General features: G+C 36.4%; 2 protein-coding genes and 1 long non-coding RNA gene across 8 annotated transcripts; 2 read left to right on the forward strand and 1 right to left on the reverse strand.

Moving 5' to 3' along the window:
- Window positions 1–22,001: 22,001 nt before the first annotated feature.
- Window positions 22,002–27,238, forward strand: LOC122236340. Its single transcript, XM_042977211.1, is given in 7 exon segments — window positions 22,002–22,401; window positions 22,506–23,119; window positions 23,626–23,949; window positions 23,952–24,776; window positions 25,515–26,029; window positions 26,121–26,572; window positions 26,575–27,238. Coding segments are annotated over 7 exon segments (3,786 nt in total). The 3' UTR covers window positions 27,231–27,238.
- Window positions 27,239–30,780: 3,542 nt separating this feature from the next.
- On the reverse strand, window positions 30,781–75,569 carry LOC122233712. Of its 2 annotated transcripts, none has more exons than XR_006211388.1 (4): window positions 75,438–75,569; window positions 54,830–54,973; window positions 31,952–32,119; window positions 30,781–31,088 (listed from the first exon to the last, which is right to left on the reverse strand). It is a non-coding gene; the product is annotated as an uncharacterized LOC122233712 (long non-coding RNA). The 2 variants fall into 2 exon arrangements; XR_006211385.1 differs by having other exon boundaries at window positions 54,830–54,953; window positions 75,438–75,561.
- A 74-nt stretch (window positions 75,570–75,643) lies between these two features.
- TMEM106B (transmembrane protein 106B) lies at window positions 75,644–105,683 on the forward strand. 5 transcript variants are annotated; one of them, XM_007089101.3, is made up of 9 exons: window positions 75,644–75,782; window positions 77,217–77,318; window positions 78,799–79,020; window positions 82,274–82,337; window positions 88,928–89,087; window positions 92,420–92,560; window positions 92,811–92,860; window positions 98,973–99,026; window positions 99,800–105,683. In XM_007089101.3, exons 3-9 carry the CDS (start codon window positions 78,801–78,803, stop codon window positions 99,936–99,938), a joined length of 828 nt encoding a protein of 275 aa, XP_007089163.1. In that variant the 5' UTR covers window positions 75,644–75,782; window positions 77,217–77,318; window positions 78,799–78,800; the 3' UTR covers window positions 99,939–105,683. The 5 variants fall into 5 exon arrangements, with proteins under 5 accessions (XP_007089163.1, XP_007089162.1, XP_007089166.1 ...); XM_015540651.2 differs by lacking the exon at window positions 75,644–75,782 and adding an exon at window positions 75,853–75,873 and having other exon boundaries at window positions 77,209–77,318; XM_007089100.3 differs by lacking the exon at window positions 77,217–77,318 and having other exon boundaries at window positions 75,645–75,782.
- The last annotated feature ends 28,849 nt before the right edge of the window (window positions 105,684–134,532 follow it).

The raw sequence follows: 134,532 nt of genomic DNA on the forward strand, positions 1-134,532 counted from the left end.
AATATTGTAGACTAGTGATTTTAACAGTCTAAAATTTGCTTTAAAGTATTTATACTATGAATTGTATGGCTTAAACATTTTATACCCTCCAATTGGCAGAATTTTTGTTAAAGCATATTTTTAGGAAATATGGGGGGCTGAAGGAAAAAAAGAAGGCTCACACTCTCAATGTAGCCCACAATTTCCACCTCGAAATAGTTCCCATATATAAAACCCTTTAAATTATATTGTAACCCTTCCCCCTGGAGTCTTGACCCGCAGTTTGAGAAATACTGGCATTGATATATGAAATACACAGATAATGCAAAAAAACTCATTTTACCACATAGTTTCACCTTCTGCCCCCATCAATCATATTACAAAATCTGTCAACAGGAAGCAAATTGCCTCCATTCCCATGGTCACTTTAGAGGAAGTGTTAATGACCAAAATAAATGCCAAAAGTGAACAGGAATAAAGATATAGAGATAATATTCTACTTAATTAGCTTCTAAATAGTAATATTAACCTACATGGCAATGCTTGTATTGAAAGGAAAAACTAGAAAAGCCTTCTGGATCTTGTTTTGTTATGTTTGGAGAAGACAATAGTATTCTCTGATATCAGTGTTTCTCTCTTACCTTCTCTTTGCTTTCCCACTTTGCAATTCTTTATCCAATCTCTTCCTCCAACCTTCTCCCTTCTTTACCTCACCTATTACTCTGACATAGCTCAACATGGTAAGGGATGCAAATAAACTTGGAAGAAAATATTGTAGGTATATAAAACTATACATTAAATTCCAAATTACTTTATCTGTCACTTGGCTAATGAATATTTATTGTATGCCTACTACCTACCAGACAACATCATGTATTCAGATGATGGACATGGTTAACAAAATAGCTCCTGTCCTTATGGACTTTACTCTCAACATTTAACAGAGAAGAAAACCTGCACCAGTATTTACTAGCTACTGAGAAACTGTTATGTACAAAATGCTGAGAGTAGATTTTCATAGCTCTAGAGAAATGTATAATTTGGGGACTCAACTTATTTAAGTGCATTAGGAAAGGTTTACTGGCATAGTAATAGTCATACTGGGATTTGGAGGGGGGCGATCATTTAGATAAGGTAAAGAGAAGGGGTAGAACATTCCAGGAAGAGGGAACAGTATGCACAGAAGCAGTGAAATAGGAGAAAGCATTGCCTGCCAAACAGAAAACCAGAGTGGCTGGCATGAATTAAGCAAATAGTAGATTTGTGCATGTGAGATTGGAAAGGCAACTAAAGGTCAGGTTTGGGGGTTTTAGCAGGATTATTCGAAGGCCCACTGGAAGCTGTTGAAAGATTTCAAGAGACAAATGACGTATTCAAATCTGTATTTTAAAAGAGGTATATCCTGGCTGCTGTGTGGAGAATGGAGAAGAGGAGGCAGGGTAACTACGGCCATGACATCTTCCGCCTGGTTCAGGATACAGACAATGAACACAGAAGTGAATGCATTCAAGAGGTACTTCGGTGGTGGAATGAATTGAATTGGGGAGAAGGATAAGAAGAGAGTCTAGAAATATGCTTATACTGTTGGATTAAATATATAACAGATAGTAGGGAGTTTTACTGAACTAGAGACAACTAGAAGGCAAAATTTTTAGATGAAAAAAACTACATATCTTAGGATCACAAAGGTGACCTAAAACTGAACAGCTAACTGAATACTAAGTATTTAATTATCAATAATTTTACTTGCCCTTCATAGGATTATAAGAGTTCTGGGTAGATGATTCAGATGGCCCATTTCTTACAAAAACTTTCCCAATTTTTCATGAATATCTAAGGCATCTGAAATAAAAGAGAATTATTTTTAAATCTGGATGTGCTCAGGAATTTATTTCTCATGAAGAAAAAAAGAAAAGCCATGTTTAAGGGAAAGGCTGAACTAGTCTATCTTATATCTTGTTGAATTCATAATTATAACCAGAATTTCTAGTGGTGGAAATAATACCATCAGGAAACAGTAAGAGCTTTAGGCCTTTTCTTCTCATCTATCCCTTTTGCCACTAACTCTGCCACTGTAATTTTCAGTTTTGGCTTAAAATTCTGTGTTCTCTGCACAATAGGCTACGGCATTATGTCTTTCCCAGACTCATAAACCCCTAAGCTGCCATCTGCTCACCCAAAACTGCTTTGAATATCCATTCTCTAAACTAAAGCCCACATTTATTACCTCCAAAGATTTTTTCCATACTACGACCACATATTTGGGTTCAATAATCCAAAAATCAATCATTCATTCAAGTTTAGTATAATACTTACTTGAGGAAAGCAGTCCGCCTAAGTGCTGAGCTGAAACAGACAAACATTAACTTACTATATCTCACAATGATTGAAATCTTACTGGATTGATAGCAGAGTGCTTTGCACAATTTTGGGAAAACTAAACAAGTGTAAAATTTTTAGGACCAAGTTTTAAAGTAACTTACCAATATGTTACCATTTAACATTTCTAATATAGGCCTATAAGAGTCTTACTGGCTTGCACAATTGTCTTTTCTATTAATAAAGGGGCAAACAATAAGATAAAATCTAACAGACCTTAGCCTCTTAATTTAGTAGTAACATTGAAAGCTTACATTAACAAATTAAAATATAGAGCCTGATCTCAAGACTTTTATAAATTCAAATGCTTAAAAGTTAATCAATTAATCTTTCCGTTACACTTGGAGTATCTCTTCACCCCATCACTTTCACCCCCTCCTAGCCCTGAAGGATCATTAGAGACAAGATGCATGTTAAGATTAGTAACTGTAAAAATGAGATATGTTATTAACATTTCTCCTAAATGGCAACGCCATTCTGTCTTGCCTAACCTTTGAAAGTTGTTTTCAAGTGATTATGCAATTCTATTCAGATTTGGGGAGAATTACACAAAATCTTATATATTATATGTGACAAATATACAAATATTATAAATATTTGTCACCTTTTCAGAGGTGAATAAAAACTGGATAAAATCTGGGGCGCCTGGGTGGCTCAGTCAGTTAAGCATCGGACCCTTGATTTCAGCTCAGGTCATGATCTCACAGTTCATAAGTTGGAACTCTGCATTGGGCGTCATGCTAGCAGTTTTGAGACTGCTTGGGATTCTCTCTCTCTCTCTCTCTCTCTCTCTCTCTCTATCTCCCTCTCTCTCTCTCTCTCTCCCTCTCTCTGCCCTTCCCTGACTTGACCTTTCTTTCTCTCTCTCAAAATAAGTAAAGTTAAAAAAAAAATAAGATAAAATCTTAGGAGGCATCCATGGATCATATTTATTTATCATATTTATTGCTTCTGTGATATATTTCCTGGCCTGGTGCCAATTAATTTGCAATTAATTTGAATTGTGTAAAATTTATAATGCTAACAGGTGCTTCTGGTTTAGGATGGCAAATTTGGCACAAATATTCACCTCTTCTTACTCATAAGTTCAGAAAATCTTGTAGATTTTACAAAAGCATACACTGTCAGAACAAATAAAACCAGAACTGTGAGGAAAAATTTGTAAAAGCTATCCAGGAAAGTCATGGTCCAAGTATGATGTGAAGTGTTCAAATCAGAATAAAAAGTCAGCAGGTGTAAGAAAGAAGAATGCAATGGATACCAAGAAACAGAATAGGTGAATGAGATGCTGAAATAATAGATACAGTGAAAAGAAAAAAAAAAAAAGATAATAAGAAATTACAGGGGGGAAAAGCTATATAAAAAAAGCACAAAAAGAAATGTAGAAAATTAAAACATGCTATGATTTTGAGAAGTCAACAAATGGTGTGTATTGCTTTTTCCTCCATTTCATTGGCCACAACTCAACGGTGGCAAGCTGTAGTAGTAACTAGAAACTTTGATTAGTTTACTAGAAATAAAAGCTTGATGAGCACTTAGGCCTATTTTACAGTTTCTGTGAAATGGTTAACAGTTTAAACTCTTATTTTTTTATTCCATCATTCTCAGATATGATCTTTTGACTCCTTTGCAAGATGATAGTATTATCATTTTCCTACCTCTCATCACCCTATCATCCAGTTTCTGCCACAAGTACGTTATATTTTTTATTGCATGGTTGGTAATATTTACCTTATATTCAATAACAATCATGTTTGCTGTCTTCTGAATATTGGTTAATTATAAAAGTTTATAGTCCATAAGAGCATTTATGTCATTATAACTATAAAATATTGTTCATTACAGAGCCACATTTTGTTCTATTATTGTATTCTTTTTCAGACCTATTTGCATGCTCATAGGAGAGTATATTTAATGGATTTTTCCTTTCTAATACCCTTTAAGCAATCTGAACAACAAAGAGGATAGATAGATAGATAGATAGATAGATAGACAGACAGACAGACAGACTGTTTGGAACTATAACAAAAGATTTGATATCCTTGCCATCAGAGACCCAAGAGCAGAGAAAGTGATGAGGCTGGAAAAGTACTAAAAGAACTCATGGCTAAACACTTCCCAAATGTGGCAAGGAACATAAATTTTCATATTCAAGTTCTTAAGTGAACCCTAAACAGGATAAACCCAAAGAAATCAGTGCCAAGGCATATCATAATGAAAGCTTAAAAACTAAAGACAAAAAAAAAATCTGGAAATGGCTAGAGAAAAAGAATGTCTTACCATAGAGGGCAAAAGGGAGTGGCACAGTATTTTTCAAGTGCAAAAACAACAGTAAGAAATCCTGTCTACCTAGAGTCCTATACACAATTAAAATATTCTTTTTTTTTTTTTAAGAAAAATTCAAGATATAATCAGATGAAGGAAAACTAAGAAAATGTGTTGCTAAAGAACACAGTATGCAAAATTACGGGTAAATAAAATAGACTTCCCTTCTCTTTAGTTTTTAAAATTATGTTTGTTTGAATCAAAAATTCTAACATTGTCACATTGATATTGTTTTAATTATACGTAGAGGAAATACTTTCAAAAATTATAAATGGGGGGAGAATAAAAGGAGATAAAAGGAGCTAAGTCTTCTGTATTTCACTTAAACTACTGAAGAAATGACATCAGTGGACTGTGAGACATATACAGTACAGCCATAGATTTAACACAAACACACGTACACATATACACATACTTAAGGTAATAGAACCACTAAAGAACCATACAGAAAGACAGGATTATCAAAAACAATATAGGGGCACCTGGGTGGCTCTGTAGGTTAAGTGTCAGACTTCAGGTCATGATCTTGCGGTTTGTGAGTTCAAGACCTGCGTGGGGCTCTATGCTGACAGCTCAGAGTCTGGAGCCTGCTTTGGATTTGGTGTCTCCTTCTATTTCTGCCCCTCCGTCACTCGCATTCTCTATCTCTCAAAAATTAATAAACATTAAAAAAATTAAAAAACAAAAACAATATAGATAAATTCAAATGGTCATCTAAAAATGTAAATAAAACATATCAAAATTTGAAGGACACAGCTAAATCAGTACTGAAAGAAAAATTCCTAGCATTAAATAAGTATGTGTATGTAAGTACATATATATTTGCTTTAAAAATAGTGGATTGGGGTGCCTGGGTGTCTCAGACGGTTAAGTATCCGACTTCAGCTCAGGTCATGATCTCACAGTTCGTGAGTTGGAGCCCCACATCGGACTCTCTCCTGTCAGCACAGAGCCTGCTTGAGATCCTCTGTTCCCCTCTCTCCCTGCCCTTCCTCCATCAAGAATAATAAATAAACATTTAACAAATAAATAAAAATTTAAAAAATAAAAAAGTTAATGGATTAAAACTCTTAAGGGTTGGGGCACCTGGGTGGCTCAGTCAGTTAAATGTCCAACTCTTGATTCTGGCTCAGGTCATGGTCTCATGCACAGTTCATGGGATGGAGCCCTACATGGATGGAGCATGGGGCTCCATGCTGACAACATGGAGCTTGCTTGAGATTCTCTTCTCTCTTTCTATGTCCCACCTCCAACCCCCCTCTCAAAATAAATAAGCTTAAAAAATCTTCAGGGTTATACATAAAGTTATCATGTAAGTATACATGATACATTGTATATGTGTTATGTATATATGTATATGTATTATGTATATACTTACATATACATACATATAACCTAAATACATTAAAAAATATTTTAAAGTATAACCTTTAAGATTTTTATTCCACTAACTTTATAAACAACATATTTTATATAAAAGTAACCTTAGTGTTTGACTGGTGAGGGAAACTAAACCTGATACTTTTGGTTCCAAAACCTGAGTGTGTTGCATTAATTGATGTCCTGGCTCTTGTCCCCTTGGGAATGTTTCAAATATCCTAGGTCTTTTCACTGCACTGCAATAATGGACACACATTGTAAACTGAGATTTCATACATGAAAAGGATTTGTCTACCTAAAACAACTTAACTAAACCTCTTTTTCTATACCCTTTTTTGCTATCATCATCTCCCTTCCATGATCATTATAGTCACTGATGGCTATGAATTCCATAAAAGAATATCAATTTAACAATTTGGACACAGAAGGTACTAAGACCAAAAATTTCAAATGAGGGTGTGACTGATATGAGAAGGAGGAACACAAAGATCTTCTCAGGATCATCAAGTAAACCCAGTGAGAGCTTAATGGAGGAAGGTAATGGATTAAAACCCCAGTGCTTTTAAATTAACATTGACTACATTCACTGGGTATGCTGGAATAGAAATTTCATCCTGGAACAGAAAAGAGATATTCATGGAAAATACTGAAGAATCTCAACAAAACCTAGTTTGTTGTTTTTTTTTAATCCTAAAGTACCAATGCTAATTGCTTATTTTAACCAAGTGTGCCTTGGTTATGTAGGATGTCAACATAAAGGAAAAATGGATGAAGGGTGTTCAGGAACTCTCTGCACATTCTCTGTAACTCTTTTACAAATCTAAAAATATTTCACAATGTAAAGTTTTATTAATATATTGAAATAATTTATTGAAATAATTTATTGAATTTATTGAATAATTTATTTATTCAAATAATTGAATAATTTATTGAAATTTTGTATACAAAGACAGACTTCACAGTAAGGGCTTTGAAGCATGAAATGTCATTCTAGCAAAACCCCAATATTTGGTGAAGAGCAAAACAGACTTAAAAAAGATAGGCCAGAACATACTGTAATCACACTTTCAGTCATATTACTTAAAGATCATCATTACTTTCTTCCTAACTGGTAAATCTAGAATTAAATAAGAACATACCACATATTTTAAATAATTTCACATAGATAATAATGTGCATTAATTTAGTGTCAGAATAGTTGCACTTGGGAGTTGCCTGTGCTTGCTGTATGCGTTAGAAATGGCATAAAGAAGGGGCACCTGGGTGGCTCAGTCAGTTAAATGTCCAACTTCAGGTCAGGTCATGATCTCACGGTCCATGAGTTCAAGACTGGTGTCGGGTTCTGTACTGACAGTTCAGAGGCTGGAGCCTGCTTTGGATTCTGTGTCTCCCTCTCTCTCTGCCCCTGCCCCACTCATGCTCAGTCTCTCAAAAATGATAAATTTTAAAAAACAAAAAAAGAAATGGCATAAAGAACCTCCAAAGTTCCCAGAAAAAGGACATTTATATGCAAATATGAAGGTTAAGGAAAACACTGTAAAATACTTAGACTAAATGAAGGTGTCTAATCTCTGAAGTAAAGCATAAAAAGTGAGAAGCCATTGTGGCAGGCTAAGCAGCTTGGCTTCTTAAGTTTCACCTGCAATATAAATTCAATTTTTCCTCCACACTAAAGAATTAAAGTCCCATAAGGGTGAAATCTCTTCAAGCCACTTACCACAGTTTTTTTCCTTTGAACAGATTATAATTCTTTTTAAGAAAGAAAGAAAGAAAAAAATAAAGAAAGAAGAAAGAAAGAAAGAAAGAAAGAAAGGAAAGAAGAAAAAAGAGAAAGGAAGAAAGAAAGAAGGAGAAAAAGAAACAAACTCGGGAAAAAATTAAAAAAAAAAAAATCCAGAAATGTAGGCCTGGATTCTTTCCCCTGATATTTTTCTACAAAGTACAGAAAGGGGAGATGGCGGTCACTGTCCAGTCACTGTTAATAAACCCGTTATTGCTTCTATGCTTTCAGTACATCATTAGAAAGTATATACAATTTGATTCAAAAGTTAGAAAACATGAGTGTGGCCAGTGGTATTTAGTGTCATTCTGCTCCTTCAAAGGATTGGAAGAAAAATTGTGAGAAAATTAGTATCGGCCTGCAACATCCTTGCCCAAATACAGTGTGAATCTGGGGAAGATTGTTCCCTGTGTTTTTTTGAGGGGCTAGCTCTCAAATGCATAATTCTGAAAAATGAGTTAACTTTCTTTTTCTTTTTTAAGATTCTGGAACAGTATTGGAAGCAAAAATAATGAGAAAAATATGACTATAATTTAAAAAACAGAAGCATTCAATCCCATTTCCTTCATAGAGCACATACGAAAATATAAAAGAAATTCCAGGGTAAATGCCCTAAGTAATAGAACTAGTTAATACCATACAAACTGAGATAACTTAGGGGTGCCTGGGTGGCTCAGTCGGTTAAGCATCTGACTTCAGCTGAGATCACGATCTTACAGTTTGTGAGTTGGAGCCCCCATCAGGCTCTGAGCTGTCTGCTGTCAGCTGACAGCTCAGAGCCTGGAGCCTGCTTCAGATTTAGTGTCTCCCTCTCTCTCTGTCCCTCCCCCACTTGCTCTCTGTCTCTCTCTCTCTCTCAAAACTGAATAAACATTAAAAAAAAAAACCGAGATGGGTATTGAAGAGGGCATCTTTTGGGATGAGCACTGGGTGTCATATGGAAACCAATTTGACAATAAATTTCATATTTTCATTAAAAAAATAATAAAATCCAAAAAAAACTGAGATAACTTATATTTAGAGATGATAATTTCTCTCCCCTTCATTATAGCGGATTCTACTGCATAAAGGTTGAATAACATATCTCAACTACAATGAGATATCACCTCATCCCTGTCAGAATGGCTAGAATCAACAACACAAGGAACAACAGGTGTTGGTGAGGATGTGGACAAAAACGGACACTTGTGTACTGTTGGTAGGAAAGCAAACTGGTGCAGCCACTGTGGAAAACAGTATGGAGTTTCCTCAAAAAGTTAAAAATAGAACTTCCTTATAATCCAGCAATTACACTCCTAGGTATTGACCCAAAGAATATATGAATACTAATTCAAAGAGATACATGCACCTCTATGTTTCTAATAGCATTATTTACAATAGCTGAGCTACAGAAGCAGCCCATCAATAAATGAATGGATAAAGAAGATGTGGTATCTATATGATGGAATATTATTCAGCCATAAATAAGATAGAAATCTTGCCATTTGCAATGGCATGGATGGAGCTAGAGTATACCACTGAGCGCAACAAGTAAGAGAAAGACAAATACCATATGATTTTACTCACGTGTGGCATTTAAGAAACAAAACAAACACACAGAGGGAAAAAAATAGCAGAGAAAGAGACAAATCAAGAAATAGACTCTTAACTATAGAGAACAAACTAATGGTTACCAGAGGGGAGGTGGGTGGGAGGATAGAGGAAACAGGTGATGGGGATTAAAGAGGGCACTTGTGATGAGCACCAGGTGTCAGAGAGAAGTATTGAATCACTATATCGTATACCTGAAACTAATATAGCACTGTATGTTAACTAACTGAAATTAAAATAAAAACTTAAAAAACGACAAAAATGAGTGACATAAACAACTGGTCTTGTTGGGCAGAAACGCATCCCCTCAATAACACTTTGTTGGTAGTAAGCTTGCTACTTCGAAGTCTTCTGAGGACCACTCATTTCTCCCGGTTATATCTATGCCTTTAAATCAGGCTACTATGATAAACAAGCTCAAGAGAGCTTAATAATTAATGTATATATGACTTATTCCATTAAAAAATTAAATTTTAGTCATAAAATTTTATATAGGAATGTACTCTATAATTGATATTAAAATGATGTACATATATCTAGAATCATTCAAAGATATATTCTTCAAAACATTAGAAGATTGAGACCAATGAATTTGAACTTTCAGTATAAAACACTGTTGGTATCTATAAACTTCACTATTCTTCGGATAATTCATAATTAAAAAAACATTAAAATTAAAATATTTTAGAGTAATTCATTATCTCATGCTACTGAATTAAGGCAATTTGTAAATTAATAGTCTAAATAACTAGTCAATTTCTAGTCTGACACAAGAAAAGTGAACTTTCTTATTACAAACTCATAATTTTGCATCAAAATGCAAAAATAGCCAAGTGATTCAAAACTGTAGAAGCAATGTAATGCAATGAATGGATACCACACACATACAAAAAAAGAGTTTTTACAGATTTAAGAGGTTGGCACAACTCTTCTCTCACTAGGATATAATTAATTACATGGTCAGGAATCTTTATATGTTTTAGTCACTACCTTACACAAAGATCCAAGGCAGAGCTCAAAATACATGCTTTAATCTCCATTTTATGACTAAAATCTAAAAATCAACTAAGGTAAACATTGGCAAAGAAGAATTGGCTAATTTTTTTTAAAATAAGGCCTCAATTTCTACTTCTTTCGTCAAAAGACAAACCATATTAGATTTAAAATAATAATTATCAAGGAAAATGGCAACCAAAAAGCATGATGAGTCATAATTTCACATGGATTATTTGTAATACTCTGTCATAACTGTAATTATTAGATGGCCTCCGAATTCAGACCATCTAGTTTCTAATCCCAGATTTAACAAATTGCTGTGTGACCTTGGGCAAGTCACTTAATCTTTCTGTGCCTCCTTTTCCTTACCTGTATTTTTCAGACAGTAATAAAACCTACCTCATGGTGTTGTCAGGACAATTAAGTGAAAGATAAAACTGCTATCTAAGCGTTAGTAGTAGTAGTAAATAGTGATAGTAGCAGGTGCAGTGGCAGCATGTCCCTAACAAGTGTTCAAAGTCATTCTGCAGGGACACCTCTAATCGAGGCAGAATGTACTAAGACAGAATTTTGCTTCACAGATGAAATGCATACTTAATAACAACTCATCCAATTTCTACGAGTTTTTATAGTTATAAACATTAATAATTTGTTTCTAAACTACTGTATAAATACAAAAACATAAAATAGACTTGGAGTCTGGGAATTACCTTTTTAACTTTATAATTAGCTTTTTAAACTTATGCCTATAGCTAAACTCACATGTAAACTAATCCTAACCAGAGGTGATTTACTTTAATATGTATTTTAATATAAATTAATGTCTAGTATTGCTCATAATTCTGGATCTTCATTTCATTGTTACAGTTCTGTGACAAATATTTGTTGCTTACTGCTTATGGCATCTTTTCTCTAGATTATTGTTGAGATAATACCATTAATTTCTCTTTGAGTCTATGTTCTGTCATGTTGAATTATATGAAAGAAATGAAAAAGAAATGTATTTCAATAATATATAGGAATCTGGAACAGTTCAATTAAAAGTAAGTTAAATAATGTGGTGAGTCTGCATGAAGTAGTAAACATGAGGGCATGAATTTCAATGGCAGTCTGCATTCAATATTTCAGCACAAATGTTTTAAACTATGATTTTAAATGTGCAACTTTATACATACGTTAGGTGTTGAGTTGCATACCCACAAAAAGATAGGTTGAAATTCTAATGCTCAATACCTCCAAATGTAAGCTTACTTAGAAATAAAAGTCTTTACAAGGTCAACAAGATTAAATACGGTCATCATACTCAGCCTTGTGAGCATGACTGGTGCCCTTGTGAAAAGGGGAAATTTGGACACAAAGACAGACACAAATAGAAGGAAGAGGATGCAAAGATACACAGGGATCATGTCACGTGAAGACCAAAGATCAGAGCGATGTATCTACTACAAGCCTGCGAACAGCGCAGGCTACAAGAAGAGAGCTTCCTAAGAACGGCAGGGGAAGTTACTTTCCGCGCACCCTCAGAGAGAGCATGGCCTTGCCAACACCTTGCTTGACTGCAGATTTCTGCACATCCCCCCCCACCCCCCCCCCACCCGCGCAACACTCTCGCCCCTCCCAGGCCCCCGCTTCGAGGCAAGAAACTGCTTGTTGTTTTGAGCCATCCAGTTTGTGGTCCTTAGTGACAGCAGTCCTAGGTGTACAAGACATTTTACTCAAGGTGCTGTTGCATTTCTGGTGTTTAGCTGCCAATCTTCCATAATCGTAATTATATACTTCTTTGAAACTGAAACTGTTCTACAAAGATGTCACACCCCTGTGGAAATAATCCTGAATCTGAAGGTATGACACCACAGGCATAAGGCAGATTTTTTTCATCAGCAGATTTTATTGTGTTCTCGTATATTCTATAAAATGTGTATTTTATTTATGCAGAAAAACTGGATTAGGGTTTTCCACAGGAAAATCGGTGTAAATTTCTTTTAAAACTAGAATAATTTTGTTTTACCTTATACTGCTTTTTAGTGAGAAAAAAAATTGTGTTCGTACACCTTGATTTGAATATTCAATAGAAACATTTTTATGCTAATATTGAGTCAAGGTAAAAGAGATATACTAAACCACATCCTACATATGATTTGAACCACAGAAACGAAGGCATTATATAATATGTATTAGTTATAACCATTCACCAGGAGCAAGTGCAAAATAAAAAATAAAGGAATCAACTAAAATTTCCACCATAAAACATTCCACTATAATTGAGAAACACATTTTGTATCACTTTTTTTTTTGTACTAAGAAAGTAAATTCATTCTTCAAGACACAATTCCTTGGTTATTCTTTCATATAAAGAATATAACCTACTTCCATAATAATTATAAGAACAATGAGTATGTTTACTTCTTTCTTTGCTTCTCAAAAATACTTCTTTCTCCTGGGATTTCCTTTTCTTCTTCAGATTCAAAATAATAGATTTTTCTCTGAGTCCTTCTTGTGTACTAACTTCATTCAGTTTTGAATTCCTCAGATATTTTAGTATTTAATGAAAAGGCTAATGTTTACAAAAGATCATGTCTATTATGCAATTTTAGAGCAGTTGTGGCCTACTAAGACATCAGGTGACAGCTCCCAAAGGGAAGGAGGGAGTCAGTTGAGATGATCTGGATGGAGGGCAAGAGAAAACAAATCAAGGAGAACAGCAAACCTACGTAGACATAAAGAATACCAATCAGTGATCAGAAGAGGATCTTATCCAGGCAAGTTGGACACAAAGCAAAACATTACAAAGGATGTGGTTAAGTGTATAGATTATGGAGTCACACCACATTCATTGACTGTATCTTTAATGGCTGCGTGATCTAGAGCATTAGTTTTCTCATCGTCTAAAAAGATGTAATATTAATTATCTCATTAGTTTATTGTAGGGATAAAGGGAGATGACCTTTTTTAGAGTTCAGTGTTTGTGTGGTACCTTCTAAACATCTGGTAATAGCCAAGGGCAGGAACCCTAATAAGGCAGGCAAGAACTAATCCATTAAGTAATAAAACTGTCCAAGAATTTTTTCTGAATCCCCCCCTTTTTTTTAATCTAGCTGATTGGAATGCTCTATATGTCTATTAAAATAAAATATCTATCATCTCCATGTCATTATAGATTGTATTTTCATCCAGACCCAAAGCTTTACATCAATACCTTGATAACTCAGATTTATATCTCCAGGTCTGCTGTTCCTTCCCCTTGAGTATGGTCAGGATCTGTGACTTGAATATGGCAAAGATATTGGGATATCACTGTAGTAATTATGTTACATAATATAAGTCTCCATCCTGCTAGTTGACTTGTTCTAGAATCTTGCTTCCCTTGCTGATTTTATGGAGTTTTTTCAAGTTTTAATTTAAATTCTAGTAATTTAACATATGTGGTAAAATTGGTTTCAGGTGCAGAATATAGTGATTCATCATGTACATATAACATCCAGTGCTTATCACAAGTGCCCTCATTAATACCCATAAACAACTTAGCCTACCCCCCCACCCACCTCCCTCCATCACCCTCAATTTGTTCTCTATCCTTATCTCTTATGGTTTGCTTCCCTCTTTTTTTTTCCTTCCCATATGTTCATCTATTTAATTTCTTAAATTCCACATGAGTGAAATCATATGATATTTGTTTTTCTGACTTATTTTGCTTAGCATAATACACTCTAGCTCCATCCACATTGTTGCATATGGCATGATTTCATTCTTTTTGATGGCTAAACAATATTCCATTGTATATAACTTTGCTATTTTTTTAAAAGTTTATTTATTTGCTTTGAGAGAGAGAGGGAGCAGGGAAGGAGCAGAGGGAGGGAGAGAGAGAATCCCAAGCAGGCTTTCCTCCCTGAGAGTCATACACAGCGCTCAATTTCATGAACTGCAAGATCATGACCTGAGCCAAAATCAAGAGTTGGACATGTTAACCAACTGAGCTACCCAGGTGCCCCTAACCTTGCTAATTTTAAAAAAGCAGGATCCCATAAGTCATTAGGCTGCAAGAAAATGAAGTCTGCCAAAAACCTGAGTGAGCTTGGAGGCAGAGAGAGTTCTCCCCAGATCATGTCAAGATGAGAACCCAGCTGGCTGATACCTGTTTGCAGGCCTGTGGAGGACCCAGCTAAGCCATGTCCAGATTCCAACCTCACAAAAATTGTGAAATAGTAATTTGTGTGGTTTTTAAAATTGTTTTATTTATTTATTTATTTATTTATTTATTTATTTATTTATTTTTGAGAGAGAAAGAGAGAACGTGTGAGCAGAGAAGGGGAGAGAGAGAGGGACAGAGGATGCAAAGTGGGCTTTGGGCTGACAGGAGAGCCCAGGCACTCTAATTTATGTTGTTTTAAGTCACTAAATTTGTGGCGATTTTTTACGTACCATAGAAAATAAATATAGGGATTTAATAAGCATCTTCTCACAAATTTAGACTGTCCAAGAGAGTAGTGATCCCCCTAACATTCAAATATGCATCTTCTAGTATTCCTTATCTAAGTTGATGACCCCACCATTCACCCCAGCTGATCAGTTGAAATATTGTAGAACCAAAACAGATTAAAAACAAAAAAAATCGGAGAACCATTCTTGATGGCTTTGTGCCTCTCAGACTGAAAAATCCTATCAGCCTTATACTTATGTCCAGAAAAGTAATACTGGTTATAATCATTTGGTTCTAATCATTTGCCTGTGCTCCTGTAATAACTTCTTTTCTTCAATTCTTGACCTTCTAGAGGCCAGAGAGATCCTTTAGCAGGTAAATCACTGATCAATATCCTGCTCTCAAGTCTTTTAAACATTACCATGAGACTTGAAACAAAATCCAAATCATTTAGATGATTTGGAGTCCCAAGTGATCTGGCCCATTATACCATATCCTACTTCTTCTTCCCTTATTCATTTTGCTCCAGCCATACTGATCTTCTTGCCAGTTCTTGAACACTCCAAGCAAATTCTCTACTATTGTCCTCCATTTTGGTATCCTTTCTGTCTTAAATAGTCTCCCCTTATTCTCACAACTTGCATTCTTTTTTTTTTTCCCTAAACTTCTACTCACATGTTATCTCTTCATAAAACCCCTTTTATGAATGACCCATCTAAGTTAGAAAACTGTATGACTCCTATTTCACCTGCCTTAGGTTTTATTTTTTTTATAGTACTTATTAAAACTATCATCATCTGGATGCCAGTTGAGCATTCAACTCTTGATTTCAGCTCAGGTCATGAGATTAGAGCCCAGTTTTGGGCTCTATGCTTACAGTGCAGAGCCTGCTTGGGATTCTCTCCTCTCTCTGCCCCTCCCTCCCTCACTCTCGCTTGTGCTCTCTCTTTCTAAAAACAAATAAACATTTAAAAACACAAAAACAGGGGAGCCTGGGTGGTTCAGTTGGCTAAGTGTCTGACTTTTGGTTTTGGCTCAGGTCATTATCTCACAGTTCATGAGTCTGAGCCCCACATTGGACTCTACTAACAGCACAGAGCCTGCTTGGGATTCTTTCTCTCTTCCCCTTCCCTGCTCACTCTCTATCTCAAAATAAATAAGTAAACTTAAGAACCAACCCCCCCCCCCCAAAAAAAAAAAATATCATTATTATTGAAATAGGGAATCTGAATGAACCTTATGAAGTTCTGTTGTTTTCCTGCCTCTATTCATTCCAGGACCTGTACCCTTGCCTTCCACATGTCTCATAGTACCAATAATGTATGCCCTCTTTGTAAGGATCAGGAGTTAATGATTTCTTTGGAGACTTCCAGCACATTGATAACATCTAAGGAATGACCAGTTGAGAATAACTAGGTTAGGCCATCCTGTGTGTATTCCAGACCACTGGGACTAGATATCTAGACACCCAAGACACCCTGGCTGCAAGGAATAAGCGACTTATGGAGGACACCTGGACTCTAGTTTTTGTTCTGACCAGTTCCTTGATGCCTGAGAAGACATGTACACCAAATCACAATCCTGAATAAAAACCCCAGACCCCAAACAAAAATTAGACTCTCTCTCCTTTCCTTTCCACGTCTCCCAGATGCTCTGTCTATATCTACACTATCTAAATATCTTCAATAAACTTTGATCTCACTTCCTTTTAGCTTGCATTTGATTTCTATCATGCGTGAAATCAAGGATACTCTTCGCTGGTCCTGCAGGAGCCCCTCTGGGTCCTAGAACCCGGTCTGTCTAAATCATTATCACCTATTACCCATGTATATTGTCTTTTAGGTAGAATACAAGTCACATAAATACTGGTAACTTGGTTTTGTTCATTTCCATAATCTAGAATACTACATGGTAAAAAGTAAGCAGTTGACCAATTTGGCATAAAACTGTAGTTGAAATCATTTTGGAATCCTTTCAGGAAAAAAATATTCTGCCATAGTACTTTGAGAACTTCCAAGTATCTCACAGAAAAACAGGAGTACATTTCAAACTTTTATTGAAAATTTAATGCTAACTAATCACAAAACCATATTCTGTCTTCATCTTTTTGTATTCTGTTTTAAGAAATTTTTAAAGTGAATTATCCCATGAATTAACAAGTATTCCAAACTATAGCTTGTGACTTCTCTGTCAGCTACATCTCAACCATCATTTTTTACTCTCCAATGTATATTTAATACAAAGAAATAGAAAATAGTGTGGCAGAAAAGTAAAATAACTTGTTCCCCAAGTATGTTAACAGTGAGTAGAAAAGTCAGGCTTGTAATGTTATCCGACAGAGACCAGAGACTATGTGCATGGGAGATCTGCTTATGGTGACACAATCCATCATACTGTCATTGTTTGACAGTCACAGACAAGAGGAGATACCTAGGAATTACAAATGAATTTTCTCACTAACAATTTATAGCAATTTGCAGAACATTGTAACTGGCACATTTTCTCCACATAAGTTCCTTATGTTACAATAAAAAAAGGATGTTGTTTTTTATACTGTTCTTATTTTATTCAGGAAGATATTTGCCAACAGAGTAGTATCATGTGTTAATGAATTGAGTCAAATAATTCTCCCTCTCTTGTCTGAGCCAGTGCTTTTCTGCTTGAGGAATGAGTAGCTTAGATGATTGATAACAGAATCCATAACCTTTCCCCTCCAAGTCACCAGCTTGAACCCAACCTAGTTGAGCAATGAGAGACATTTGTTTCCACAGGCAGCTTATGAGAGGTTTGCATGAAATAAATGGGTAGTCTCTATTTGCTTACTGGACCTGAAATGATAGTTACTTGAATTAGAAATATATTCTGCTGTGAGTAAAGACCTAGATTATCATTACACCAATATCCTTTTTTTCAAGGTCCTAAAGTTAATGTATGATATTGGTTGGCATTCAGTTTCTGACTAGAATTTTACTCTGTGAGGCAAGTTTATATTCAGTATTTTCAATGTTTTCAATATTACATAAGTTTTATTTTAGATTTTTAATAATTAAAACCTAAACGTGGTATAGTAATAAAGGGTAGCAGAATTCACTACCCCAAAATATGTCTCTTTGACATAAGGATTATTTTAAGCTTATTTTTTTTTAAACTGCAGACAAAGGAAAAGCTCTGTAAACCAAGTAAACCCTTTTGTAAGAGACATTTACATTTATAAGGGAAATCTCCATTTGCCAGGGTGTCTGTCTCTCTGTACCAGGAAGAGAAGGATGACTGTAAATCTGCAGAAACTGTTATCAGTGGAGAAGGCAAAAGCCTACATCTGCATAACAACATTACCTTGGCTTACAGTGCTTTACTTGGTAACCTGTCATGACTGACTCTCCCTTCTTCCCAACATCCTGGTTTTTTGTTTGTTTTTGTTTTATTTTGTTTTGTTTTTAGTTGAAGATATTATTTAAGGTGGTGACTTGGGCCATTTCACAGAGTTACTTAGTTTTACTGGGTTTTTTCCATGTATACAGGAGGTATATGTGTTATTAAAATTGTTTTTATCCTGTTAATCTATCACTTATTTGAGGGGGTAGGGTTGGGGGGTGTCTCAGCCAAGAGTCTAAAAGGGTAAGGGAAAATTATTTTTCTTCCCCCACAAAAAACCAACTATATGTATAATAATTAAAGTTTTTGTCTTAAATTTATATTCAGGTCTCAAAAGTTAGAATATCACCTTTTGTAAGATTTAAATTGTTTTTTTAGTATTTTTAATTCATTTATTAATTAAAGAATTTAAAGTAAACTGATAAAAGGATATATGTTTTTTAAGTTTATTTATTTATTCTGAGAGACACAGAGAGCACTTGGGGGAAGGGCAGAGAGAGAGGGAGGGAGGGGATCCCGAGCAGGGTCTGCACTGTCAGGGTGGAGCCTAACATGGGGCTTGATCCCACCAACCATGAGATCATAACTTGAGCAGAGATCAAGAGAAGGACGCTTAACTGACTGAGCCACCCAGGCATTCCATAAAAGGATATTTTCTGAAGACATTTCAAAATGAAGGAAATAATATCTTCCAATTGGTGAGTTAGTCAGAAGTGACTCAAGTTATGTGGGCCCTCCTCTTTCCTAGAAGCTTCCCAAATGTATGTAATGGAAGAAAAAAGTTGTTTTCACAGATAATTTTTTTAAAAACATATGTTATTTATAAGAGCTCCTTGGTTCTCAATGTAGCATCTCTATATTCACTATAGTGGTTAAGGCTGTCATCTGTCCTTCCTGGCACAGGGTAGGGTAAGTACTACACTTCCTTGCCGCTATGGAAGCTATGTGTGGATATGTGATTTGTCTTTTCTAAGAAAATGGGAGCAGAAATGACGTGTCACCTTTCTTGCGGTTGCAGTGATCATGGAAATATGGATCCACCTGATGCAGCTACCCCCTCCCAACTTCGACTCAGGTCACGCTCTCATGTTCCGTGAGTTCAAGCCCCGCGTCGGGCTCTGGGCTGATGGCTGGGAGCCTGGAGCCTGCTTCTGATTCTGTGTCTCCCTCTCTCTCTGACCCTCCCCCGTTCATGCTCTGTCTCAAAAATAAATAAACGTTAAAAAAAAAAAATCCACATGTACCATACACAAGAAATTTGTTTTTAAATATTAAGTACCTGATATTTAGGGGTTATTCATCACCAGAGAATAACATAGCCTACCCTAACTGACACAAAGCTACTTCACAGACATGACATTGATGTTATATTTTGTTTCTAAGGATGCAAAGGCAGAGAAGTCTGAAGAGGACTAAAATATATAGCATAAGAAAGGATTAAGGTAAAAGCAAAAAATGGGAGAATTAGAGGGAGTTCTATGCACAGAGAACTACATAAATTATTAGGAGGGAGGCAAAACAGAGAGATCTTTACTGTTTGGCAACTGAGAAAAAAGACATGAGAACTGATTTTTAGAGAGGTAAAAATATTGTGTGGTATATAGTACATGACCTATGCCCTCTTAAAGCCTTCTCTCCTATAGGGGCCAGGGGTAGGACACCCTAAGATGGGGACAGTGGTGTGAGCATTATTTTGAGTTAAAACCAATCCAAACCCACCAAATTCAGAAAAGTCTCTTTACCTCTCCCTCAACTGTCTGCTTTACCAGGAAAAGAGCTATTAACAGAGATTCCTCTTTACCTAAGAAACCTATCTGCATAATAGGGCATCTTTGTTTTTCAAACCTCCCCTTTTCACCTTCCTGCTAATGGTCTTTTGCCCCTTTGTATCCTGAGATCCTTCTGCTTCTCCTTAGATCTTATAAACATCACATTGCTTGGCAATTTCCATTTATATGTGGATTCCCCACACATACACTATTAAATTTGATTTTCTCCTGTTAATCTGTCTCATGTCAATTTGATTCTAAGTCGAGCTAGGACCTTGAAAGCCAGAGGAAATTCTTCCTCCCCAACACCACTAATGGGTTTTTAGTAAAATCTGTTTTTCTCACTACTTCTCTCTGAATATATTCTTCGAGGAAATGGAAAAACATCTTTTAAGGTTACCACAGGAAGAAACCAAAGTGACCAATGGAAGGCAATCAACACAATCTCTTTCCCAGAAGATAAACCAAACTAATATTTTATGTGGCTAGAAAATCTATAGCCTTTTGTTGTGATTGATATTTAGGTATTCCTAAATACTGCCAATGCTAATGTTGATTCAACCAATGATTGTGAATATGTGTATTGGAACCATGGGAATAGGAAAAATTTGTGTGACGGGAAGGGAGGAGCCAAAGAGAAAAAATAAAACCTCGTCTAAGGAGGGATTCAATAGATATCTGCACTAAAAATCGGGAAATATCACCATGTACTTGTTACTTAGAAATGTAGACTAAAGAACTAGGAAAAGCAGTGAGGTGAGTTAAAGTGCTTGTCTCTGGGTAATAAGACTTGGGGGTAAGGAGAGTTGAGAAGTGTATAGAAGAGTCAATCAAAAAGCTGTATTATTGGACAAAAATTAAGTTGTATAAATAAAATTAAAGAAACAAAACTTACACTTTCTCATTTTTAATCATCTAAATTTGTTTTGATGCCTTTAATTTTTTTAGCGTTTACTATTACAGTAATTATCAAAGAAAATATGTGTTCGTTTTATAAAACTTAGATATGACAGAAAATTATCATTCTAAGTTGGCTACATTTCCCTAGCCAATGTCTGGAGCAGTTCTACCTGGTATAGGAAATGATGATCACAAATGAATTAAGGAACCACTCACCAAAACATCACTGTTTTGCTTGTGAGAGACTAAGAGAAAAATTACCAGGTGTACTCACAACTGCAAACAAAAGACCCCCCCCCCCCCCCCCCCCCCGCAGTTCCCAGAACCAGCCAGGGCGTGCCTGGTTGTGGTCTGACCTAAAGGCGGGAACCAATCAAGTTCTGCTGAGTGGTTTGAAAAAAAGGCGAGAACCAATCAAGTTCTGCTGAGTGTTCAAATTTAAATGTCAACCAATAACAGCTCTGTAACTGCAAAAAATCCCTAACTTGTTTGTGCCTGTCTATAAAAGAAGCTGTAAGATCCTCGCTCGGGGCCTCTTAGCGTCACCGGCAACAAGTGCGCGGAGGACCGGGTTCGAACCTGCAGGACCGGGTTCGAACCTGCAATAAACGACTCTTGCCGCTTGGCTTTGACTCTGGACTCTGGTGGATTGTTTTCGGGGGGTCTCTCGAATCGGGGCATATCATTTGGGGGCTCGTCCGGGATCCCCCCAAACCCACCAGACCCCAAGTCAACGGGTCGTCCCTGAGACCGATCGGTAAGTGAGCCGGCTCTGTCCATTTCTGTTTGTTCGTTTCTGGCTCTCCCACGCGGGATCTGTATCGGTGACTGACACAGCCCTGGCGGACGCGCTATAGGGCAGCCGATCGGGTCCAGTAGGAGACGTCCACTGGCACCCATCTGGGGCACCTTTTTGGGCCCATCGGAATTTTTCTGTTCGGGTGGCAGACACCCGAAACGCGCTAGCGATCTAAGTGTTGTGTTCTCTATTCTATAACCTTTAAGTGTTAAACTCCTTCTCTTTCACAGGTAACCTGGCCTGGCCCAGCCAGAAATCCTCATAACTTTACTGTTTCTCCTTTTAATCCTTTCCTCCACCTCCAGGATACAGATGGGCCAATCTCAAAGCACTCCTCTTTCTCTCCTCGTTGCTAACTTCAGGGATGTTAGAACCAGAGGACAGAATTTAAGTTTAGACATCCGGCAGGGAAAATTAATAGCCCTCTGCCGCTCCAAATGGCCAACGTTCGGCGTTGGATGGCCAACCGAAGGAACTTTCTGCCTCCCTATAATTGCTAAGGTGAAATCAAAGATTTTTCTACTATCAGGTCACAAGGGACACCCGGATCAGATTCCCTACATTCTTGTATGGCGGAATTTAGTGGAAAATCCACCCCCTTGGTTGGCCCCCTTCCTATCCTCGGGAACGTGTAAGGTCCTTGCCACGCGGCCTGCAGATCCCCCAAAATCAAGGACGCCAGCCACGCCCTTGTATCCCACATTGCCCGATAGTCAGGACCTGCTATCCCTGGACCCTCCACCCTATCATCCCCCTCCCCTCGTACCCCAGGCCCTGCCTGCAGCAGCCGTCCCACTAGTTGCCCCCCCCCCCCAGGGGAACTGGGAGGATGGGAAGCGGCAGCTGCTCCGGAACCAGGAGGACGGGAGGCAGCAGCCGCACCGGGCCCCATTGAAAACGAAACCAACCGCGAGGGGCCAGCCAGCCGAACCCGTGGGCGCACCCAGCGTGAGCCAAACCCTCGCCTCCCTGACTCCACTGTGGCCCTACCCCTGCGGGAAATAGGACCCCCCGATGAAACAGGCAACCCCCGACTCCACTATTGGCCCTTTTCCACCAGTGACCTTTACAACTGGAAAACACAGAACACTCGATTCTCTGATAACCCTAAAGACCTAATAGCTCTTGTAGACAGTGTCATGTTCACCCACCAGCCCACCTGGGACGACTGTCAGCAGCTCCTCCGCATCCTGTTCACTACAGAGGAGCGAGAGAGGATCCAATTAGAAGCAAGAAAGCTGGTTCCCGGAGACGACGGTTGGCCAACATCTAACCCTGACCTCATTAATGCAGCTTTCCCCCTAACCAGACCTCCACAGGACGAATGGGACTACAACACGGCAGAAAGTAGGGGAAGGCTACTCATTTATCGCCAGACTCTGATGGCGGGTCTCCGGGCTGCAGCTCGCAAGCCCACCAATTTGGCTAAGGTATATTCGGTCGTACAGGGAAAGGCAGAGTCCAGCTGCTTACTTAGAGAGATTAATGGAAGCCTTTAGGCAGTTTACCCCCATGGATCCAGAAGTCCCTGAGAACCAGGCTGCTGTCGTTATGTCCTTTGTAAATCAAACAGCTCCTGACATTAAGAAAAAAACTCCAAAGGCTAGAGGATTTAGAAGGTAAACAGATCCAGGATCTGCTCCGTATAGCACAACGGGTCTACAACAACAGGGACGCCCCAGAAGAGAGACAGATCAAGGCCACAGAGAAAATGACTAAAGTCCTGGCTGCTATAGTCCAGAAAGAACAGCCACCCCCAGAAGGCACTCAAACAACACACCCTCCCAGGCGGCACTTAGATAAAGATCAATGCGCCTATTGTAAAGAAAAAGGCCATTGGATACGAGAATGCCCCAAGAAGAAACAACCCCGCCCCAGCCAAGGGCAATGGCAGCCTAAAATAGCCCCCATACTGTTTACCCAAGATACATAATAGGGAGGACGGAGTTCGGATCCCCTCCCCGAACCTAGGGTAACGTTGCAAGTGGAGGGGACCCCGGTCCAGTTCCTAGTTGATACCGGGGCACAGCACTCAGTTCTGGTCAAGCCCCATGGAAAAGTATCTGAAAAATCATCCTGGGTACAAGGGGCCACCAGAATAAAGAAGTACCCCTGGACAACTCAGAGGACTGTGGACTTAGGAACTGGGAAGGTAATCTACTCCTTTCTGGTCATTCCCGACAGCCCCTGCCCCCTGTTGGGGAGGGATTTGCTTACCAAAATAGGGGCCCAAATTCATTTCCAACCGGGGGACCCACAGTGACTGACTTCCACAACCAACCCATATCTGTACTCACTGTGAAACTAGAAGATGAATATAGGCTCCATCAGGAACCCACTCCTCTGGATCAGGGCATCGAGCCCTGGCTTCAACTCTTCCCAGACGCGTGGGCGGAAACAGGTGGTATGGGGTTAGCAAAACATTGCCCAGCCCTATTTATAGAGGTCAAGCCCGGGACGGACCCCGTCCGCGTGCGCCAATACCCTATGCCCGCGGAAGCCAAAAATGGCATCACACCGCACATCCGCCGCCTCCTTGACTTCGGGGTCCTACGCACCTGCCACTCAGCATGGAATACCCCCCTGCTGCCCGTGCACAAACCCAACAGCGGGGAATACAGACCAGTGCAGGACCTGAGAGAAGTCAATAAGCGGGTGATGGACATACATCCAACCGTTCCTAACCCTTATACTCTCCTGAGCGCCCTCAGCCCAGAAAAACAATGGTATACTGTTCTGGATCTAAAAGATGCTTTTTTCAGCCTACCACTAGTGCCTAAAAGTCAAGAGCTATTTGCATTCGAGTGGACAGATCCAGACAGGGGCATAAATGGCCAGCTCACTTGGACCAGACTGCCACAAAGATTCAAGAACTCTCCGACCCTGTTCGACGAGGCTCTACACGAAGATTTAAGTGAGTACAGACAACAACACCCTAATATAACTCTCCTACAGTATGTTGATGATCTCTTAATAGCTGCCGAGACACCCGAAGCCTGCATCCAGGGAACCGAAGGTCTCCTGCGAACTCTGGGAACCTTAGGCTACCGCGCCTCAGCAAAGAAGGCTCAGATCTGCAAGTCAGAGGTAACTTACCTGGGTTACTTACTGAGAGGGGAGCAACGCTGGCTAACGGATGCCTGGAAGGAGACTGTCCTTCGTATTCCCAGACCGTAGACACCACGACAGGTGAGGGAATTCCTAGGGTCGGCTGGGTTCTGCAGACTATGGATACCAGGGTTTGCTGAATTAGCAAAACCTTTATACCAGGCAACAAAAGATCAACAGCCCTTTAGTTGGACGGAAGAAGCTGAACAGGCCTTCCAACAAATTAAAACTGCTCTGCTATCAGCACCTGCCCTGGGACTCCCCGATGTTTCCAAACCCTTCCACCTATATGTAGATGAGAACCGGGGCATAGCCAAGGCGGTGCTAACCCAGCATTTGGGCCCTTGGCGCAGGCCAGTAGCCTTTCTGTCTAAAAAGCTAGGTCCAGTGGCCGCCGGATGGCCACCCTGTCTCCGGATGATTGCAGCCACTGCCCTAATGGTAAAGGACGCTGATAAGCTGACCATGGGCCAAGAGCTACAAGTCACCACCCCGCATGCCATGGAGGGCATCCTCAAGCAGCCGCTGACCGATGGCTGAGCAATGCCCGACTCACTCATTACCAGGGACTGCTGTTGAACCCCCTCAGGGTCATCTTCACCCCCCACAATGGCCCTGAACCCAGCATCACTGCTGCCAGACCCAGACATGGGAACCCCACTTCATGACTGCACCAACATACTGGCTCAAGTTTATGGGGTCCGGGAGGACTTGCAGGACCAACCATTATCGGATGCGGACGCCATCTGGTTTACCGACGGAAGCAGCTTTGTTCACCAAGGACAAAGGTATGCGGGGGCGGCCGTAACTTCAGAAACCGAGGTGATTTGGGCAGAAGCCCTACCCCCCGGAACCTCGGCCCAGAAGGCTGAACTAATAGCCTTAACCCAGGCCCTCAAATTAGGGAGAGACCGCAAGATAACCGTGTACACTCACAGCTGATATGCCTTTGCCACTGCTCATGTACATGGGGCGATATACAGAGAACGGGGGCTCCTCACAGCTGAAGGGAAAGACATCAAAAATAAAGAAGAGATTCTAGCCCTGCTAGCAGCCTTACGGGAACCCAAAAAGCTAGCTATTGTGCATTGCCCAGGACACCAGAAGACAACCGACCCAGTTTCCCGGGGCAACAATTTGGCTGATCAGACTGCAAAAAAACATAGCTCGGCCCCCAGTGCCATTGCTGACCCTACAGCTGCCAGACCCCGGACCCTGGGAATTTCCCCCCAGCCCTGAGTATTCAGAAAGCGACATTCAATGGATGAGTAAACTTCCTATGACCCGAATCAAAGATGGCTGGTGGAGAGACTCCAAAAGCAGCATTATACTCCCAGATAAACTAGGATGGGAAGTTCTAGAGCGGATCCATCGCAGCACCCACTTAGGTTCCCGGCGAATGTTGGACTTACTGAGACAGACTGGACTAAAAATCAGAAATGTCTCTGATAAGGTCGATCAAGTAGTCACTAAATGTACAGTGTGCCAACTCAACAATGCGAGTAGCAATCCTCAGACAACAAGGGTAAGACAAAGAGGGAGCAGACCGGGGACCTATTGGGAAGTAGATTTCACTGAGGTAAAACCAGGAAAATATGGATATAAGTATTTGCTAGTTTTTGTAGATACCTTTTCAGGATGGACTGAAGCCTTTCCAATCAAGAATGAAACGGTGCAGATTGTAGCCAAAAAGATCCTAGAAGAAATCCTGCCCAGGTATGGTTTTCCAGTAATGATAGGGTCAGACAATGGACCTGCATTCATCTCTAAGGTAAGTCAGGACTGGCTTCCATACTTGGGGCTGATTGGAAATTACATTGTGCATACTGACCCCAAAGCTCAGGACAGGTAGAGAGAATGAACAGAACATTAAAGGAGACCCTAACGAAATTGACCATGGAGACTGGCGCTAATTGGGTGGTCCTTCTCCCCTACGCTCTGTTCAGGGTGCATAATTCCCCATACAAACTGGGACTCACACCCTATGAAATAATACATGGTAGACCACCCCCCATCATCCCTAACCTAAAAGATAACCTTGTCAAAGCTGAGAACGATAATAGTCTTGAATTCTTGTTCTCCCTACAAGCCTTGCAGAGGGTCCATGAAGATGTATGGCCCAAATTAAAGGAACTCTATGAGACTGGACCCCCGCCTATTCCATATCAATTCCGGCCAGGGGATTGGGTCCTCATCAAACGTCATCGGCAGGGAACTCTGGAGCCCAGGTGGAAAGGACCCTTCCAGGTCATCCTGACAACGCCTACTGCCATCAAAGTAGACAGAATCGCCACCTGGATCCATTTCGCCCACGCCAAACCAGTGGACCCATTCTCAGACCTCATCGGACCTTCAAAGACAACCTGGACTGTTGATCGGACTAAGGACAATCCTTTAAAATTGACCCTACGCCGCCAACGGACTGAGCCGTAACTATGGTACTTGCCCTCCTCTTGATTGTTCTGCAAATTCTGTCTGTAAATCCAAACCCCCACAACCCCTATAATTTGACATGGGAAATTACTAATTTAGAGACTCATGAAGTCTACAACAAAACCCTAGGAACTGCCCCATTAAATACCTGGTGGCCAGATTTATATTTTAATTTAGAAAAAATTAGTCCATTAGATGAAATGGAAGGAGGTAAATGGAGGCAACTGCAAAGGAGGGTATCAGTAAATAGAAATGGATTTTATGCATGTCCGGGATTTAGGACGGGCGCGATGAGGCGCACATATGGAGGGTTTGAAACCCTCTATTGCGCAGCCTGGAGTTGTGTCACCTCCAATGATGGGGAATGGAAGTGGGAAGTAAAACCCCAATTTATTGAAATGTCCTATGTCCGACCATGTACCCGCACCAGGTATGATGAAAACTGTAACCTTATTCGTGTAAGATTTACAGAGGAGGGGAAAAAGGACAGGCAGTGAGTCTCAGGACTCACTTGGCAACTCTACTTATATCAATATCCCCTCTATGGGATTGCCATTCAAATAAAATTAAAAGTCTCCCCTCTTGTACAACCGATGGGGCCAAATCAGGTATTAGAAAAAAGAAAAAAAAAAAAAAAAGAGACGAGCCTATCCCCAGGCAGATCCCCTCTATTCCCTCCAGCAGGACCCCCATCCTTACCCCAGGAGTAAAAGCACAAGCTGTCCAAGAAAATCAGAACCCAGAAGGCATAGACTCCCTATGGAAATTGCTAAAAGCAGCGTATGAGGCCTTAAGCCGATCGGACCCTGAGGCAACAAGGGCCTGCTGGCTATGTTATGACATAAAACCCCCCTTCTACGAAGCCATAGGTCTAGCTGCCCCTTTTTCACAGTCAGGAGAAGAGTTGCCAGCAGCTTGCAAGTGGAATCGAAAGGGCCCCGGCCTCACACTGCAAGCAGTCACTGGCAATGGGACTTGTATAGGGAAGGTCCCCTCTAGCCATATCCAGCTCTGTGCCCCGACTAATTACTCTATGGATGAATCTAAATGGATAATTCCAGCTCCTGACAGTTGGTGGATTTGTTCTAAGACAGGGCTCACCCCATGTGTTAGCAGAGATGTTTTTAATTTGTCACCTGAATATTGTATCATGGTATTAATAGTTCCAAAGGTTATTTACCACCGATAAAATGTTGTATATGATCTGTGGACAGAAGGGACAAAAGCAAGAGAGTCAATAAGAACAAAACGTGAACCCTTTACGGCCATTACCTTGGCCACCTTATTTGGCCTCGGTACCATAGGGGCAGGAACAGGGATCTCATCACTAGCCATCCAGCACCGAGGGTTCAATAGCCTAAGGGCAGCCATTGATGAGGATATAGCTAGACTTGAGGACTCAATCTCGCACCTCGAAAAATCTCTGACCTCCCTTTCTGAAGTAGTCCTACAGAACCGAAGGGGGCTAGATCTAGTCTTCCTCCAACAGGGAGGTTTATGTGCAGCCTTAAGAGAAGAATGTTGTTTTTATGCTGACCACACCGGAGTAGTCCGAGAGTCCATGGCTAAAGTTAGAGAAGGCCTGGCCAAACGGAGGCGTGAACGAGAACAACAACAAGGCTGGTTTGAGTCTTGGTTCAATCAGTCCCCATGGCTAGCTACCCTGCTTTTTGCTCTAGCGGGGCCCCTTATACTCCTCCTTCTCCTCCTCACCTTCGGGCCTTATATTATTAATAAACTAGTTGCCTTTATCAAAGACCGAGTTAACATGATCCAACTGATGGTCCTTAGGACCCAATACCAACCTATCATTACCCAAACATTTGAGTCAGACACATAAGATCCAAGATTGGCTCTTAAGGCACTAAAGAAAGGGGGGAATGAGAGACTAAGAGAAAAATTACCAGGTGTACTCACAACTGCAAAGAAAACTCACCCCCCCCCCCCCCCACCGTTCCCGGAACCAGCCAGGGCGTGCCTGGTTGTGGTCTGACCTAAAGGCGGGAACCAATCAAGTTCTGCTGAGTGTTCAAATTTAAATGTCGACCAATAACAGCTCTGTAACCGCAAAAAATCCCTAACTTGTTTGTGCCTGTCTATAAAAGAAGCTGTAAGATCCTTGCTCGGGGCCTCTTAGCATCACCGGCAACGAGTGCGTGGAGGACCCGGTTCGAACCTGCAATAAACGACCCTTGCTGCTTGGCTTTGACTCTGGGCTCTGGTGGATTGTTTTCGGGGGTCTCTCGAATCGGGGCATATCACTTGAACACTGAGACTGTCTTCCATCTCAGTCTCCAGTGCCAGCAGAACAGGCTGAATAGGCACAGTGAAGCGTCAGCTAAATAACCAATTATAAATTGAAATTTTATTTATTTTAACTTGTTTTTTTATTTTATTTTTTAAAATTTACATCCAAATTAGTTAGCATATAGTGCAACAGTGATTTCAGGAGTAGATTCCTTAATGCCCCTTACCCATTTAGCCCATCCCCCCTCCCACAACCCCTCCAGCAACCCTCAGTTTGTTCTCCATATTTATGAGTCTCTTCTGTTTTGTCCCCCTTCCTGTTTTTATATTATTTTTGTTTCCCTTCCCTTATGTTCATCTGTTTTGTCTCTTAAAGTCCTCATATGAGTGAAGTCATATGATTTTTGTCTTTCTCTGACTGACTAATTTCACTTAGCATAATACCCTCCAGTTCCAGTTCCAGCCACGTAGTTGCAAATTGGCAGTTGAATGCAAGAAGAGTTGATGCAGATTATCAGAACACAGAGCAATGCATACTATTCAGAAAAGACTTGAAATGATCAAGAAAATCATTACCTGTGATGATTTACACAATCATATTCTTGTGAAAAGCAAGAATACACAATTAATCTATTCCATTGAAGGGTTTTTGATCAACCAATCTAGCAAAGAAAGTAAGCAAAGAAGGAAATGGACAGTGGTAGACTTATTTTTCTTTTCTTTTTTCCCCTTTGCTGCATTTCTTCTTTCTTCTTTCCCTCCCACTCTTTCTTCATCTCTCCCTCCTTCCCTTCCTCCCTCCTCTCTTCCCTCCTTTTCTGCAAGAAGTAAAGAAAAAGTAAATCATAGTAAATAAAAAGGTTTCTCCTCAGGAAACAGTTGTTTCAGGCTCAGGATTGAGCATAGAATCAATCTTGGCTGAGGAGCAGGGGGAGGGAAACAGGATTTACCAGGCACTTTCTCGATGGCTGTGACCTCCAGGGCTTACCGTTCTTGTTGATGTTGTTTTTTGACTTGTAGTTTTCTAATGTTTCCCACTAAATCGATTATTGCCTTTAGAAGTAATTTCATGGCTTTTAGAGTACTATAGCTTTATCTTTCTAACCTTCATGGCGCTGTGAAAGATTGGTCTCATTTCTTGTTAATTCTGATTCTTCTTTGAGGTTATTCTTTCCTTCTCCAAGGGAATCATCAGGTATCGTTTTATTAGTCTTACACATCATGCCACCTCTGGGGAATCTGTGCTGGCTAATTCATCTTTCCTGACAATTGCCAAAATAAATGGTAGCCAGAGCACTTGTTTTATTTCTGTGAACTTATTTTATTTATTGCTCGCCACCTATAACAGCAGTGAGCAGTCATAAAGACCAAATAGACAAGGATTTTCTCTTTTCAATATTATACATAATGGTCAGTTTTAAATCATTTTAGTTGCAAAACATTTTAAAGAATAGTTTAACCCTACATTTTTTATACGACATATCCATTTCTTCTTGTATTTGGCAACAAAAGGTAATGGAAGAAACAACTCACAAGTATCAGAGTCTGGTCCCAGCCCTACATATGACCTCACACAATTTACTTAAGCCCTTCAAGCCTTGGTTTTATAATCTGTAAAATATAAGAAACAACGTCTGAAGTTAGCTGAAGTTTTAAGAGATTGTGTTTCCAGTAAGAAAAAATATCACATGGGGCGCCTGGGTAGCTCAGTCGGTTGAGTGTCCGACTTTGGCTCAGGTCATGATCTCACAGCTTGTGAGTTCGAGCCCAGCGTCGGGCTCTGTGCTGACAGCTCAGAGCCTGGAGCCTGCTTCGGATTCTGTGTCTCCCTCTCTCTCTGCCCCTAACCCACTTGCATCCTGTCTCTGTCTCTCAAAAATACATAAACATTAAAAAAAAAATTTTAAAGAAAAGAAACAATATCACAGAATTATCAAATCTTTAAATACCAACAAGTTAACCTAAGAGTATATTTTACCTTCCATTCATTAAAACATACCAGGAAGATAATATCTAAATGCCTCAGTTTTTTCAAAGATATGCCTTATTACTAAATACTCCTTTAAATATACATAATTAAGAGTAGACTAACAGATACCAGAATGACAATAGGTTATAAAGTTTGGAACATGGTCCTAGAATAAGTTAGTAATTGGATACTTTTTCATTTTTCCTACAAAATCCAGCTTTTAGAGCCTAAAATATCTACTTTCTGGCCCTTATCAGAAAAAGTTTTCTAACCTCTACAATTAAATAAACAAATGAGAGAGAAATGGGGGAGAATACATTATCCCAAAAGGTGTGTAGATTGCTTGGAGCCAAAGGTAACTAGCACCCAGTGGACTCAGGAAAGGGTTCTTATGTTTTTTGTTTTGTTTTAAAACCTCTCCCTTAACTACCTAAAAGAATTTACACAGAAGGCCTACGAGAAAGAGGTATTGCCATAGATAACTTTTTGTATCAGAAAGACTTACCTGCAGGACACGTGGGTGGCTCAGTCCATTGAACTTCTGACCTTGGCTCAGAGGTCATGACCTCAGGGTTCGTGACTTCCACCCCCACATAATGCTCACTGCTGTTAGCACAGAGCCTGCTTCAGAGTCTCTGTCCCCCTTTCTCTCTGTCCCTCCCTTGCTTGCGGTCTGCCAAAAATAAATAAATAAATATTAAAAAAAAAAAGAAGACTTCTTTGCATGACAATCATTTGTTTACCATACATTTGCATTTCTATTTTCCTGTGAATTTTCTTCCTCCCCTTTGAAGCCCCAGATTCCGACCACCCCCTTCTCCTTAGCTAATTGAGGATAATATATAAGCCTCAATTGTCCTGACTATCTATCAGGGAGCCTCTCATGTCTTTGACACTTTTATACTACATATACAAAATTAAATTTTTTCTTCTGTTAATTTGTTTTCTGTCAATCTAATTATCAGACTAGCCAAAGAACCTAAAGGGAAGATGATAAAAGTTTTCTATCAGTACAGGATAAATCTTCCTTACAGAAGAATTCCAAAGAATACATATAAAAGTGTGAGAAAGAGAAAATCACCGTTAGAAAACAACAGTAATAATTTCTGCAAACACGATTCTCTATTGAAGGCAAAATTTTAAGATAAAACAGGATGGTTGCATAGTGTCAAAGGACCCCCCCCCATGCATATTAATTATTATGGTCTTTTTAACACATACACAAAATTTTTGATACTCCTCCCTCCAGAGAATTGAGTTCAATTCTCCTACTCTTAGTGTGGGCAGGATTTAATGACTCAGTTTAAAGATAGGAAAAGAATATATAAAGGGATAAACAGTGACTTCAGAGTGGAGAAACCTGGTAGATACAATGTCCAACAAGTAATAAGATTAAGTCTACTAGTCATAGTGCATATTGTTATCAGGTGCCTTTGGTAGGATGCATCAATGTCATATTCTCCAAGACCCACAATCTCCAAAATAAATAAATATTTGTGTAATATCAGCTGTGCCCAAACTGAGGAACATTCTACAAAATATCTAACCAGTAATCTTCAAAACTCTCAAGGTCTTAAAAAAAAATAATACTGAGAAAATGCCATAAACTGGTGGAAACTAAGAAATATGCTTCCTTTGAATGATTCTAAGTTATTAGGGCCATTTAAACATGTTTTCTGCAAGGCACCCAGAGTGTATATCAGACATTCGTGGATATCTTAATGCTTATGACCATGGAAGAATTTATTTAATAGCTGACATGAGACTATGTCTTTATAATATTACAGGATTATAAAGGTGTCAGGTTATAATGTGATTCTGAAGAATAGAATGCTGAAGCTAATATATATTAATATATAAGACAATGTAGATATGACCATTCCTTTCTAATGTGACATAAATTATGAGAATTAAGAGTGAAAAGAAACACTGAATTGAATTCCACTAAGAAAAAGAGATAGCTATAAAGACTGGAGCATTGTTGTTTTGTTTGTTTTTTATTATTTTCTTTTTTAAGTAATCTCTCCACCCAACATGGGGCTTGTACTTACAACCTCAAGATCAAGAGTCACATGCTCTAACGACTGAGTCAGCCAGGTGCCCCTGGAACTTTGATCCTAATTTTGCTGATTTTTGTTGTTGTTGTTGTTGTTGTTAATATCAATTATAGGGGCACCTGGGTGGGTCAGTCAGTTGAGCATCTGACTTGGGCTCAGGGCATGATTTCGCAGTTCATGAGTTTGAGCCCCGCATTGAGCTCTGCTATCAGTATAGAGCCCTCTTTGGATCCTCTCATCCTCCCTCTCTCTCTCTGCCCCTCCCCTGTTCTCTCTCAAAAATTAACATTTGAAAAAAATAGGTTTAAAAATATCTATTATAAGGAAATGAAAGACAAAATGTGGATAAAATGTTTTACAATAACCTACTGTTACAGGATAATAATTCTTGATAAAGCGATGACGTGCCTCAATGCTAAAAATCTTGTGAAGTTAAAAAATAAGCCCTTGAAATATACATTTATTTCATTATAATTGCATCTAAGAGTAAAATAATTTTTCCTAACAGCAGATTATGAGGAGCTGCCTCTCTTCTTTCTGTTCCCTCTTAAAGAGAAAGGAGCCCAAACACTACTAAAACATATTCAAATTTTTATTAATCATTTCTTATTGAATTTGAATCATACAAGAACAAAGGATGCCTTATGCTCTGGACAAAGATATTTAAGTATGAATTGTGCACTTACACTTCAACAGAGAAAAGAAGTCTCTGGTTACTAGGGCAAAATATGTTTCTTTTAGGAAATTTACCCCAAAGCCCCCACTCAAAAAGCTATAATGACTATCTGAAGACCACCCCAGAATGCTTGCTTTGTTTACAGAATTTCATGTTCACTAAGAAGTTAACATCGACATTCAACAAGAACTTGGCACCAGGCTAACTTGATCTCCATGAGCACTCCTGACCAGTCAAGCTAATTGCTGCTCCCTCCATACTGTGATCGCCTTAAGAACAGGACACTTGAATACAGGATCCCTCTATTCCAAGAGCCTAGCTCATTTTCTTCCTTTCTTTCTTCCTTCCTTTATTGTTTTGTTTTGTTTGTTTGTTTGTTTGTTTTGATAAAAATATTTAAGTTCTATTCTCAACGAATTTCAATCATATAATACATTGTTATCAAATACAGTTGCCATGTTTTACATTAGGTCCTCAGACTTTACTCATCTTAAAGTTGAAAGTTTGTACCCTTTTACCAGCTTCTCCCCATTTTCCTCACTCTTCAACCCCTGGCAACCACTTTTCTACAAACAACCTGATGGAAAAAATGGGCAGAGGATCTGATTAGACATTTTTCCAAAGAAGACATACAAATGTCCAACAGGTACATGAGAAGGTGTTCAACATCACTAATAATCAGAGGAATGCAAATTAAACCCCCAATGAGATTTCACCTCACACATGTTAGAAGAGCTATCATCAAAAATACAAGAGATAACAAGTGTTGGCAAAGATAAGGAAAAAAGGGAACCATTGTGCACTGTTGTTGGGAATGTACATTGGTGCAGCCACCATGGAAAACAGTATGGGGGTTCCTCAAAATATTAAAAAATAGAACTACCATATGATCCAGCAATGAAATTGCTGGACATTTATCCAGACAAAATGGAAGCATTAGCTTTAAAACATACATGTACCTCCATGTTCACTGCAGCATTATTTACACAAGCCAAAATATGGAAACAACCTAAGTATTCACCAATAAATGAATGGATAAAGAAAATGTGATGTATTTATACAATGTAATATTACTCATCCATAAAAAGAATGAAATCTTGCCATGAACAACAACATAAATGGACCTTGAGGGTATTATGCTAAATGAAATAAGTCAGAGAAAGACAAATAACATACATATCATTTATATGTGGAATTAAAAAAGAAAAGGTCACAAAAACAGAAACAGATTGGTGGTTTGGTTGTCAAGGTGGGGCTGAGGGATGGATGAAATAGGTAAAAGGAGTCAAAAGGTACAAACTTCCAGTTATAAAATAAATAAGTCAGGGGATATAAGGTATGGCATGACAACTACAGTTAATAATACTTGTTGCATATTTGAAAGTTGCTAAGCATGAATCTTAAAAGTCATCATCCCAAGAAAAATAAATTCTGTAGCTATGTATGGTGACAGACATTAACTAAACTTAATTACGGTTATCGTTTTGCAATATGTGCAAATATTAAATCATTATGTTGTAGACCTAAAACTAACATGATATTGTATGTCAATTATGCCTCAATTTAAAAAAGCTTTAAAAAGAATGAAATATGATAATATTGTATAAATTTGCCATTTTTAAATATTTAAGAAAAGGTTCAGAAACATTTATACTTCAAACATAAAAACCTACTTTGCATCAAAATATAAACTAATATATTTATCATCAAGTATTTTAAAATTCTAGTTCAGAATAAGGAAGCAAATTTTGACGCCAGAGTGACCTCGTGTTTTGGTTTTTTGTTGTTGTTGCCTGTTAAAAATCTTTAATTAAAAAAAAAAATCACAACCCTCCTCAAAAAAGGCTAAAAACAGGACAGAGATTGAATTTCATTGTTGACAAAAAAACTGAACAGATTAAGGGACCGCCCAGGTCAAACAGAATGCAGGAAAATGTGGAGAAAGGATGCCCCCAGCTGTATATCCCTGACACTGCTGACAGAATACACTTCTCCAAATAAAAGGTCTCATTTTGAGATAGAAAACCAAAAGTTATTTCTTTACCCTAAGGGAGAAAGGATAAGTAAGTGGGCAAGCCTTCCTATACTTCACTTGGTAGAAGGCAAGGATAAAGTGGGGGGATGGGGAGGACACTGATAAATTATTTTTGAATATTGCTTCTTTTCCTGAATGTTGGTTACTTAGCTGTTCATTTGTGATAATTCACTGATCTGTATATTTGTGTTTGGTTCATTTTTCTAATGGTAGACCTCCATAAAAAATAATTGAAAAGGAGAATCCAATTTGTATTTACTGATTTCTACAGCCCAAAGAGAGAGAATGCACTTTCTATTCCAATTATTATAGTTATGTAACAAATTATTCAAAACAGCTATTTATTTATTGTCTTCAGAGATTCTGTGGATCAGGAATTCAGGCAGAGCATAGCAGGGATGGCTGTTTTCTGCTCCCCATCAGTGAGAAGGCTCCAAATCTAGGGGTGGGAATAATGTTGACATGTTCACTCACATGTCTGGCAGCTGATGCTGGTTCACAACCAGTTAGAAGATATTATAATGGATGTACGAGCTCCACTTAAATGAGGAACAAAACACAAAAAAATAACAAGGAGCATGAAGATATCCATGAAGAAAAATTTAAAGTCCTACTGTGAACATCAATCAATAGAAAATATTACATTTCTGAGTTTAAAAAAATTTTGAAGAATACAAACGTGTTCATTCTCCTTATGTTAACTTGTAATCTTACTGTGATGTCAACTAAAAACAGGACTTTTGTTTTCTGGCAAAGCAAGCTGATTCTAAGGCAAATTGCCTTAGCTGTTCCACAAGTTTTGACTGGATTCAAATCACATCTGCCACCTCATACAACTGGCCCAAGCCACCACCATGTTTCATTGGGGCTACTGAAATAGCCTACCAGGACTGCCTGCTTTCACCCTTGCCCTCCTCTCCCTCATTCCTCAGCTACACATTAATCAGTTCTCTAAAACAGTGTTTCTTTGATAGTATCAATCATATCCCAACCTTTTATTTCTTACACACTTAGAATGTAATCCAAAATTCTTAACATGGTCTACAAAGCATCCCAGGACCTGGGTCTTTTTCTGACCACATTTCCTATCAGTATCCTATTTCTTTATACTTCTATTCTTTCTACTGTTTCACTTTTCTCATGTTTCACAAAGCTTTTCAAGCTCCTGCCTATCAGCCTTTGTACTCTGTTCCATCTGCCAGCCATGATCTACCGAATCGTATTCATTCCACTCTCATCTTGAATGTCACCTCTTGAGAGAAACTGTCATTGAAACTCCTATAAAAACGTAAGTATTTATACTGCTTTATTTTCTTCATATCACAGATTGATTTGTTTTGAGGTTGTTCGTTTTCTCCACTAGGAGGTGCATTTCCACATAAATAGAAACTCTTTCTTAACTATTTAAAATCTGAAGAGCAAGTGCTTATTAATATTGAAATGAATCAGAGTCAGAATCATGCTGAAAATTAGGATACCATAAGAACAACAATGTAACCCTAAGCTACCATAACACAGATAAAAAGCTCAATCAATGGAACATACAGTAAGGACTAGAAATTGATCAAATGTAATGTAATTCAGTATAAAAGAGGAAAAAATTTCATATTAGGAGAAAGGTCATTACATTAGGAGAAAGTCTTACCTTGCAACCTAAACTCCAGATGAATTACGTATTTAAATATAAAAAAAGGAAACCCAGAAATACTAAAACATCCATGGTAGAGTTACAAAAGTCATCTTAGAAATGGGATGAGTTTTATAACTATGGCTTGAAGCCCAGAAACCATTTTTAAATGTTGAAGACTTTGACTACCAAAAACAAAATTGTAATGTTTTTATTTTAAAAATCACTTTATAAAAAACAAAGGAGGGAAAAACATTTGTAACGGGTATCACATGCAAATTGCACTTTTTCAATGTGTGATCAGCTCCTATAAATAAATAAGAAAACAACAAACAACTCAGTAGAAAAATGAGCAAAATATGTGAATAGATATCATATTGAATTAATTCTTAAATGTATGAAAATATGCTCAACAGCACTCAGAGAATATAATTCAGGCGACAATGACATGTTATTTACCTATTTCATTGCCAAGCATTTAAAAAAAAAAAATGATACCACGCCCTGACAGAGAGGATAGGTAAAAGACATCAGGCACTCTCCACCACTGCTATTGGAAGTATAAGTTGGAATACTGTCCATGAAGAATATATTAGTTATCTATTGCCACATAACAAGTGGCTCTAAAACCTAGAGGTTTAAGACATCAATTACCATTTCTTTTCTTTTTTTTTTTAATTTTTTAATGTTAATTTATTTTTGAGACAGAGAGAGGAAGAGCAGGAGAACATGAGTGGGCAAGGGGAAGAGAGAGACGGAGACACAGAATCTGAAGCAGGCTCCAGGTTTTGAGCTGTCAGTGATGCAGGGCTCGAATCCACAAACTGTGAGATCGTGATCTGAGCCGAAGTCGGATGCTTAACCGACTGAGCCACCCAGGCACCCTGAACATTTATTTTCTTGACAATTTCTCTGGGTCAGAAATTTGAGAGCAGCTCTGGCTGGTTGGGCTAGAGGTTGGGCAGTTCTGGCTCAGAGTCCCTTGTGAGGTTAGTCAGGGCTGCATTATTTTAAGGCTGGATTAGGGCTAGAATGATCCGCTCTTAAAAGTTGTTCACATAGCTACCTAGCAAGTTGGTGCTGGTTGTTAGTGAGAACCCTCAGTTCCTCTATATGTAATACCTGAATGCTCTCATGACATGACAACTGGTTTCTCCTAGAGCCAGAGATCCAAAAAGAAAAAAAAAAAAAAAAAAAAAAAAAAAGGCAGGGTGGTAACTGCTATGTCTTTTACGTCCTGGACTCTGTAGTCACATATCCTATTGGTCACATAGGTCAGTATTGTTCAATGTGGGAGGGGGCTACACAGGAGTATATATTTCAAGAGAAAAAGATAACTGGGGATCATTTTGGAAGCTCGCTACCAAAGGGAACAATTTGAAAAATATTTTTAAAATGAAAATTTCACAAAAATTCTGAAACCGAAGTCCCACGTCTAGTTAACCTTCAGATATGCACTCAGATGCATAAAAGAATATATTCATCTCAGCACTGTTAGAAATCATAGAAAATTGAAATAACTTAAATGCTTATCAATAGGGATCTGATTAAATAAGTTGTAATGCATCCATATGACATGATATACATGTACTTTAAAGGAATGGGATGCCTTGGAAAGGATCCACAAGAAGGAAGAGGAAAAGAGAGTGATGACTAGGGGGACAAGAGAGAGAAATTTATTTTTCAATGAGTACTCTTCTTCACCTTTAATATTTTGTAACCAGGTACAAGAATTATTTACTTTGAGAAAGTGGGAAAAAAAAAATAACTGTCACAGTTTTTGTAAAACTACTTATTCCCCAAACAAATGTGAATTGGGCTCCACTGAGCCTTCATGGCTTTTTATTTTGTCTTTGTGTGATATATTAATCAATTTGTTATCACCATCATCTTTATTTGGACTTTCAACTCAATTCTTCCCCGAGATTTCAAGCTTGAGTGTACTGATTACCTGGCTTATTTTTTACTCCCCAGGGTTCTTAAGCATAATATTAAACACAGAGAAAGCACTCAATGCATATTTGTTTAAATCAAAGTTTCTTAAACCTCAGCATTACTAATATTTTAGGCTACATGATTCTTTGCTATAAAGGGCTGTCCTGTACACTGTAGGAAATTTAGCAGCATCCCTGGCCTCTTTTTACTAGGTGCCACTAGCATACTCTAAATCATGACAAACAAAAATGTCTCCAAACATTATGAAATGACCCCTGAAAGGGAAGAATCATTCCTAGTTGAAGACCATTGGTTGCAAGTAATGACGTATTCAACCTTGAAGTATAGCTACAGAATTTTAAAACGGTTTTTCAAGCAAGATTTAGTATATATTTTCTACTACAACATAAAACTTTGGTATACACTATTGGTGTTAAGTGAATGAAGAGAAGGAATATAATACATTATATCCTAGAAACTAAACAAAGACTAATATTTAATACTTTTGTTATTATTCATTTATTATTCTTAATTATTCCTTATTTTATATCCAGAATTGACCTTGCATAGGAAGGTAAGAATTCACAACTCCTCATTTAGTGAGGCAGTATAATTTGCAACATGATAAATGATGGCCTATATATGTGAAATATATCATTTTCTTCACCCTTTCTTCTAGATGACCATAATGATAGAAAAAATTGATTATCAGTATACCAAGGGTATGATTTGAAGTAAATACTCCACTCTTTGATGCAGATCACTTCATCAAATAGGGATTAAATTATATAAAGATTAATTATTCTAGCCAAAGACTTAGTTCTGGATGATTTCTTTTCATTGATAACCAATGGTTTACAAACTAGAAATTATCATCTGTGAAATTGGATAAAGAGCCTCACAGTGAGAATGATAGACAGAGTAACACTGAGGATATCTAAGACAGATCACTGTCATCTCACAAACAGCATTATTGGAGATAAAAGACCTCCATAACACATGAGTGAAGAAGTTAACAAATCTTTCCCTATCTTTAAGATTGCCATTTTGTCATTAAAAGTCTTTGTGGCATTTTAGGATATTTCCCATTTTACTACTCAACTCATTTTTTCCCTCTTTTGTGTTAATTCTACCAAAAGTAGAAGAAGAAGAAGAAGAAGAAGAAGAGAAGAAGAAGAAGAAGAAGAAGAAGAGGAAGAAGGGAAGAGGGAAGAAAGGGGGAGCAAAAGAAGAATGGAAAGAAATTTTTCTGTGATAAAATGAAATTGCCCCAGATCTCTAGGCCACAAACTAAAAATTAAACTGGGGGCTTAGTTTTGTATGTTCTTTTCCTTTAATTCCACCAAAACACAATTTAGCCAACATTTGTAAAGCCCATTTTTGGAAAATACTTAAGAAATTTAGTTTTCTGATGCTACTATTTCCATATTGTAATTTTTAAAAAATGTGTTTAATAAGATCACTATGGACAGGATCCCTGGTGTTCTTCAGCATCACTTCAAACAGTATTGGCTTCAAAACTAAAACTTCCTGCTACCTTTAATTCTAAAACTTTTGCATTGCTTCGTCTCATCTATCTTGATACCTGAATATCTGCCACCAGATCCCAAATGGTATACCTACCAACAGTTCCGGCATTTAAAAAAAAGAGTTAAAGATATTTCAAACTTTTAAATATTTAAAAAAATATTTCAAACATTAGGTACAGTTTTTAATTTTGACTATATCTTATGTATACCATTATTGAATAATAGTCTAATCTAGTTAAAACAAAACATAAGTAAAGAGCAAGAAATCTGGTTATTTGTTATTTTATATGAACATAGAAATTACAGCATATTATTATATATTATTTATATAAAAGGCTATCAATTTTACACCTTGATTATTTATAGAGCAAGACAAAGGCATTACAGAACTACCCTATCAATGTAGGCCATTTGTATAATAACTAGAAATTTACACGGAATCCACAGTTCAGTAATATGAATGGTCATTTATCAAGCTTTTAAAGACAAAATAATTAATCAAGAAGGAATATGCTTTGTGTGCTTTCAGGTGGAAATATTACATCTTTTTTGTAAGATAAATGTTATTGCACAGTAAACAATACTGTCTACAATATGATTAACCTCAGATGAATCGATCTTAGAATCTTGATGGACTTAAGTATGTTTACATTGATGAAGCTAAATCTAAGGTTTGTCTAGTAATTTCAATTTATGTTTTTAAGTTTATTTATTCTGAGACAGAGAGAGAGAGAGCACAAGTGGGACAGGGGCAGAAAGACCAGGAGAGAGAAAATCCCAAGCAGCCTCCACACCATCAGTGCAAAGCCCAATACGGGGCCTCAAACCAACAAACCATGATATTATGACCTGAGCCAAAGGCAGATACTAAACCAACCAAACCACCAGGCACCATTCAATTTATTTTTTTAATAAAAAAGTTGACATATAGTATTATTCATTGGATCTTCAAAGACAAATATTCTTGGTATGATAAACATTTATCCGTTTTCCATTATAACTTCTCTTCTATTAATTTGAGCCAAATGAAAGAAATTGCAGAAATTGCAGTTTCATATGGTTCAACTTAATTGTATGAGCAAGAAAACTAAGGATTGAAATAAGAGACAGAAAGAAAGAAAATGTAAAGGAGAAAGCTGGTTTAATAAAGAAAGAATCCTTTTTAATTGTGTCACATTCAAATTATTCTAAAAACAGCTAAGGAAAATCACAAAAAATATTAGCATCCAAATGGTGCTTGCACTTTGAAAAACTTACATAAAACATTATGAGGTTTAAACAACCAATTCACATGTGACATATAAATTTTATATTTTAATGTAGTGTCATATAATGGATGAGAGATTAATAAATTAAAACATGATACTCAACACTGAATAGTTAGGCATAATGAATATATAATTCTGATTATGTTTATAGAAATTAATGCATTTGCAAGAAAATATTTTTCTTTAAAAGTTGACAATGGCAAGACTTTTTCACCTTTTCTTGGCTTAAATTTTAAAATCATATTGTAGCGGGGCGCCTGGGTGGCTCAGTCAGTTAAGTGTCCGACTTCGGCTCAGGTCATGATTTCACAGTACGTGAGTTCGAGCCCCGCGTCGGGCTCTAGTGCTGACAGCTCAGAGCCTGGAGCCTGTTTCACATTCTGTGTCTCCCTCTCTCTCTGCCCCTTCCCTGCTCATGCTGTGTCTCTCTCTGTCTCAAAAATAAATAAACATTAAAAAAATATATATATTGTAGGGACTAATGGATGGTCTGTGATCCTTCACACCTGAAAATGCTTTAAGTAAAAACCCAAGGAGCAATTCAGCATAAGTTATCAACAATGTGAATATTTATAATGAATTCAAAGTTATGAATCAACCACATAATTGACATAATTTGAGGGTCAACTATTTATAGTAATTTAGGATATTAATACTAATCTGAAAATAAAAATGATGAAAACACTATTGACCTAAGCTTCAGTTTGATAACTTATAAAATTGGCATAATATCCAAACCAAGTGAAATATAATCAGGAATTTGGCAAACACTGTCTAGGTTAAAACACTCAAAATACAAAAGTTTAAAGTATTCAAGGCCCTCGGTGTAGGGTATAAGACGTTATTACTAGTAAGCCTCACAGTAATCCTCAAAGAGATGGACCTGTGATATCAGCCAGTCCTACTGCTAAATAGATTATCCTTTCTTTGACCCCATAATTGGTTCAGAGTGCCATTGTATTTTATTAATTCTCATCATTTTGGAAGATTAAATGTATTTTATTAAGGGAACCTGATAATTTTCTACAAGTCAAGGAGGAAGAAACATGGACAGCTCCCCTCCTGGTATGTACACTTAAGCAATATAAAAAATACTACATGTCAGAGAACATCAGGTTCTGATACAGATTTTAAGACATGAATGCAAAGCATCTCTAGTGTCTGGTATTATGGCAAATATGGTTTGCTCATTTTATGAATCTGAGTTATTAAAAAAATATGTCATGTAGCAGAAAAACTGCTATCTAGTATTCTGGTTGGTGCAGACCCTAAGAAAATTAGCCAAAAAAAAAAAATTAATCTTAAAAAAAAGAGAGAGAAAAAACACATCTTTCTACATTCTTTCAGGTGGACAGATCCCCCTGAAAAATGTGAGGGTGTTTGCCAAGCCAATGACTTTCTTCTCTGATCACTACATTCCCCTTCCTCTTGCCCACACAGATGTAGCCCTTGTTAATATGATTCTTCTAGGCATCCTGAATTCTTCCAGGCTACATTTATTTAGTTTAGAGGTAGACATTTCATCTAAGCTTGTCAAACAAGAATTTCTTTCCTGAAAACTTGGATTTAGCCTTAGAGGCTGCAGTTTTAGATATATAATATTTTTTTCACTAAAAAAGTGATCTATAACTAGTGTTGGATTGTTAGTTGTTGGACATTACAGTCTAAGTGATTTCACCCAGTTCCATGTACTAAATACCATCTACAGTTGATGACCACTGTGTTAGTTATCTGTTGATGCCTAACAAATTACCACAAACTTAGCCTCTTGGCAGTTTCTGTTTCAGCACTTTACCTGTGTCTCACAAGGCTGCAATCAACTTGTCTGCCAGGCTGGCTGTGTTCTCAACTGTGTTCTTGAGCTACAATTCAAATAGGCAAGTGTCTGTTTCTAAAACTTCTCCAGGTTTTTGGTAGAATCTCCATGCAACTGTGTGACTTACGGCCCAGCTTCTTAACTGGCTGTTGGGTCAAGACTGCCCTCAGGTCCTAGAGGCTACCTTCAGTTGCCTATCTTGTGGCTCCTATTTGCAGGCAGTTCACCACATGACTTTGCTTATTCAAGGCCAGCAAGAGAATCCTTTCAGTCTGCTAAGACATTTATATAACATAATCATGGGAGTGACATTCCATCACTCTTGTCATAGTGTTTGTCAGAAGTCATAGGTTGACAGGTTCTGCTTACAGTCCAGAGGAAGGAATTTTACAAGAGCATAACTCATCGGGAGCCTCCCTAGGGTAGGTTTGGCAGAACAACTCAATGAGTATAGCTACCTTTGATCTCTCCCATGGGCCCTAGACTACCCTACATCTCCACTTGATGTTGAGCAGGTAATGCCAAAAATAAAATGTTAAAAAAAAAAAAAAATTGCCTTGTCCCTATACATAACCCCCAGCCAAACTTGCTTCTCCATTTCAGTTGATGATACTACAATTTATACTTTCCTCGGGGCAAAATCATCACAGTCATCTATGATTTACCTTCTCACCCCACCTACCATATTTAATTCATCAGTAAGTGTTGTTCAACCTTCAAGTCCCAAATCTAACCACATATCAAATGGGTTGCTCATCATCCTAATCATGAAAAGTCTTCCTACAGGTCTCCCAACTTTAGCTCCCTACAATGAATTTATGGCACAGAAAACATGATTATATTTAAGGTAAGAATGAGAGAGCACAAAAAGAGGGAAAAAAGGACAGAAAAGGAAAGACAAGGTGGGAGACAGAGAAGAGCAGAAGAGAAGGTAAGTGAAGGAGAGAAGAGAAAGTTAAGGATAATGAGGTGTATATGAGAAAAAGACAAAAGAGGAGAAGAAAGGAGAGATGGGGAGCTGAGAAGAGGATAGACAAGGAAAGGGGAGAGTTGACAGAGAACAAGACAAAGACACAATGGAGTTATCCTCCTTTCTCCCTTTCCTACCATTCATACATGATCTATCACCAAATCCTATGGATTCATCTTCATAATATACCTGAAATCTGTCCATTTATCACTACCTCCACCACCACTACTCTAATACAAGCTATCACCTCTTGCCCAGACTAGTTTCAAAGCCTCTTAACTGGACTACCTACTTCTGTTCTAGCTGCATCTCACAATCTATTTGTCACATAGCCAAAATGATTCTTTTAAAATGTAAATCACATGATATCATTTCCCTACTAATTCCTCCCATGGCTTCCCATCATATGGACCAGTAATAACAATTCTTTTTTTTTTTTTTTTTTTTAATTTTTTTTCAACGTTTTTAATTTATTTTTGGGACAGAGAGAGACAGAGCATGAACGGGGGAGGGGCAGAGAGAGAGGGAGACACAGAATCGTAAACAGGCTCCAGGCTCCGAGCCATCAGCCCAGAGCCTGACGCGGGGCTCGAACTCACGGACCGCGAGATCGTGACCTGGCTGAAGTCGGACGCTTAACCGACTGCGCCACCCAGGCACCCCCAGTAATAACAATTCTTGATGAGCTGAACCTAGGCTAGATCTCTGACCTCGGCTCTGATTACTATCCTCTTGCTCACTCTTCTCTAGGCACACTGGATAACCTCCAGGCTGAAGTATGCCTCACAGTTTCCTACTTCAGAGTCATTGCTATTCCTCTGTGAGATGGTCTTCCTACAGATAATCACACAGCTGGCTCCCTCCCTTTGATCAGATTCCTGCTGGAACACCAAACTTTCAGAAAGGACTACATTAAACATCAGCCCTTTCATCATTCTTTTATCCTAATTTATATTTCTCCATTGCACTTACCAGTATTTGACATTTTATAATTTTTTTATTTAATGTTTGTTTGTTTGTTTGTTTGTTTGAGAAATACAGAGCATGAGCAGGGGAGGGGCAGAGCGAGACAGAGATACAGAATCTGAGGCAGGCTCCAGACTCTGAGCTGTCAGCACAGAGCCCAACATGGGGCTCGAACTCACCAGCCATGAGATCACAACCTGAGCTGAAGTCAGACGCTCAACCAATTGAGCCACCCAGGTGGCCCAAGTATTTGGCAGTTTTGATCCATATTGGTTTTTTTATCAGTGTTCCGCTACTTCCCCACGGGTAAGTTCCCTGAAGACAAACAAGGACTTATTTTGTTTACTTTTGTATGCCTATAATTTAGAACAGTGTCTAGCACACAGAAGGCATTCAGTGACTGTTGAATGAATACAAGGAAACTATAAATCTAGACTTATTCTAAAATCTCCACCTGTTAGCATGAGAAAATATGAGCTAAATGTCCCTACTATGCAATTTAATTTAAATTGAGTCTGATTCAATACTTTTTTTTTCAACTTTTTTTTTTTTTTTTTAAATTTATTTTTGGGACAGAGAGAGACATAGCATGAACGGGGGAGGGGCAGAGAGAGAGGCAGACACGGAATCGGAAACAGGCTCCAGGCTCCGAGCCATCAGCCCAGAGCCCGACGCGGGGCTCGAACTCACGGAACATGAGATCGTGACCTGGCTGAAGTCGGACGCTTAACCGACTGCGCCACCCAGGCGCCCCTGATTCAATACTTTTGAAAGTCCCTTCAAGTTATAGTTGATCATTTGACAAAACACTAGATCCTTCAAATCCTTCAATGACTGTCCCCATCACCACTTCTCTCCCTAAAATAGTGATTACGGACATGGGTGACTAAGGAATGAGGCTCCTTGCAGCAACAAGAGATAGGTGACCCTTAGCTAATAAATTTATCTGTATTTTGTCTGGGATATTTTCTGCAATTACTACCTCTTGTTTGATGTTTGCTTTTTTATGATACCTGTATTTGGCTTGTTTTCATTACAGAAAATATCAGAATTATAAATGTTTTTATTTGTATAGATAATAAGCAATTTTTAATACTTTTGAATTTCTGCTCAGAGTTGGCTGAGTGTTGTATACCATTTGTTATAAAATATTCAATAGAAATCTGATACTAATTCCTGATCTAAAAAAAAGCATATACTTGAATTGAATATGATCAAAGACACTGATTCCACAGAAACCATTCCTTACACTTTTACTTGTGAATGTCTAAACTTGTTTAAGAAAAAGAACAAGAGTCAGCCTGTATTTTGAAGATTATCAACTGATGAATATTACTGTTTGAATTTTCTTCTCTAAAAATGCATAGAATATGATAGCATTGATATTTAGATCATGAACTTGTTTTATGATCAAAATTATACAGAAAATTTTGTTCTGACCAGTACTGTCTGCCTAAGTAAATGTCTTTATTTTTAATATGTGAAATGTTTCCTTCTTGAGAAAAACTAATGTATTCTTTGAAGATGGACTCTCTCCCTTATATATTAAAAAAAATCCAGCTTTGCTTTAATGATTAGAGCTGGGTTATTATGTGTTCTGACTCAGAAACAAGGCATGAGTTTGCTGCAATCCATCCCATATTTGCTTATATGGTGTTTTGAGAACAAACTCAAACCATAGCTTTTCCTTCATAACAGCCAGCAAAGCTATAGAAATGGGGGCTCAACACCAACTAAATCTTGATCCAACAAAGGTAATTGATGGCCTTGTCCATCCAAAATTTCAAGATTCTTCTACCCTGCCCCAAAGGTGATAGGTACGATTTCCATTTTTTTTTTTTTTTGGCCTTGTTTCTACTATACCTAATAAATGGATTTTTGTACTTTCCTTCTACATGGTGTTGAGTTCTTAATTCACATGAAAGATGTTGTTGACCTAAGAAGAACTGGAATAGACTTTCTGTAATTAACTGCTACAAGTTTCCCACAACAGATGGATATATAAAATTAATCCAAGAACCATGAGAAGTTTTATAGAGTAGAGGAGAAAAGAAGAGGAGGGAGCAAACTGTGATTAAAGAAATGGAATTCAAGGGGGTATACTTCGGTTTCCAAACCTACAAAAGAAGTTGTAATATCTTTTAGCAAAACAAAAGAACCTAGCAAAATAGCAGAAATTACAAAGATAATTTAAGACAGGTGACACCAAAGAACAGCGGCTACCTAAAAATATCAGGGACACCTGGGTGTCTCAGTCTGTTGAACAATCAACTCTTGATTTCAGCTCAGGTCATGATCCTGCGGTTGTGGGTTCCAGCCCTGCGTTAGGCTCCCGCTGAGCATGGAGACTGCTTGGGATATTCTCTCTCTCGCTCTGCTCCTCCTCCCTGCTTGTTGTCTCTCTCTCTCTCTCAAATTAAAAAAAAAAGTAAATTAAAAATATTAATATTTCTATTTTTTTGTCAATGTCTAAGATAACGTATTAAAAGTATGTGTGAGTTTTTCACCTTTGTTCTCAACACTAATTCCTGAAATTGTTAGCCACAATGTTTCAATAGTTTATGAAATTGTATTTATTACTTGACAGTTATTGAATTCCAGAAAATGTTTCATACATAATTCTGTTGTCTAAGTAAAGCTGAATTTTTTTTTAAGTTAAGGCTGAATTTAAAACAAGTCATATTACATATAGTTTCCCTTTACATGAATGCTCTAAACTTTCTTATGCATATAAAAATTAAAAATAGCCAATAATTCTTAAAATAAACATTTTGATTAATGACCCAAGTATATGATTTTCTACCAAATCTATTCATCATTATCTTATTAGTAAGTCAGTTCTCTAATAATTTGGAATTTAAATTTTTTTTAAATTCTGGTTGTTTAGCAGATTTACAACCTTCAACTATTCAAGTTAGCACAGAATTTATTAGGTCAGTTCCCATAAATACCAGTTCCATGTATGTTTTCACATGTCAGACACAAACATATCTCAGATTCTCAGTTTTACACTAGATGTCTTTTACATATACCACATACACCCAGAATTCAGCTTTTACTTGCAGAGTTTTTCCACATTGACCTGAACAGATAATTCCAGATAAACAAGCACTTTAAAAGCAGAGGAAACACTAAAAAAATATAGGAAAATAAATTTCTTTAACATGTATTTCACTTTAAATACATGAGTTTAAGAACTTCTAGTAGTTCTCCAAATAACAATAATATGCTTCCTAATATCAGAGAAAAAAATTTGTGTAATACATATAAATTCATGCACTGCATTTCCAGAAATTTAAAGTAATATTCTTAAATACAATTTTATATATCTTTAGTTTAAAAATTTCCTTTTTTCCAATTACAAAGAATTCTTTGAAGTGTACTTTATCTTCAGATAAAAAATTTGGCATATCAGTTGCATATTTAATTATTCTTCAATCTCATCCTTCTGTTTTTAATACTGAATGCTAACTACTAATCTTAAGGGAGAATGATTTAACTAAAAGTTTCAATTGATGGGTCTTTACTGTCAAACATAACTAACATTTTTAGGTTGAGAAACCATATTCCATTCCACAGTCAAATAATTATAATGAAAAATGCAAGTTATATAATAATACATGACTAAAAATTATCATGTGAAAACTATCAGTATGCTGACTTGACAAATTTTATGTGGTCTCCTTCAGCTTAAATGTGCATATAAATCATTTAAAAGAATGGGTCAAAATGCACATTCTGACTCTGCAGGTCTAGATGTAGTCTGAGATTCTAACAAGTTCCAGTGTTGCTGACGCTTACAGACCATGAAACATACCGAGTAGCAAGAGAAGATTTTAGAAAATTCCTTACACACTATATTTTAACTATTATGAATATTATCCTGTCACAGATCATGCTAACCTCCTAAATATGAATATAAATTAGTATTTGTGCTGGACACAACTGAAGTGACTATCCAACTCACAGATTCTTGTAGTGGCTTTAGTACTAATACCATTTCCCATCCACCTCCACCCTGATGAAATGATATTGATCCAATTAGAAACATTTGACATGAAGACAATAATATTCTCTCTGGATGATTGTTAAAGCTTACTCACTTTAATGGAAGCCCCTCAAAAAAATCTCAGTTTTCTGATACTGAAGTCCTTGGAGCTGCCTTTCTGAAATTTAGTTGATGAATTCATTTTTAATCTGAGTTAACTTTAATACCTATCCAATAAATCCTCCTCTTAATTTAAGTTAGTTAAAGGCGACAAGTGTCTCTTGCAACCCAATAAACCTCAATAACACAATTACTTACTTTGTCAAAGAATCAAAATATAATTATTATAAACATCCCCTGTACTGAACGCCATACAAAATAAATGCCGGTGTGCTGTTCTATAGAGGAGCTACCGGCCATATGTGACTATGTAAATCAATTAAAATTTAACAAAAAACCTAAAATTCAATTCCACTGTCATATTAGTCACATTTTAAGTGTTTTATACCAATATGTGTCTAATGGCTAGCATATTAGTGCAGAAAAAGGACCACTTCTCTCATTGCAGAAAGTTTCATAAGAAAGCACTGTCCAGAATAAATTAATTGGGGTTTGTGAGTATAGCTAGGTCTGGAAAAAGATTACTTAAACATGCTAAGAAATTCCTCCACTGGCCATTGTGCTAAGAACAAATTTTATAAACTATATCTCTAAGTCCTAATTTCTTTTACAGAAGGAAACTTCATAAACTGCCCATTCCTCTAAGAATGCTATGATATTCTTGACCCTATTTCTATGACTCTAGTCAGTATGCTTATAGTCATTAGTACAGTACATAGAGTTATTATTTGATAAAATGAATTTTCATTAACATAATAAAATTAAGTCTAAAATGAGAATTATAAATGTAGAAAAAGGCATTAAAGTATTGGATCACTAATTAAGTCATGATATCTATGATATTAAATAAAATATGCTAAAATATTCATATAAGTCAAATATGCTAAAATGAGGCCATTCTCAAAGAATTTACAATAAATCAGACTCATAGATTCATTGCAGACTGATGAGGAGGGGTTCAAAGGCCATTTACTTTCCATTGGTTGGGCAATGATGCCTTTCCTTGACAGTACAAGATATCACCTTGGTATTTTATTTAATCTAAATCTAAAGTCGTATGTCATACTTTATTTCTACATTACTTACACAGAAAAAGTAAAATATTACTTTTAAGATGTTAATGTCAGGGACTAAATATTTACCATACAGCCCCCCTAATAGGCACATATTCATTAAAGTGTAACATCAATCTTTAAAAAAAAAATCTTAATGCTTATTTATTTTTGAGAGAGACAGAGCTTGAGTCGGGGAGGGGCAGAGAATGAGACAGAATCAGAAGCAGGCACCTAACGTGGGGCTTGAACTCGTGAACTACAAGATCATGACATGAGCTAAAGTCAGACGTTTAGCCAATTGAGCCACCCAGGCATTCCACATCTTTTAAAGGGAAGAGGAGCTATATGCAAACATACATACATATACCCACAAATCTGAATTCAACACTTACTTGTCTGAATTTTGAGCCCTGTGCCTTCCAGTCATTGTTTTCTCCCTGTATGAAAAGATGTAAGCAGGAAAGTAGCCCCCCACCCTTTTTTTTTTGTTTTTTGTTTTCAAACAACACTGAATCTAAGGGGCAATAATCAATTCTAAAAAATCCCCTTATTAATGAAAGTAATAACCAAGGTATAATCTGTATCCATGTATAAAAGTGTCTTTGTAGGAAAACAGCATATTCTGAAGGAAATTTACTTTGAAGCCAACACTTAAAAACTGATGTGTTCTCTAAAGTAACTCTTTTTCTGAATGATGTGTTTTTTTTACATTTATTTATTTTTGAGAGAAAGAGAGTGACAGAGCACAATGGGGGAGGGGCGGGAAGACAGAGAGAGAGGGAGACACAAAATCCGAAGCAGGTTCCAGGCTCTGAGCTGTCAGCACAGAGCCCGACACGGGGCTTGAACTCAGGAGCCATGAGATCATGACCTGAGCCAAAGCCAGATGCTTAACTGACTGAGCCACCCAGGCGCCCCTCCTGCATGACATTTTAAATTCAACATGGTACCTTTAATCTGAGTGTTATGATGAAAATATATTGACCATTTAATAGGTTTTTAAATAGACCATTTAATATCCATACCAAAGTATGGATAATACTTAGAACATAAAAAATTCTGACATTGCAATTTAATTATTTAGGCTTTTGAACAATGCAGAAAGTTTTGAGTATAGATGATGAATTAACTACTTGATAAAAGCAGTATGCTAATAAGACTTTGGTTCTGTATACATCAATTAATTTCAGTCTTTTTCATACCTCTTAAATCTCAAAATGGTGTCTGTGGGTGTAAATAATACATGTGTGTATGTGTGTATAAAAGAGAGAGGAAAAGAGAGACTGAATTAATGCAAGTGATCCTACATCAGGAAGAACTGCTGTGAGTACATGTGCTACTTACATTGGATCAATATTATTATTTGAAAATGACTCTTAATCATATTGCTTGTTAATTAAGTTACAATATCCTCTAAATCTGGAGACTATTATGGTCTCCATTATATCAAAAGCTATTCTATAATTGACAAAATAATTTTGGTGGGGTTTCCCAGCAGATTTACCAGTACTGATTCCAGGAATTAAATCAACCTATTCAATTGAATGAATGTGGTTCAATTCCATATAACTGGCCTGTGCTCTCCTAACTCAAAAAACAACAGTCATTAAATTGTAATACATCTGATTACTCTGTACAAAAGCAACATACATCTAAGTGAGAGCAGCTGTGGTGAAACAAAATACTCTCTTCCCTTTTGGAGACCATTAGAAAACTAAAGCTGATAGATGAATCAAATCCACGGCGGGGGGGGGGGGGGGGGGGGGGGGGGGGGGGAATCTCTAATAGAACAGTAAAACATATGGATAGTGCTCCACTGCAGAATTATGATCCTGTTAAAGGAAATTTCTCTCTAGAAATGTCCTCAATGACTCCTATGCTTGTTCACATTAGAATACCTATATTGTATGACAAATGGAAAATAAATCTGTTTCAAGTATGCATTGTCATATTAAAAGACTCTGATGCTTTGCCATTACTCAAGTGTCCCATTTCTCTCTTCAATGTTAAAACAGATGTCATGATGTTACTATTAGCATTTCATGTTTATACTTTTCTGCATTTTCCTAATAAAATTATTTTTCACTGACTCTGTATGCTTTCTACTTACCACTGATACAAATTTTATTTCATATTTACATTAACATGACTAAGGAAATATTATCTTGCTTTACTATCATTACTGCTGATTACAGTGTTTGCAAATATCCAAGGTAAGTCAGTGAAAGAAAGACACGTTCAAGGCATTTCTACTGCAACAAAATGTGAGTTTTGTTCATGTAGTTTTTAAATTTTTGATGTACATTAACATGTGAATATAAATGTGAATGATTTACAAGAACATTCCAGTTGATTTAAAGTTGGTGAGCTACATAAGAAGAAGAGGGTTTAGGGGCACCTGGGTGGGTGAGTCGGTTAAGCATCCGACTTCGGCTCAGGTCACGATCTCGCGGTTCGTGAGTTCAAGCCCCGCATCAGGCTCTGTGCTGATGGCTCAGAGCCTGGAGCCTGTTTCAGATTCTGTGTCTCCCTCTCTCTCTGACCCTCCCCCCATTCATGCTCTGTCTCACTCTGTCTCAAAAATAAATAAACGTTAAAAAAATTAAAAAATAAATTTAAAAAAAGAAGAGGGTTTAGAATGGAGAGGCTTGTAGGATTCAAGTACATGGAGAGAACAGTAGAAAACTAAGAAATTTAAACTACAATGTCATGAATCTTTAATTGTAAGATCAATGTTTTGTAACAAATACTTTTCCACTGGGAGGTGGAGGAAGCAAAGGAGAAAAAATGTTTACCAGATGTTGGGCATTCCAAATAAGAAAAAGAAGACATTACTCCTATCACTGCTTCTGTAGCACAGATGCTATCTATCACTACAGTACTATAGTCAGACCATGTGGTCCACTTTAATGAGTGTCCTCCTAAGTGGCTATTAATTAGCATGTTCTTATATACTAAGTCTCAATATCATTCCAAAGTTTATAGTTGGTTCCTTACTTTCTTCTTTCTTTAGAGTATGCTTTATGAGTTTTATGAAGAAGTTCCAGTGATTACAAGAGCTCAGAGCATTTACATGGTTTTGGAGGCGGGGTGGGGGAACAAAGTATTGACAACTGGCAGAGAGGGAGTAGACAATAAATGAGCCAACCCCAATGAGGATAATAAGTAATAAAGAAAGACTAAATAATAATGATGAGTGGAGCCAGTTCATTAGTTTTCCATAGCTCAGGCTTTTGCCTCACTTAACTGAATAAAATATATATGGTTCAAGTTGTAGTGAAAAAATATTCCTCTTTCTGATATGCATTTATTCATACAACAACTATTTATTGTTTACCTACCATATTTCTGGCAATGTGGTCTGGGATAAAATTACTTTTCAAACTTCCTGATAAACATGAATTTAGCATCCTTGCCTTCTGCACTTATATGATAGTACCTTCTGACTTCATCCTGTGAAAAACTCTTAAGAGGTGAATGAAATACTGTAATAAAAGAAAAACATTGACATAACTTAAAAACACATGAATAAATCTTGAATTCAAACACTGTAATTTGAAAAACAGCCTGTATACCTGACAAGGCTTACTTATATTTTCACTTTGAAACAACACATGGTCTACCCATTTGTCACACCTAAGAGATGTCTAGGCTACTTCTATATCTTGTGAACAGTTTCATGGATCTACAACCACCATGGCGATCAAAAATTCTTTCCTGAGGTGTTTTGTCAAAATGAAATTAATTTTTACTATTATGTGAGAAAATATTGATTTGGGGTATACCTGAAAGCATTATTTTTTCACATCTAGGTTTATGTGAGGTTCCAACATGGAAAACAGGTCAGTGGAACTTTGGAATGATTTGTTCCAAGAAGGGAAAAATATAATCTTATATAATATCAATCATATAATTAAGTATACAGGCAATTATTGTAAGCCATATGATTTATTGGCGCCTGGGTCTTAATATTTAAAAATAAATCCTTCAGTTTCTTAAAAGACTATGTTTAACCCACCCACTTTCAGATAACTGTGAACAAAAATTTTGAGGTTTAATAATCTATATGTTTAGAATTATTTGTAGGTATTCTAACTGATATCAGCATAAAATAGTTAAGATAAATACTTCAGGGGTTATTTTTTATTACACAAAGTTATCATGGTTAACATATTTCTGCAATTTTCAGCTCCATTCTTTCATTCAAAATCAGAATTCTGTACTCCACTTATGAGTAAACCACTTAGGCAGTTACCTGGAGAACACAGAATATCCATAAAAGAAAGAGATAGGTACAGTGAATATTCTCCAAAAAGAAAACTAAGCTATATCTGGAAATATAAAATTGGCACTAAGCATTTTATTTAAAACATATGAAAAATGTCAAACTTCATAAAAATGATAACTAATACACACAACGCTTAAAACAGATTTTGAAGAGTTGGAGTAAGAATTTAAAGAAATATATAAACCAATAGGGACCATAAGCATCAAGGGACACAGCAGAATATCTAACATACTAGGAAATCACACACACAAAAAAAATGTATCCAGACTTGATTGAAAAGAAGGCAACATTCTGACAAACACCAGGGTAAATTTTATTGCCATTTCTTAGTGAAAAAGGAATACGGAAATCCACTGCCTGTTGCATATTATTATGTTTCCAGTTGATTGCATACTAAATTTTATATAGTTCTCATTCTATATAGTGAGTTTGGTGATTCTAAATATAAAGTGTTCATAGAGTCCTAATAAAGGAATCCTCCCAGGCATATTTGCAACAATGACCTCTATGTAATTAGCCAAGTTCTGGTGCCAGGAGTACAAAGAAACTAGTAAGAACATTCTCACAGATGATTGTTTTTAACAAGCTTATTTTTGTTTGGGTGTTCTACTTATTACATATGCATGTCTGATCTCTTGCAAAACTAAAGCCATATAAGAATGTCAAGGTTACAAGTGAGGTTCTTTAATTTTCCATTAGTCATCAGGTACTAGATTTAAACAGCAGATTGTTTCAATTGGTTTAGTTGGCTAGTGCCAAAGCCTATTCAAATGTTCTCTGCCTGTTGTTTACTTTTGTATTTGTAACTCAAAGTCTTGCTGCCAAGTATTCTATGAGCTCTCCAAAATATTTTAATGCAAATAGGTTGGAAATGTCATCAGGACAATTACATTAAGGAACAAGCTCAAGTAAATCCACAAGCAAATGGGGTTGGGGGGGGCACTTCCACATAGATCATTAATTCTTAATGATGAGGATAATAAAAGTAAGGCACTGATGATATACTATGTATATTAACATTAGCTGGGAAATAATGATTAAGCAGTAAAAACATAAAACTGATTGGAAGGTGATGAGCACATTCCAAGCAGAAAGCAGAAACGAAACCAGTGGCAGGAAGAATAAGACAGGAAAGGCAAGAGAACAAGGACTGCAGAGTCCTGGCAGTGTTTGTACTTGGATTCTTTTGCGGAAGCCATCAGTATCCTGTTAAATAGCCACCCAGTCAACAGTCAAGCCCATACGCCCAAGGTCAGATACTGAGGGGCTAAATTTTGCAACAAATGTGACCAGACGAAAAAAAAGGGCACAATTGTGTGGAATTAATCAGCCAGCTCAGCAGGACCCAATTCTCATTTCTTTTTCTGGTATCTAACAATATTCTCTAACTCCTTCTCTAGATTAAAGTGCAAATGGCATGTTGCTATTATCATCTGATATTAACTACTTTAAGCCACTATCAACATTGCCTTTTGGTTTACAGGATTCAATCCATATCTACTGTCTGTTTCAAAATTGTGAGTATCACATGCCTATTTTATAACTCATCGTAGTCTTTTCATCCAACCAAATCTTTTTTTTTTTTTTTTTGAAGTTTATTTATTCTGAGATAGAGAGGGAGAGAGCACATGCCCAGTGAGCAGGGGAGGGACAGAGAGAGAGGGAGAAAGAGAATCCTAAGCAGGCTCTGCACTCTCAGTGCGGGGCTCAAATTCACGAACCATGAGACCATGACCTGAGCCGAAATCAAGTCAGATGCTTAACTGGCTGAGCCACCCACGTGCCCCTTTGTCGAACCATACCTTAAAAATAAATCAGAACACAACTAACAGTAAACATGTAAAAGAATTTAAGATGTGTAATATACAATTGTTTTCATGACATTTACTATACATACTGAATTTAAAAGTTTTATCCAAATTATTTATGATCAAATCAGGCCAGGTGCATAGGAGACAATGCACCTATTCAAATACAGTCAAAGCATCAATTCCCATTTATTATCTACCCTCATTATTTTATTTTTACAAAATTAATTTCTTTCAAAATTATAGTATGCCATGTTAACATGTATTTCAAAAACAACATATGGTTCCTCTATTCCATGGTGTTGCATCATGGAGATGGTACAGTGAATGATAAAGATACATAGACACAAGAAGGAACTTTAAAGTTCACGCAGGTACAGAAGGTCAAATGGGTTCAACATCCTAGAAAACAATTTGGGCAACAGAGACAAGAAAATGAAACAAAAGACTGGGCAACACAGACCAGACAAAGGCAAACCTTCACAGAATAGGAATTTAGAGTCCAACCCTGAACATTAATGGGAATCATAGGATACCCACATCAAATAGGGCACCAAACTTATCAAGTAGATTTATGACCTTATTTGTGTGAGGGTAAAAATAACATGTATTGAGTCTCAGTAATGAAAAGACAAGACAAATAGGAACCTCCAGGCTGGAAGATGAAGCGAGGTGAAGAGAAGGAAAAGTGTACCTAATACTTTGACTTTTTATTAAGCATGAATTTTAAATTTTTATTGAAGTATAATTTACATACTTTAAGATGAAGATCCTAAGTATTCAGTTCAATGAGCTTGGGTAATTGCATGCAACCCTTCAACTATCCCTCAAAACAAGAACATTTATATAATCAACAGAAAGTTTCTTTATATCCCATTTCCTGTCCATTTCTACCTCCACCTCAGGCAATTACTTTGAGATTTCTGTAACAATTTCTAAAACAATAAGTTTTACCTTTTCTTGGAATTTATGTAAATGAATTACAATGTATGCATTTCTTTTTTTTGCATGTAGATTTTTTATATCACAAAATATTCTAGAAATTCATCCATGCTGCTTGTATCAGTAGTCTGTTCCTTTTCTCTGAGTAGTATTCCATTATATGAATGTACAAATGTGTATCATTTGGTTTACCTGTTGATGGATATTTGTTGGGGGTTTTTTCTTTGTTTTAATTTTTTCTACTATTATCTATTATTATATTATTATTTTAAGAGAGAGAGAGAGCACGAGGAAGAGGTGTGTGTGTATGTGGGAGGGAGGGAGAGAGGGAGAGAGAGAGAGAATCTTAAGCAGGCTCCACACTCAGCACAGAGCCTGATGCAGAGTTTGATTCCACGACTCTGGAATCATGACCTGAGCCAAAATCAAGAGGAGTGCTCAACCGACTGAGCCTTCCAGGCACCCCTGTTAGGAGGGTTTTAATTCAAATATTGGCTTAATAAGAATAGGCTGCTATGAATATTTATGTGCAAGTCTTTGTGTGGGTGTATGTTTTATGTTTCCGTACATAGCTGGGTCACAAGAGAGATGTATGTTTAACTTTATTAAGAAAATGCCAGATAGTCCAAATAATTTATTTTTACATTCCCATTAACAACTTATGAGCATTTTAGTTTCTCTACATACTCACCAATAGAGTTCCTATGTACCCTACAATATTGATACTTTATATTAGTATGGTAACTTTGTAATAAATAATAAAACAATATTGATACATTTGGTATTGTCAAATTTTTTGTTTTTGTTTTTAGCCCTTTAAATGGATAGCAGGCAGTGTATCATTATGCTTTTTATTTGCATTTCCTGATGATTAATGATATTCATTACTTTTTCATTTTCCAATTGTCCATTACTATGTATTCTTTTGCGAGGTTTCTGCTATGTCTTTTGCCCATTTTAATTGGATGCTTTATATTTTTAGTGTTGATTTGTAAAAATAAAGGTCTTTTGTCACATAATTGTATTTCCCCATCCTTAACTTGCTTATTTGATGGTGTACTTGATAAGAAGAAATCCTTAGTTTTGACAAAGACCAACAAATACATCAATATTTCCTTTTGTAGTCCTAATAAATCTTTTTAATAAATAATCTATTTAATAAATAATTTAATAAACAAATCATCTAATAAATATTTTCCTGCCCTAAGTTAGTAAGAAAATAGTACTGAGAATTCCCGTGTACCTTACACCCAATATCCCATGGTACATTTCTTATAATTAATGAATCAATATTGATAAATTTACCAAACTTTATTCTCATTTCCAGAGTCTTTACCTAAGGTTCTTTTTCTGTTTCAGTGTCTCATCCAGGACACAACACTGCATTTAGTTGTCATGTTTCCTTAGGTTCCTCTTGGTTTGTTACAGTTTCTCAGACTTCCATTGTTAATAATGAAAGTTTTGAGGAGTGTTAGTTAGGTATTTTATAAAATGTCTCTCAGTTAAGATCTTTTGTTTTTCTCACGATTCGATTGAGTGTGATGGTTAATTTTATGAGCCAACCTTGCCAGGCCATAGTATCAACATTTGGTCAAACATACTCTGGATATCTCTGTCAGGGCATTTGTGAATGAAATTTACACTTAAATCAGTGGACTTTGAGGAAAGCAGATTGTTTTCCATAATGGAGGTACGCCTCATTCAATCAGATGAAGGCCTGAATAGAATAAAAGATTGATCTTCCCAGGGCTAGAGAAAATTTGGCCAGGAGATAGCCCTCAGACTTGAACTGTAACATTGGCTCTTCCTGGGTTTCCAACTTTCACTCTCTCTCTCTCTCTCTCTCTCTCTCTCTCTCTGTCTATATATATCTCGATATCAGTATACATATAGACAGAGAGATACATCCAGTTGGTTTTGTTTCTCTGGAGGATCCTGACCAATACAGTGGAGTTACAGGTTTGGGGGACAAAGACTTTATAAAGAAGTAAAGTGCCATTCTCATTGCATTATACCAAAGGTACATAGTATCAGCGTGACTTATCACCTTGATTGCCCGTCTAAGGTATGTGGATCAGATTTCTCAACTGCAAAGTTACTATTTTTCCCCCTTCTATACTGTGCTCTTTGGAAGGAAATCACCATATGCAGTCCACAGTTAAGGAGTAGGGAGTTATGCTCCACTCCCTTGAGAGAAGAATATCTACATAAATTATTTCAAATTTCTCTACATACATCATTTGTCTATTTACCCCCATTTATTTATTCAGTCTTTTATACATATATATATATATATATATATATATATATATATGTATGTATGAACTCAAGGATGTATATTTTATAATTTGGATTACCATCTACCACCACCTTATTTATATTGTTGCTTAAAGTGTAAAAGCTTTGGCCATTGGAAACTCTTTCCTTTGGCTATTGTGTCCCTTTGATATATCCCCCTCATTGTGAGTTCCTATGACTTGTGTGTGTTTGTTTCCTTAAGCAATTTCTTATTTTCTGACACTACAAGTTTCTCCAAGCTCATCTTGTATAATTCCTGATTCAGTTCTAGAATAATCCATTTCTCCCAGGAGCTCTAGCTCCTATTATTAAAGAATGATATTAGAAATTAAGTTCTGGCTACTAGGTGTGGTCATTGGTACTGAGGTGTTATTGCTTCCACACCCTCTCAACTGATAGAGAAAGGAAATCTGTGTGTATACTAATGTGTATATACAAGAATCTGTAAACATTCCTGTATGTAATTATCCATATCCCTATTAAGCTAAATATGAGTTTATACTGGCATATACAAATGTAACCCATACTACATTTATTATTGTAGCCTCTTCCCCGTGCATATCTGTAACTTCCCAGTCCAATAACAAAAACCTGTCTACCATCCAATTACTTACTGGTTCAATTCCCATATATATGTATGGTGGTATCAGAATTCGTATTCTGTAGCTCAACGTGGGACAATTTTATGAACTATAGTACAGTGTCTATATACATTTTCTTTTGCCTTTAGACTTAAAGACTCTATTCATTTCTGAAGTTACTTAGGTCAGTATCTTTTTCTCCTAATACCTTCAGCAAAGTCATTTCATATATTTATAATAGATTTTGTCTACATCACTGCTGGGATCTCACACCTGGTAAATCTTTTTTTTTTTTTTTTTTTTTTTTTTTTTTTTTTTTTTTTTTAATTTACTTACACTTAGGCTCATTCTTTGTATTGTAAAGTTCTATGGGTTTTGACAATCCATAGTGTCATGTGCCCACCATTACAGTATTATACAAAATAGTTTCACCATCCTAAAAAAATACCTTGTGCTTTTCCTCTTCAACCCTCTTTCGCTTCTGCTGAAAGCCTGGCAACCACTGATCTTTTTTACCTCATGTAACACCTACTTCACTACTACCTCTTGTAGTTTTGCCTTTTCCAGAAGGTCATGTAATTGGAATCACAGTAAGCCTTTTCAGATTGGCATATATATAATATATATATATATATATATATATATATATATATATATATATATGTTATAATGTTTACTTATTTTTGAGAGACAGAGCATGAGCAGGGGAGGGGCAGAGAGAGAGGGAGACACAGAATCCAAAACGGGCTCCAGGCTCTTAGCTGTCGGCCTTGACGCTCCGACCCAGGACTCAAACTCACGGACCACGAGATCATGACCTGAGCCAAAGTCAGATGCTTAACTGACTCGAGCCACCCAGGCGTCCCACACATTGGCTTATATTTTTCTATAGAAGCATCTAGTGATTCCAAATTAAAAGACTGGTCCTTTCACTATTAATAGAGCTGACTTTGTAGGAAGTTAATTGATCATGGGTCAACTAATGCATGAGTCTACTTCTGAACTCTGTTATGTTCTATTGATTCTATTCGGCTATTCTAATAACAATGATACATTATCTTAATTACATTAACTTTATAGCTTGAAATCTGGAATTGCAAGTCATTCAATTTTGTTGTTCTTTGGCAAGATTATTTTGGTTCTTCTAAGTTCTTCCATTTGCATATAAATTATAGAATCTAATTGTTGTTTTTATCAAAAAAGACTTCGAGGATTTTGATTTATATTGAATTGAATCTATAGACCAATTTGAAGAGAAAGGAACACCTTAATACTGAACCTTCTAATTTGTGAAAATAGTATCTCTGTTTATTTCAGTCTTCATTAATTTCTCTCAAATAGATTATAGTTTTTAATATAGGTATCTTGCATGAGTTTTATTAGGTTTATTCCTATGTATTTAATTTTTTTAATGCAATTATAAATGGTATTTTTAGATTTTTATTTGAAAATTATCATTACAATTGATTTTTGTATATTTACTTTGTGTCCTATGAACTAAAATAATATATTACTTCTGGAATATTTTTCTGGGACCCATAAAATATTTTACATACAAAATCCTGTTTCTTTACAATTTTGTTTATAAACTTCATGCATTTCAATCTTTTTCATGCTTTATTGCACTGGCTAAGAATTACGATGAAATGATGACACAAAGTCATTTACCAATTTATCATCATATATGATTCTATCCTCTATGATGAAATTTTTATAATCAATGAGAATTGAAAAACTAGTCAATTTACTTTTTTCTGCATTTATTTAGATGATCACATGATTTCTTCTTCTATATTGTTATTTTGTGAATTACATAGATTGAGTTTCAATGTTAGCCACTAGTATTATTCATTAATGTATTCCTGTATTGAATCTGCTAATATATATTTTTAAACATTTATTTATTTTTGAGAGACAGATAGAGACAGAACATGAGCAGGGGAGGAATGGAAAGAGAGGGAGACACAGACTCCAAAGCAGGCTCCAGGCTTTGTGCTGTCAGCATAGAGCCCGATGCAGGGCTCGAACTCACATACCGGGAGATCATGACTTGAGCCGAAATTGAGTTGGACGCTTAACAGACTGAGCCACCCAGGAGCCCCTGAATCTGCTAATATTAACAAATTTTGAATCTTTGATCATGAGAAGGTGTATGGGTCTATAACTTTCCTTTCAGGTATTGTATTTACCAAGTTTTTATATCAAGGTTATGCTGCTTCATAAAAATGAGTTGGGAAGTGTTCCTTCCTGTGTTTTTTTAAAATTTATTTAATATTAGTTTTCCTTTTTATTTAACATTTGATGTAATTTAATGGTAAAGTCACCTGAAATTTGAGTTTTCTTTGTGAGGTTTTGATAACAATTTAATTTCCTTAATACATGTGAGTCTACATAGTTTTTCTATTCCTTTATGTGTCAATTTGGTAAGCTGTATTTTTTAAGAAATTCACTCAATTATTTAAGTTACTGAATTTACTAACACAATGGAGAGATTCTCAACTTCAATATTATGGGTATTTGAGGCTTTGCTATGGGAGGATGCTCTATGTTTTGTAGGATATTTAGCAGCATCCGTGGCCTATATCCATAAGATTCCAGTAGCACCTCTTCCCTTCGGTTGTGACAACCAAATTATTTCCAGATACTGTGAAATATCCCCTCTGGGCAAAACTGTCCCCACCTGAGAAACATGGGCATGAAGTTATTCATAATATCCCTTTATTGTGTCTTTAATGTTTGTAAGATATGTAATGATATCCCCTATTTTTTTAATGATATTGGTAATTTATAATTTCTTCATTTTTTTTGTTAGGGTTTTATCAAATTTATTAATCACTTCAAAGAATAAACTTTGACTTTATTTTCTCAGTTTATCTTTTAGTTCACTAATTTCTACTTTTACATGTAATATTTCATTTCTTCTTCTTAAGTTGGGTTTAATTTTATCTTCTCTTTTGTTTTCTAATGTAGAAGCTGTGCCTTCCTTCAACTTTTTTTTTAAGTTTATATTTTAAAAAGGGAGAGACAGAGGGAGGGGCAGAGAGAGAAAGAGACAGAAAATCCCAAGCAGGCTCCACACTGTCAGTACAGAGTCTGGCACAGGGCTTGAACCCATGAACTGTGAGATCATGACCTGAGCTGAAATCAAGAGTCTGACACTTAACTAACTGAGCCACCCAGGCACCTCTCTTCTTTCCTAATATAGGCAATTAATGTGATAAATTTCCATTTTACACCAGTTTTGGATGCATTCTATAAATTTTGATATATTATGTTCTCATTATAGAGTTTAAAATATTTCTCACTTTTCCCCATGTGATTTCTTCTTTGATTCATGGATTATTCAGAAAAGAATTACTTAATTTCTAAGTATTTTGCCATTTTCCAGATATCTTTATGTTACTGATTTCTAATCTGTGGTCACAAAACAAGTATTATATGTTTCTGATTTTTTTGAAATTTATTGAGACTTTTTTTATATGCTAGCAAATAATTGGTTTATCTTGCTGAGCGTTCTTTGTGCAGTTGACAGGAATTTGTGCTTTTAATTGATGGATTTCATATTGTATTAACTTCAGTGGATCAAGTTTGTACACAGTGTTATTCAAATTTTCTATACTTTTGTTGATTTTTCTGTCTATTTGATCAATTATTTATTATAGTTTTGTCTATTTCTCCATTTAATTGTGCCAATTATTGTTTTGTGGCTTTAAGACTCTGTTAGTAGCTGCATACATGTTGAGAACTGTTATATCTTCTTAAACAATGACTTTTACCACATGAATTTTCCCCTGTATCTCTGGTAATACTCTTTTTCTTGAAGTTTTATTTTTCTTATATTACTATGGTGGTACATTCTTTCTTATGCTTACTGTTTTCATAGTATATTCTCCCCTACATTTTTTACTTTATCTATCTTCAAATCTTAGTTTACCTTCAAATAATAAAGAAAAATATAAGAACACTGCAATACTATAATTCTATTTACATTTCTTTCTACATTTTGAGCCCTTTTTGGCATATATTTTACTTCTATGTATGTTATAAACCCAAACTAAATCATAACTATATTTACTCAAGATATACAGCTATAGATAGATATAATGGATAAAATACATAAAATAAAGATAATAAAAATTACTGCTATATGTTTATTCATATAGCAGGACTTCTACCTGGTATTATTTCACATTAGCCTAAAGAACTTCTAAAATTTCTGCTAGAAATGTTCTGGTGATCAGAACATCTCCTTGTATTCCAAGTATTCCACATATAGTGTGGTAGGTCATTTGATACTGTCCTGGAGATATCAGATATTTTCTTCCATTTGTCCTTTTTTCTGCTCTTTATATTTGGTTTGTATAATCTCTATTAATCTGTCTTAAATTTATAGAGTTTTTTCTCTGCTACTTCCAGTTAGCTGGTAATACTATGAAGATTTTTTTATGACTGATATTTTATTAATTTTTCTAGTATTTCAATTTTTTAACAGTTCCCATGTTATCCACTTTCTCCACAGACCCTGCAACGTATTTATAATAGTGATTTTAAAGTCCCTTTCAGATAATTTCAACAAATGAGCCATTTTTGTGTTTACCTCTATTAACAGTTCACTCTTGACCAAGCTCACATTTTCTTTTGCCTTCACACATCTCATAAGTTTTATTAAATGCTAGATATAAAAAAGAGAGAGACAGAGAGACAGAGAGAGAGAAGGCTAAATAATATTTGCCCTAAAAAATATCTTGCCAGTTTTTCTATTGGACTTCTTTGTTTGGAAGTTTGAGTGTATTAATACTTTAGATTTGCTAAGTCTGGATTCTTTTGAAGCTTTAATTACAGTGTTTAGTTGCTTAAAACATGCTTAGGTTCTCAGCACTGGAAAAACTCTAGAGATTACTTGTACCTGATAGCTCATCCACTAGAGTGCTACTCTTTTAGCTCAAAAGCCCAGCTTCCAGCATGTCTGAGGGTTGTCTTTATTCCTCAGTCTTGCCTGTCTTACTGTGCCTGAGTGTAACCCTCTCCATCCCATTGCCTTGCCCCAGCCTTCCAAGGGCTGCTGCAGTACAATTTAATGAAGCTTGGAATCCTCAAAGGGACTGCTCCCAGCAATCCTGCTTCATTCCTGCCTTTCACATACTACTTCTGAGCACTCAGTTAAGACCCTTGGAATAGAGTTAAAGGGTGGATGCACACTTACTCTGACTGGAGCTCCATGAGATTGTCATCTATCATTCCAACCCACACACAACCATTAAACATTGGCTGGTCTCTCTTTATGTCTGTTTATGGTGCATTTATGTAGTATAAAGGCAATGTATGCACCATAAACTGTTCTGTAAAAAATGAAAGCAGCTGTGATTCTCTCCTCTGTTAGGAAATTCTCATTACCTTTTGGACTTAAATTCATTAAAGTTTGTGTCCTCAGGTCTGATAAGTTCACCACCCCCCACCCACCCCCCACCCCCCGCCAATTTTTAAAATCCTTTCTTGCTTGTGCTTGTGAACTGGAGCAAAAGTCTCTTATCACTTCAAAATTTCTGATTGGGCTCTGTATTTTTCCTATATTATAATCCTTTCAGAACATCTCCTCAAGGGTTTCTGGAACCAGTTCTCCACTTTGCCAAAGTGGTGATAACTCCTACTAAAAAACTGAAAATACTTCTTCTTTTCTCCCCTAACCACTTAATTTTGCTGATTGTTCTCCCTTGCATTCATGTCATAAAAAGCTACTTGATCCCTTGTGACTCATATCTGGCCTTGTTTCTTATTCCCTGAGTTTCTCATACCAGTCATGTCTTCCTTCTTTTCTTCCTGTGCATACTTGGGTTTCCCTGTACTTTGAAAACAAGTCTGACCTTTGTGCAGACATATATATATACATATAAGTAGAACTTACCTTAAGGCTTTTGGTTATCATTAACCTCAATTATTGGATTAGTACCTGCCAAAAATGTATTACTCATTTTTTGTTGGCTGAACTTGTATTATGTTGGCTTTTTGTTCAGGGTTTCTTATTCTATTTTAAGGATTGCTTCTTCCTGAAACTTTTTGTTTCTTTAATACTAACCATCTTATCTAACCCTAAAATCTGAAAACACTGCTTCTCAGCTGGACTCACCTTTTGAACTTGACTAGTTATCTAACTGAGCACATAAAACTTGTTATCATGCTCTGACTTCATCTATATCTATGGCCACTGAAGAAGAAAAATTATTTTTGTCATTACTCCTTCCCTTTAAGTACAAGAACTCCAACTTGCATAGTCCCAGTGTCTTTCAAATAACATACTGGATTTGTTGTCTCACCTGGATTGCTGTTCTGATTATTTAACACATAACCTCAAAATATAAACATAGGCGATAGTAATTAACATACTATAATACTATAAGAATATATTATTCTCTATAGTATCTCTATATGATCTTTATAGAGTCTCTAATAATCTTCAGTTTTGAAAACATATGTATATATATTTTTACTATGGTGGGCTTCAACTAATTCTTGACTCCCAGTAGCTATTACAAATCTAATGGCCATCTTGGTCTATCAGCCATCTCATTGATCTCATTTCAACAGTTTGTCAGGAAATAAAATATATTAAACAAGTTCATGAAATTTCAAATTATGTAGCTCTATTCCTCAGCTACATCATTGATTTTGTTTAGGTTTAAAAATTTCTTTCTCCAAATTCTATATTTAACTCCTCCCACAGTCTTTCAGGAAATACTCAGTACTAACCACATCCTGTTGATTCTATTTCCCAATTATCCCTACCTATTCATCTTCTCTGTTCCCCAGGCATCATTAACTTTGTTCTGGATCCTTCTCATATTTCTTATCTGGTCAGCCTCCACATCCCATCTACCCACTCCTCATTCATTTTCGGTAACAATTCCAGAATAATCTTTCCAAAATGCATATATGGCCATAATGATTAGCATTAAGTCATAACTCCTTAACGCACAGGATCCTTCATGACTAATTTGTTTTCTCAGTTTTAGCCTAATTTCATTTTGCATTTTTGTCCTCATATGTAGACCATGTTCTAGTCATACAGATGTTTATAGTTAAATATATCATACTCTTTTATAGCTCCAGGCTTGTGCACACCTTCTTTTCTTACTGGTAACTCCATTTCCAGCCTTATTCAGCTAACTCCTTCACAAATATCTCCTCCTTTAGGAAGTCTTTATTAATCCCTAAGTCAGAACCAAATGCCATTCTCTATACCTGCTGTGCAAATTCTTATCATAGTACTTATCACATTATGTTGTAATTGTTGATTTACTTAACTCTCTTCCCTACTAGGCTCTAAGTCATATTAATGAATGTGATGCAATCAAAATTAAGAACTTCTGCTCTTTCAGAGATAGTTAAGAGAATGAAAGCACCACCACAAACTGGGGTAAAATTTTTGCACATCATGTCTGATAGAGTCCAGCCTTATTCAGAATTAAAAACTCTCACAACCATAAAAAGAAAAGAAAATAACAACAATAAAAAATGGACAAAATTTTGAACACTTCACCAAAAATGTTAAAAAGATGGCAAATAAGCACGTGAAAACATGTTCATCAGTAACCCTTAAAACCCTTAATATATATATTATATATATAAAATATATATAATATATATTTTATATATATAATATATATACATATATACACATATATATTTTATATATATTATATATATTATATATATTTTATATATATAATATATATACATATATACACATATATATTTTATATATATTATATATATTATATATATATTAGTATATATAATATATATATAATGGACTATTACTCAAGAATCAAAAAGAATGAAATCTTGCCTTTTGCAACAATGTAGATAGAAGTAGAGTGTATTATGCTAAGCAAAATTAATCAGAGAAAGACAAATATCATATGACTTCAACTCATATGTGGAATTTAAGACACAAAACAGATGAACATAAGGGAAGGGAAGCAAAAATAACATAAAAACAGGGAGGGGGACATAAGAGACTGTTAAATACAGAGAACAAACTGAGGGTTGCTGGTGCGGGGGGGGGGGTTATGGGTGGGGGGATGGGCTAAATGTGTGAGGGGCATTAAGGGGACACTTGTTGGGATGAGCACTGGGTAGTATATGTAGGGGATGAATCACTGGATTCTACTCCTGAAATCATTATTGCACTATATGCTAAGTAACTTGGATGTAAATTTAAAAAAAAAACAGTAATAATAAAATAAAACAAAATAAAGAAAAAAAGGGGGGGCACTAGCATTCCCCCCTACCCCCTGCAAAGAAAAGAACACAAGGAAATTTTTGTGGGTGTGAATAGATTCATTATTTTGATGATGGTTATGGTTTCACAAGTATATACGTATGTTTACACAGCATTCTTCTATCATTCACATGCCTTACCATATTTCATTGTTTTGTTGAGTTACCTAGTTAGCTTACTAGATTTTTATCAATATAGATGGACAGATATTATTTTTGAGATTGATTTCTTAGAGATTAAAAAAGGTCCTTTCAGAAACACACATTGTTTCTGTTGAAAGTAGAACACTGACTTGAATGGACATTGTCCTGTACTGATACCCAATGCCCACTTCTGTATACTAATATTTACTAATATTACTAGTATTTCTTACTAATTTACTAATATTACTAATATAATGTTACTAATATTTTTACTAATATTTTTTAAGGTCATCATTATTAATTACTAGTGTTTGAAATCTGAAGAGTAATTTGGATATCAGCAGACCTGAACATGCGATATTTCACAGTGATATTTAAGAACTTTGAAAAGTTGAAATTAGCATGTCAAAGACACACATTCTGACATATCTCTTACAGATGTGCTAGCTTCTATTTGCCTCCTCTGTCTTAAATCTAAACCTAACTGACTCATCCTACGCATTTCTGTGACTCATGAAAATTCCCAGAAATCTTTTCTAGGGATCCCATGTTAGAAAATATAACAAATAATAAGATTAACAGACCAAGCTGTACCAAACTGTCATAATTTAGAAGTCAAGGCATGGAGGAGCTTTAGAAGCAGTGTTTAGGAAGAGACAACAAGCACAATGAAAATTAAAGGACAGTTTGAGGTTAGCACAAAAATCTTAGCACACATTAAGATGAAAATGTAAATAAGGGGAACCTGGGTGGTTCAGTCAGTTAAGCCACCGACTTCGGCTCAGGTCATGATCTCACGGCTCCTGAGTTCAAGCCCCGCATCGGGCTCTGTGCTGACAGCCTAGAGCCTGGAGCCTGCTTCGGATTCTGTGTCTCCCTCTCTCTCTGCCCCTCCCCTGCTCGTGCTCCTTCTCTATCTCTCTCAAAAATAAATAAACATTAAAAAAATTTTTTTAAGTAAATGTAAATGATATTTCTCTCTTAAATTAAAACTTTTTAGCTCTATGTAATCAGAAAATCCTAGGAACTCTATGGGTGTTTTGTATTATTGTATGGAGCTGTGTTGTCTAAAAGAATATGTCCCAGCCACATGTGGCTATTGAGAACTTGACATGTGGCTACTCAGAACTGAATCACAAAATTTTTTACTTCATATGAAACAAAATGTAAAATATCTCATTACTTTTTATGAAACAATAATGTCTTACGCATATTGGGTTATTATAATTAAACCTACAAATTTCCTTTTATTTTTTCTAACATGGCTACTAGAAAAGCTAAAATTACATATATGTCTTAAATTTATTGCTCAATTACATTTTTGTGGGACAGCACTGGTATAAACACTTTCCTCCAGTGCTTGAACTGATAATTGGCATCTCAGAGGAAGAATTTCCATATTTATAGTTAGCTCTTTTAAGTTCTAGTCATTCTATTTTGAATAGAGGAACAAAAGAAGAAAGAATTCTAAAATTTTGATAACAGTGTCATTGTATTCTTTTTTTTTTTTTTTAATGTTTATTTATTTTGAGAGAAAGAGTGAACAGGCGACAGGTAGAGCGAGAGGGAGAGAATCCCAAGCAGGCTCTGAGATGTCAGTGCAGAGCCTGGACGTAGGGCTCAAACTCACAGACTGTGAGATCATGACCTGAGCTGAAATCAAGTGTCAGACTTTTAACCTAATGAGCCACCTAGGCGCCCCAATGTCACTGCATTCTGAAAGCACTGGAAGGATATCGCTGTGTTGGTGAACAAATGTTAATTGGTCGTTTTGTTATAAAAAGAAGTCTCTAGTCTAGTCTCATAAGAGAGAGGTTGAGATAAAGGTAGCCCCAAACTGGTCTGTGCAAGAGAAACTCCCCATTTTCATCTCTAGCAGCTTGAGAAGAAGGGGTTCTGGGCTTCAGAACTTATAGAAAAGCATTTGGGAAAAAGCTCAATGGAGAGTGAGGGTGGGCTGCTGGGGAAGGAGAGATGGAAGAGACTGGGCTTAGGAAGAAGGGGAATCATTACAACATGACTCTTGGCAGAAAATGAACTTTGAACTTTAGTGAAAAATCAGTGTCTGATATTGTTTTAAGTTGTTTCGTTGGTTTTTGGGTTTTTTTTGTTTTTTATACTTAAACCACTTTTTAATTTCTACAAGTCTTTGGTAAACTGTTGCACATACAGCTTTTTGTTCATGGTGACTTGTGATATGATGGAAAAGAACTGTGTTTAAACGTGTGGCAAAGGGATATAGAGAGAACAAAGAAGCATCCAGAAGCAGTGATGAGACAGCACACAGTGACCAAGACTTGAGCCAGGAGCTAAGCACATCGAATAATGACAGTAAATTATCAGCAGAACTGTAAGCCCTTCTTCTCAGAAATATTTAGAAAAACCGGGGAATGCACTCCATTGAGGAAGTGTAATGTAAGTAACTAGAGTCCTTTCTTCGGTGCCTCACAGGTGGAGACAACACCAGATGAAGTTGTCACACAAAGGAAACTTTGTTTACAGCAAGGACAGTAGATCACTGTGACTAACTTCCAAAGCCATGATTCCCTGAGTGGCATTAAGTGGGTTTCTTTTATTTAGGGTTAGGATGACTATTCAGAAATGGGAGCTTTGACATCACAAGGAAAGGTGCGTATAACACTGCACAGGCACACTTAGAAAACATGCCGATACACGCATCTTAGGCTAAATAAAGCTTGTACTCCTCCATGGGTGGAGACTTTAACATAATGAAGCAGAGGTAACTGTCGGACAAGGAGAAGGAGCTAATGGGCATGCTCACAGAGCAGTTATAAACTAGATGATGTCTGGAGCTCCTGGTCTCAGGTAAGGCATGCTGGGCCTGGCTCACTTTTGAAATGGCACTGGGAGTTTTATCACTAATTTATTGTCTCTGTTATAGTTAGGCTCTGTCCTGGCCTCTCAGAGATGTTAGTTTTTGCATTTCCTTAAAATTTCCTTAAATCATTAAGATTTCCTTAAAATCATTAACTACTGAGGTTTCTGCTTTTATTTGTAATTCTGACACCTTCTAGGGAGTTCCGCAAGTATGTTAGGGCAAGGAGAGCCAGTAAGATCATGGAAAATAGCTGGGGGCCTAAAAATGACTTCCTTTTCTGAGGACCCCTACCTCTTTCTACTTACAGAAGGTTCAGGTTATTTCATTTGCATATTGCTAGAAAGGGTGATTCAGGAAGACTGGAGAACTAGAGAGTTACACTGGGTAATTATGTATGCAGAATTGCTACTCAATTTTCAGTTTCTCACCTACTTCCAGTTCCTATTTCAGATTTCATATGTAATGAAAAAATATAAATTTATTTATGGGCTCTAACTCGGTTTTTAATTATTATTTTTATTTGAGAGAGAGAGAGAGAACACACATGCAAAGTGGTAAGGGAGCAAGAGGAGAGAGAGAGACAATCCTAGTCGAGCCCAATACTAGTCAAGCTCCAGGCTCAGTGCAGAGCCCCACCTGGGGCTCGATCCTACGAACTTGGGATCTTGACCTGAGGCAAAATCAAGAGTCAGATGCTCAACCAAGTGAACCACCGAGGCACCCCTCTAACTAGATCTTTTAAAACATTTTGAGTCAAAGGATACTAGATGTGGAAATAATAAGCTCTCTTACTATAGAAGCTCCCTTAAGACTTACACTTTAAATTTTTAATTAATTTGATTTTTTTATTCATTCTTACCTCAAATTTATTGCATTATATTAAAGGATTACTTATATGGTTAGGGCATTTGTATTTTTTAAAATGATGACCCATAAAACACTGAATCTATTTGGACATCTTTCCACAATTCATCACCTTAGGTGCCACTGAAGAACTCTGAAGAACCCCTGTAGCCAGAATCATGGGTGTCCCATTTCATAAATAAAAATGAAAACTCATTCCTTTAAATGTTAAACCCAATTTAAATAATGATGATACTTTTTTAATTGAGGAAATTTTTAAAAAGTTGTGAAAAGAGGAGGAATCTATTCAGAGTTTTCTGAAATGTGGGTCACCTAGTATTAATATACCATGATTGAATCCTCTATCTCTAATTCATAATTATAATTTCCTAAAACAACTTTTGCGAACGAGAAAATGTAACACCGTTATTGTACTGATTTAGGTCTACATACAACCATTTTTATCTAAATGGGTTTTATAACCCATTTTCTTGCCACATTAATACTTTGTCATTTTACAACCAGGGTTTTTCCAGTGGTCTTAATGGACGGACTTCATGAAAATCTGTGAACCCTTTGAAAATGTATACAAAATACTGTTGTGTATCTCTGTTTGCCACTAGAAGAGGGGGTCTCCAAGATTCTGATTTGTGTAGTCAAGCTACTTACTTTGAAAAGTCAAACAATGTTAGTGGAAGATGCCAGCCCCTCCCCCTTCCTCCACCTTTGAGAAAGATTTGGCTAAACAAGAGAGGCTGAATGATTTAATCAATGCCCCATTATTCGGCATTTAAGTTAAATGAACACAGTTTGTACAGAAATCTTTTGAGAGTTCTCATTAGCTTTAGGATAAATTCCAAAGGGTGGGCTTGCTGGGCGAAAGAATGTGAAAATTAAAAGTTTTAATACTCTTTTTTAAAAAGTCTTTTTTTTGTTTTTTGTTTTTTTAGTAATCCCTACACCCAGCAAGGTGCTGGAACTCACCACCTCACCACCTGGAGCTAAAGAGTCAACAGGCTCCTCCGACTGAGCCACCCAGGTGTCCCCAAATGTTTAATTCTCTTGATATGTATTGCTAAAATGCCTGTCAGAAAGTTATGAAACTACATTTTCCCCAATATTGGGTGAGAAGGCTTATTGGCTCACATGTGTATGTAATAACTTTAAATCTTAAGTTGCATATTATTTTGACTTATATTTATTTTTACATCTTAGTATTCCACCAGTTAAACACACTGATCCCATCAGAAGAGAAATAAAACACTGTCACTTCCTTTCTTGGTTACTATGTATGCTGTGACCGTGATTGTAACAATAGGTAACATTCATTAAACGTTAAATTCTCTGAAGGCAGCGAGTCTAGTCTGCAATTGTATTTTATTCTCATCTTCCAAAGGAGATAACCTAGCCTTTGAGACGTTGGGGACAGTAGCCCCAAAACCACAGCGATAAGTTGAAGCACAGGGACTTGGGCTGGGATCTTACCCTGCTGTAACCACGGACTTAAGGAGGAGGGGGCAGGAGGGGGAGTGGAGGGCGGTGAACCATGTGCAAAACACAAGCAAAACCAAAACAAACAAAACACACAAGCAAAACCAAAACAAGCAAAACTAGGGCTCCTGCCAAGCTTGGTTTCCTTCTACTGGGTTAGTTTCTAAATTTTAAATGATGTGATTTTTCGGCTGTCAGACGCGTGTCTACCAACCAGTTTATCCTACTCCCAGCGTCGCCGAGTGTCAATCAGGGACGACTCGCAAGGCGTGGATAGAAAGCTTCTTAGCTGAGGGTTTGAAGTAGATAGTGTATGTTTTTTTCCCCCCTTTGCGAAAGGAAAAGGCCTGACAGGAAAAAAAAGAAAAAAAAGGAAAGAAAGAAAAAGGAAGTACTATTATTTTTAAATTTTCCAGGGCGAGAGCGGCCAATTTTTACCTTCAAGACTTGAGAGAGACCAAGGTAACATAACCTGGAGGGTGCACAATCATAGTTGCCCTTCCGGACGTTAGCAGGGCGGAGGAAAAACGCATGCGTCGTGCGCACTGCTGGGTCACACACCTCCTAGGAGAGAGCTCTGCGCAGGCGCGGACGCAGGTTGCAGCAGCGCCAGGCCTCAGCCAAAGCCGTCGTTCTGCTGCCCCTCCCCCGCTCCGAATCCGCGGCTGCTGCTTGTAGGCCAGTAGTCCCAGCCCCAGCGATCGGGACTGCAGACCCCGTGACCCTATCCCCTGGCCAGTGCGCGCCGGAGCAGCTCGGGACTGCGCAGCGCTCTGCGTGCCGGTGAGTAATCTGAACGCGCAGGCCCTCGGTCCCTTTTTCGGAGTAGAGCCCAGCGGAGGCGTCCTGGGAAGAGTCAAGCGGGAGGAAAGAGGTAGAACAGGGGAGGCCGCAGGGGAGCCAGCCCAGCCCAGCGACCCAGGGGGCGCTCAGGGTTGGATAATGGCGGTGTTGTGTCACCACCTATCCGGACCCAGTCTCCTGCCTAGGGTTGATTCCAGGTTCCCACACCTTGTGCGGCCAGGTGCCCCCTGCTTTTGCTCTTCTTTAGTTTTTTTTTTTTTGCACGGTTGCTTTGATCTTATCTTTAACCTTTCCAGAGTAGGCTGTGTGCTGTGTTTTGTTCATGCAGCTTACAAAAGGTGCCGGCTTTCGTTATCATAGAAGAAAACGACCCATTTAGATTGGATGGAATGCTGTACTTTTTCCCCCCTCTCTGCTAAGTCTTAGATTCATGTTGGGTTTTCAGTAAGAGATTGCGATGAAAACATTGCATATAGGGAAAAGAAAGGGGGGTGTAGCACCTCTTCATAAACCAATGGGTTTTTAGGAATAAAAGTGGCTAAATACTGTTTGATGTGAGGAATATCCAGTAGGGAGGGCGGGGATACCTAGTGCCTAAGTCTGGTGCTTGTCAGTTAGCGTTGCTGAAATAAACACCTGTCAGAGGCAGACTCATCAAGACAACTGTTAGATACAGAAAGAAAACAGGTCCAGACTGAGAGCCACTTGATCTTGCCCTCTGTGTCTCCCTGCCCGCCCACCCCCTTCCCCCAAAGGATTCTTTGGGATACATCTTAACACTCCTGTTGTGCTAAGATCCCAGAAAGGATGGCTCGGTGGCCACACTGCTGAGGCCCCTGATCCCTGCCTAACTGATATTCCAGACAGGTCCCAAGGTCAGTGTGTGGAGATAGTGATGTTAATTCACCCCTGAACCACCTGTGACTGGCAAATTGGTTTGGCCTGGGTTTAATGTCACTGAGACAAGCCAAGAGAAGATGATCCATTTGTGGACGTTATAGATCATTTATGTTTTTCAGCTTACATGGATAATGTGTACATAGATTTTTTAAAATAGTAAAATAGTGAAAATAAGCACCTTCATCTTTCTACAATTTTAAATTGATCTGGTTGTGAATATTTTTTATCCTGCTGTATATACTATGTTTGAATGATCCCAGGATGTGGGTGGCATGCCAGTATTAAAAAGTAAACTTTTCTCCATATTATACTATAACTTGAATTACTGAGTGTCAGTTTTCCTTACTCAAATCAATGAGAATTTCTAAAAGACATGCTTATCTCTTTGTATGAATGTCTATAATAATACATTTTTAGGAACTGATAAAAGATAAATGGTCAAATTTGGAAAGAGCAGAAACGTTATTTGTAATTCTGCTTTCCCTTTTTGTTAATTTCCCCTGAGAATATCAGCAGATTGGATTATATGACTTTTAAGTTCATTTCATCCTGAAAATTGTATGACTCAACTGCAGTCCTCTTGCATTACATACCTGCGGAGGTGATTTTGTATAGGTATGGTATATATGTAGGTACTACCACTTATTCTTACTTGGTTTTAAGTTTATGTTAAATGTAAATTTAAATTTTACCCATGTTATTTTTGATACTGTCACCCTAAAGTTTTGAAATTAATTGTTCTAAATGTTGCTTTGTATTGGTGAATTCTGTTAAATATCTTGGGATATTAGTTTCAACGTAATTTTGAAATTTCAACTCTGTCAACTGTTGAATGAAAGACAAATCTGCGGGATTTGGTTTTGAGTTGTTTTTGTTGAAAGTTTAAAAGTTTAAAGCTAGAAATGTGAGAATGAGAAGGATTGTGGATTTTATTTATCACAAAGCGCATGAATTTTAAAAGGCTGAAAAGTACTACTTCTACTTTTTAAAAAATTAAAAAAAAATTTTTTAAACATTTATTCATTATTTGAGAGACAGAGCGTGAGTGAGGGAGGGGCAGAGAGCGAGGGAGACACAGAATCCCATGCAGGCTCCAGGCTCTGAACTGACAGCACAAAGCCCGACTTGGGGCTCGAACTCAAGGACCATGAGATCTTGACCTGAGCCGAAGTCAGATGCTTAACCGACTGAGCCACCCAGGCGCCCCAGAAAAGTACTACTTTTGACTTGGAACCACGGTTTAGGGGTACAAGAGCACCTGGTTCCGAGGGTCCCAAATTGACGAGGTTCAACCACTCACCACTAACAATATCCAAAGGCAGAGAGACAAATGGTAGCAAAACAAGAGAAGAATTTATTTCAGTGAGGCCAGCATGGGAAGACCGTGACTAATGTCACAAAGGTTGTCTCCAAAGTGCTAAAAATACTTCTGAGTTTATATAAGGAAAATGGGCAAAGGTGGATGGGTACGTGCAGGTAGCCAGTAAGTTCAGATCGATAATTGTCTTGGGGTCTGGAAAGCCCTTATTGCTTGAAGGGCGTGTTTTGCTTACCATCACAGGATGCTTGGCCCTCAGGGTCTTTTGCCTGAGAAGAGATAAGCTGGAAAGAAGAATTTAAGCACCTAGAAAGTACAGACTGAGGAGGAACAAGAGGTAGTTAAAGTCTTCTTTCAAACTTACCTGGTGATCCAATATAATAACAGTCATAATCTGCCTAAAGCAACTTTAGCCTTTAGTGCTAATTGGTTTAAAGGTACAATATGTTTTTGTTGTATTCCAGTGAAGACCGCTTTCTTTTCAGAGAACCCTAGAAAGTGCAAATTTATGTGCAATTTTAATGTTTGAGAGCCCATTCTCATCGAGTCTGATATGATACCATTTTATAATAATTTGTTAGAAAAAAACACTTTGGATTCTTGGCTCCCTTGTTTCAACTGTTACCCTGATTAAATATAATTCTAATCCAAAAAGTAATTTGAATATTCCCTTGAAGTTTGCTCTATGTTAATTATATTGGTATAAAAATCCCATAATGTTCTTGAGTGTATGTACTTTTACCCTGATTTTATCGTAAGATATTTCTTTTTCTTTAGACATGGGAAAGTCTTTTTCTCAGTTGCCTTTGCATTCAAATAAAGAAGATGCTTATGATGGAGTCACATCAACTGAAAATATGAGGAATGGACTGGTTAATAATGAAGTCCATAATGAAGATGGAAGAGGTGGAGATGTCTCTCAGTTTCCGTATGTGGAATTTACAGGAAGAGATAGTGTCACTTGTCCCACTTGTCAAGGAACAGGAAGAATTCCTAGGGGTATGTGTTACTGTGTTATTTTTCCTTTAAAGAGTTATTCCAGGCATTTGCACTGGATTTGTAATGAATTTGTAATGATAGCAAACCCATAGATCAAAGCACAGCCCTTTGTGTTTTAAAAACTTGTAGGATTAAAGTTAAAACCGTGTATCAGTTATCTTCAGTTAAACGCACACAAAGAGACAAACATAAACATTTAAAAAAAAACCATAAACACATTCAGGTTTACAAAGCAGTAATGAAAACCACCCCTCTACGGCTAGTCTTGTTTTCTTTCCCCCTTGTGATACTAGATATGCAGTGTCTTTTGACTGAAAATTTTTAGTCCTATTTGGTCATAATCACGTTGGGCGCTAGGAACAATTTAAGTAATTTGGTGACCTAATATTTTTAGTTCACGATGTAAAGAATAATAGCAAGCCAGTCATGCCCTAATTAGTTATTTTTAAGAGGAACTACATGAAAAGGGTTGGTAAATGAAGGTGAGTCATACAGGGGGGTGGGGGGATCAGTTTGTGGCATATCATAGGGAAATTCAGAAGGGAGTAATCTTCATGTGTTGTTTGTAGCCTACACAAACTTTAGTAGAAGTGGCGACAGTAGAAATCATGAAAATACTTTGTGCCATCCTCATTTTCTGCCTGGTTGAAGTTGATAGGTAACCCTGGAGAAACCATGAGGGAAGGGCAGTGTCCACATAAGGTATACCAGAGTTTCTAAGCAATGCATTAGGTTGGGGAAGTTTATATATGAGTTGGCCTTTCAATGTGATGGCTTTATCATTGCAGGGATAAGTACCTGATACAGAATAAAAGGATTTTTGTAGGTGAAGGGATTAGTGCCTTAGGCTAAGACAGGAGAAAAAAAAAAAAAGGACCATTCTGGCAATCGGGTTATGATTTTGAGGTATAACCACTTGGCTTTTTTGGCAGCCTGGAAGTGGATTGTGGATAGTAGAAAGTCAAGGATGACTCTGAAGGTATTTTTGTCTGAATAGCTGGAAGAATGGAGTAGCCGTTAATTAAAATGGTGAAAAGAAGGTTTGAATGTGTATATCCAGGGAGAGATCAGGAGTTCTGTTTTAGAGATGTAAGTGTGGAGATGCATATTTGACATCTAAGTGGACCTATTTAGTAGGGACTTAGTTATAATTGTCTGGAATTCAAATGCAAGGCCTTGGCTGGAGTCATCATAATACAGGTGGTACTTAAAGCTGAGTTGGATGAGAGCACCAAGCTTATCAGCGTGAATGGAAAAAAAAGAGACCCTAATGCTGAACCTTGGGACATTTCAACATTTCAAACTCAGTGACAGGAGGAAGATTTAGCAAAGACAATGAAAAAGCAGCTAGAGTAGAAGGAGGAAATTCCGTTGTATCTGTGGTGTCCTGGAAATAAATGTGGAAAGTGTACCAAGGAGGAGAGAGTGTACAACTGTTAGATGCTACTGATAGATCGGGTAATGTAAGGAGTGAGAACTGACCATTGGATTTGGTGATGTGGATGGAGACCACTGGATACCTTTAAAAGGGCAGCTGTGGCAGGTTGCATATAGCACGTATAGAGTGGGATCAATAGTGCATAGGAGGAGTGAAGTTATGTAGTAAGAAAGTAGTATTTTTGAGGAGTTTTACTATATAGATAAGCAAAGAATAGAGATGGCAGCTGGAGGGGGGCTCTGAGTCAGGAAAGGGAGTTTTTAAAAGATGGAGTGAATAATTTGTATGCTGATGAGAATGATACATAGAGGAAAAAAGGTGATAGTGCAGGAGATGGGAGAATTATTAGATGTAGCACACAAGAGCAGGGGGCTGCTCTTACAGAGGAGCGCCTGTAGTTTACTCTTTGTAATAGGAGAGATTGTAGAGTGTATGGACACAGAGACAGGTAGGTGCATAGACGTGGTGGTGGGAGCTTGTGCAAGTTCTGTTTTGTCACATGATGAGCTAAGAGTGAGGATAGGGAAGGAGCTATTGGAGATTTGAAGACAAAGTTGAAGTGTGAAATTGTGGTTTTGGAGAGTCAGATTAAGAGTGTGACCTGGGTAATGTATGATGACTGACATTAAAGGCCACTTGAGATTAGTGATCTAAATGAAGCCAGTGAGCATAGTTGTATGTTTTTCTCTGTTAATATTTAGCTGTATGGATATCACCGTAGGAGCTAAAAGGTTACTTTTAAGCAGGATTGTAGTTTAGCCATATGAACACCACCAAACAAGACGGGATATGTGTACACACAGAAAAAGACATGTGTATAATATATATTTAAATGTGGTGTGAGGAGGTAGTGTAAATGAGGAGAGAGTTGTGAAAGGGGCAGGGAGGAATAATGGAAGCATTGCAGGAAGCTTTAAAAGAGAATTTGACTATGGGGCGCCTGGGTGGCTCAGCTAGTTAAGCATCCGACTTCGGCTCAGGTCGTGATCTCATGGCTCCTGAGTTCAAGCCCTGCGTCGGGCTCTGTGCTGACAGCTCAGAGCCTGGAGCCTGCTTTAGATTCTGTGTCTCCGTCTCTCTCTGCCCCTCCCCTGCTCACACTCTGTCTTTTTCTGTCTCTCAAAAATAAATAGTCATTAAAAAAAAAAAAAGAGAATGTGACTCTAGTGCTTTAAGAGTTATTACAAAGAGCCTAGTTCTGATGAGATTGGAAAAATTGGCGTATTAAAGATCTACTTATCTGTTAAATCTGGATATAGCCCAACCCAGGAAACAAAAGATGGATTTTGGAGTCACATAATGCAGACAATGTGTGGCCTAAATGAGTTGTGGAAGGCTCATTTTGTATAAGCTCTTGAAGCATGAGACTTTTCTGTGTGTCACTTTTGATTTTCAAGAATATAGTGTAGGAACCTCTGTAGTTATAGTGATTTCAGGACAGCAAGGTAGCGCTATTTCTTCTGCCCTTATCCAGATACCCAAATCAGAATCTAAGTGGAAAATACACAGTTGAAGGAAGTCTTGGTGAATTCAGATCTTCTGAAAGCTGGGACTTTTTAGATTTTTTTCAGTAAAAAGATTACTCTTTCTCATTCCTTGTATTACTTTGTCTGGACATCAAGCTCTGAAAGATAAATTACCTCTTTTAGAACTCAATGTCTACTTGATAATTTTTGAAGATTTGAGAGCAGTTTACTGAAGTAATGAGATGAGAGCTGGGTTGTAGTCTGATCTTTCTAAACCACCCTTAGATAGAAATCTACTATATTTTAATTAATAGTGTTAATAAATTTCTAAATGTACTTTTACTTTTAGGGCAAGAAAACCAGCTTGTGGCATTGATTCCATATAGTGATCAGAGATTAAGGCCAAGAAGGACGTAAGTGATAAGAAAATAGCAAATTTTTTTGTATTCTTTGCTTTTTGAATTATGTGTAATTACTCTAGTTTAACACTATTAAAATGAAAAATGTCATCAGGTTGTTAAATTATGCCATCAGATGCTTTGTATTATTTAAAAAAAAAAAAAAAAAAGGATTCCTGGTTGGGGTAAGGTCTTCAAAGCAGCATAGCATCTGAATTTTCTCAAAAATCTATTTACTAAAACAGACAAACCTAGAATAGCAGTAGGAAACACAAACATTTTCATCAAAAATGAGTGTTAAGGTTCTCCTAGGCACCCTAGAATGAAGACAGAGCAAGGATCAGAAAGTGTTAGCAGCTGTGGGGAATTTGTGAAGAGAAACAAAAAGAATTGCAGAAGGTCCTAAGAGCCCTGATACACCAAGCAAATGCTCTGATACATAGTACCCAAAAAGAAGAGGATCCCACTTCCAGCAAATACTTATGGGAGTAACCTGTCAAAAAATAACCTGGGAGGCCTCCACTTCCTGTACCTTGGAGAGAGGGCAGAAAAGGTACACAGAGGCCACAGAGATTCACTAAGGGGATTTGAGAAGATCAGAAGGAACTAGACCACCTTGAGCCCTCAAAGACCTTAGGAAAACTCACCAAAAACTCTTGCAAAAGGACAGACATATCCTAAGGAAAAGCCTATTGGGGATTAGATCCATTTTGTACAGGGAAAGAATAGGGGAAAAGGAGGAAAGTTTCAAAAACTAGAGAGAGAATCTCAGAACCATAGAAGTGGACATATATACAGGCCATCTTAAAAAAAAAAAAAAAAAAAAAAAAAAAAACCTTTATTACAACAGAGGATGGAGTTTAGGAAAGCCACCCTGGCCCATCCTCACGGAAATGGAAAGCTTCTGTGACATGTACAAAAACATCTCATTTAAACACGAGCAACAAAAAATATTGCAGTGAAGTGTCACACAAAGTCAGTTAAAAAGAAAGAAGAAGAATGTGAACTGAAATAAAATGTTAACAGATCATGGAAACATATCAGAAAAACAGATGAAAACTGTAACTTAAGAAACCTATAGAAGCTATGACAGAACAGCATGAGTCAGAAATTGAAAAGCTTAGAAATGAGATGACTAAACAATATGAGGACGTGAAATAAGACTATGAACCCCTGAAAGAATTAGAAAAAAATAATTTCAGATATGAAGAGAAGACTGAAAGAACATAGTGCAAACAGATACCATGGAAAGTATGGCAAAGGATATAGAATGTACAAAGGAGTAAATGAAAACACAGACACATTAATGAAAAGTATTTAAGGTAAAATGGTATAGAACACAAGGAAAGAAGATTGAACAAACATGTAATTGAAGCGCCTGTAGAAAAACCAAAGGAATCAAACTGAACAAATACTAAATACTCAATTCGAGAACACTTCCCTGAGGTAAAATAAGACATGAACCTACATACTGAAAAGACACACCATGATTTTGAATTGTGTGCTACCCATCCTAGTGAAAGTACTGGACTTTGATGGTAAAAAAACAAAACAAAACAGAAAAACCCTTTGAAAAATCCCAGGCAAAAGGATCAATTTATAAGGGACAGAAAGTCAGATTGGCATGCTTCTTGACCACTGTGCTCCAAACAAGTAATCAGTAGAGCAGCATATTTAAATATGTATCATTGGAAAGAAAATGAACCAAAAATTTAAAAAAGTCAATGTGACTCTTTATTATAAATTATGTAGATGGTTATGCATATTCAAGAAATTAGGAATTATTATTATTATTATTATTATTATAAATTCCTTTATAATCTTAGGATGAAAAAAAACTCTCTAAGTATGATTCAAAATCCAGTGAGGAAAGAAAAGATTAATTAATTTGACAAAGTATAGGTTAACTTTTACAGGTTGAAAACAAAACCTTAGTTGAAGCCAGAATATAAATGGCAAACTGGGAAGCGATGTCTGCACGTTACCACAAACATATGGCCAGTATCCTTACACTATAAAGGAGTTTCACAATTTGAGAGGAAAAGGCCACCACCAGACAAAAAGTAAGATATGAACAGCTCATCCACAAGAAAGAAATGCAGATGTCCTTTAAACATGTGAAAAGATGTTCAGTCTTGATCATAAGAGAAATACAGATTAAAACATTGAAATACCATTTTTTATCTATCAGATCAGCCAGGCTCCAAATTTTGACAGTGTATTTTGTTGGCAACACTGTGTGAAATGAGCACATCCATACCTCGGTGAAAGGGAATTTGATGTTATCTAGCAAAATTACATAACACATTTACCCTTTCCCTCAAGAATTCTACTTTGAAAATGTTTTCCTGAGGATAATTGTCAAATAAAGTATGGTTTTTATCCACCGTGCCAGTGTTTTATAATAGCAAAGGACTAGAAGTAATATAAATGTCCAATAATAGGATTCGGGTAGAATAAGTCACGCTACTTCTATACAATGATAACATGGAAAAGGAAGAACTCTGTATTTCACTACAGTTCATATCTAGAGTACGGTTTTATCTGAAAACACACACATGCATACAGAGAAGGAGAGAGAAACAATGGAATGATGAACCTAAGACTAATACAATTGATTACTCTCAGAATTTGGGAGGGAACTTGGAAGAGGGAACAGGTAAGCATGTGAGATCTCTGTGTGTATGTGTATATATTTATATTGTTTGAACTTTACAACCATGTACATTTTTTTTTTAATAGAATTTAAAAGTTTGGAAATTGGAAGTCAAATTTAAAAAATGCTAAAAATTGAAACAAACTGAAACAAATGATTCTAACTGTATATCCGGTTGTTGGCATGACTGCAGATGAAAGAATCACTTTAAGTGACTTGAAAACATTGCACTTTGACTGTCAGTGTCTAGGAAGATGTGTTCTAAATGACAAAGATAACTACCAACAAAAGCTTAAACTGTACTCAGTAGCTGCATTGTTAGGAGTAATGTTAGTGTAATTTTGAAACTTCTTTATGTAGAGCAGATAAGTAATTATGTACTAATGTCATTAGGGAATAAGATTCTCAGCCTAAAAACAAAGTGATACAAGTACAAAATCAAATAGATTTGTTTTTTTCACTTCCAACCAAAGATGGAATCATAGGGACTAGGTTTATTCTTATGTCTGAAACAACTAAAAAACTGGACAGATAAACAATATTTTTAGACAGTGGACATCAGCCAGTATAGGCCAGTGATATCTGAGAAAGGGAAAGCTAATGACGTAAACCCTATGATTGTACTACTTTACTATCTAGGAAAAGATATCAGATCACAATACAATGGAAAGAGTGCAGACAGAGCTTAGCAGTACCCCTAAACTGAGAAGATAGATGGTCCTGGGAATCTTGGAGGCCAAGACCACAGTTAGTAGGGCAAAGTACCAGAGGATAGAGAGTTACCACTGGGTACTCTGTGAGTGTCTAGCTGAGTACTGATCAGTGTATATGTGTGAAGAAAGCCCCTGAGGCTGAAGGAAGAACCATACAAAACAAAACAGAGGGAGCAGTCCCTAACGCTTATATAGGACCAGAGATAGTTTCCACCAATCAGTGTGGAAAATCTCATAATTCAGAGGGAATCGGTGGAGTACTCAGAAGGTTATTTCCACAGTAACAGAAAGAATTAGCCCTAGATTAAAAGCTGCAGTACTCATGCTTAACAAGGCCTAAAAGCAAACGTCAAAAGGTTTAAATTCTTTTCAAGAAACTCAACTATATCCCAATACAGAGCTCAAGAGTATATGTAGGAATTCCAAACTATCCTGCATTCAACATGGTAAAGTATATGAGTCTGTCATCCAATTAAAAATTACCAAGCATGAAAAGAAGATGAAAAATATAGCCCATAATGGGAAAGACCATTTATAGAAACAGACCAATAAATGGCATAGAAGAAAGCATTTGACAAGGACAGTGAAATACTTACTTTAACTATATTCTGTAGTTTCAAGAGATGGGGCTTAAGAATAGACATGGAAGATATTTTAAAAATATCCAAATAGAATGTTTAGAAATGAAAACTACAATATCTGAATAAGATGAAAACTACATGGGAAGAGTTAACAGCAAATTAGACACTTCAGGAAAAAGGAGTGAATTTAAATACATAGCAATAGTAAGTATTCAGAATGAAATATGAAGAGAAGAATGCTGTTGGACGGCAACCTAGACACCTATTGAGTACCTGTGAAATCAGTCACTGTTCTAAGGCCTGGGATACAAATTTTTCAAAAGTATCTTTGGTATAAGGGAATTATGAATTTATCGAGGAGATAGACATGTAAGCTAGTGATTATAGTACCTTTGTCTTACCTGTTAGAGGTATTTCCAGAGTACTATGAGAGCAGAGTATGGTAGAATCTAAATTATTTTATGGAATTAGGGAAGGCTCCAAAGAAGATGAAGCATTAGCTGAATCTTAGCAAAGTAGAAAAAGTTGAGGTAGACCGTTTCGACAGAAGGAACAGTATGTGCATAGATGAGAGTAACAAGCTGGCATTCAGATGTTTGCCTAAAGTAAATGCTGCTGTTGGAAAGTGGTAGAGATGAAGCTTGAGAAAATAGCAAGGTCCACACCATTAGTAAGCTAAGAAATCTGAAAACCGTAGGAAGCCCCTTAAGAATTTTTAGGAGTTTCAGATGTGCAATGAAAAAACAATGACTCATTTTTTAGTGAAACTATAATATTTTACGAACAACTGTGGTTCTTTAAGTTGGGGGAGTTGTGATGAGGTAGTTAGGAAATTATATTTATGTATTGCTTTTGTCTGCATATTTTAGCTGTATCATTTAATCCTGAAAACAAATCTACACATTTTAGAGTGGAGAAAAAAAGTAAATTGCCGAAAGTGTTGCAAGTAGGAAATGGCAAAAGTAGAAATGTAACTTGAGTCCAAATAAGCCACATGATCTTTATAGCTTTATCAGTTCTATACGTCCTAGGATTCATTACTGTCCCTAGAGCCATAAGAAAAATGATGACTGGTGAATTTTATAATAGACATCTATAGTCTCCATCAGTGTACTAGCCAGTTTTTCAATTTGGTAGGAAATACTATGTGGAATGTTTATCCCATCAGATTCATGGCTGTAAACTTGGGGTGCAGAGTAATTTAGGACATTGATCATATATTAACACCTGGAGCTGATTTATAGGCCCTAAACCCTAAATAGATTACGGCGGGCTCACCTAGCACTAATTAGAAATAACAACACTAAAATAGAAGAAAATTCAACAAAGTTCAGATTTTTTTAGTCATGATTTTTGAACTCTTTTTTTATACCTTTTTTAGGGGTTTGGTGTAGAGTAGGTACTATAAATGTGTGCTGAACTATTCAGTAGGTGATCTAGTAGTGATCATCACCCTACTCAGGTTTCGAGGAAATCTAGAGTGAGTGAGTGGGAACGTCTTTGTTTGCTCAAAACAGTAGTGTGGGCCTAGTAGTAGTGACTTAGCAAATCTTTGTTTTATTTTTTTTTTTAAACCATTTTGTTCTCTTTTCTTAGACAAAATACTCAGAAACATAAAACATGTGCAAGACTCATTTGAAATAGCAGTTGTGGGGCAGGCAAAGATTATGTCTATTAAGGCATTTGGGAATTGGTGGGGAAGAGAAAGTAGGAGAAAGGATAAAATGAGAATTTATTTAATGACTAGAACATAAAGAAATGATTAAGTAATATAAAAGACCTAGTTTTAAAAAAAAATAAAAGGTGCTGTGGGCTTTGAGCTGAGAGGTGTTTATTGGAGAAACCAGGAAAATTTTACTTTGAAACCCTATTTTGAGGATAAAATTGAAGATAGAGGCAATTTTTATCTCTGGAGATTGGAAATAAAGAGCGGGAGATGGAAGAGATACCTGTCAAGGAGAGTTAGAAGACTAGGAAAGGCATGGAAGGTTTTTTTTTTTTTTTTTTTTTTTTCTTGTCTTATATCTGCATATTATTATCCCCTTTCTTGATTTTCAAGAAACAGCTTAATAGCATCATCAAAACAGAGTTGATTAATGTAAACAATATTTTAAAAACTGAGTACATAAATACTTTGGGATGAGGAGACTCAAAAAGTCTTAGTGAGACTTAGTGAGATTGATGAGGCATGTGGTTATGTCATTATGCTTTTAAGGGCTTCACAGGTGGTTCTGATGAGCAGTCACTTTGGGAATCATATAATGGCAAAACTCACGTGAAAATTCTGCTCTGCTAAATTCAGAAGGGAGAGAAGGGACTCTTGAAATCCCTGTTTTTATAAAGTTCTCCAGCTTAATTAATTCTAGTGTGCAGCCTGGTTTAGGAATCACTGTAGATAATATTCTGCCTTCAGTAATCCTGAAATCCCAGTCTCCAAAAAGGTACATACATCTTTTAAGGAGAACATTTTAACACTTTATAGACCAGATCCAACACTACTAATTAACTTTTATAATATAAAAAAATGGTAAAATTATACATCTTTTCCTGCTGGTATAATAGGGGAAAAATTCAAGTTGAAAATATCTTCTCTAAATGTTTCATTATGTAATTTTTGATGCACATGTATTTTCATACTCTCACTTTTGTTTTCAGAAAGCTGTATGTGATGGCTTCTGTGTTTGTCTGTCTGCTCCTTTCTGGATTGGCTGTGTTTTTCCTTTTCCCTCGCTCTATTGACGTGAAATACATTGGCGTAAAATCAGCATACGTCAGTTATGATGTTCAAAAGCGTACAGTATATTTAAATATCACGGTAAGTACAAAATTACATTAAAATATTTGACTACATTCCTTTATTATATTAAGTACACTTTTGTCCCTCTGAGAGAATATTAAATGTGACACTGGTCAGTTTGCTTTCTGTATATCTGCTGTTGATCTTTTCTATCATTTCTGGTTGTGCCGAAAATGGCAAATAGTAAGTACTGGTGATTGTGTATACAGAATCATTTAGCATTTGAAGTTGCCTCTAAAATGGTAAATAAACTAAACTGTTATTGACAAAAGAATATTTATAGTCCGTTTACTTTTCAGCCTTTGAATAGCTTCTTGCAAAGTGTTAAAAGTAGGTTGATTCTATAAATGTTATAAAGGTAACATTTTCTTTTCCTTATATATGGTGAAATACAATTTTTACCGTTTTAACAGATTATTCCTGTATTGTGTCTAAAGATAAGGTACAGGGGCGCCTGGGTGGCTCAGTCGGTTAAGCGGCCGACTTCGGCTCAGGTCACGATCTCGCAGTCCGTGAGTTCGAGCCCCGCGTCGGGCTCTGTGCTGACAGCTCAGAGCCTGGAGCCTGTTTCCGATTCTGTGTCTCCCTCTCTCTCTGCCCCTCCCCTGTTCATGCTCTGTCTCTCTCTGTCTCAAAAATAAATAAATGTTAAAAAAAAAATTTTTTTTAAAAATAAAGATAAGGTACAAGTGCCTGTTTGATTTCTCTTATAAATTAGTATATGGGGAAATATCCATAGTGTTTTACTGTCCAGGAAAACACTGCTGTCTGTGCTGACAGCTCAGAGCTGGGAGCCTGCTTCCAATTCTGTGTGTATCTCTCTCTCTCTCTGCCTCTCCACTGCTCACACTCTGTCTCTCTCAAAAAATAAACAAACATTAAAAAAAATTTTTTTTAAAAAATCATTATTTGAAAGCTTATGCTTGTGCTCTCTTGACTTACAAATTAAGTGGATTCTCACTGCTCTCAGTAACAATATGTCTGATAGTACTAAATTTTTTGTCCTTTTTTTTTGTCTTTCTTAATGTTTATCTTTGTTATCTTTCTAGCTTTCAATATATGATTGATCCTTTTAATATTGGATCAATATTAATTTAATATGTGGCACTTCAGAAAAAGACCTATACCAACATTATTTTGCATGTATAAAGGATTCCAAGATTCTTCTGAATCCCATTCTTTGGCCTGTATCAGAAGGTCCATTGATCTCAAATTAACAATCTCTTTCCTGCAGTGTCTAGAAATTAAATTGACATGGGTATTAAGAGCCAAGTAGATAAAAACGTTTGTATATTTAGGTAAAGATTATTTCTACTATATTAGGAAATTAAAAAAAAAAACCTCTACATTTATAACTATGATTTAAATTAATACATAAATGTGATCATGTAATTGCTGGTCACTAGTACATTCTTTTTTTAATCCTTTTTTACTAAGATTCTTCTTTCCACTTATCCCTTATTGCATCTTTTCATCTTTCTCCATATTTATATTAATTTATAAGCTCACATTGTCAGCTTTTCTTAAAGTAATATTTATTTTAAAAAGAATATTTTGTACATATTTTACGCATGTTGGTTTTCTCACTTGTTAATACCTTGTAGAAATCTCTCCTCAATTTCTGGCTTAGAGTTACTACATTCTTTTTAATGGGCTGCATAATATTCCATGCAATAATTTAATACTAATCATTTTTGTGGATGGTCATTCACTTTCTTTTCTTTTTGTTTTTGCCACTATTCTCATTCACATCCTGATGTTTTTATTTCTTTGGAATAAATGCTCAAAAGTAGGATTGCTAGGTCAAAGGATATATGTATTTTTATTTTAATGGATATTGCTAGATTACTTACCAGAATGGCTGCAATGCTTCACGTTTCCCAGTAATGTAAAAATTGACCCTTCTGCTCAAATCCCTACCAAGAATAGAACTTGTTGCTTTCTACAAGCTTTACTAGTTTAATGAATATTAAGTTTACTAGCTTATCCCTAACTCTAAATGAATTTGAGGGTTTTTAAGTGTTTCTTGGCCAATTGTATTTGTACTCTTTTGATTTGTTTATTCATATGCTTTACTTTTTTTGTTTGTTTTTACCTCTAAAGATTTTGTCATTTTCTTTTCAGTTTGTGAGGGCTCTTTGTATATAAATGGTAACCATTACAATCTGCCTTATGAATATTTAAGATTCATCATTTAGTTACTATTGATTTTCATTTGTGATGACTGTTTTAGATGTTTTGTTATCTGTTATTTCTTGATTTAACATTTTTTTTTCCCACTGCTCATTTTCTAAAATAATTTGACATAACTGTGAATTAGAATTATGGAAATTGCCCCTGCTGTTAAGTACAGAAATGATATAGCTCCATTTCTTTCCAACAAATAGACTTGAATCTATCCCATTTCTTCTCCAAAGTGACCCAGTAGAAATCTCTACTCATGTATAAGTTAAAATACCAATTTCTTTTAGACAAAAATGTTTATATGAAGTAGTTTAAAATTTTAAATGGTCATTTTTGTACCTGATAGAATAGGAAATACATTACTAATATAGTCTGTGAAGATATTTATATATTAACATTTAGTAGAAATTCAGATGAAATTTAAAAATTATTTTTATAGAATTTTTCTAAGGCCATAAATACATTTTCTAACATTCATTTTCTATATTCCTGTAATGTACATTTTCTGGGCCTGTTGTTTATTTTTTAATTTTTTTTCACATTTATTTATTTTTGAGAGAGAGAGCACAAGCAGGGGAGAAGGAGAGAGAGAGGGAGACACAGAATCTGAAGCAGGCTCCAGGCTTCAAGCTGTCAGTACAGAGCTTGATGAGGGGCTTGAACTCAGGAACCGTGAGATCATGACCTAAGCCAAAGTCGGATGCTTAACTGACTGAGCCACCCAGGCACCCCGTAAACCTGTTAATTTTTAATTGTGTGCTTATTGTCGGCATATTATGTACATAGTATTCATCATAAAACCAAATAATTAGCTTACTTAATATCCTTTGATATTTTTGGCAATATTTTTCTTCCTCCTAATAACTGAAGTGTGGCCACAGCTGAAGTCATTTTTTTAATGTTTATTTTTGAGAGAGAGACACAGAGCATGAGTGGGGGAGGGGCAGAGAGAGAGGGAGACACAGAATCCGAAGCAAGCCCCAGGCTTTGAGCTGTCCTCACAGAGCCTGATGTGGGGCCCAAACCCACAAACTGAGATGGTGACCTGAGCTGAAGTTGGATGCTTAATGGACCAAGCCACCCAGGCACCTCTGAAGTCATTTTTTTAAATTGATTTTGGATACATATTTGTTATGCTTATACACTTTTTGCCTTTTCTTTTACAGAACACACTAAATATAACAAACAATAACTATTATTCTGTTGAAGTTGAAAATATCACTGCACAAGTTCAGTTTTCAAAAACTGTTATTGGAAAGGCTCGCTTAAACAACATAACCAATATTGGCCCACTGGATATGAAACAAGTAAGTTTCCATCATAAGATACTTTGGAGGAGTTCAATGACTTTTGACTTTCTATATCATATTAATCTGAGGGAGGGGAAGGATTTCCTCACAAACTTGACATGTGTTCTTTGCACGTATAAGAGAAAGTCTTAGACTCAGCCATGCAAAAGGAGAGATTTCTAACTCTTTGAAATTGTGAAACATGTCTGAAATCTTTGATGCTTTGGTCCTCTTTCTAGTTGGCTTATTTTCACTTTTTGTCTTTCAGATTGATTATACAGTACCTACTATCATAGCAGAAGAAATGAGTTATATGTAGTAAGTTTTAATATTTGAATAATGTTCTCTCATTAAATTATAAAATATCAAGAATAGAGTTTACAGATATCTTTTTGATTTCCCACAACCTTAGCAGTCAGGAAATCACATTTGGAATACTTCTGGCCTCTGATCATCTCTATTGTCTTCTCTCTTGTCAACATGCATAATATTTATGTGTAGTATGTGTCTATACCCTTAATATTCATTTTTTCTTATTTTTCATAATTAAGGTCAAATACACCTTGTCACCTTTGTAAAAATTATTTATTTTTATTTAAACTCAAGTTAGTTAACATATAGTGTAATATTGGTTTCAGGGGTAGAATCCAGCGATTGACCACTTACTTATAACACCCACTGCTTATTCCAACAGGTGCCTTCCTTAATGCCTATCACCTGTTTAGCCCATCCCTCCCACTGACCTCCCCTCCAGCAACCCTCAGTTTGTTTTCTTTATTTAAGAGTCTGTTATGGTTTGCTTCCTTCTCTGTTACCTTATTTTTCCTTCCCTTCCCCTATCTTCATCTGTTTCTTATAATCCACGTATGAGTGAAATCATGTTTGTCTTTCTCTGACTGACTTATTTCATTTAGCATAATACATGGCAAGATTTCATTCTTTCTTGATCACTGAGTAATATTCCATTGTATGTATGTGTACATTATATATATGTGTGTGTGTGTACAGATGTATACACACACACCACACACCCTCCCCCCCCCCCCAACACACACACACACACACACACACACACACACACACACACACACACATCTTCTTCATCCATTTATCAGTTGATGGACATTTGGGCTCTTTCCATAATTTGGCTATTGTTGATAGCACTGCTCTAAACATTGTGGTGCATGTGTCTCTTTGAATCAGCATTTTTGTATCCTTTGGATAAATACTGAGTAGTGCCAATTACTGAGTCGTAGGGTAGTTCTATTTTTAATTTTTGGAGGAACCTCTGTACTATTTTCCAGATAGGCTGCACCAGTTTGCATTCCCACCAATGGTGCAGAAGTATTCCCCTTTCTCCACATCTCACCAACATCTGTTGTTTCTGGAGTTGTTCATTTAGCTAATCTGACAGGTGTGACGTGATATCTCATGGTGGTTTTGATTTGTATTTCCCTGATGATGAGTGATGTTGAGCATTTTTTCATGTGTCTCTTAGCCATCTGTATGTCTTCTTTGGAAAAGTGTCTATTCATGTCTTTTGCCCATTTCCTCAGTGGATTATTTATTTTTTGGATGTTGAGTTTGATAAATTCTTTATAGATTTTGGATACTAATCCTTTATCTGATACGTCATTTGCATATATCTTCTCCCATTCTGTAGGCTGCCTTTTAGTTTTGTGGATTGTTTCTTTTGCCATGCAGAAGCCTTTTATCTTGATGAGGTCCCAATAGTTCATTTTTGCTTTTGTTTCCCTTGCTTCCAAAGACATGTCTAGTAGGAAGTTGCTCTGGCCAAGATCAGAGAGGTTGCTGTCTGTTTTCTCCTGAACGATTCTAATGGTTTCCTGTCTTACATTTAGGTCTTTCATCCATTTTGAGTTTATTTTTGTATACAGGGTAAGAACGTGCTCCAATTTCATTCTTTTGCATGTCCCTGTCCAGTTTTCTCAACACCATTTGCTGAAGAGACTGTCTTTTTTCCATTGGATATTCTTTCCTGCTTTGTTGAAGATTATGGCCATACATTTTGGAGTCCATTTCTGGGTTCTCTATTCTGTTCCATTGACCTATGTGTTTCTTTGCCAGTGCCATACTGTCATGATGATTACAGCTTTGTGATACAGCTTAAAGTCCAGAATTGTGATGCCTCCAGCTTTGGTTTTCTTTTTCAGGATTGGTTTGACTATTCAGGGCCTTTTCTGGTTTCATAAAAATTTTAGAATTGTTGGCTCTAGCTCTGTGAAGAATGCTGGTGTTATTTTGATAGGGATTGCATTGAATGTGTAGATCGCTTTGGGTAGTATTGACATTTTAACAATGTTTGTTCTTCTAGTTCATGAACATGGAATGTTTTTCCTTTTCCCTGTGATGTCTACAATTGCTTCCATAATTTTCAGCATACAGATCTTTTATCTCTTTGGTTATGTTTATTCCTGTGTATCTTACTGATTTTGGTGCAGTTGTTAATGGGATCAATTCCTTGATTTCTCTTTCTGCAAAGGATTATTGGTGTATAGAAATGCAACCAATTTCTCTATGTTGGTTTTATATCCCGTGACTTTGCTGAAATCATATATGAAATCTAGCAGTGTTTGTGTTTTTTTTAGTTTAGTTTTTTTTTGTTTGTTTATTAATGTTTATTCATTTTTGAGAGACAGAGAGAGACAGAGCATGAGCGGGGAAGGGGCAGAGAGAAGGAGACCCAGAGCCTGAAACAGGCTCCAGGCTCTGAGCTGTCAGCACAGAGCCCGATGCGGGACTCGAACTCACAAACTGTGAGATCCTGACCTGAGCCAAAGTCAGATGCTCAACCGACTGAGCCACCCAGGCACCCTGAAATCTAGTAGTGTTTTGATGGACTCTTTCAAATTTTCCACGTAGAGTGTCATGTCATCTGCCAAGAGTGAAAATTTGACTTCTTTCTTGCCATTTGTATGGCTTCTATTTATTTTTGTTTTCTGATTGCTGAGGCTAGGACTTTCAGTACTATGTTGAACAACAGTGGTGAGAGTGGACATCCCTGTCGTGTTCCTGACCTTAGGGGTAAAGATCTCAGTTTTTTCCCATTGAGGATGATATTAGCTGTAGCTCTTTCACATATGGCCTTTATTATGATGGAGTATGTTCCTACTATCCCTATTTTCTTGAGGGTTTTTATCAAGAAAGGATGCTGTATTTTGTCAAATATTTTTTCTGCATCTATTGAGAGGATATATGGTTCTTATTCTTTTATTAATGTGTATCATATTGATTGATTTGCGAATATTGAACCAGCCCTGAAGCCCAGGAATAAATTCCACGTGATCATGGTGAATAATTCTTCTAATGTATATTCTGTTGGATTCTATTTGCTAGGATCTTGTTGAGAAGTTTTACATCCAGTTTCATCAAGGATATTGGCCTGTAATTCTCCTTTTTAGTGGGGTCTTTGTCTCGTTTTAGAATCAAGGTAATATTGTCTTCATAGAATGAGTTTGGAAGCTTTCCTTCCATCCTATTTTTTGGAACAATTTGGAAAGAAGAGGTGTCAACTCTTCTTTAAATGTCTGATAGAATTCCCCTGAGAAGCCATCTGGCCCATGACTCTTATTTGTTGGGAGATTTAAAAAAAAAAATTTTTTTTTATTGTTTTTTTATTTTTGAGAGAGAAGGAGAGACAGTGTCAGTGGGGGAGGGGCAGAGAGAGGGAGACACAGAATCTGAAGCAAGCTCCAGGTTCTGAGCTGTCAGCACAGAGAGCTATGAGATCATGACCTGTGCCAAAGTCTGATGCTTAACCGACTGAGCTACCAAGGCGCCCCTATTGGGAAATTTTTGATAACTGATTCATTTTCTTTGCTGATTACGCATCTCTTCAAATTTCCTATTTCTTCCTGTTTCATTTTTGGTAGTTTGTGAATTTTTAGGAATTTGTCCATTTCTTCTAGATTGCCCAGTTTGTTGGCATATAATTTTACATAGTATTCTCTTATAATTGTTTGTATTTCTCTGGTATTGGTTGTAATTTCTCCTCTTGCATTTGTGAGTTTTTTCTATTTGGGTCCTCTCTTTTCTTTTTGATAAGTCCAGCTAGGAGGTTATCAATTTTGTTTATTCTTTCAAAGAACCATTATTTAGTTTCATTGATCTGTTACACGTTTTTTGTTGCTGTTTCTATATTGTTTTTTGTCTGTATTATGTCCTTTCTTGTGCTAGCTTTAGGCCTTATTTGCTGGTTCTTCTCTAGCTCCTTTAGGTGTAAGGTTAGGTTGTGTATTTGGAGACTTTTCTTCTTGAAGTAGACCCTTTTTTGTTTTAATTTTTTTAACATTTATTTATTATTGAGAGACAGAGACAGAGCATGAGCATGGGAGGGACAGAGAGAGGGGGAGACACAGAATCTGAAGCAGGCTCCAGGCTCTGAGCTATGAGCACGGAGCCCAACACGGGGCTCAAACTCACAAACCGTGAGATCGTGACCTGAGCCGAAGTCAGATGCTTAACCAACTGAGCCACCCAGGCACCCCGTTGAAGTAGTTCTTTATTGCAATATACTTCCCTCTTAGGACTGCCTTTGCTGCATCCCAAAGGTTCTGGTCTGTCATGTTTTCATTTTCATTTGCTTCCATGTATTTTTTTATTTCTTCTTTAATTTCATGGTTAACGCATTCATTCTTTGGTAGGATGTTCTTTAACCACCACATATTTGAGGACTTTCTAAATTTTTTCTTGTGGTTGACTTCAAGTTTCAAAGTGTTGTGATCTGAAAATATGCGTGGCATGGTCTTGATCTTTTTGGACCTGACTGATTTGTGACATGGTATATGATCTATTCTGGAGAATGTTCCATGAGCACTTGAGAAGAATGTCTGTTCTGTTGCTTTAAGATGAAATATTCTGAATATATCTGTTAAGTTCATCCTGTCCATTGTATCATTCTAAGACATTGTTTCCTTGTTGATTTGCTGTATGCGGAGTATTAAACTCTTTTATTATTATGGTTTTATTATCAGTAGGTTTGTTCATGTTTATCATTATTGATTTATATATTTGGGTGTTTCAGGTTGGGGGCATAAATATTTACAGTCGTTAGATTTTCTTGATGGATAGACCTCTGAATTATGATAGAATGCCTTCTTCATCTTTTGTTATAGTCTTTGTTTTAAAATCTTGTTTGTCTGATATAAGTATGGCTACTCTGGCTTTCTTTTGATGTCCATTAGCATGACAGATAGTTCTCCATCCCCTCACTTTCTTTTTTTTTTTTTTAATTTTTTTTTTTAACGTTTATTTATTTTTGAGACAGAGAGAGACAGAATATGAATGGGGGAGGGACAGAGAGAGAGGGAAACACAGAATGGGAAGCAGGCTCCAGGCTCTGAGCCATCAGCCCAGAGCCTGACACAGGGCTCGAATTCATGGACCGCGAGATCGTGACCTGAGCCGAAGTCGGACGCTTAACCGACTGAGCCACCCAGGCGCCCCTCCATCCCCTCACTTTCAATCTACAGGTGTCTTAGGTCTAAAATGAGTCTTGTGTAGGCAGCATGTAGATGGGTCTTGTTTTTGTGTGTGGGTTGTTTGTTTGTTTTTTTAAACCCGTTCTGATATCCTATGTCTTTTGATTGGAGCATTTAGACCATTTACATTCAGAGTGATTATTGAAACATAAATTTAGTGCCATTGTGTTACCTGTAGAGTTGGTGTTTCTGGTGATGTTCTCTGGTCCTTTTTATTCTTCATTGCCTTGGTCTTTTCTACCCCCCCCCCCCCCCCCCCCCCCGCCCCCGTCCCTCTTCCTTGCAGGGCTGGTTTAGTAGTCACAAACTTCTTTACTTTTGTTTGTCTGGGAAACTCTTTTTTTCTCCTTGTATTCTGAATGACAGCCTTGCTGGATAAAGAATTCTTGGCTGCATAATTTTCCCATTCAGCACACCATGTCACTTTATTTACTATAAGAACCATAGTCTCACACATTTTAGTATTTGTTGACTTTAGTATAGCAGAACTAAAAATGCTAGTATTGTGTAATGTTCTCTTATTGAATTTCTAAAGCTTTTACTTTGGGTCTAAGTGATTATTAACTCTTAAGTAAAAAACAAAAAAAAGATATTTTTTTATCATCTTTTATGGTATCAGGCTGATACAGAATTTCTAACAAACTGTTTACCAGAATTTCAAAAGATGAATAAAAAGTAGCAGTAATTTGTAGCCAGTGTGCAACAACTCTACAATTGCTGTAGTAAAACATGTCTGCTTTTAGAATAAAAAGTCATGAAAATCTTTATCATTATTAGGTGTAGAAAACATTCCATCAATAAATGCTTACGTATGTCTTCTGTATCATATCTCTTTTAGTTTTAACATAGGGAAAGGAATCCTAATTAAGTGATTTTAAATTATAATATCATAGCCATGTTTACTCACATTGTTTTTTTCTTTTTAACAGTGATTTTTGTACACTGATATCAATCAAAGTACATAATATCGTACTCATGATGCAGTAAGTATGAATTTTTTTTGAAAGAAATATTTATTTTTTAAACTTTAGATTTATAACTTTGGCTTATAGCATACACAACACCTTTATAAGTATCAGTTCAGTCGGGTTTGAAGCCTTAAAAGAGTGCGATGAGATGAGTAAATATTATCCCACTTTAAGAATGAGGAAATCGGAGCTCGGAGAAGTAGTGAAGGATCACATGGCTGCTGAAGAGTGAATCTAGACCTTGCAAGAACACAGGAAAATGGCAGGTGTTGGGATGAAAAAGAGGACAAAGCTCAGCATCCATTGTTCTGTTATCTATGGTAAATAGTCCTTCACAGTTATAAGAAGTACTGTTACTAATGTGCAAATTGGGTGTTATTCTAGGCCATTAAAACATTGTAGGTTATAGGTTTGGTGTTTGGACCATCAGCTAATGGTCCAAAATGTGATGAAATAATGAAAGAATTTTCCTGTGATGAGAGAATTTTGTTTTTAAAAGTGAAATGAACTTACATATTTTTAAGTAATGATAAATGTTCTGAAAACATGGTATTTCTTGTGTATAATTATTGGAGTAGGGCTTGCTAAACCAGCATTTATGCTATCTGTTGGGCAAATATTCCCTGAGTGGCCCATGTCCACAATATTATCATTAATCAGTCTCTCCCTGGAGAAAATTTTGCTATATGAAAGTATTCTCAGTTCACAAAACTTCTATGTAAATAATAATGTGTCTCCCTATTTGAGTTTTTTTGTTGTTGTTGTGTCTCCCAATTTTTCTTTTTTAGAGTTACTGTGACAACAACATACTTTGGACACTCTGAACAGATATCCCAGGAAAGATACCAGTATGTTGATTGTGGAAGGAACACAACTTATCAGTTGGGGCAGTCTGAATATCTAAATGTACTTCAGCCACAACAGTAAAAATTGAATGATATGCCAGTGGAGAAGAAGAAATCCCTATCGATATTTTCTAGAACTCTGAAGAATGAGGTACTTACTTCCTGATAGGAGATCTTAAATTGAAGAAACCTAAAGTTTACACCTTCCATTTTAGGGGTACAAGTAAAAGTATGTGGACTCGAACATTACTACAGCGATCCACTCTGTGTTCATGTTGTCTGTACCAGGATCTTTTACTTGAATCTAAATTTGCCAATTGATTTTCTTCTCCCCCTCTCCCTAGCGGGGGAAATTGAGACTTCCCATGTAGGACAGTAAATAATTTACAATTCACAGCTTCGGCCACTACTGAAAACCTAACTTTGATGATGGACATAATTTGAGAAACTTTATTTCTGAATGTTTTTATAGAATATTACTGAGAGCCTGTTATTCATGAAAGACTTTTTAAAAATAACCTTTTTTTTTCTGTTTTATAAATTCCCATTGCTACATAGTAGGATTTCAAGATATTTTAGCTTTTAGCTAAACATTTGTAGTTTTTCATTTGTTGAAATTCTACTCATTTGCACGTTTTTGTCAGTCTTATTTCAAGCCAGTGCTTGCAGAACAGTAGAAAGCAAAATAATCTTTGCAAAATTCTGAATCTAAAATTTTTGAAAGCTCCCTGTTTCACATGTCTTTCCATCTAAGTAAGTTTTGTGAAATTTTTGTGTAGTCTTCAAACATCGTTAATGTATAATATTGTAAATAAACTGTGCATGGCTTTTATACAGCTTAAATAAATGTCAAATAAAGTACAGATTCAAAATAAAGTAAGTTGCTCATAAAAATAAATAAAACGGGAAATTGAAATTCAGAAACTTATAGAATGTGAATATGGTTCCAGTTACATACAGGATCAGGCATCAAGTGATTTTGAAATAAAGTGTTTTGATGCTCCACTTTTTTTTAATGTTGCTTTTCAGACTAACAAGTTGTGGAGACACTTTTCACAACTCTTTGGTACCCGAGTCACCCAATGTTTCCCATTTTATGCCTGTTTTCAAGGAGGAAATTGTGTCTTTGGTAGAAATTCTCCAAGAAATCTTATTAAATGATAGTGGCTATATAAAAATTAAACCTATATTATGCTTTTTAAAAATTTAATCACTTTGCACATCACATGGATATCAAGCCTCTAGCAGTTAACGTTTTTAAATTTTCAACTTTTTGTTTGGATTTTATTTAAAATTGTTTTCAAGTGGAAATTACTGACTTTTGCATTTTGTCATCTTATATTTTTAATACCATTTTCTGTTTGGGCTTTGTGCCTTTTCACTTACCAAGTTCTAATTACCTTGTAAATATATACCACTGAGGGTAGGGACCAACTGTGATACCAAAAAAATAAATAAATAAATAAGTGGCTTGAGATTAATTTCTTTCTGTTCCCTAGAGACAGAAGTCAGGTTCCCTTTCCCTCAAAGTGCCTAACTTAGGTCTGAAACATACCTGTTTATCAGTCGGACTCTCTCAGCTGTTACACACAAGCTTTGTTTAATTATTTAGAGCTAATGAAGTCTCCTTTCTGCCTTTAAACACACTCAGGTCTCCCCTTAGTGTTATTATAATTTTCCCCAAGTTTTCCTGAGTGAACATTTTAAATGGGTAGAATACACTTTTTTTTTGGACTGTTGTTTTACCTTAATCGTTGCTAACTCACCCATTGTTGCTATTAAAGTCACCCCATTACATTTGTTATAGACTTGCTAGTCAAACCCAGCCTTCATGTTTTTTTCTTCTATGCTTTTTGACTACTCCTATTCTCCTTGAAACTGAACACTCCTCTAATGTTTCGATTCTATTTGTATTTTTCAAATCATTCTCATTTCATTTTCCCTCATTCTGTCTTTTGATCTTTCAGTGACTATTATCTAGACCCTCTTTTGCTTCAAAATTTCTAGTCCTGTGACTTTAACCAACAATCATCTATATTAGGGCTTCCAAATCTTTCTGTATACCTGACCAGTCACCTGTCAGGCTTCTTCTCATTTAGTGAGTTACCTAGAGATGATAGTATTTCACTGACTGTGTAAATCATAAAGTGTTTCAAAAATGTTTATCATGTTCTGTTCTCTCCTTGTCCTTACTTCAAAATCACCCTTCATTTTTTCATAATCACCCTTCAGATATGCCTCCTTCAGAAATCAATCCGGGTTTATTTTTTGCTCTGTATCTTTTAACTTCACAAGAGTATGTAGTGTAAGTTGAATGGATTTTTCTACTGATTTGTGGTCTGATATCCTTTTGGAGTGCATGCATAGTATTTGCTGAAGATACAGGAAAGTGAAGGAACATTTGCTTTTAGTGACTTGGTTTTGAATATTTTTTCTTCATTTTTAAAAAAACTTTATTGTACCTACTTTCCATGAAGCATAAGGTAGAAAAACCTAGAATTTAAGATAAGTGCAAACCTGTAGTAGAAAAAAAGATCACCTGTGACTACTTTCAGAGAAGTTTTAAATAACTTGCCAGAATAAGCTTGGAACAGAGCAGGTATAAGTTAATAAAATTACAAAAATACATTCAGGTGAAACAGAATTACAGCCATTAAAAAAAGAAAAAAAAAAGAAAAAAACACAGGGAAGGCGAATGAGCATTGTCCAGTGTATTTTTTCTTACATAGTAATAGGATAGATAGCAATATATTTTTTAAAACTGCTTTCAGATCTTATTCAAAGGATATGGTAAAGATGTTATAATTTTTTCCCCCTGATACTCTCAAGAATAACTTTTTCTTAAATTACACTTTTAATAGACTGGTCATCCTAACCAAATCCAATACTATAACAAGTCTCTGTGTGTTGATATTATATGTATCTAACATATGCCCTTGTAAAAGCTTTCATGTTTCTGTTATATAATTTACCTGGCCCTGTGAGTCAGACAAAGGAGAGGGGCAGGGTCCTTATCTTTTAGAAGAGGAGACGTGGCATGGAGAAAAGTTAAGGGACTTTGCTGAAGATCACATATTCAGTAAATAATCTTAGGGGGCCATACCTAATTTTTCTGTCTCCTATGTGTGTGCTCTGTCATTTAAAATAGAGTCCATTGAGAAGCCCTGTTGACTCAGGTTAGTATGATTAAAAATCAGAGAAAACATTCACATAGTTCCTAGTGACAATCAAAATAATACTGATGGACTAAGATTTGCGTATCTTTAAGTTGGTACCTGAAATATTTTAAATGGAAAATGAGCATTTGTGAAATACTTTGGAGCATAATCTATAGCTGAATTTTTCTGTTAAAATTTAGTATTTCTTGATCATTCCAATAAAGATATGACTGATAGGTTGTCACACAAGGCTATATATAAATAATAGAGGTTAATGTATTTGAGATTTGAAATAAGAACAGTGTGAAAATATTAGATACCAGATAAATTGCTTGAAATTGCCAAATAACTGTCTTTACTATGGTACATAATATGTAAATAACTGTGGTTTTATTTGTGAACAGTTTTTCTGTGCCTTTTTCATTTATTTAGGCCAATGAGGTAATTATTTTCTCTAAGATTTGTGACAAAAAAATTCAGTTTAGATCTTCTGAATTGTATTTTGGAAGTGATATAGTAAGTGTTACAATAGAGAGAAAGTGATTGCCAAAATACAATAAAGGTATCATTATTGCAATATAGGGGTGTTTTGTTGTACGGAATGTCTCCAACCCCCTTCCACACCATTTTTTTTTTAATTCTTAGATAAATAATTCTTTATATAATGATTACATTTTATTTAAGAAAATAGTTTGTTGGGTACTTGACCCCAAAGGAAGTCACTGCTCAGTCTAGCTAATATCTATTAGTTACTTTGTCAGATACTGCAGCAATCTCTTATGTGCATTATCTGATTATTCCTCAGAAAGCCCTCTAAGGTAGCTACTGACATTGCTCCCCATTTTAAATCTGAGGAAATAGAGTTTTAGAGAAGTTAAGAAATATGCATAAGCTTGGAAGTGGCAGATTTCAGATTGAAAACATGTCTGATTGACTCAAACATCATTGCTCTTAAAAATAGCATATTTCCTTTTCAGCCTTTGAAGATGTTTTCTTTCTAAAAATATATTGGTTGTTGTACTTAATATATATAAGATTTTGAAGTTTTTGATAGTATTTTCAAAAATACTATTAGGAGACTTTATTATAATTTTATAATCTTTGGTGTGATAAAAAATGGCTTATCACTGATTTTTAAAATAATTCATACTTATCTGTTTGGATTTTTTTCTTTTTAAAAGATGTAAAATTTTAAATTTACAAATATACATCAGACTTCTTTGGTAGGCAGTGTGAATTGAATTTCGAGTTATTACGTTGGAAGCCAAAGGTTACTTACCATAGTGTCATAAATCGATTTGTAGCTCATAACATCTGGAAGCAGGAACTACCTGGCTCAAATACATCTAAGAATAATTAATTTTATTTCTTTTTTGTAAAATCAGATTTTAAATGAAATGTTTATCTGAAACTATTTTATTTTAAAAGAAAAATAAGTGTTTGAAAAGATGGGATTAAAAGACTGTTAAACATTATTTCTTTAAAAAAAATTATTTTTACATGAAAACAGAATATATTTGTGATCTGCTTCGATCAAAACTTTTACTTCTATATCCCAGGTCTACTTATTTCAGAGTGAAGATTTTCACTTAGCTTAAATTTCTGATTAGAACTAATATTTGTGTATTTTTGTGCTTAGTGAGAATGTAAATTTCACAGTGGATTTTTGAAATTTATCCTTAATTTGGATAAAAGCAAGTGATATATTTATAAAATTACTATAGGGATAAAAATGGTAATTTCCAGTTTAAAAAAAAAAAACCGAATGTGATTATGTTTGTAGTTCTTTTTACACATGTTTAGCATAGGTTCTAAATTAAATATCTGTATTGACCCTAAAAATATTCCGTAAATTAATTTAACAAATATATGGCAAGTTTTTCATAGCTAAATAACTCTTATAGAAGGAAATTGTTGCCTTCTGTTTAATTACATTAATTGAAATGTGTTTAAGGAAATGTTTTCAGCATATTTTGTATACTAAAAAACAAAAAGGACTAGTATTGGGCCAATGGCCAAGAGGTAATATTACTACCGTGTAGACTATTACTGTTCAAATTGTCCCACTTCCCCCAGAATTTTAGAAACTAGAAGTCTGGGAGATACTGTATCAGCTGTGGTGGAGTGACTCTCAGTGCTGTAGGTACTATTCATCTTTTAGTTCTTGTGTGAGATGGAACACATGCCAAGTTGCAAAAGATTCATAACTTCATTATGTAACAGTTTGTTTTAGGCATCAGATATCAGCAAGCTATGCCTTGTGTGTTTTGTCTTAGATTCACTTGTAGAACTAAATTAAGTAAGAGTTTGGAAAATGCTGAGTTGACCTAACTGGTCAGATATTTGAATGATGGCATTACTGGGTAGATTCTAATTATGGAATAAAGAAGAATATAGAATGAAAGACTATGTTTGGGCACTTACTCTTTGCTTGTTTCATGGATTAGCCTCCATCCTAACACTAAATTCCCAAGTTAAACAATTCTGTAATTGTAATTATTGTTGCTGTTCATGTAACAAAACATGCTTATGTTAGCAAAAGGAATAGAAGTGCCCCCAAATGCTATTTTTTTAGTTACTTGTAACTGTCGCTCTTGTAATTGTGTATGAAAAAATAAAATTTGTAAACATTTTGGCATGAAAAATAAAGTTTGTATCAGTCAAGTATATTGGTTGTACTTTTGAAATTCTCTTCATATAAACAATCCTGGTAGATACTGAAAGTCCATTACTTCAAAGCTCTCAGGTCCTGTTAGTTCTTACCCAAATTCCACTTCTGCATCATCTTTGATTTTCCTTTCCTCCACATAGCTTCCATTCTGTTGTCAATTCTGTCTGTTCTACCTCTGTAGTATCTCGACTCTGTAACTAAAAAAAAAAAAAAAGCCCAGGCAGGCCCTTACTGTTGGTGTTGAGAACCTTTCATTGTCTGGCCCCACCTAAATTCATATTCCTTTTTCCTGTCATTGCCTTCACCTGTGTTCAGGCCAAATTGAGATGTTTGCCATTCTTTGGAAATAGTTATTTCCATTTTCTATACTTTGCTCATTCTCTTCCCTTTTTCTGTGAAATTTATTTGGACATTTGTTTTAAATCCCTCAATCTTGTCTGTTTTTCAGTTTTCATCCCAAGTGGCCCACCCACCTATCCTCTCTTCCTGAGTATTCACCCAAGTATTTGGTGACTTCTTTTCCCTGAATGTGTACTTTTAAAATAATTGCCCAATCACAAAGAAGATTTTGGTTTTGTTTTTGAATCTAAAACTTTTTGTTTGAACTGAACTTAAAACTTGCTTTAAACTTTTGTTTTAATTGATATTTACTCAAGCATTTTTTGCCAGCTTACAGTTAAATGTTCTAATTACAGTTAAAAAAATCTTGTATCAAGTAGCATGATCTGAAGTTAGATGAGATGTAACCAAAACTAACTTGATAGAATAATGGGGGTGGGGGGTGGGGGGGAAGGATTAGCTGGATGTGTTCTCCCTAGCCAGTTTCTCAAGGGAGAAAGAAGAATCACCAGCAAATTCATGAGGTGTTTTTTTTTTTTTTTTGCTTGTTTATTTTTGGTTTTTTTGTTGTTTTTTATGGTAGATTCTGTTCCTTTAATCAGTGGTTTTCAGAATTTTTTATTACTATTTTAGTTGTGAACCTATTTCTTTAAGCAACATCTTCCATAGAACTCCAGTATTTTCCAGGATGTTTTTAAATTTTGTTAACCTTAATGCCTAGGGCTCATTGTCTCCCTGCTTCAAAGAATGAAGAGGTGGACACATCAGATCAGAAAGTAAGAATAGTACGAAAGCCCTCTTTACAGAGAGGAGACCCTTGAAGGTGAATGCCGGTGACAGTAGGCAAAGGTCCTTATTTTATAAGGTTGTGGTCAGGCTACTTTCCCTTCCCCCTCATTCCTTCTCAGGTTCTGCCCTTACTGGCTAGATAACTCTAGGTTCTGGGTTGTCCATTCCTGATTGGCTTGTTTTCCATTGTATAAGGGGTGGTCTCTGGCCATACTGCTCCTTGTGGGTCGTTAAGTTTTATGGTCTACTGATTTTTAGTCAGGTCTTTTGTCAGGTTCCTGAGGGGAGTAGGTGGATCTGTTAGATTCTTAAGAGGAACCTTAAGCTCAAAGGGGTTTGCTGTGGTCAGATCCTCCCAGGATTGTTACAAAATTTGTGTTTTTCCCCACCCAGAGACCTCAGGTCCTATCCTTCCCCTCTCTGCCTACTGAAGCCTATCTTTTTCCTATCCTATAATAACAAAACATAACCACTTGGACTTAGTTGAGAACAGAATCCCTGGAGTCCATGCCTGCTTTTTCCCCAGTGGCCCCTGAAGCCAGCATACAACCACTTGTTTAGTGATGATAACAATTTTGTTATGTTGCTTTGGTGTATGACTAGAACATATTTCCTACGTGAGCAAATACAAGCTTAAATTTATGTTTTAAGTTTATATTTTATGGATAGCTTTAAAAATGACAATAAAGGGAAAATGGAATTGCTAACTTTCTAGTTAGTGATTTCCATTTTTACATATATTTCAAATGATTAGTCTTCAAAGGGAACTAAAAAAAAAAGATTTAAGACTACTAGCACTTTTTTTAAGAAAATTACCAGAAGAGACTAGAACTACAAAGAATTCTAAACCCATATCTGTTTCAGATATTTATTTATTTGCTTTTTAAATTTTATTTAAATCCAAGTTATTTAACATGCTGCAAATATTTAATTCTTAAATTTTAAAGGGTACACTTCTCAAAACTGAGTTTTCTGCCCTGTTGATAATTTGTGAACAATTATTTCTACTGTTGAGAACAAATACAAAAGGAGATACTGGGTATATGTGACAACCTATGTAAAGTTAAGAATAAGGTTAAAGTTAAACTTTTTTATAGAAAGTGTTTATTCAGATGTAAACTTTCATGTATCTGAAATTGTCTAATTTGAGTGAAAAGCCTTTTAGCCCAAAAGTTACTTGTTCACATTATAAATTGTAACTTTTCAAAATTATATCCCCACTTGTTTATGTGTTAATTTGTGTACTTACTAGATAACATTGCTTATATAAGCAATATGGAATTTTCTAAAAGTACATTACTTGAATATTCATATTATCACACTTACTTTAAAACCAGCACCTTCTTGGGACGCCTGGGTGGCTCAGTTGGTTAAGCATCTGACTTCGGCTCAGGTCATGATCTCACCGTTAGTGAGTTTGAGTTCCATGTCGGTCTCTGTGTTGACAGCTCAGAGCCTGGAGCCTGCTTCGGATTCTGTGTCTCCCTCTCTCTCTGCCCCTCCCCTGCTTGTACTCTGTCTCTGTCTCTGAAAAATGAACAAATGTTAAAAAAAGTTTTTTAAACATGTTTTAATATTTTCAAGGTCTTTTATTTGTAATAGCCAATACAAAACACATGGTTTAGTTTTTTATATATATATAGCTATATATGTAGTTATATAGTCATATATATACATATATAGTTATATATAATGTTTCATCATTACTTTGCCATTATTGATTTTAGTGGTGGCTTCTGTAATATGCAGAAAGGAGGCCAAAACATTGCTGTTGTGTTAAAAATCAGCTCATTCTTTGTGTGTACTTCTGTAAGTCCAACTGACATTTTACTGTATGAAGAAGATTGTATGTAAGACCACACTGATTCATTTAAATACTCTGTATTTTGATACTATTTAAGTTACCAGTAATTTACATGACACCTACTGTGATGTTGTGATTTATAATAAGAAATCAGTGTTTGGTCTTCATTGCATTCCTTGCACTGAAGTCCTAAAACCCTTGGAGTTTCTAAGTGATAAGAGTGATAAAATTGCCTTTTGTTATTCATAACAAATCCTTTTTGAACCACACCTGAATTTATGCTAATGAGGTGGTATTTGGAAAGTCCCTAAGAATGGGGGGTGGTTGCCCTTGAACCAACTTTGTGATTAGAGGTTGGAACTTTCAACACCGCCTTTGAGATTTTTGTGGAGGAGAGACTAGAGATAGGAGTTCAATTACCAATGGCCAATGATGTAATCAGCCATGTTTTGTGTAATGAAACCTCCATAAAAACCCAAAATGATGTGGTTTGGAGAGCTTTCAGGTGGAAGGTATCCAGGTGCTGGGGGCAGGGGTGGGGGGTAGGGGGTGGTGACAAATCTCAGTTCCAGGGACACAGAAGCACCCGTACTGAGGACCTTCTGCTCCAGGCTCGCCCAATGTACCCGTTCATCTATATCCTGTATAAAAAACAGGTAAACATAAGTAAATGTTTGCCTGAGCTCTGTGAGGATCCTAAGAAATTATTCAATTCAAGGAAGGGGTCATGGAATCCCCGGGTTTTAGCCAGTGGGTCCGAAGTCTGATCATCTAGACTTGAAATTGGTGTCTGAACTAGGGGCAGTGTTATGAGGCTGAGGCCTTAACCCACAGGATCTGATGCTGTGTTCAGGTAGATTGTGTCAGAATGGAGTTAAAATTGTGGAATATCCAGTTGGTGTTCACTGAAAATTGGAGAATTGCTTGGTTGTGTGGGAAGCAAACCACCCACCAGTGATTACTTTTTATCCCTCAAGTGTTTTTCCTTTTCTCCATATCTCTGATAGGAAACAAAATGCCCTTTTAACTCGAAAGCTTTCTAAAAGCTTGGTGAGCACCTGAAGTGGATGATGGCTGCTGGTAACTCACAAGAGAAAGAAAAATGAGCTAATTTTATAAGCCTGAAATGTGATTCTCAGATGCAGAATATTAAAAAGCCAACACTTTCTGCAAGAGCCATTCAGCACTCCAGGGGAAACTTGATCTGTAGGAATAATAATAAGCTATAATGATAATAACCAAGTGCACCTCACAGGGGTACTAAGCTTTAATGACTCAATATTTGTGGAACTCTTTGAGCACCTCTGAAGTTATATAAGCATAAATGAATAAGTAGGGATATCATATACCATAATTATTTCTACATTAAATCTCTCCTGATTTCTTATAATATCTTATAAGGTAGGCACTGTATGAGTCTAATATATGAACAAAGTTATGGAAGAAATAAAGTATAAAATAATACATAGTAGTGATTTCCAATGAAATAATTATATTCATATTAGTGAAAGAGAATGGAGTCATTAATTGTGCCTCTAAAAATTCATTCCTAGGTTATAAAGTAGGAAAATAAAAATCTGGAATAGACAGTGTATAAATGACTATAAAGAATTTGAAAAAAAGAAACACTACTAGTTTTTAATGGAGAAGACAGCTAAGATTTTGAATTTTTTTTACACTGAAGAGATTGAAATGATGTTTTGTCTGTTTAATTGATTACTTAATAGAAACTGTATACATTATGTTTATACATCTTCTATTCTGCCTTTCCATGCTCCCCTCCATCACTATTTATACAATACAATAGTATTTTTGATGTTACTAAGTTTGAAAAAAATCCTCACAACCCTATATATCTTTATCATATTTTCCAAAATACCACTGATTGTGGTATTTCCCTCATTTCAACTTAGGTAGCTAAAGATAGAAAACATCGGCCCAAACAATCTCTTCAACAAGTTTTGCTGTACTATCGCGATCTTCACCAATGAAAGATTCCTGCCAGTGAGTATCATCTTTTAAAATGAAAAATCCTCTGAGACTTTTCTGTTGAGGAGACTGCTCTTCTCATCCTTGGTTTCTGCCATTCTCTTAAGGTGACATCACTTTCCTTAAGGTAAAGGGAATTTCTAGAAGAAAAGAGAAAATAATAGGGTCACATCCTAATGTGGAGGTAATTCTGGGTGGGATAAGTCTGTACCAAGTTTTGAGCAGGTTCCTTATTCCTTCTTTAATTTTTTAACATTTTTATTCACTTTGAGAGACAGAGAGAGACAAAGCACTAGCGGGGGAAGGACAAAGAAAGGCAGACACAGAATCTGAATCAGGCTCTAGGCGCTGAGCTGTCTGCACACCTGAGCCGAAGTTGGATGCTTAACTGACTGAACCACCCAGGAGCCCCAAGCAGGTTCCTTATCTAGAGAGGGCAGAGAGGACATAGGTGGGAGGACAGCAATACAAAACCTACATGCTTTATGTTTTGCCTGGCAGCAGATATGATTGCCAATGAGTATCAGAGTCCTATGCCTCTGGTCATATTTTCTATTCACTGGATATTCTTGACAGCATTCTATTTATTTACAGCATTGATATTTGAACACAGCTGTTGTACATGGTGAACATCGCTGTGGTCACCATTGTGATCACTACATCCCTTAGACTTGGACAACAGGGGCCTCTACCCCAGCAGGTGCTGGAGTTGTCCTTCACCACGTCACTCTCTTTAGGGCTAAGGGCATGTGACCATCCAAAAGATCATGTTCCCCCATCTAGACCATGGGTGCCTAGGACTCTGGATGTCTGTTCCACAAACTCTGAGCTCACTTTTCAGCCCAGTGTATTCATGCCTATATCCCAGCAGTGGTCAAGAGACAGCTGTTAGCAGGGATGTCCATGGATCTTGGATGTGAGGGTGTCCTTTGGGAATAGGAAGCTGGTGAGTAATGCTGGGGATGGAAGTGTTGGGGAGGAAGAGAGGGTGGTAGAGTGGAGAGAGTTGGAGATGGGACTGGACCAATTCCTGCCATCACTACATTTAGTTGTAGAACAAAGACGACTCTGAAAAGTCTCAAATAGAGCATGGCCTTTTAGCCTCAGGCTTCTTGCAGGATTTTTAAGGAAGAGCCCAGGAAGCGGGGCCTGAGATCACCAAGTGGTCAGAGGATCCTAGGCCTGGACTGGGTCAGATAAAAAGAAACTTTAAATCCGTCCAGAAAATTCCCCTTTGCTGCCTAGGCTGCCTTGTCCCACAATGTTTTTGTCAAAAAATGAAATTAATTTTGAAATTATGCTATCCATTTTACTGTCCTTTTACCCACATTAAAAAAAAAATTGTAAGGCTGTATTTGTTTTTACCAAAGTAGAATATATTTTACTTAACAGTTTGTTGGCTTGCTTATTGTATGTTTTTTTGGACACCTGGACCTGATTGTGTAACAGGGCATAGTGGCTTTACTGGGTACAACTTTTGGTGTAGGACTGAGAGGAAATGACTGATTTCGATGAGTATTTTTATGATACTTTCATGCTGCAGTGCAAGAGGGGAAAGAGAATGGAGGAGTCCTGTGCATACTATGAAGTTTTCTTAAAATTGTATTGCCACACATAACAAAATGACTCTCTTTTTCGAGGAGGTCGAAAGTTAGCAAAGCACTGATTTAAATATAAAAGTTACCAAAGCACTGATTTAAATATAAAATGGAGAAATGATTAAATTCCTAATAAGCCTTCATATATAAATGACTATTGATGTAGAAAATCATGATACAGTATATTAAAAATTATTATAGAACTTTCTCTTAGCCAATAGGAGAACTTTAGAAATAACCCTTCATTTTATATGTATGTATAAGGAAGTTGAGACCCAGAGCCTTAGCCAAGGCTCCGTAATTAAATAGGGTTGGTGCCAGATTCCTAATCTCAGGATCTTTGTGTTAAAATCCTCCCAAATGGCTGATCTACCATTAATACAAAATGCCCCCAAAGCTATTTAATACTACACATGGACTGTATTTCTGTTTACACTAATTTAACTTATACATGGACCCTGTTTCTGTAAACATTCCCTTGTCTGACATGTAGATTCTTGGTTTGTTACATTTTTGCTTACTGGTTTAAGTGGAACTGACTGACTGTTACTAAGCAAATATTGTGCAAACCTAAGGAAAACTATATATAAAAAGTTAACTGGATAGTTATGGTTCTTAGTTCTTAATTTAAGGACTCCTCAGTAGACAATGAAGGGACCACTGAAGGAGGCATTTCTTATAGGGGCAATATCCAACAGAAACTTTTGTTGAACCCTAAAAATATGTTTGCTTTAGATCTGATTAGTATCACACTCCCACTTCTCAGTGTTTGAACAAAACATTAGGATAGATGGTTCTGTAAATACTTGTCAATGGGCTGCTTCAGTATTTTATAGCATGAACAATTAAAAGGAAGCTTAACATTATTATAAAAATACATTACCAGTTAAATTGTAAAGGAAAATTTGTACTATAATTTTGGAAGATAATGTCTCCATTTTTTCTGTGCAGCAGAACTAAAAAATTGATTGTGTGGGGAGGAAAGATTTCTACCTTATATTGATTTCATTTGCCTGGGAAAGGAGAATGTGTTACATAAGATAAAGCGCTCAAGTTTTAAATACACAGGTTAAGTTTTGCCATGCTGATTCAGTCACAGAACTACTATCCTATTCAAGATATAGAATGTTCTAGACCTCCCTGAAGATTCCCTCCTGCCTGACCCACCAGTACTCCTCCCTGCTCCCCATCACCACACACAGCAGTACTCTGACCTTAATCACTACATTACTTTTTGTTACTGCATTTTGTTACTTTTTCAACCTCCTATAAACAGGGGCAAGTTCTCTTTTGCATCCCCATCCTTCACTCAACATTAAGGCTGTCAGATGTATACATGCCATGCGTATCAGCAGTAAATGCGTATCAGCAGTAAATTCCTTTTCATTACTGTGCAATAGTTGGTAGATCAGGGAGTATGGTTAGCATTTGCAGGAAAAGAAAGATAGTTTTCCAAATTGGTGAAAACAGTAAAAGTTCCAGTTGTTCCACATCGTCAGCCATCGTCTTTTGGTTTGGTTTTGTTTTTTTTTTTTTCATTTAAGCTACTCTGGTGGATGTGGAGTAGTTCTAACTTGCATTTCTCTGATAACTAGTATTTTGGGATCTTTTTATACATTTATTGGTTATTTTGATACTCTCTCTTAAGATACTACTCTCATTAATAATTGAATGTTCTTTTTCTCATTTAATAGTAGGAGTCTTTAGGAGGTCTGGATGTGAGCCTGTTCATATAAATATGTTGAGAATATTTTCCTTCAGTTTTGGCTCACTTTTCATTTTCTTAATAATTTATTTTAATAAACAGAAGTTCTTAATTTTAACAAATGACAATAGTTTTATGGTTTGATGCATGCAAATATTTTACTTTGTATCTTGTAAAGGTTTGATCACTTTAGCTTTTACATTTAAATCTGTGAGCAATCTTGAAATCATTTGTATGTGGTATAAAATAAGGGTCTAGGTTCTTTTTTAAAAAAATATGCATAAACCAATCGGCCCAACACTATTAATGAAGACGGTCATCTCTCTCCCAAATTGCATTTGAGATACTTGCAAACATGCAAGAAACAAGTATAGATACAGTGTTTCATTTGGAGGAAACAGACTAATTCTGTAAAAACAAAAACAAAAACAAAGGAAGAAAGAAAGAAAGAAAGAAAGAAAGAAAGAAAGAAAGAAAGAAAGAGAAAAGAGGGAGGGGGGAGAAGAGAAAACCAAAAAGAGACCTTCAGAAAAATGTCTCTTTGATATTGGGGCATGGTTTAGTTTTGAATTAACAGATAAACTTTGAAAACTCTATGTAAGTATTGTAAAATAAAAAGTGTATTTTATTAAAAAAAATTTTTTTAATGTTTATTTATTTTTGAGACAGAGAGAGACAGAGCATGAACAGGGGAGGGGCAGAGAGAGAGGGAGACACAGAATCCGAAGCAGCTCCAGGCTCTGAGCTGTCAGCACAGAGCCTGACACGGGGCTCAAACCCACAGACCGCAAGATCGTGACCTGAGCCGAAGTCAGAAGCTCAACTGACTGAGCTACCTAGGCGCCCCTAAAAAGTGTATTTTAAAATGTATGCAAACTTCCAGTTTCAACTCTGATATGTAAAGAACTTAGAAGTCATCACCCAGATTCTTGCAACAAGAAAAATGCTGAAAAACATTGCAAATCAGTGATTTATCTTGGGCTTATTGGAGAATTGAGGTTGCAAGGCAAACCACCATGCAAATCTGAAGAGATCAGCAATCACAAAGAATCACAGATGAAATCAGCTTCCCTGGAGCAGAAGCTGCTGGAGCTGCAAACTGGTAGGAACACTTTTTTTTCTTTTTTTTTGGAAATTTATTACCAACCCATGAAAAAGGACATAATGACATAATTATTTCATTTTTATAGTTGATTATTAAATTTTTAAACTCATTAAAGACAAATGAGCAACTAAGAACCACTTATGAATGTTTTGAAGATGTAAGTAGAATTAAACCAAATTACTTGAGGAAAAAAATCATGTTGCCTCTGTGAATTTGAATAGTTTCATATAAATTATTAGACCTAGTGCACTTATTTGGAGTTTTTTACTTATTTATATTAAATGCATTTACAGAAAAACATGCCAGTAATTATATTCCAAAATAACTTATGTTCAATACAACCATGGTGAAGAACATTTATTCTTCATATAAAACAATCCAAAATAGGCAAAATTCAGGATAATACAAGTTAAATTGTTAGTTTGGATAGTATTTTTTTCCCTTTACTTTTTATTTTTTTATTTTTTAAAATGTTTTTTAAAATTTAAATCCAAGTTAGTTAACGTATAGTGTAATGATGAGTTCAGATATAGAATTTAGTGATTTATCACTTACATGTAACACCTAGTGCTCATCCCAACAAGTGCTCTCCTAATGCCCCTTTCCCATTTAGCCCATGACCCAACACCCTGCCAGCAACCCTCAGTTTGTTCTCTGTATTTAAGAGTCTCTTATGGTTTGTCTCCCTCTCTGTTTTTATATTATTTTTGCTTCCCTTCCCTAATGTTCATCTGTTTTGTTTCTTTAATTCCACGTATGAGTGAAGTCATGTGATATTTGTCTTTCTCTGACTTATTTCGCTTAGCATAATACACTCTAGTTCCATCCACATTCTTGCAAATGGCAAGATTTCATTCTTTTGATCGCCGAGTAATATGCCGTTAAACATACCACATCTTCTTTATCCATTCATCAGTCGATGGACATTTGGGCTCTTTTCATATTTTAACTATTGTCAGTAGTGCTGCTATAAACATTAGGGTGCATGTGTCCCTTTGAATCAGTACTCCGGTATCCTTTCGGTAAATACCTAGTAGTGCAATTGCTGGGTCACAGACTAGTTCTATTTTGAATTTTTTGAGGAATCTCCATACTATTTTCCAGAGTGGCTGCACAAGTTGGCATTCCCACCAGCAGTGCAAAAGCGTTCCTGTTTCTCTGCATTCTTGCCAACATCTGTTGTTCCCTGAGTTGTAAATTTTAGTCATTCTGACTTCTGTGAAGTGGTATCTCATTGCTATTTTGATTTGTATTTCCCTGATGATAAGTGATATTGAGCATTTTCTCATGTATCTGTTGGCCATCTGGATGTCTTCTTTGGAGAAGTGTCTATTCATGTCTTCTTCCCATTTCTTCACTGGATTATTTGTTTTTTGGGTGTTGAGTTGGATAGTTCTTGATAGAGTTTGGATACTAACCCTTTATCTGATATGTCATTTGTAAATATCTTCTCCCATTCCGTTGGTTACCTTTAAGCTTGTTGATTGTTTTCTTCACTGTGCAGAAGCTTTTTATCTTGATGAGCTCCCAATAGTTCATTCTTCCTTTTGTTTCCCCTGCCTGCGGAGACACGTCAAGTAAGAATTTGCTGCGGCTGCGATTAAAGAGGTTGTTGCCTGTTTTCTCCTCGAGGATTTTGATGGCTTCCTGTCTTACATTTAGGTTTTTCATCCATTTTATTTTTTGTGTATGGTGTAAGAAAGTGGTCCAGGTTCATTTTTCTGCATGTTGCTGTCCAATTTTCCCAACACCATTTGCTGAAGAGACTGTCTTGTTTCCATTGGATATTCTTTCCTGCTTTGTCAAAGATTAGTTGGCCATATGTTTGTGGGTCCATTTCTGGGTTCTCTATTCTGTTCCATTGATCTGAGTGTCTGTTTCTGTGCCAGTACCATACTGTCTTGATGATTACAGCTTTGTATCACATCTTCAAGCCTGGAATTGTGATGCCTCCAGCTTTGGTTTTCTTTTTCAGGATTGCTTTGGTTATTTGGGGTCTTTTCTGGTTCCATACAAATTTTAGGACTGTTTCTTCTAACTCTGTGAAGAATTCTGGTATTATTTTGATAGGGATTGCAAATTGGTAGGAACACTTAAATGTCACTTTGAAGAATTGTGGGATGCAGGCACGAACTAGTGTGAAAATCAGAAACTTTGGGGTTCCACAGTCTTGGAGAAGGTGCCCATACTTTTCTTGGGTTTTATGTCAAGTTTTATCCCCATGTTTGCTAATTTTGTCTTCTCTGCTTAGTATGCTGCTAAGACCATTGAATGTTATTAATTTCAAATACTATATTTTGCTGTTCTGTTGTCCTAAAATGTCCATTAAATTGTTTATAGATTCTAAAGTTCTATAGAAATCATTTTCCATTCATTTCCTCATTTTCCTCTGTTATCTTTAGTATATTAATCACAGTAATTTTAAGTATTTTTCTTCAAATTCATTTCCTTAGTTATCTCTAGGTCTGAATCTATTGACTATTACATTTTAAATATCATTGGCTACCTGCTGTTGTTTTGCTTGTTTGGTAATTTTTAATTTTATGTCAAACATTGTGAATTCTTTTATGTGGTAATTCTTAATTATAATCTTCTAGCTTCTGTCATGTTTTCCTCTAGCAAGCAATAAATTAACAGCGCCCACTTCAAAAGGGCTAATATATGGATTTGTAGACCTGGTCTATGTTTCTATATTCTTCTTCCTTGTTTTTTGTCCTTGTAAGGCACAGTTGTGTACAGCTTCCAACATCTCTGCTCAGCCCTTCAGTATCCCAACAGCTAGTCCCTGCTAGACCTCCCAGTGGTTCTTACTAAACCTACAAAGCTTAGGAGTTGGCCAAAGACCAGGGAAATTTTTATGCAGATTTTGGGGGTTTATGTTATTGGCCTTCTTCTCTTCAGTGCTTTCATACTCAAATCCCAACTGACTATGTAACTCTGAGCTCTGATCTTTATTTTCTTTTCAACCAGTGAGAATACACTCTCTGATTAGGCTCTGTTTTCCTGGATTGTTGTTTGGACAATGCCTCAGTGAGAAACCAGTGAATGTGGGCTCACCTTATCTTCTTCCCTTTGCTCAAGGATCATAGGTAACCATGGGTGATAGCTTTTCATTGCCTACAAATTATTGTTTTTAAAATTTAGAAGTTTTTTGGGAACCTTCTTGCACTGTTGGTGGGAATGCAAACTGGTACAGCCACTCTGGAAAACAGTGTGGAGGTTCCTCAAAAAATTAAAAATAGAACTATCCTATGACCCAACAATAGCACTACTAGGAATTTACCCAAGGGATACAGGGTGCTGATGCATAGGGGCACACGTACTCCAATGTTTATAGCAGCACTTTCAACAATAGCCAAATTATGGAAAGAGCCTAAATGTCCATCAACTGACGAGTGGATAAAGAAGATATGGTTTATGTATATATAATGGAATACTATTTGGCAATGAAAAAGAATGGAATATGGCTATTTGTAGTAACATGGATGGAACTGGAAGGTATTAAGCTAAGTGAAATAAGTCAGGTAAGAAAGACAAATACCCTATGTTTTCACTCAGTTGTGGATCTTGAGAAATTTAACAGAAGACCATGGGGGAGGGGAAGGGGGAAAAAGAAACAAGTTACAGAGAGGGAGGGAGGCAAACCATAAGAGACTCTTGAATATTGAGAACAAACTGAGGGTTGATGGGGGGTGGGGGGGAGGGGAAAGTGGGTGATGGGCATTGAGAAGGGCACTTGTTGGGATGAGCACTGGGCATTGTATGGAAACCAATTTGTCAATAAATTATATTTAAAAAATAATAAATAAATGAAATAAAATTTAGAATTTTTTTCCAGTTTTTATTATATTCACAAGGGAGTTTAAGCTTGTTCCTAGCTACTCTATGGTAGCCAGAACCAGTCATTAAATTTTGAAAACTAATTTATAACAAGAAAAACAATTATTTTGATATGTGTTTACAATAGGAGATTTTAGCTATTTTTGAAATTTTGTGTTTTATTTCTCAAACTTTTTGCCCTCTTTAAATAAAGATATAACAGAATAGAGAACAAGGACCCAGATTTTTAATGATAGTGTGGAGTGTTTTCTCTGAAATATATAACAATTATGGTAAAATGCCATTTAAAATTAGGTCTCCTTATGAAAGATTAATTGTATGTGCTGAATACTTGGTCCCAAACCACTGAAGTTTTTCAGAAGATAAATGACTGAGCTAGTCAGGGGCCTAGCAGGGGAAAAAAAAGTTATACATTCAAATTGGATAATTTGAGGAATGTTTAATAAAATGATTGTTGTTCTTTTTTTTAAGTGTGAGGACAAAGTATAGGGAAACAACAAGAAATAGTGCTGTACTGTGGGACGAGTGAATCATGGCACTAATATCACCCTTAGGAGAGAAGAGGAAGGGATAAAAAGGATGGTTTTGACAGGAATTCTTGACAGGTGCTGAGATCTAGTTGAGGGACTCCATCAACCCATGTCACTCTACAGGAAGGAAGCCAGGGAAAAAAAAACATACTCAGACTTCATTTTCCTCCCTTTGTCTAATCTCCGGCTGAGGCTTACCCAATTGAATAGGATGTCATATGACAAGGGTGCTTGGTGATGTAATCCATACAAGTCCAGTCCTCCAGAATACAGATTAGGGGGAAAACAAATAGTGTTCTAGTTGAGCAAATAAAAACTATCCAGCACACCAATGACAGGATTTGTTTTTCCCTTAATAATAACTTCAGCTTAAAGTTATTTTTTTCGCAAATGAGATTAATAAATTCACAACACACACAGAAAACATACACGTGGCAAGCATTATCCAAGTGACAATGAATAAAGTTTCCAAAAAATGGACATAGTTTGTTTTTGTTATCTGTTGAATTCTCAAGTCTTTGAACAAAATGTGATACATAGTAAATAATCAATAAATATTTGTTGTGTGACTGAACCTTTAAATGGAATTTATGACAGAACAGCAAGCTGGAGTGTCTTTGGAGACATACCCTCAAATTCTATCAGATAGGCCAACCCTTGTTTTGTCTGCTCAAGAGGCTGAGACTACTGTTACAGATTGTGTTACTTAACTCTCAAATTCTGCCTCATTGTATAACAAAATTTTGTTGAAATATAGCAATTTTGAAATCTGACCTAAGTTTTGACTGCTAAGAACTTTTTGAATACTTTCTAAAGTTTAAGAAGTAACGTCTTAACTATTTGTTTTTTCAAAGTAACAAAAATGAATTACTTTATCCTAAAAAACTATGTCTTAATTATTTTAATGGACTTGATTTTGATTAATTTACAAGCTAAATCACTACATATTTTCATTACATCTAAGCTTTTATTACTAAACCACAAAAATTAGCAGGCTGTTGACTACAAAATTCAATTTTATTTCTTATAGTCATAAAATGATATGAAAATTCACCACATGAGAGATGCTTATTTTATTTTTAATTAGGCATAAAACATGTTTAAACTAGGAAGACAAATGCCTTTATAGGTCATTAAAGGGTAATAATTTTCAGGGCTTCATTCAAATTTAATAAGTTAGGTAAGGGATTTTTTTTAAGGAAAAAAATGGCAAAATAGAGCCTACATTGTAAAAATCTATTTTACTAAGGATGCTATATCAATGGAAGGGTGGTCAAAGCAAATCTGTTTTTCCCTTTATTCTCTGTATGATACAGTTACCATTTCACCGGTGGCTTGTCAAGTTGATTTTTTTTTAGTAAATGATAATAAGTATGAGATATTTCTCACGACACTCATAAGAAATTAACTTTTGACTGTGTTAGGCTGCTGAGATTTTACTATGGCTTATTCCAATGGCATTACCAAGTCTATCTTGACTAACATAGTATATGTAATATAACCTACTATAACAGTTGTAGTAAAAGGCTTGGACTAAAAAAATCCCATTCGCATTAGCAGTCACTTCCCATTTTCTCCTTCCTGTGACCCGTAGCAAACACTAATCTATTTTCTGATTCTATGGATTTGCTGATGCCGGACACTTTAGATAAACAGAATCATGCAATATGTGTCCTCTTGTGAATGGCTTATTTTATTTACAATGATGTTTTTAAGGTTCATCCATATTGTACCTCATTCCTTCTATGGCTGAAATATTCCTTTGCATGAATATATCACATTGTGTTTACCCATTCATTAATTGATGGCCATTTGGGTTGTTTCTATTTTTGACTATTATGAATAATGCTGCTATGAACATTATGTACAGTTTTTGTGCAAACATATTTTCAGTTCTCTTGGGTGTATACTGAGAAGTATAATTGCTGGGTATTATGTAACTCTAGGGTTAATTTTTTGAGAATATGACAGACTATCTCCAGAGCAACTGTACCATTTTATATTCCCACCAGTAATGTATGAAGAGTCCAGTATTTCCACATTATTGCTAACACTTGTTTTTGTCCATCCTTTAGAATATAGTCATCTTAGTGGTTGTGAAGTGATATCTCATTGTGGCTTTGATTTGCATATCCCCAATAAATTAGTGATATTGATTTGTTTTTAAGTGCTTATTGGACATTTTTATGTCATGTTCAGAGAAAAGTCTCTTCAGATTTTATTTCCAGGATGTAATTGGATCATTTGTCTTTTAATTAGTTGCAAGGGTTCTTTCATATTTTGGATAGTAGCCCCTTATTAGATGTATGTTTTACAAATATTCTTTCCCTGTAATTGGATTTTGACTATAGAAAAACCCTTCAGAAAATAGTGTAAGTGGTGAGTTGGGAGAAATGAAGAAGAAAAAAGGAAGAACAATTACTAACTTATTGGGTAACTCAAGAAAAGGAATGGTGAGACAGCAGTCATAGAAATAGAGAGGAAATAGGAACAATTTAAAGAGTTATTTTCTATATTTAATAACAGAATAGATGAAGGAGCTGGGCTATGCTGTGAGACTGTGGTAGTCATAGTCGTTGTTCCTCTTTTTGCTAGCTGGATAGCAAAGTATTGGTATTTTTAGAACATAAATTGTATGCACAATTTTTATTTAAAAATAGTCCATAAATATTATTTTTTATACTGATTTTCTCAAATACTGAGGTTTGGGGGATATTTTAGAAAAAATATTTTCTGAGGACACCTGGGTGGCTCAGTCATTTAAGTGCCTGGCTTCAGCTTAGGTCATGATCTCACGGTTCGTGGGTTCAAGCCCCGCATTGGGCTCTGTGCAGACAGCTCAGAACCTGCAGCCTGCTTCAGATTCTTTGTCTCCCTCTCTCTCTCTGACCCTGCCCTGCTCATGCTCTGTCTCTCTCTGTCTCTCAAAAATAAATAAATGTTAAAAAAAAAAAAGAAATATTTTCTGGAGAACTTATGAGCAAATTCTAATGAGAATTATGTTTCTGGAAATTTTGAAAGAAAAATCCTGTGTTGTACCTATGTTTACATCTGACTGGCTATATAATCTTGCACAAGTTTATTAAGCACTTTGAAAATCAGCTCTCTCATCTGTGAAATTGGGATAATAATTCTCCCATATCTATAGATTGGGGTGGGGGGAAGTAGTGGGTAATAGCATGCTTTTTTAACTCAAGCTACCTGCATTCAGATCATGCTAGTTATGATCTGTGTAACACTGAGAAATTATATAACTAACTGTGCTTTAGTATGATCTGGGAAAATGAAGATAATATTTAACTTCAAAGTAATGTTATGAAGATTGAGCGAATACAAATTAAACTCAGCATGATATCTGAAAAATGTAATTTCCTAATAAATATTAGCTATTGTAAATGTTACATAAAATTATTTATGTGAAGTACTCATTTTAGAGCTTGGACACATAGGATAATTAATTCATGCTTGGTGCTATCATTACAATAACCATTATTACTTGATGTCAGAGAAAGAAAGAAAAAAGAGAAAGAAAGAAAAAGTTGAGGATGAACAACACAGTTTATAGCTTGGTAAGGATGATGCTACCATTTATTATACAAGAAAAATAGCAAACCAGGTGGAAAATCAAGACAATATTTGAGCATATTAAGTCAGAGATACTAGATAACTTGGTAGAAATGTCGAGTAGATAACTGATTGTATTCATTTGGACATTGGTTAAAGGTAGAACTTGAAAACTGCTTAAGATGTTTCCAAAGTGAGAGAGTTATTCTAGGCTTTGGTTGGAGAGGAGGCTGATGTAATGGAAAAACATAGTATAGATCTTTGGTTCACTAGGAGGAAGCTGAGAATAGGAGGAGAGAAGCACAAGAAAGGAGCTGAAGGTAAACTGATCATAAAACTGATTTGAGAAAATAGGAAGAAAGGTGTTCTGTCTGTAAAGGAAGAACTTAAGGCATCCAGATTGGGTTTACAAGCTCAGGAGTGTGTGTCTAAGGAAATGAAGTATTGCAGGTACAAGTCATGAATTCTAAAGAAATTATTGCCTGTTATAACTTTTCTGGCTTTTTATTGTAGTGAAGAAAAATATAGAGTAATTATATCAGTCACAAGTAAGAAACACATGTGCACTCAGGTTTGGTCATGAAGAAGGTTTCCAGTAAAAGGACTTTACAATGGTGAAAGCATAGTTTAGAAAAAGCATTGAGGAGATGCATTGAGCCTATGTAACTAACAACACGGGACCTTTACCAACCTTAGGCCGAAAGAGCCCAGGGGAGGTAGCATTGATCAGATCCCAGAGATGAAAGCTCTGTAGAGAAGGTGGCCTGTCAGCAGACCACAGACAGCCAGGTTCAGAATATGAAAGAATGCATATCTTGACATTACTTTCCTCACTCTTTCCAATCTCCCGACTTTGTCCCATTGGCTGAAGCCAAAGCCTGTGAGCAAGGGAATCACTGATGCCTGCTGAATTCAGCATCCCGAGGCACAAAACAGGGTGGGAAAAGATGGAGAAGGTATCGGGGATGCTGGCAGGTAGTCAGCACAGCAGTGGAAACAAAACAAAAAATGAGAAGCTCAAAAAAATTACTCCCTCACAAGAAGCAAATTGGTTAAACGTGTTAAAATATCAGATAGTGATTTAAACAAGGTTTCAACTTGGGCTCCATTTACTGTATCATACATCTCTGATGTGTCCCACAACTTTTTAAATAAATCCATGTAAAGGTTTAATCAGAAATATGAAACTTACTTTAGAAAAAAAATTAATGTTCTTAATGACTACATGATAAGCTTTAAAATGTTGCTGCACAATAGTTGGTTTGCTGTGACTGTGCCAGCCCCGTGGGGTCAATACGAGTGCTATGAAGTGGAATAAGAAGATGGAGGCAAAACAGAGTTTCTCCATTGATTTTAATAATCTTTGAAATTAGAAATAGATGTTCTCTGTCAAACGGCTTAACCTCCTCAGTTCTCAGTTGAAGTCTTATTACACTATAGCGTTTCAAACAAGCTCTGGTATTAAATTAGATTTTGTATATACCACATCATCTCTTTTTATTGTACATTATCCATAACTCATTTTCTAATTAAAAAAAATTATTCTATAAGGATAAGGGATACTGAAAAATAATGATAACAATTAAGTTTTTTTCAATTTCAATTGAATTTAGAGATTTTTTTTTTCTCAGTATCTTGACATTCTTTATATCAATCTGGCATCAAAATGTTGTTTTCTCCTCACCAGTGTGATAACTGGTTGTGTACGGATAATTGTCTGTTCATGGTTATCGCTGGGGATGACAAAGCAGCAAGAGACATTCAAGAGAACCATTTCAACTTCAGACTTACTCTTTCCTGCCTTGATTACTAGCCACAACTTTATCCCTTCATTATAATCAGTTCCCATGACCCCTCCCACTGTAGTAACTATTTGCTCACTTGTCTTTTGGTATCAGGAATCCAAAATATCCAGGTGGCACCCACAGCTATAGGTTTAGTAGGAAAACCTTGCCTTGTCCCCTGATAGAAGCATTCCATTCTATACTCCTCCCTAAACCACTATCTCTAATGCCACAGGGCCTACTAAAGTTGTGGCAGAGTTAAGCACACATTCCTTAAATGGGCCAGTAGGAGTAATGATAAGAGAGCCTACCTGTGCTCCCATGCCTGAGACTCAGCCTCTTGTATTCTGAATTTTTTTTTTACATTTTTTTTTAATGTTTATTTACGTTTGAAAGAGAGAGAGAGAGAGAGAGAGAGGGAGAGAGAGAGACAGAAGGAGACACAGAATCTGAAGCAGGCTCCAGGCTTGGAGCTGTTAGCACAGAGTGTGACATGGGGCTCGAACTCATGGACCATGAGATCATGACCTGAGCCAAAGTCGGATGCCCAACTGACTGAGCCACCCAGGTGCCCCTCATGTGTTCTGATTTTTGAGAAACTATCACCATATAATGGCTTTTGGTTTAAAATATATATTGCATCTTGGGTGCCTCGGTGGCTCAGTCAGTTAAGTGTCTGACTCTTGATTTCAGCTTAGGCCATGATCTCACCTTAGTGAGATTCAGCCCCGCCTTGGACTCCATCCTGGGTGTGGAGCCTGCTTACGATTTCCCAGCCCCCCCACCCCTGCCTCTCTGCCCCTCCCCTCTTCTCTCTCTCAAATAAACTTAAAATACGCACGCGCGTGTCCGCGCGCGCGTGTGCGCGCGCGCGCGCACACACACACACACACACACACACACACACACACTGCATCTTAAAGAACAGTATCCCAACCCCCCAACCACTCAAGGTGTCATCCTCAGAATGAAGCCTCAGCTGGGCATTTAAGAGGCCATTCCAAAATTTTATCAGCCTGGCATCTTTTGGGTGGTAAGTTATATAGTAAAATCAGTGGGGTCCATGGTCATATGCTGTCTATCGTACCTCCTATGCCACAAAATGAGCCATCAGTATCAGTCACAACTCAACTCTGTATCCAACAGTCTTGAAGAATTTCAGTATTCTTCTTCCTTGCATATATGGATATGGATATGGACACATATCACGGATCCCTCTGGGGACAGATTAGGAATACCTACTAAGCCTGCTGTGGTGTTATAGGGTCCTTCCTTAACAGCACCCAACCTCCCTTTGAACTGGGAATGAGAAATGGCTTACATCTAGAAACGGGGTAACAGATCAATGATTTTTCCATTGTAGTAGCCTCCTCCTCATCTGCTCTTGATATTTTGGGGTTATATAAAGTGAGAAGTGATTTTGTTGGTTGCTCCTCAGTCTTGCTCCTAGAATAACCAGGATATGTAACACTTACTTCTAATAGTCAACATGTGTATTTCTTAGCCAGAGGAATTTTTCTAGCTGCTCCACTTTGCCCATGCCAACTGCAATAGCGCATAATTTATATCTGCCTTCTAGTCTCCCTTAACATCTTTCAAACAATGGCTGGCGTTAGGATGTCCCTGGAAGGGGACGGCCCTCTCGCCAGCGCTCCGGAAGAAACTGAAGGGCAACCAATCACCGAGCGCCAGCACAACCCAGCGGAAAGCCCCGAGGGGCTCTCCAGAAGGAACTGAAGGTCAACCAATTACTGAGCAACAGCACAACGTGGCACGAGAGAAAGACCCACCCGAGCCTAAACCCAGAACTACTACAGCTTAAAAACCCAACCCCACCATACCCGGGCGCGACTTCCCGGACTCCCTCCTTGAGTCACGGAACCTCGCCCAGAACCTTAGTTCCCAATAAAGCCTTAAACTGCAAAAATTCTTTTTGACTCTAACTCCTATCTTTGCCCTGCACAACGCCTGACACTAACAGCTGGTATCTACAAATTTATAGGTAAATACTACTGCCACCTCAGAGTTTCGTTGAACGAGTGTGAAACGTGAGGCTATCACTGTGTGTGAAACCAGGTTCAGCTGACCACAATAATCTTAGTCAACTTTCTTTCCTTCTTAGTCTCATTTTTCCACGACCCTACAAATGCTACCTAGAATCTACCTTCCAATAAACTACTTGAACTCAAATCCTTGTTTTAGACTATACTTGGGGTGGGGAGAAGTGAAATTAATACAGTACCAAAAGTAAATCCTTGGGACACAATAGTGGGATTGGATCACTCACCATGTAAATGCCAACAGGGTTCCATTGCTGGTGGCAAATAGGATGTGACTGTCCCTGGGATGTTGTAGTATCAGTGAGATCTTCACCTATATGAACTGGGGTGACATAAGGTGGAAAGTGATGTGTGGGCTTATATAATATCACTGGCACTTGAGAGATACGGGATATGATACAAGGATCGTGTCGTTGGTTGGCTGGTGATAATTGCCATTAAGGTATGGAAAGAAGAAAATCATGGCCTTACAACGTCCAATTCTTAAATCAGTCCATACTGAAGAAGCCCAAAAGTATTTAAAGAAGCCTTCAACCCCTATAAATCCAGAATGTTGCCATCTCTTTCCCTCTTGGCACTGGAAAAGCTTTAAAAACTGCCAATGGAAAACCACAATAAAACGTAAAAGTTATGGTGGTTACATGCACAAACCAGAGTAATTTGAAGGAAAAAAATCATGTGTCAATAAATACGGCTGGAATAACACTCTTAATTCTTTATCCTCTATTATGAAGATAGAAAATAATCAGTTTCTCTTCAAATATAGACTAAACTTTGCACACACAAAAATCTTTGTAGTTTCTCATTGCACTTGTCCACTCCTGGGTCACTCAGAGCCTAAAAACAACATTCAGTTTCCTTTAATTGAAAAGTAACACTTTGTAGCTAAAAAATTGTTCAAATTTAAGCTACGTATCTTCTAAGAAATATTTTCTTTTTTTTTTCTTTAAAAAAAAATTTTTTTTTTTAATGTTTATTTATTTTTGAGACGGAGACAGAGTGTGAACAGGGGAGGGGCAGAGAGAGAGGGAGACACAGAATCTGAAACAGGCTCCAGGCTCTGAGCTGTCAGCACAGAGCCCGATGCGGGGCTTGAACCCACAATCCATGAAATCATGACCTGAGCCGAAGTCGGACGCTTAACTGACTGAGCCACCCAACTGCCCCTCTAACAAATATTTTCAATCACAGTGAGAATACAGTTCTTGTAAAATGACTTGTAATTTGACTTTAGAGCCTCTTCAGAACAACAATTCTACACTGTTATTAAATTTCAGTATGGTGAAAACTGATGGCCTGACCATTTGCACTGGGTAACTGAGGATTAGGCCTCTTTTTAAATTGTATAACAGCATTTCAATCAAATAAAAGCTAATATTGGAATCACTTATAAAAATCACAGCTCGTTTTTATAAGTTTTAAAATGTTTTCTAATAAAGAACATGATCTCCTTAAGAGAGTATCAATTTACCATAGTAACCAAGTGTTTATTAACCACATGCTAATTTAATTTTTAAAATCTTGTGTCAATGTATGTTTAACTAGAACTAACATGCTCTGTTGACTCCTTCATGAATCCACCAGGCATTTCTGATCATCTCCTATACGCAAGGAATGATGATTGGTGTTCAGAGTTTATAATAAAGTATGAAAGCAGAGACAGCTAAAATGTGCACAAGGTTCTAGGAATGGAGATACACAAGCCAGGAAATAACTATAAAGGGAATAAAACGCGAGCTGGGACTAAAAGGGTTAACAAAAATTGGTCTGTGATTTTAAAGCAGTTCAACTGCCAAGTAGTTCCGCCTCTTGTCATGGGGGAAGGAGGAAAGAGCCTGGAGGGTAAGAAGGGCACTGACTACTAGGACAAGATCCTGGAGGATGGCACACTGTGGCAGGGTGGTTGTGCAATGGGAGAGTCTTCATTATTCTCTTGTACTTGCTGATGTACCCTGGACAGTCCTTCCTGCCAGTGCAAGAGTCCAGACATTAGCCTCCCATCAACTTCTAGGGAATACCTGAAGACGTTTTCCTTTCCTCCATATTTGGATATTAAGACATGGGAGGTATGGCTTCTGTAAAGTCCTGACTTTGATCCCAGTGATCCTATAACTGGTCTGAGAAATTCTTTTCTACCATCATATTTTGTAGGCTACTTGTGGACAAGACCTGGTTTCTTTTCTACCATAGTTTGCCAATATTTTTGTTTTCCTCAAATGAAACAATGGATTTGTGAGTAACTCTGGGTCATGTAATTACAAATGTATGCACATTAGGGAGAACATTGGATCCCAACAGTTGCCAATTGAATCCTTAGTAGGAAGGAACTACCACCATCAAGGAAAAGACCTTATTGAGCTATTTAGGGTAGAAAGGGATATTCAGCAGGGGCCAAGTCAACACAAAGAGAAGGCTCACTACTCTGCGTAAGAGAAAGAGAGGACATTTTTTTCCCTATGCTTGCAAGTAAAACAAAAACAAAAACAAAAACAGAAGGAAAGGCCAAAGACTAGAACAAAAGGTGGCAATGACAGCGTGGAAGACTGAATTCTGTGTAGTGTATACATTGATGAATAAGCAAACCTTAGTGGTATGGGTGGCTCTAGAAATGTCCAAGAACAAGTATGTCCAATTAAAGGTTCTTATTTACTATATGCACTGTCATTGTTGAGCAAAATTTCTGTTCCTTACAAATCTTGCATTATTGGTTTAGTTGGAGAGGGAGAGAGAAATAGTGCAATTATTGGGTAAATGCCATGTGTACAGGAAGGAATGACCTGTACAAGAGCAACAACAATTCCACTCTTCCCCTAGGATTTTGCCCAGATTATATGACATTGGTTTGAATTGATATGTGCATCTCAAGGAACTGAGACACACTAACTGACCTAGAGCTTATACAGAGTTATGATGACATTTGCTTTGAAACTGAATTTTCTGTGTTCCCTAAGTTAAAGAATATTTCATGCTAATTCTTACAGAATACTAACATTTAATATCTTTTTTAATATAATGTATTAAATTCATGTTTAATAAATGTTTAAAAATAAAAGGTAAATAAGTGTTAATTTTGTATTGTGCCCCTTAGATTGTTGTGAGTAATAAATTTTGGTTGTTACCTTAATTTAGTGCACATTTAGGTGTTTGAACAATGATTAGTTCTAGTGTTAGATTTAACAACATTTATTATTTAGCTTTGGGCACTAATTAATTTTTCTTACATAATTTCATGTAACTCTGAAGATCTTTCTATGGTTTGTAGAGAAAAATCATATTGTAATAAAAATAATACTATAATTAAAGAGTAGTAAATATTTCATAATCTTTGCTGTGCCAGTATTTATTTCACCCCATAAATTTTATATGTAAAATACCTCATTCTTTGTTTGGGATACCTCATTCTTTATCTGTGACTAGAAGTGCTCCTGGGTCTACTATTAAATATCCAAACTGAGACAAGTTTTAAATAATTTTGAATCTGGGTGCATTCATAGAAAATGAGATCCTGTCATATTAGATATGTATCATGTATAAAAAATTATTCTGAATTTGTTATCTTTATTCGCCTTTTTCCTATTTATCTTTTACATTTATTTTATATATAGTGTACATATATATGATAACATTAAATATTTACTATGCACTACATAAGATACATATAATATTGACTATATTTACCTTTATTAATCTGTGTTTAGTTCAATCAAGAAATCCCTTATTTCTGTTCCTCAGTATAACTGTAATTCCAATGATCAAAGTAGTATATCTCTTTATTTAATTTTTTATTGAGATATAATTGACATATTAGTTTCAGAGGTACAACATAATGACTCCATATTTATATATGTTGCAAAATAATCACCACAATAAAGCAGTTTATTGATACATCAATTTAAGACTTGTGTTTATTTAAATTCTAAAAGCCCATTTTGAGATAACATAAAAGGATCTTGGAAAAGTTTTTTCTAAATTTAGTTCATTAATGTTTCTTAATCTGTGAACTTAGCTTTATACCAAATTTTTGAGATTTTTGGTATAAGCCTAAGAGTATTTTTTGACAAATTGCTTTGCCTGTTTGAGAAGTTCTTACATATTGCCTTTCAAGGAACAAGGAACATCCAGAAATTAGGAGACTAAATGATTTTGGAAAAGTTGCTTTTTTCTTACGATCAACATAAAAATAGGTCAAAAATATATCATGCGTGGGAGATAGAATGTTCCTTTTAGTTTTATTTTATTTTGAGGTCCTTATTAAATATATACTTTAACTACATTGATTTTGATTTAGCTTGGAATTATTTAGTGAAATTTTGATGAAAATTGCCTTTTTAAAAAATGTTAATTTATTTATTTTTGAGAGAGAGAGAGCACACACGAGCAAGCAAGGGAGGGGCAGAGAGAAAGGGAGACAGAGAATACCAAGCAGGCTATGCACTGTCAGCACAGAGCCCGAACATCAGGCTTGAACTCAGAACAGTGAAATCATGACCTGAGCCTAAATCAAGAGACGGCTGCTTGCCAACTGAGCCACCCAGGTGCTCCTGATTAAAATTGCTTTTAATAATGATGCTGAAAGATTAGGTTTTATTTTTTCCTCCTGACTTACATGCATAATTATACATGTATATTCATCATTTACTCAGCTCACTGTGATATTTAATTCATATTTATATATGGTTTTTTGCATTTATTAATTGAATATAATCAGAAAGAAACTACTAAAACTTCCAACCATAGTAATAATCAATGGAAACAAAAAGTAAAAATAAAACTATTAACACATTTAAATTTTTTTCTTTTAATTGAGAGAGAGAGAGTAAGTGTGAGCAGGGGAGATGGGCAGAGGAGAGAGAGAGAATTTAAAAAAAAAATTTTTTTAATGTTTTTATTTATCTTTGAGACAGAGAGAAAGAGCATGAGCAGGGGAGGGGCAGAGAGAAGGGGAGACACAATCTGAAGCAGGCTCCAGGCTCCGAGCTGTCAGCACATAGCCCAACGTGGGGCTCTAACTCACAGAGTGTGAGATCATGACCTGAAGCCGGACGCTTAACTGACTGAGCCACCCAGGCGCCTCGGAGAGAAAATCTTAAGCAGGCTCCGTACTCAGCACAGAGCCCAATGTGGGGCTTGATCCTGATCCCATGACCCTAGGATCATGACCTGAACTGAAATCAAGAGTTGGACACTCAACCCTGAACCACCCAGGCGCCCTCCTATTAACACATCTTAAAGCTGAATATTCAGGTTACAGTTTTTAACATAAAGATGCTGTTTTGAAATGTAAAACTATACTGATTGATAAAATGTGATAAAACTTTCAAAGCTCAATACAACAACAAAAAAACCGACAAAATTTCTTTTTAAATTAGAAAACAAAATGTAGAGTCAAAGAAAAAAAAGTTTCTGAAACTTACTAGGACTTTGAAACCTAACTCATCAGATAGGGCTTATAAATACAGAATTTTGATTGTGAAGTAGAAATTTTTCCTGTAAATGGAAGGAACATCTGGGCAGACTCAGATGAAAACAGAATGCCACAATCAGCTTATAATACAAGCCAATTCAAATGGAAAGAGATGATTCTCAAAAAAGAAAAACCATTTTGAGAATAAAGGAAACATATTCAAAACCTACAATTTATTCTTAATGATGCTTCATTTTTCATTTGCTTTATGGCAGCCTTCTAACCAAAGGGCAAAGATTGGCAGACTATTCCTTAGTCCCTTAATTTTAGCTGTCCCCTTAACTATGACTTTGGGGCTGGAATGCACAAAGAGGACAATAAATCAGAAGGAACAAAGAACCTTTAAAACTATATGGCAGAGGGGAGAAGAAACGTATGCTGAATAATTCCTTTTATATGTATCCTTAATAATTGATAAACAGTACTGAGTTTGCAGAGTTCAGTTATATATTTTTCAAGACAGGTACATTTTTTCATATTTTTCCCCATCTAACTTGAAGCAACACAGAGTGCTGTTTCACATTTCTTCCTTGATGTCATTCTCTAGTCAATTTGTTTAAAATTAGAATAAATTCTAGGTTTGGCTTTAGAAATATTCATACTTGCCCTGTCCTCAGCTCTTTCAAAACACCCATTGTATGCCTTCCTTGATTTGAAGCAAATCTCCATTTAAGTGTCATATTATCAAAGGTAGTACACTGTTGCATTAGTCAATAATACTCTGCATTTAAGGTTTCTGTTTAGATAAATCTAGCGTTTCTGAAACAAGCTTAATTTGCCAACTCTAAAACAAGAATACTAGTACTTTCTAAACTTCTTTGTCATGGAGCAGATCTCAATAGATTTTTTTCTTTCCTGATTTAAATGTTTTATAATTTAATAATTGAACTGTTATTGTATGTTGAACATCGTACATGTGCTGAAATATTACAGGTAATTTTCTTTATGTAAGTAATAAGACATCTTTGACCTAACAACTAAAAACATGCGTATCAAGGTCAAGAGCTGTCACACTAGATTTCATTACTATGTTACTTCTGTCATTGTATGGTGGTTAAAAGCACAGGTAGGTCAAAAGGAAAGTTCAAGGATGGAGGGCTGGTTAGAGGGGCTTTGGACAAACTGAATTGGTTATTTCTGGTCTCAAGGACTTTGGCGACATTATTACAGGTAAGGATTTGTAAGATGATCATTGGGCAGGACAAGGGAGTTGGTTAAGCTTTCCAGCTACTAACTCAAACTAGGAGTGTGGAGAGAGTAAAGAAGTTCTGGAGATGATGTACACATGCTTCAGTTTTACTGAGTTTGGTAGGGAAACTATGGCCATGCCTGTTCTCACACTTATTAAATTTAGATGGTCAGGGAAAGTTTGTAAAATAGATATGGGGGGATGAAGTTTTGTGCTGATGCAGCAGTTTCCTTTACAGTATATAATTCGTTTCTTCAATTTTTAAAATTCTGTTGTTTCATGGGGCACCTGGGTGGCTCAGTCGGTTGGGCATCCGACTTCGGCTCAGGTCATGATCTCACGGTCTGTGAGTTCGAGCCCCGTGTCGGGCTCTGTGCTGACAGCTCAGAGCCTGGAGCCTGTTTCAGAATCTGTGTCTCCCTCTCTCTCTGCCCCTCCCCTGTTCATCCTCTGTCTCTCTCTGTCTCAAAAATAAATAAATGTTAAAAAAATAAATAAATAAAATAAAATTCTGTTGTTTCTTAAATCTAAAAGTTAACTTACAGTCTTTCTACCTTACATGTGTCCTTAATATTGCAGTAACTGCCTGCAAATAAGTCATAGAACTATATAGAAAAGTAGCAAAGTATTTTTATCATTAGCATCTGCTTTTTATGTCAGCAAGGAAAAAAAACATTTCAGCTTAGAAATTTACTTTTCAGCAGTCTTTATTTGTTCCTTTTCTAAACCTTTTGGATCCATTATGCCAAATCTCTAAGCATTTAAATTTTTTTTTTTTTTAATCATATTCCCTGTCTTCATTCAACAATGCCTATTCTGTTACCAGATGTGCTACATCTAAAGAGAATTGCTCTGCTTCTCTAATTTGGAGTGGAAAATGATCTGCTTATTTATCTTTAACATTGTTGAAGTAATCTCACATAAAACACCCAGTGATGACGGGCATGGCAATATTCAGGTGAAGCAAAAATGTTTTGTTTTTCCTGGTTTATTTGGGAGTCGGTCATGATTCTGAAGAATTCAATTCACTCTTGTTTGAGGAAAAACAGCCTTTGTGTTTTTGTGTCTTTCGTATATCAAAGAATAA

The sequence above is a fragment of the Panthera tigris genome, chromosome A2 (genome assembly GCF_018350195.1).
Source record: "Panthera tigris isolate Pti1 chromosome A2, P.tigris_Pti1_mat1.1, whole genome shotgun sequence".
Taxonomy (NCBI): Eukaryota; Metazoa; Chordata; class Mammalia; order Carnivora; family Felidae; genus Panthera; species Panthera tigris.

Excerpts from the sequence above, each read along its gene's own strand:
- TMEM106B (XM_007089101.3), top strand. The coding sequence starts at position 78,801 with ATGGGAAAGTCTTTTTCTCAGTTGCCTTTGCATTCAAATAAAGAAGAT. Across the intron at positions 89,088-92,419 it reads CAGTATATTTAAATATCACG|AACACACTAAATATAACAAA; the intron begins GTAAGTACAAAA and ends TTTCTTTTACAG. Across the intron at positions 92,861-98,972 it reads GAAGAAATGAGTTATATGTA|TGATTTTTGTACACTGATAT; the intron begins GTAAGTTTTAAT and ends TCTTTTTAACAG.